Source organism: Elgaria multicarinata, chromosome 2 (genome assembly GCF_023053635.1).
Source record: "Elgaria multicarinata webbii isolate HBS135686 ecotype San Diego chromosome 2, rElgMul1.1.pri, whole genome shotgun sequence".
Lineage (NCBI taxonomy): Eukaryota > Metazoa > Chordata > Lepidosauria > Squamata > Anguidae > Elgaria > Elgaria multicarinata.
This window is the reverse complement of record NC_086172.1, coordinates 118,129,344-118,273,522: the sequence shown is the minus strand read 5'-3', so window position 1 is coordinate 118,273,522 and position 144,179 is coordinate 118,129,344. Positions and strand designations below refer to the sequence as shown.

At 42.8% G+C, this 144,179-nt stretch overlaps 2 protein-coding genes across 3 annotated transcripts; both read right to left on the bottom strand.

Annotated features, from left to right (window-relative positions):
- Nucleotides 1–24,996: 24,996 nt before the first annotated feature.
- Nucleotides 24,997–53,533, bottom strand: ALKBH3 (alkB homolog 3, alpha-ketoglutarate dependent dioxygenase). Of its 2 annotated transcripts, none has more exons than XM_063117440.1 (10): nt 53,460–53,533; nt 51,810–51,946; nt 47,937–48,052; nt 47,439–47,473; nt 47,181–47,228; nt 44,350–44,453; nt 42,552–42,640; nt 37,657–37,866; nt 28,602–28,700; nt 24,997–27,898 (listed from the first exon to the last, which is right to left on the bottom strand). In XM_063117440.1, exons 2-10 carry the CDS (start codon nt 51,886–51,888, stop codon nt 27,806–27,808), a joined length of 873 nt encoding a protein of 290 aa, XP_062973510.1. In that variant the 5' UTR covers nt 51,889–51,946; nt 53,460–53,533; the 3' UTR covers nt 24,997–27,805. The 2 variants fall into 2 exon arrangements, with proteins under 2 accessions (XP_062973510.1, XP_062973509.1); XM_063117439.1 differs by lacking the exon at nt 53,460–53,533 and adding an exon at nt 53,197–53,262.
- Nucleotides 53,534–56,070: 2,537 nt separating this feature from the next.
- HSD17B12 (hydroxysteroid 17-beta dehydrogenase 12) lies at nt 56,071–138,813 on the bottom strand. The gene is made up of 11 exons (XM_063117437.1): nt 138,569–138,813; nt 103,662–103,708; nt 101,792–101,867; nt 91,431–91,541; nt 86,481–86,545; nt 78,232–78,276; nt 74,307–74,341; nt 67,647–67,728; nt 62,735–62,800; nt 56,989–57,138; nt 56,071–56,814 (listed from the first exon to the last, which is right to left on the bottom strand). The coding sequence occupies exons 1-11, from the start codon at nt 138,738–138,740 to the stop codon at nt 56,710–56,712; spliced, it is 954 nt and encodes a 317-aa protein (XP_062973507.1). The 5' UTR covers nt 138,741–138,813; the 3' UTR covers nt 56,071–56,709.
- Between the last annotated feature and the right edge of the window lie 5,366 nt (nt 138,814–144,179).

Here is a 144,179-nt window from a genome sequence, read left to right as displayed (position 1 = left end):
GGGAAGCTCTTCTCTCAGTCCCACCAACATCACAGGTGCACCTGGTGGGAACATGGGAGAGGGCCTTCTCTGTGGTTGCTCCAGTACTCTGGAACTCTTTTCCCAGGGAAGCTAGACTGGCTCTCTCTCTGATGTGCTTTGGGAGGCAGGCAAATATTTTTTTGTTTCAGCAGGCCTTTGGAGAATGATCTGGACCTCCATCTGTGCCAAGGACTTTTAAAATTGTCATTTTAAATGTTTAAATGTTTTAATATTGGAATATGTTTAGTATATTTTTAACTTCTGTATGTCTTTATAGGTTTTTTTAATGTATGTTTTAAATTTTGTAATGCCGCCTTGAGCCCCAGCATTGGGCAAAAGGCAGGATATAAATAAACACAATCATCATCATCATCATCATCATCATCATCATCATCATCATCATCATCAGAGGTCCTTCTCCGTGAGCCCCTGCCAAAGAAAGTGAGGCGGGTGGCTACCAAGAGGAGGGCTTTCTCTGCTGTGGCACCCCAGCTATGGAATGAGCTCCCTAGAGAAGTTCACCTGGCACCTACGTTATATTCTTTTCGATGCCAAGTGAAGAACTTCTTATTCTCCAAGTATTTGAACAGTTTATCATAGTCTTTTAATCTTGCTGTTTTAGATCTATATTTTAAATCTGTATAAATCTCTGCATTGCTGCTTGTTTTACTCTGGTTGTGCTTTTATATAGTATTTTTATTAGGGGTGTGCATGGACCCCCCAATCCGGAAAATCCAAATCGGGCCCGATCCTCTTCGCCCGTCTCCCCCTCCATGTAGCGAGATCCGGCTTCGCCGCCGTCGCTACATGTCGCCCCCCCCCGCCCCCTTACCTGCATCCATCACGGGCTTCAATTGAGGCCCCGGTTGAAGCCGGAAGAGGCCTCGGCCTTCACTTCCGCCTTCAACCGGGGCCTCAATTGAAGCCCGTGACAGACCACAGGTAAGCATCCCTCCACCCTGCTACCTTACCTGGCGCTGCCGCCACAGCCGCCACATGGATGGTGGTGCTGGCGGCGCCAGGTAGGCTAGCCCCCTGCCCCCGCCCCCTTACCTGCATCCGTCACAGGCTTCAATTGAGGCCCCAGTTGAAGCTGGAAGAGGCCTCGGCCTTCACTTTTGCCTTCAACTGGGGCCTCAATTGAAGCCCGCGACGGACGCAGGTAAGCGTCCCTCCTCCCTGCTCCCTTACCTGGCGCCGCCACCGCCGCATGGATGGTGGCGCCGGCAGTGCCAGATGAGTCCCCCTCCCTCCCCACTTACCTGCAGGCGAAGCTCCGGATTGAGGCAATACTCTTCGCCTCGATCCGCAGCCCCCTGACTCTCTTTGCCTCCGCGCTCCTGCTTCTCTGAACCGAAGAGAAGCGGAGCACATCCCTAATTTTTATGTAGTGTTTTTATACTGTTGTTTGTTTTATACTTTCATTTGTGTCTGATGGTTTTAACTTTTGTGAATTGCCCAGGGAGCTTCAGCTATTGGGCGGCATAGAAATGAAATGAAATAAATAAATAAATTTGGAAGGCTAAGTGGAGATTTGCTGAGATGTTTGGGCTGTGAGGAAATAACAAATGAGCAGGTTAAGGAAGGACTTTCAGATTCAAGAAGGGGTGATATCCAGTGGCTTCAGTGAACTGGAATCCTCAGAGCAAGACATAGTTTCAGCATTCTACCAAGCTGCTTCAATGGCACCAGCAAAAAAGTAAGGGAGGGTGGTACTTGAAAGCCCATGGAGGTACCGAGGGCTCTTTTACAGTGCTTTCACAAATGCAATTGTGTCTCATGGGCCAAGCTGCCATTCTAGCAGGTTTATTGAAGCAATAATGCATGTGCTTTATGATTTCTTTTATTTAAAACATTTTTGCTCTACCTTTTGATCCTAAGGCACATACCCCCAGCAGATCACAAGCAAGTATAAAATCAGTGATTGAAATAGCAATATAAGAATCACAAATTAATACAATACTAGTGGGTACAGAGACAAATGCCTGATGAAACAAATACATTTTTGCTTCTTGCTGAAAAGAAGCAAAGGAGACAAATGGGTCTTTCTTGAGGGGGTGTTTCACAGTTTAGTTGCCACAACTGAAGATACATTGATCTAAGTAACTTCACTTCCTTTTCTTATGGATTGCTCTTACAGCACAATTCTATGCATATTTACTCAGAGAAGTAACCCCTGCCCATTATGTTCAATGGGGCTTGCTCCCAGGTTAATGTGCTTAGGATTGCAATCTTAAAGTGTGTGTTTTACACAGCCCACTAAGATTAAGAAAACAAAGCCTTTGATGAGAGAGTGGCTGCAATTATCTTCTTACCAGTATGTTTCTTGAAGTGTAGTTGTAACATTAGCTGCCAATATCAAAATGAATTAATGATTAAGGTGCCTTGCTGCAGCCTCTCAGTTCCTTGGCTTTGAAAAACATCTCCGGGGCCAAGATTGTGTAGGATGATACAGTTAAATTAATGAGGGAATGATTCTACATTATTTCCAAAATGAAATAAATCTATTTGCCATAAAGGCACTTTCCCATGAGTGAGTTCTACCAGTTCTCATAGGATTTAGAAGTATAACTACTTTAGGCAACTCAAGGGCTTGGGCATGTGCAATAGGATTTTTGACTTTTCAGTTTGAACTGTAGATCTCCACGTGCCATATCACAAGCTACTTTTGAAGCTCCTTTCAGTTTCTAGAGGCATTTCCTAGGCAACAAGGAGAACTGCTATTCAAGAAAGACATATCCAAAACCATGTTGGGTGCATGAAACTAGCCCAAAAACCGAACTATGTTTTCCAAGCAAGTACATGAGCAGAAGATACTCATGAACAATATCCATTCTCTAGTTATTTTCTCCTGACATTGGGCAGTGTGATGCACCCAACAGAGAGTTTATGATTTTGTTGTTATCAAGGTTAGTAGCCATCCAACACAGTGATGCTTTCAAATTATTAGGCTAAGGCAGAGGAATCTACTCAACCCTTAGTCAACTGGTTCAATCAGCAATAGCAGGCAAATCATAGCAGCTCATGGAAGCTGCATCCGTTTCTTGAAACTGTGTTGCTTAGCAAATGCACAGGTTTCCTAAAGTTGACTTTCAAAGAGCAAAGTCTATTATTTAATTTTACTAAGGATTTCTACTGTATTGTAAATGGGCTACTCCCCACCCACCCCTTCTCTCTCTCACACACACACAGCTTGACAACAATAATTTTCCTCTTATATAAACAGATGCCTGACCTGCCTTGGCAACAATCTTATCAAGAAAAATTAAAGGTTCTGAACAATGCACATTTGATTGCTAACATATAATTATTTAAATGTTGATTCTGCCCATTCTCCCCTCTAACCATTTTATGAATAGAGTTCTGCTCCTGAACAATTCCTTTCACTCCATCTGGAAGAAGAACTCATTGTGATTACAAATGGCTTTAGAAATTTTTCTGCTGAGTCAATATGCCATCATCCATGTAATAATGGTACTGCATAACTTCTATTTCTGTCAATATTTGTCCATACAGGGATCCCTTCTAATCCCAATTGAAATGGAATAAAAGTTGCATAGCAACTGAGGCCATTCATTTTTGCCCAAAGAAGCCCAAAAATTTAATGACACAATTCAGTGAAAATATGTAATGATGTAATCTTCCAATTTTGGCTTGCAAAGTGCACTAATGTCTATATTTGTTCCAGTGGCTTAAGTCATCGCTTTAATCTAGATCCCCCCTGGTATCTGAAATGTGATACTTGACATAAAGATGACTGATATTTCATGCCATGTGGCTGCTCTAAGTAAGTATATTCCTTGCATAGAGCAAATTCAATATAGCATATACATTCAGGCAATGGCTGGCCAGGATTGGAAGAAACAAGCATTCATCTCTTGTCTATATGTGGTAACATTTGAAGTGCTGCATGTTATTTAAACCAACAGTTGAAGAAGGGAAGGGAAGGCAGGCACAACTGGCCAATATAACTTGTGGGACCGTCCTTGTGAACTATGCACACTGCTGAGATTTTGGCATGATGCTATTTGGTTGGAGAACTAAAAGCTCAATATTAATTTTAAGCCATGTTGCTTTGCATATTTATGAATCTTAACCATCAAATGTCAAAAATTTTGTAAGTGGAACACTTGTCAATGTTTTAATAAATGGCACTACTGCACACATAAGTAAAACTGTTTTTTTCAGATAGAGAACTTTATTTGAGGCTATCAACAGGCACATTTGCTTTTTAGATTAAGAACAGTGCTGCGGGGATGTAAGCATTTTCCCAGTAACCCCTCAAATTGTGCAAATAGTCATTTCTTTTAAATTCTGTTCACCACTATTGTTTCTCCCAGTCTGTTGCAGGTTTAGCCCCATTTTCCCCCGTACAATTACTAGATTGTATTTTCTCCTGGAGCGTCATATGGACAGTCCCAGCCAGTAAGAGATCACAGTAAATAGGAAAATATCATAAGGCTATATAGTCAATCAGTTTTGCTAGTTGTTTCCTTCTCCTTGCACTCTTCTCTATCTGGCCTCCTCCCATTCTTCTTGGACCACTTTTGTCCAATCCTCTTCCTTTTGCTAGACTGCATCTGCTTCTTCTTCGTGGTCTCTGTGCATCACACATATGGGCTCTGTGCCTGCGCAGGGCCAGCTTTGGAAACTTCTCTAGCTGAAATCTTTTTGGGCAGGAACCCCTCCCCCACCGTCCACTGAGCATGCTCAGGGGTTCCCGCCCTATCCCCTCAGTTCTCTTCAACCGCCTGTGGGTCAACAGCATTTGGAGACTTCTCTGTGGTATCATGTTACCTTAGTTGAAAAATCTAATATTTTTCCTTCTTTCTTATTCTCCAGTTTTTCCTACTTTTTCTATCTTAGTAAAAAAAAATTGTTAAAAAATTGTTTGTTTGTTAGTTAAGTGTTGGTGCCTATGGCACAACAAGGCCTTTTCAAAAAGTGCTCCGATTGTGGGCAGAAGATTTCCCAAACGGACGGCCACTCGTTGTGTTTGCTTTGTTTGGGGGAGACACACGTTGTCGAATCTTGTGCCTTTTGCCTGAAATTCTCGAGGCAGGCAAGAAAGAATCGCTCAGACCGCCTTCGGGCGATACTCTGGGAAAAGGTGTTGGAAGCAGTGGAGAAACCGACACCATCTCGACGCTCCAAATCTCCTACTACAACGGAGTCCATGCCCCAACCTCCTCCCGCACGGAGTGAAGCCTTAACGATTCCCCCCTCCTCCTCCTCTCAATCCACATCTTCAAAGGCGGCTAAGAAGATTGCTAAGAGAGCGAGAGAGCATTCTGGGGCAGAAGAACCCCAAAAGAAGAAGAGCAAACTCAAGGCAAAAAATGGGAAGAAAAAGTTGTCGAAACCACGGTACCGAGCACTTCGATACCGAGGCATGCGGCAGGGCATAGGAGCCTGATATCGAGCCTTTCATTGCAAAGGTCTCCTCCACTACCAATAAGCCAGATACTGAGGCTATCGCTTCCGAGACCATTCTCAATACCGAGACAGGCGACACGATCTTCGCCACCGGTACTGAACCCTTCGCCCCAGGCAGAGCGGATTGCTCAATCGCCGGCACCGTCTCCATTACGGATCATCACGATACTGGATGACAACCCTAGCATAAGGGCATCGATTTCAGAAGGCTAAATTAGAGATTCCTTGTTGGATAATACTGTACCAGATCGAGGTCCCATTTCTCCTCGGTACCGAGAGGAACTGCAACCCATTGATACCGACAGACGTCAGTACCGTCAGATGCCCCAACAACCGCCCGCCGATACCAAAAGCTATCGGTACCGACGCACGCCTCCTTATGGGTACGACCGTAACCGTTCACCAGCTTCAACTTATTCAGGTGGCCAGTATGTCACCTATGGCGAACGACCCAGGTCTCCACCAAGAGTGCAGGACTATTATGCTGACTCGTACTACTATGAGGACTGGAGACACAGAAGGCACCAAGATTATTACTATCACTACCCGCAGGAACACCCATACGAAGCGTACCCGCGTTTTCGGCAACCACCCTCCGAAACGGTCTCCCGGCCACCCCCGGAGGATGCTGCGGCTATGCCACCGCCGCCTCAAGCATTGGTACCGAGGCGCGCTCCGCAACCGACACAAACTGCAGTACCGACCACATCGGTACCGTCCCAAGCGCTACATACGTTGCCTACATCGGAGATAAGACTGGATGCCCCGTCAGAGGAGGACTATCAATCGGACTCCTCACAAGAAACATCACCACCACCCTCCATCCCTTCACCAGATGACCTCGTGGTTACTGCAGACGTGGTATCCCCTTCAGAGGACTTGGCACACTTTGCCGATCAGGTACAAAGAATGGCAAGGTCCCTAGGGAATGAGATGTCCCAATCAATAGAAAAGTTAAATGACCCAGTTTATGATAATGTATACTGTGAGTCATCAACCCCAGCGGCCATTCAATATTTGCCTGTGCTGCTACGCACAGCACAACAATCATGGAAGCTGCCCTCCTCTATGCCACCAACGTCGAGGAGGCCAGACAACATATATAAGATTCAGGAGAAAACTGCACCGTTCCTATTCATGCATCCAAAGCCAAACTCAATAATCGTGGAGGCATCGCAGGGACGTACTCAAAGAAGGCATAATGCGCCAGTGGACAAAGAAGGCCGTAGGCTGGATGGTCTGGGGAGAAGAGTCTATTCTTCCACAGCATTATCCCTTCGTGTGCACAATTACCAAACCACAATGGCAAAATATCAGCTCTTTTTATGAGAGAAGATTGCATCTCTCTCTGGATACTTGCCAGATGACCAAAGGGAACTGGCGAATGTTTTTTGTACTAAGGCTATGAGACTTTCTCGACAACAGCTCAATACAGCACGCCATGCTACGGACTGCACCTCAAAGGCCATGGTAGCTTCCATTGCGCTACGAAGGCATGTGTGGCTAAGGTCCGCAGGGCTGTCCCAGGAGGCACGCACCCGGATAGAGGACCTGCCTTTTGATGGAGAAGGACTGTTCCATTGCTCCACGGACGAGTCCATGGAAAACATACAGAAGGCCAAGAACACGGCCAAGAAAATGGGAATTGGGCAGCAACAACAGCTACAAAGGCCATTCTGTCAAAGGCGTTGGCCAAGAACGCAACAGCAATTCCAGCCGAGACAACAACAATCCCAAGACCGTGCCCCTCTGTACCAACCCCAAGGTCAGTACAAGAGGCAGCAATACTCAGGACGCTTTAAGCAGAGCAAGAGCAAGCCGGATCCAAATCAAAGACGGCGTCTTTGACTGCCCTATAGCAACAACTACCTCACCTAAATTTGGTGACATCCTTGCCCCTTTCTTTCATAATTGGACCACCATTACAACTGACACATGGGTCCTTAACATCATTTCTCGGGGCTACAAAATAGAGTTTACCACCCTCCCTCCCCTCGGAACCGCAAGGTTCTCACCTACAGACACTCTGTTGCAAGAGACCGTGTCTCTTTTGGAGAAGGGCGCCATAGAGCGATTACCAACACACACCCTAGGATGCGGGTTCTACTCCCGTTACTTTACGGTTCCGAAACGGGATGGGGGGTTAAGACCCATTTTGGACCTTAGAGATCTAAACGAGTTCATCAACCCTAAAAAATTCCGGATGAACTCTTTAGCAAACATCCTACCCTTCCTCTCCCAAGGGGACTGGTTTACATCCATTGACCTCAAGGACGCATACTTCCACATCTCGATCCACTGCGACCACCGCCAGTTCCTCCGGTTCATAGTAGGGGAAGACATTTTCCAATTCAAAGTCCTTCCTTTCGGTCTTTCTACTGCCCCCGAGTTTTCACAAAGTGTATGGCACCAGTGTGCGCCTTTCTGAGAACTCGAGGGGTAGAGATTTACCCCTACTTGGATGATTGGTTGATAGTGGCAAATACAAAACAGGAAGCCACTCACAACACTCACCTTACCATCAATCTCCTCAACAAATTAGGCCTTTGCATCAACAAAGAAAAATCAAATTTCCTACCTACCCAAAGAATAAAATTCCTCGGAGCAATTCTGGACTCAACCCGCTCCAAGGCTTTCTTCCCGGAGGACAGAGCTTCCACATTAGTGACACTCGCACTCAAGCTCTTTCACTCTAAATTCATATCTGCCTTCTAGGTACAAAGATTACTGGGTTTCATGGCGGCTACTGTCAGCGTTGTCCCTTGGGCATGCCTACACATGAGGCCTCTGCAATTGTGGCTCCTGCGGGAGTACAACAATACAATGGACGCTCATCGAGTGAAGTTGTCGCTCCCTACCAACGTGAAGGACACCCTCCTTTGGTGGACGGATCTGTCCAATATCATGCAGGGCTTGGACTTCAGACCGCCACTGCCATCTCAACATCTGATGACAGATGCATCTCTATTGGGCTGGGGAGCCCACTGCGGAGACCTTACTATACAGGAACGTTGGAGTCCAACCGACAGGAAGAGACATATAAACGTCCTGGAATTGATGGCCATTCAAAAGGCACTGCATGCCTTCCAGCAGACCTTGCCAGGACATGTAATCCAAATCCATACCGACAACATGGCTGCTGTTTGGCATATAAACAAGCAGGGTGGAACATGGTCTATGGACCTGATTTCCCTAACCTTAGACATTTGGCACTGGGCAATCGCCCACGACATGGCCTTATCGGCCATATCGCAGGCCAAGACAATATATTGGCAGATGACCTTAGCCGCACCTTTGTGGACATGCACGAGTGGCAGATGAAAAGGTCTGTACTCGACATGATTTTTCAGGCATGGGGACAGCCTGTAATAGACTTATTCGCGTCACCAGAGAACGTCATCTGCAGCCGATTTTGCACGTGGGCGAGTCATGGGATAGCATCCCTAGGAGACACCTTCAAGAAGACTTGGACAGGACAGCTCCTGTACCTGTTTCCCCCCATACCGCTCCTATCCAGGGTCATTGTAAAGTTGCGCAGAGTCAACTCCAACGCCATATTAGTAGCGCGTTGGTGGCCAAGGCAGCCGTGGTTCACTCTGCTACTCAAACTGTCCTCAGCGGAGTTTATCAAACTGCCCCAATGCCACAACCTCATTTCCAGGGGAGGAGGACTCATTCTGCATCCAGATGTCCGGTCGCTGAACCTAACGGCATGGAGGATAAGGCAGCGTTAGGTAACCAATCCCTGCCTACTGACGTGTGGGACATTATTCTAGCAGCTAGGAAACCTGCTACTAGAAAATCATACGCCAACAAGTGGGAAGCCTTCTCCTCCTTTGCCCTCAGCAGAAAGGAGAACCCTTTCTCAGCACCAATAGCCACTGTGCTTTCTTTTCTTTTTTCTTTATTTAAGAGAGGACTCAAGTTCTCGTCACTTAGAGTTTACCTGGCAGCAATTTCTGCCTCACACCGTTGGGTTCAGGGCTGTTCGGTCTTCACCCACCCATTAATTAAACGCTTCATGAAGGGTATGAAGAATACCATTTCGCCAGTCCACTCCTTTGTTCCCCAATGGAGCCTTTCCGTTGTGCTCAAGGCACTGTCTGCCAAGCCCTTTGAACCATTGGCAAAGACAGATTTGCGTTTACTGACCTTTAAAGTGGCATTCCTTGTTGTTGCGGTTACATCTGCTAGACGTGCATCCGAGCTAGCAGCGCTCTGTATGGACTCACCTTATACGGTGTTTCATGCTGACAAAGTGGTCCTTAGACCGGATCCAGCCTTTCTCCCCAAGGTCGTTTCTTCTTTCCACCTTGGACAGGATATCACCCTGCCAAGTTTTTTCCCTTCGCCGACATCTCCTCTTGAGTCGACACTACATACACTGGACGTTAGACTTGCCCTCGCCTTCTACCAGTCCAGAACGGCTACCCTCCGGAGATCCCAAAGACTTTTTGTTTGTTATGGGGGCAAACAAAAGGGACTTCAAGCATCTACGCAGAGAATATCTGCTTGGGTTGTTCAGAGTATTAAATTATCCTATGAACTTGCTGGCCTCCCGTTGGAGGGTAGAGTGCGCTCTCACTTCACCAGAGGCGTGGCCACTTCTACAGCCTTTGAAAAGGGGATCGCTTTACCAGACCTCTGCCAAGCGGCTACCTGGTCGACACCTCTGACCTTTGCCAGTCACTACCATCTGGACATCAGAGCACGTAGAGACTGTGCTTTTGGGCGTGCCGTCTTGTCGGCAATCTTATGAATCTCATCCATCACCTGACACCACCCACCTCCGGTAAGTCAGCTTGTTATTCACCCATATGTGTGATGCACAGAGACCACGAAGAAGAAAGACAGGTTGCTTACCTGTAACTGTAGTTCTTCTAGTGGTCCTCTGTGCAGTCACACAACCCTCCCACCGTCCCCACTATAGTGTCATTTTTTGATTACCTGGTGGTTCACCTCAGTGAGACTGTTTAGGCGGTTTCAGGAACTGAGCGGATTAGGCGGGAACCCCTGAGCATGCTCAGTGGACAGTGGGGGAGGGGTTCCCGCCCAAAAAGATTTCAGCTAGAGAAGTTTCTGAAGCTGGCCCTGCGCAGGCGCAGAGCCCATATGTGTGACTGCACAGATGACCACTCGAAGAACTACAGTTACAGGTAAGCAACCTGTCTTTCCCTTTGCAAGCCTGCTGGACTCTTCCTTTTCTAAGGGGATGGAGTCTTAGAATCTCAGTGGCTCAGACAGGCTCATGCCTTTTGTGGCATAAGGATAACTCAACCCAATCCCCACCAGAGGCTTCATCCTCTCTCTTCCCCCCTGCTCGCCATTCCATCATGTTATAATATAGATTTTATGAGTAACTGAATTATTTCTTTCTTCCAAACTGCAATGCAGACTTTTGCTGGAGTGGGTGGATGAAGTAGTTGTTGTTCAACTAGCTATAATACAAACCCATTTCAACTTGGTTGCCAACAGCTCAAATAGTCTCCTTTAGGTATTTGCATTTTTCAGATGCAAATATTTCCCCCCTCAAATATAGCATAATTATCAGTGACCTACTTTTTAAAAACTCAGCATGCAAATTCAGTTCTTTTATATAAATCTGCAGAAATAAGTGGATTTGAGCCCAGTGGTGAATGTGTCCTGTTTGCCTTGCTTGCAATAAAACATTTGCAAGGTTAATGTGCCCCAAAGGTAATAGGAGTTTGTACACTCTCTCCTGTCTTCTTATTGTTTTTAGTTATTCCTTCAGCTCACTTTTATCTTTGCTAACACGCAAGCAGTGCTGAGAACCCAACTTTGACAGATAGGCTGACACTAAAATATCCTCAGCTCTGAAAGCTTTCCATTACAATTAGATGCTGTTAACATTGCATTAACAAAGTCATTCCAAAAGGTTCCATCAGAAAGAAATGATGTTGTGTTCCTAAGCAATAAAAAGTTTGGCTCCAGTAAAATGTTTACCACAAAAAATGTTATCAGTCCTCCAAATCTATCGTGTTTTGGTAACAAACACACTCAATTTTATGGAAGAAATTCTTCATGGCAGTTAATGGTGATAGTACAGCCTCTGCCGTCCCTTGTGGGTTGTATCCAACCATGACTATCCACCAACAGAATGGAAACCACTGTTGGAACATTTCCCCATACCTGCTGCAGCCCCCCAGATTCGCTCCAGATGGTAAGGGTATTCTTCAGAGCCGACTTGGACAGTGAGTTATGAGGAGCGGGGTGTGGAGAGAGGGGAGAAAGGGGAAGCCTGCTCAAATGACATTGCATTTAAACCTGGTTCTCCTTTACCGTTCGTCACTAGGGAACATTAACTGTTTGTGGTAAAATGAAAAGCCCAACAATATGCAATGGGCTTCCTCTTAGTGTGCAATCCACCTGATTTTGTCCAGGCTATGTCATCTCCCATTTGTAACCCTCTCATGTTTTCCCACCATGTCTTCTGTCTTTTCTCTTTCCACCAAAAATTCATTGAGGAGGGAAAGATAGAATAGCTGCCCAATGTCTTTTGACTAGTTGTGCCAAGAGCCATCTGTCTGGAAACACCCTTAGTCCTCATGATGATCTCATTTCTGATGGGCAGTTTATATAAGTAGCTTTCCCCCCCACCAGCACCAAATGTGAGGAAGAGCAGTAGCTCAGTGGTAGAGCACATGCTTTGCTTTCAAAAGATCCCAGGTACAGTCAAACCCTGGGATCTTCAGGTAGGGTTAGAAAAAGCTCCTCTCTGAAACCTTGGGAAAAGCTGTTGCCAGTAGGCCTAGACAGAACATGGACAAATTAGATGACTCGGGATTTCTCTACATTAAAACAAAAATCCTGCATCCTTACCTGGCTTTTTTCTTGCAGAGTCTTTCCAGGATTACAATTGGCACAGTACATGTGCCTCTCCCTTTCCTCTGCCCTTTTTTTGGCTGTTTCCTCTGTGGAGAAGTTCCATATGTTCCATGTATACAACTAGCAGATAGTGCTGCAACATTGCAGCAATACCGTTCTCTCCGAGAAATAGAGCAGCTGTTTGATAGTGGTGTATATTTGTTACTGCATTTTCAGCAAACTAAATCATGGAGGAATAAAGCTAAAAACTGGCATGAGAGGCACCAGAAGATGATGTCATCATGAAAAAGATCCATAAAGATCCATAAATATCAATATCTTGATTGCACTACATAACTTCCGTGTGAAAGAGTGCTCAGTATAAGGCAGCCTGGTATGTTCCTCTTGCACATCACTCTTCCCCAGAAGGACTGAGAGTATGTTTCAAGAACTTAATGACAGCCAGCTTTTGCAAACTAACGAAGTTGTAACCTTCACATAGATGCAGTGTGCTCAAGTGACCACTGTAATAGCTTAACAAAGTCCTGCAAAATCATGGCTCCAATTCTCCGAACTGGAGAAATACAAATTGTGATTTTCCAATTTATGGAAAGGAGATTTTGATGGGCTAGTTGCTTTGCCTATATGTTGCGCATGCAGGTAGACTTGCTGCTGATGTGACACAATTAGTCAGAACTGACTGTGAAACTAGGCACGAGACAATGATTGAATAGAACATGTCCCTACTCTTACTTGGGATCAGGCACATTCCAGCACATTTAGTGACGAGATCTAGTGTGATGGCATATTGGATTTTGGAACGTGGAGAGCTGACCGGGTGACTTACCAGTCACTCACTGTTATTCCCAACCTACCTCAAAGAGGCAGAGTTGTTACAGAGACCTAATGAAGAGTATAGGTTTTTCATGCATGAGATCCCAAGTTGTACCTCTGGTATCTCCTTGCAGAAGAGTGGGACAAGTCTGTGTGAGACCCTGGAGAGCTATTCCCAGACAAAGTAGGCAAGATGGACCTTAACTCTGTGTTAAGACAGGTTCATACATTACTTTATGCAGACATGGGGAAATCGTATGTATGTCCAAATTGTTGTGGCTTTAGGGAAATGGGGAAATAAAATTTGCAGTAAGTAAATGATAATAAATGATTACCTGCTTGTTGCCACTTCTGGGGAGCTGTCCCTTCTTCATGCTACTCTAACTGTTGCATTATTTATATTTTGGTTGAATTTGGGAAGCAGCTGGAATAATTCATAGAGAGAGATTAATGTGAGGGGTGGTTGTGATCTATGGCAGGAGTGGGCAAAAGGTAGATCTGGACTTACTGGTTGATCTCTGGGTGCTTTACAGCAGATAAACAAGAATTTCTGGCTGCCAATTATTTAAGAATTGCAACAAGAAAATGACTCCCCACCCATGCTAATTTGTACTACAGAAATGAAGGAGCTTGAGGTAACCAGCAACAGATTTTTATGTCAAACGACTCTTTTTAGTTCTAGGACTCAAAAGAAATTCCTGGCTCAGAATTCTTTAATTCTATGTCTATTGCACCAGGCTCCTGTTAGTTGATCTCAGCGTTCTAGTAAAAAAACAAAAAACGAAGTAGATATTGCAAGCCTGAAATCTGCCTACCTCTGAAGAATGCTGCATTAAAGCAGTCTTTAGGTTAGGGCTTTAGCTTTCTTCCAACCCTTATGATTCTATAATCAACAAAAATAAATTCCACCACCACCAAAAAAAAAGCAGTAGCTAGACACCAAATGGTATTTGCGTGAATAATAATGGAAGATATATTCTTCTGTAGAAGCACATTTTAAAAAAACAGTACAGTAAAAGCAAAAGACGTAATGATAGGTATGCATCAGAAGATCTGAGTGTGTCAGTTTAGTACAATAAGTGCAGAGACAAAGCTGAGATGTTTGTTCCTCAACCATGAAAATGAAACATTTCAGTATAAACACTGCCACAGCAAGTGACTGATGTCTGTTAGTTCATTTTGCTGACAGATGTCAGAATGAATAGCAGCTCTTCTGCTAAACCATAAATGGCAATGCTGCATTCTCATTAATTCAGGGAACACAATACATGTGTTTCTCCACCAAATGGGCACAAAAGGAATGTTTGTTTGTTTGTTTTTTAAAAAACCAACCACCCTGTATTTGCACTGCATATTTTACAATGAAAAATAAAATGAAATAGCTTCTTACCAATCTGGATTCATTTGCTTGACTCTTCTATGTGGGCATGGACAAAAGCACTGATTTTGGATTTTTGTCAGCAACATTCATGCATTTATTACACTTATACCCTTGTTCTCCCTATCAAGAGCTCAGAGAACATTATGGTTTCCAGTGCCCTGCCTTGACAGCACCAGGTTGCCGGTACATTACACACACACACACACACACACACACACACACACACACACACACACTGCTTTCTCTGCTGTAGGGTGGCTAATCCAAATGCAACGGGAGGGTGCGGGCTTTCCAGCAGCCATTCAGCTTGCCAGGCCTGCTCCCTGCCCAGACGGATGGCGATCAATCAGCAGTTGCCGTCCACCTGGGAATTTTGGGGGGTCTTTCTTGTTAGGATGTAACTGCACCCTCATTTTACAACAATAACACCACCACCACAAAAACTACACTGTTTAGAAATCCAGGAATATTCTGTAGCTGGATTTGGATAGTAGTGTGTCTACCAAAAAAACAAAGGTAGCAGCAAAGACTGGAGTCCACGCTCTTTCTAACTCAGGTTCTCGTTTTTTGTTTGTTTGTTTGTTTTGCTTATAAAATTTAAAAATGACCTTGACAGGGTGTTGAGATAAGATTCATCATTATTATACCCATATTCCAGGAGGCAGGTTTGTGGCTGAAAAAGTATGGATTACACAAGTCCTGCAAAGTAGTCCAGTGCTGTCCTTATTCTGAGGAGGGTGTGTGAGAGAGTAGCGTATCACAACTCTGCAGTGTGGTCCAAAGTTGTTGGTGTTTTATGGAAATGCAAATAGGGTTGCAGTACAATTTATTAAGGGTTAGAATAGATAGTTGTATCTATCTAGCCATCTAGTTTTAAGAGAACATTGTCAGTTGGCAATGCTATGGCAGAGATGCTAAAAAATATACGATGTATTCTTAATACAGCTGTCTTAGTAATATATTGTAAAATATTCAATATATTCTTAAGACAGATGTTAGCTTTTATCCACCCATCATTCCAAATAAAGTTTTATTGAAGTTCATAATTCTTCTTGAATATGACACACTTCTGTATTAGTGCTGTTCAATTCCCAGGACCTTCCACTACTAGGTGTAGGGTCACAGAATGTAATGCTCAGCCAGAAAAGAGCACATGCAAGAAAGTGCACAGGGATGTTGTAGCAGCGTGTGCTATGTGAACGAATGACAACTACAAACAGCTGCGCAGCTTTTCCATCCGCCACCCACAGAAAAGTTCCAGTGGCACACTCCGAAAAACATCTCGGCACAGTCAGGCACACTCTAAGAAAGCTGGGCTACAGTGGTATTGTTAGGTAAATTTGGACTTAATTAAAATAATGAGTGGAAGGGAAGACAGCAATATACAGCCCAAATTAGTGCAATTTTTGTGTGTGCAAAAATTAGTAATTTATGGAAATTCCACCAGCTGCTGGAAGATGGGGGTGGGTGGGGAGCTGACAATAGCTTGGCAAGCTCCATAGCCCAATTGGATTCCTCCAACAGGGGTTTAGGGGCTAAGGAAGGAGTGGCCGACACAGCAGTCAGAAGACAAAGCAGAGTGAGGCAGTCACAGATGTTGGACAGCCCAGAAGCAGGGTTACAAAGGAGTCAAAGGATCAGTAGAACAGAGCATCCAATCACAAGGTAAAGTCCAGGAGGCAAGTTAGCAGACCCTGGACTATTTCTCATCCTATCCCAAGAAGTCCCAGTTTCAAAAGTCCTGCCCTGGATGGAGGGTTTACCTGATGGGATCATGTGACCCCTCTACAAACTCCTCATGCTATTGTGGCTGAATAGGTAGAGGTGTCATGATGAGTTTGTAGACAGGTCACATGATCTCATCAGGTGATCCTTTCCTTTAGGGTAGGACATCTGGGGATAGGGTGGACATGACCCCTACATGGTCACTTCCACTGTGTATAAATACTTGTATCTGGTGAATAAATGCAATATAGAGTGTTATAGGAAGGAATGGAATATGGAACTGGATTGTCTCATTTTGTCTAATTACTGGATTATCACTTTGGCATCTATACCTGCCTTTGGATATCTCTATGGATCTTAAGCTGTATCTTTATCACCAAAAACTTTTCTTTTGTGTCTGTTGGACACTGCAATGTCTCTCTTAAAAGGGTTTGCCTAACTTGGCTGATAGTTGGCGGTGCAACGTAGCTAATGCTCCTTTTAAATGTGTGTTTTCGCAGCATCCAGTAATCGCTTCTTTTTGGGAGGACAAACAATACTGCAAAAATATTTAACATTTCTTGAGGTAGATACTCTCTTAAAATATGAAGCAACTTCTTGGAAATTAATGGTCAGCATAAATGGACTGTCTGCACCTTTTTGACAATGAAAATACTGATATTACAACAGTGGAAGGATCAACACTCACCTCTTATAATGCAATGGATTGAGGACCTTTCAACACTTACTGTATTTGAATGGGTGGCATGTAGGTGCAACCTTCAAATGGATACATCTGGTTCACTTTTGTTGAAGCTTATGCATAATTGCTAGAAAGTTGTATTTTCATATGAAAATATGTATGTCTTGTTTCGTAAGATATACAAATTGATACGTGTGTGTGTTTAAATATATATATATATATATATATATATATATATATATATATTATACTTTTCCTCATTGAATTTTTACAATAATAATTTTGGAAGGTTTTTAAAAATGATTGCACTAAGATGGGACTTTTGCTTGTGGATTTCTGTCCTCTTATATGTTGAGGACAGGTACATCACAGTAGAACCTATGGATTTTACCATCATCCAATTGTCCAAAATTTTCTCTGGACGCTGCTCCACCCCTGCTGAAAATTGACTACAATTCTGAAAGGGCTGGTGTCCATTTTTGTAGTCTCATCCACCTGCATGATGGAGGAACAGGGGAAGCTGCAGGGGAGTCGTCATCAGAATCAGATGATGGGAGAGCAACATCCCCTGGCTGAGCAGATATAGAAGGAAAGGAGGTGCTGAGGACTCCCACTGAAGTGGGGTTACCTGTGACCTGTCTGAACCAGAGTCCTTCTAAGGGTACTGTGGAGCCTCAGAACCAGGGGACATGACAGAGGCAAGGGGAGGTCTAAGTGAAAGGAAACATGCTTTGCAGTCAAAGAAAAAAACCCAGGTTGTTATGTGGCTCAACTGGTTCAACTTGGATCTCTTGTATACTCAAGGCTTCAAAAGATTATTCAGTTTCATGATGCTGAGCTGCCACATGCAGGACTCTGCATACATTGAGAGGGTCTAATGTCAGCAAAGGCCTGCAGAGATTCCTGTGGAAATGTGTCAGGAAGCGTGCATGGACCCCTGCCTCCCTGAATACCGAAAACCTGCCATGAAATATCTGGTGAGTTTCTAACCTCTTATCAGACTAAAGAATCACATCGCATCTGCTGTAAAATTTCAGCCATGTGTCTATTCCCATTTGACCATATGCAGTCAATTGAGGCCAACCCACGGCTGCTGCTCTGGTTGGAGACTTCCTTTCATTCAAGGCCACAGGGCAGCAAGAAATCATCCTCGAAGGTAAAGCAATTCCAAGTACCTCACGATTGCTGCTCCCTCCTCTGTTAAGGTGAGGGGTATTGAAATTGTAGATCTCTTTACAGATGGGTAAAGCAAGGAGCTGGAGGCAGCAGGATGTCCATGTCTAAAATTAATTTAAATCATTGAGGTTAATGAACTTGATTTAAATCCACGGTGATTAAACAGGCCTTTCATGTGAAGGGAACTATGGAAAGAATTGAGGATTTTGGCTGTAGGTGGAAAGACATACTGGAAACCAGGTCTACCTTTTGAGAAACAACAGAGTGATAGATCTGTTATACAAATTTCTAAGAGCTGAGGTTTACTTATTGTGATAGACCTGGTGCTCAACCAAACATACATTGGAGTGTTTCCTTCCAACCTCATAAAAATAAACTGTTTTACTGAACCACTACCAACCCTTCTCCTGAGCCATTAATTACCTCTGAACAGAACGTCATGTGGTATATCAGGTTTTGTGTATGAGTACGTGTGTTACTTGGTTATGTTTTATTTATTATGTAGCACCACCAGAGTGCGTGGCACTTTACAGGGCCTCCACCCCTAAGGGGCTTACAATTTAAAATCCAACAAGGGGAAGGGTGAGGCAAAATGCTCGTCTCAGTTACATATGCTTAGGTATTATTATTATTATTATTATTATTATTATTATTATTATTATTTGTATCCTGCCTTTTGCCCAATACTGGGCCTGTGATACATAAACAAGGTGTGTCCCCCAACTTGGCACCCTTCAGATGTGTTGGACTACAAGCCCCACCATCCCCAGCCAGCATGGCCATTGGCTACAAATAAACCAGGTGAACTGTTCCCCCTCAATGCAAAAACAGCAACGACAGTCCACCTAACTCAGCTCACCTGTACAGAGGAAACTGTGCGTCCTCTCTGGCTGCAGACTCCAGGGGCATGCACCTTTGGCTTATATTATTTTAAAATGCAACAATTAATTTTCATTGATTTAAATATGTCCCTGTGATTCGACACCTTCAGCTACTAGTCACTTGTCCAGTTCTGCCAATCAGTTTTCCAGTTTCAGCAGCTCTGACGCTTTCTTTCTTCTGGGATTTTGGACTTCTTTCCTTCTTTCTCTCTCTGCTTCTCCACTACTCTGCCTTGGCTTTTATCTTGTAAAACTTTTCCCTCACCAATTTCAACCAATCAAGAGGGTAGTTTCTTGTTCATTTCTAAAAAAAACTTTTCAGTTTTAAATTTCCAGGGTTTAAAACTTTTCTTCTCTTCTTCCTCTGACCTTCTGTTGAACTTTATAATCTCCTGGCTTCCTGAGCTCTACATTTTAATTAAACTTTTGACCTCTGAACTTTTTGGCTGAAATTAACACACAAAAAAAACATTTAACTCCGTAATATCTTAAATCCAACTAAATTTTTAAAAATCAAAACAATGGAAGACAGCTCTGTTCCTTCACAAAGGAGTAATAAATGAGTCATTTTAAATTAATTGGAAATATGTTGTTTTCCAAGATTATTCTACTAATTTAGGATCAGCTCTGATGTAATAAATTTTAACCTAAATGCCATTAGGAAAATATGAACAGAAATCATGAGGATTCAGGTCTACCGCATAACCATGAAGCAGACTTTAGATGTTAAATAGTGTAGGAATCTTCCAAAAACTACAAGCTGAACTTCATTCTTTGAAATATTTCTTTAAAAAGGCCAAATAGTTCAGCTAAGCAGAGCACTTCCTTAAAGAAAGTTTTAATACAAAGGTAATGCTGGCAAATGGGGTGCGTGGGGGGGACGGGACCCATGCATACCAGACTCAGGCCCTTTGTGCTCCCAGCTTGAAAGCAATTCTTGTAATAAAAGCAGCAGACATTTATTCTGATCAGACAGGCTCTCTCTCTTAATCTGTGTCTCTCTGTGCGTTAGCAGGGCCAGGAGCTGGCTGGAGATATGACAGTAGGGGACAGAGCAACTTGTGCTCAGCTGATTGAGTGCAAATTGAGATTATTATTATTTTTAAAAAGCCCAGTCTTTTCAGCCTGCACTTGCAGAACACAAACTACCCTGACAGTGCAGACAGCTTGCCCCCGCATGCAGCAAAATATGTCTTTTGCCATTCACTTTGCTATTATCTGGGACAATTCTCTTGTCCACTACCATGTCAGCCTGTCCCCAGCTTTCAAGCACACCAGCTTGGCTTCAACAATGTTGGGTAAATGCGGTCCTTGCTGAAGTCGATCATGCACACCTGTCACATGCCTTTGCAGGTGCTACCTCCCCCTCGCCTATGTAGGTGGATATATCACTTTCCAATTAGGTAATGCTGAAAGCCTAGCTCTGCCCACCACTTCCCTCCCTAGAAAACACCAGGTAACCATCCTACAAGCATTTTGCAAATGTTGGCTTTGATCCATATTAGTCTACACACTGAAAAAGCACTATAAGAACAAAGTTGTGGAAATAGAGGCTTGTCTTCCTAGGATAGACTTTTATGAACAATCCCCACTCCTATGAATCACACTTCACATTTTCAACCCATTCCCTTCTCAGCTCCACTACTTAACAAACCATTAAACTGAAGCAAAGAGACTAACAAAGATCACTCGACTCCCTTAGGTTCAGCCCTAGTTCATACTGGTTCCAAGTTCTCAAAGTGTGACCTCAACAAGATCAGGTACATAAAATTAGGGATGTGCTCCGCTTCTAATCGGACCGGCGAATTAGAAGCGGAGCGGGGGGCTTCGCCTGCCCTTAAGGCGGAGGCAAAGAGGATTGGGGGGCCGGCGGAGCGTGGTGAAGAGGATCGAGGTGAAGGTGGATCCTTCGCCACGATCCGGAGCTCCGCCAGAAAGGTAAGTAGAGTTTACCGGGCCCTGCTGCTGTCGCTGTCGCCCATGCGGCGACGGCGGCAGGGCCCGGTAACCCCCCCGCCCTCCTCTCCCTTACCTGCCTCTGTCCGCGGTCCGTCGGCGTCTTCAATTGAGCCCGCGGTTCAACCAGGAAGTCTGGGCCGCTTGCGTTAGCAGCTTGTGGCCCAGACTTCCTGGTTGAACCGCGGGCTCAATTGAAGACGCCGACAGACCGCAGATGGACACAGGTAAGGCCCCCCTCCCCCTTGGTCCCTTACTGGGCTCTGCCGCCGTCACCTTGCACCTTGGCATGCATGTGTATCCCTGGATCAGCTATCATGGTGCCAAGTTTGAGGTTTTTAACGTGCAAATTGATGGAGCTATCGAAAGGGGTGTGAATGGGGTGCCCGATTTTCATACATTCCCCAAAAATCAGGGGATGATGGGACTGCCTTGAGTCTGGGCGTGCGTGTGTATCCCTGGATAAGCTATCATGGTGGCGAGTTTGAGGTTTTTAACGTGCAAATTGACAGAGCTATCGAAAGCGGTGTGAATGGGGTGCCCGATTTTCATACATTCCCCAAAAATCAGGGGATGATGGGACTGCCTTGAGTCTTGGCGTGCGTGTGTATACCTCCATGAGGTGTCATGTTGCCAAACTTGAGGTTTCTAACTTTAACAGAAAAGTTGTTTTTATACTGTTTTTTAATTTTTTTTGTATACTTTTAATGTCTACTATTTTTAATTGTTGTAAACCGCCCAGACAGCTTCGGCTATATAAATGTATATAAATGTAATAAAATAAATAAATAAATAAAGATGTATACTTTTTTTAGCTTAATGCAAGCCTATGGGGGGGGGGGAAACGGAGCTCCGATCCGGATCCGGAGCTCCGCAGCGGGGGCGGGGCGGCCTGATCCGCAAATCGCGGATCTGGAAGAGAAGCGGAGCGGGGGGTCCATGCACATCCCTACATAAAATATGCCCCCTTTTTATTTCCTTTTTAGTTTCCATGCCTTTCCCTATTTCTGCATGTTGTGCATTTCCTGATGTGGCAATGAAGTGATGGAGAAAACTTCATAATTCTATACACTAACTACCCAAATGTCCATCATTATGATGGGCAGGATGTATGGACAGTGTGTATTCTATAAAGACCTCAGGGACGGGGTGGGGATGCTCTGCACCTCCAGACAGAATCCATGTCAGTGGACACTGGGCCACCTATGTCAAGACTTCAAAATAGGTTTGTCATGAGCAGCACATAGGAGTGGGCAACTTCAGCCTGGATGGTAAATCTGGCCCTTCTGGGGTCCCCAAACTGTCACCATCTTTTCTTTGGACTGACGTGGTGGTTTTCTAGCTTTTGCAGTTTTCTCCCTCATTCTTAAAAGTTGAAATGCCTCTCTGACAGAGCTTTCCGCTAATATCTGCTGGCATTTCATCCCTATCCGTTTTTGCCTGTGGCTCCGCCCACCACTTAAACGAACCCCCACCCCCGCAAAGAACTTTTCCAAAATTAATTCATCCTTGGCCTGAAAGAGATTCCCCACTCTTAACATTGAAGAACTTTCTCATATGGGAGTAAACGGTAGTTATTCCATTTTATGACAGAAAGTAATGAGGTATGTTTGGGGGCATTACTCTATCAGAAGATGCTTCGCATGTGTATTTCCCCCTGTAAATGGGGTAAAAACAGCATCCTGAGAATGGTAAAAAAAAAAATGGCACAAAAGGTTTAAACAGCCCCTCTCCAAGTAGTCCTGCTTCAATCCAATTGGGGGGCTCCTGTGTAGTAAAAACGGGCCAGGATTTCCAGTCAATGATCACCCCTGAAATCTGTAGTTTGGCCTCCAAACTGTTAGTCATCTGCAGAGTGAAAAGGTCAAGCCTGAGGTGTGAAGTGGCAACAAAACAACCCCAGCTCAGATGAATTAACCTGTGACACGTACTGTAGAAGTCCACTGGAGACATTTGGTCCTGAGAGGGTGGTACCAGTGGTCCACAGTTCAAGCAAATGAAATGTGTTGCTACAGAACTAGGGCATTTAAAAGTAGAACACACGCACCAATAAACCAGCAACTAATTCCAAGTAGAAAATATTTGACCAGAAAAGACAAACTTGAAGATAAACGTGTTTTAGTTAAGTAAATGGTGCCAGTACTTCATGAGATATTTTGGGTTACACAAGTATCCACCATCACCTCTCTTATACCATTCCTTGGCTGAAAAATACGTTGCCTTGGACCACCCAGTATGGATTTCATTTAGTGCCATGGCTTCTTAACCTCTCTTTTTTTTCCCATTAGGCAGCTATGGCACTGGCACTTGCACTAGGAATCAGGTGACTTGGCCAAATAGATCACTCAGGCTGTCCTCTAAAAGAGGCTAAAAGAAATGGATGGAATGGTGCCAGCCTGGCAGTTTGATAGAAATGCATGAATGATTTCAAGTAGAGGCATCTCAGAATAGAAATGCTTAAAAAGCAAAATTGTGGGAAAGGTGGAAGAAACAGGGGAGGTGGCGAACTAATAATGCTGGATCAACTTCTTCAAAACCAATAATCCATCAACCCCACCCCCTTCCTATCAGTTTTCTGTCAATATTGCTAGCCCTAGGGCAAGTGAATGGCATGACCAGTCCCTGAAAACTACACAGTGGAGCTATTTGCATGACACGACAACCTGCCATAGGTTAATTTACCCAGGGGGGCTGTTGTATTGTGCTGGGCGTCCATTGCTGCCATCTTTGCACGGTGCCTGCAGGTACCTGGCTTGCTGTGGCTTGTTGTGTCATGTGAACCCAGGCTGAAGGGGTTGTTTGAGGATTATTTGAGGGTTGTGTAGACCTCAAACAACCCTGCCACCTGGGTTTCTATAACTCAGCAAGCCATGGCCCATGAGTGTCTGGTGCAACATAACAACGCCTGTGGGAAAATTAACCCAAGGCAGGCTGTTATATCATGCAAACCAATTCAGAAACTCTACTGATTTATATTCAACCATACAACAAACCAGAGAATTTACTATTCTGAAAGTGAGTGGCCCATAGGAAACACATACAATTCCACAGTTGGACAAAACTACAGGTGACCTGACACTTCCTCTTTTCTGTCTGAAGGCCTAAACAGACAGTAACTGTAAAGTCTGAGCAGATAAAAGTCTGTCAGAGGTTATGTTTTGACAACTCCCATCACTGTTGACAATTGGGCATGCAGGATGATGTATTTGGCATTTGAGGCAATGAACCATTTGCGAGAGATGGGTTTTTAGAGCTTGAAGGAACTAGGAAATAGTGCTGTTTACCATACCTCCTTAAGACTTAAGTTAAACCAGTCACAGAGTTCTTGACAGATGCATAACTAAAATAAAAAAAAAACTTTGGAGAAAAAAGCTTGCTTTTTTGTAGTTGGAACATTTTACCTGGCACAATTGAACAAACTTTAGCATACAAACGTCCAGCAATTTTAACTAACCTTGATTTATGGAAGGATTCTGCATATTTTTCCAAAAAAAATCCTGTTTAAAGGACTTGTCATGGAAACCACTGAAACTTCATATGTAATAACTTCTTGGGAGTTTTCCTTGTTTCGTTAAGACATTTAATTAAACAAAAAATAATCCTGAGTTGATTGCATATTTTCATGCACTGTGCCTTGGACCAAATGAGATAAAGACTTTTTTTTCCAAACCCAACCCAACCTCAGAAAGCAGTTTTTCTACAAACTTCAGGAAAAGAACCCCAAATTTCCATTGAAGCTACTTGGGAATGGTGGCAGTGATGAAAGGAGGGACGGTTATACAATGGTGATTTTCAAGCTTTTCTGATTCAGGAATTATCTTAAACTTCACCCTACAAGGTGAGATGCACTAAATTTTCCCATGTGTCCCTCTTTCTCCTCCCATCCATTTTTAAACAAGCGCACAAAATTGCATTGATGCTGCTTGACCAATCCACTTTAGGTTGGAGCATGACATGCCTGTTGAAGACCAAGGATGTAGAGGTCTTTTCCATTTTCTAATCAGACCTTTCCCATTAATGTGAATCCTCATAATTCTAAAATGAATTTTTGAAAGGGGCATGAACCTTCCAGACAAACATCAAGCTAGTAATTTATTACTTTTACAACATGTGGAAATAAATTCTATCCAGTTGTGTTGAGCCTTCAGTGGCCTGAGCAGTTATCCTTTATAGTCAAAGCTAAAAGTGAAAACTTGCACATAGTGGAGGATTAAGTCACTTCAATCTGTACACAACAGGGAGCAATTTCCATCCACAATGCAACAGAGATGGGCTGAAGAGATGCCAATAAATATTTTCTGAAAACTGACTTGCATTTGCTGAGTTCACGCTGGGTTTCTCCTCTGCTTTCAGTGAATAACTTTATCTATAATCATGGAGTGATCGTATATATTCCATTTTAAATGCATGCTGGGAATTTCCTCTAAACTAGTGTTGGACATCCCCTCCCTGACTAATCAAACCTATTGATGCAGTCCTGCAATAGAGTCACCTAGTTCTGCCCAAATTTAGGTAATTATTCAAGAGGTTTCTTGTCTGTAGTCCCAGACTCACCTAAGGAAGAACACAACATGGGGGATGTGGCAGTGTTTTGCAATCATTTTTAATTTGATCATCCCTTCTAGGATTCCCTGTTCCATGCCAGTTACCTTTTTGGTAAGATAGAGACTGTGCAGCAACATGAATCCCATTGCTGCAAGCAAAAATTTGTAAAGCGGTGTACATGGATATCAGAGATTTTAGTGTGAGAACTACATCTGCTTGCACACATCACTCTTACCTGTCCAGCGACAGAACATACCTCAAAGCTCATTCCAGGCATTAAGCGGAAGCATGGGAACTGAGCCCATACCAATTGCTACTTGCAACTTATAGAAAACTGTGCCCACTCCCTGCATCACTACTTACTGTCAGTAAGAGAGGTCAATGATTGTTTGGAAAAAGACATGTATGAATGAAAGCCCACAACTATGTGATTCCAGATCTCCAAAAATTCCCAACGCAGCATGGGAAACAGCTACTGCATTGCTGCACTTACATAGGATGGGACTGCAGTAAATATACAAGAGACTATAATGAGCTAATCATGCAGAAATGAACTTTGGGCCAAACTTTACATGACATCTGTATGGTCTTACGATGTCAATTTTTTAACCAATAGCTGGCACAGCACACACACACACGCACCCTCCATCAGGATCAGGACCATCTGATGGACATCACAGCTAACAATTGCTTCACAAGCCAATTAACGAAACATTTGATAGGTGCAATAGATGCCTGCATAGGTAGTGAAACATAACCCTGGTATGTACAGGTAGATTGGACTTGATGGAACATGCCCAAATCTCGCCAACTGCCAGTTGTGTGTCCCTTTTGAAAAACATATTGACCCTTATGGCCATTATCCTGCACCCAGAGAAGAGGGCATAATCCTTGGTTTTGCCACTAAACCACCACAGGGAAGCATTCTTTAGTCACTGTTGTGCTAAGCTGCATTCCAATGCAATTCAGGTCAAGGAAAGGCTCTGACTATCCTCACCATGGATTACCCAGCAGCTCATTCCTCTGAGGAATAGACACACATGAGGGCTCGCGGAAGAATGAGCTGCTGGACTCTCCAAGCTGAGGCTGGGGCACTCTTGATATGAACTGCCTCGCTGCTCAGGCATGCACCTCTCTTCCTGGTCCTCTCTTGACAAGGAACAGAGGGATACGCCAGAGTTCTGCAGCACTCAGTGGTGCAGGATTAGGACGATTAAGATCACTGTTCTGCTACTGTAGTTGAACAGTGGCCGTTGTGTCCACAAGACTCCGTGCTAACACCCCCTACGTCCATTTTAGGTTGCAGAATCGCAAGGCACCTTAAAATAGTAGAGCACATGCTTGGCATGATGGAAAATGCAGGTTCAATTCCTGGCCCTCTCAGCCAAAGGACCTCCGGTAGCAGGACTGGGAGAATCCACTTTCTGAGATCTTGGAAAGCCATTGCCAGTGAGAATACCTGGTTAGATGGACTAACTGTCTGCCTCAGGCAGCATCACCATATTCATCCCCCTGCCAAGTACCCCTACTGGGAAGGATAGGAAAGGCCCCTATTCGCATTATCCAGGACATAGGGTTATGGCTCATCACTTTAGGACTTTCCTTTCATTACAATAAATTTGCGATAATTTCCCCAGAATTGCAGGAGCTTTTCAAGAATGTACTAATTAATAACGTGGAGATAGCGAATATAGAGCATAGGGCTCTTAAGGTGGGGAAACCAAAATCTGTTACTGGTCTATTTTGTCCTTGGGCACTTCTTCCTACAGTGGCTCTCTGATCCAAATTTCACTTCCCCCCCCCCCTTTCATTTGCTCTTTGGGTTTTCAGAATTCTAAGCTGAGCTGGGCCTTATGTGTGCACTGTTGCAGTGCTCCAAGCGGTACTCTGATTATTCCCTCTGCAGTTAACTAGGAAGATTCCTATTTATATATCTAAGACAAATGCAATTATGTAGCACAGCACAAAAAAGGAAAAAGAAAAAAGAGAGAGGAATGTAGTCCCTCTTCTCTGCCAGGAAGATCCTCCCCTCGGCTCTCCTGGGAAAAACTAGTTAATGTGGCATTCTCAGATTAGCAAATCCTCAGATCTTTGATTCAAAACATTCATACTGAAATTAATGCTCTAACAGAGAAAATAGTTATTTACAAACAAAATAGTTTCACCGCCCAGCTTTACACATTAGCACTTGCAACAGTTACAGGCGCTCATTATAGCTGATTTTCTTCTCTCTTCCCTCAAATGCAGGCAGCAAAACACCAAACCCAACTAGGCCGGTCTCACCCAAACCAGTGTTAGTGTCTGGGCTCGGCAGCAAGGGCATAGCACCACAGCTTCTTTCAGTCATGTGTGCATTGCTTCAGGGCCTGGATACATTGTCCTAAACGTCAGATTTACACGAGGTTCCCTGGAATGATATTCCTTGGGTACACGATGCTGAAAGAGAACCAGAACAGACAGAGTCCATGTATTCAACATTTGCCTGAAAGAATACAGGAATACCAATATTTTTACTGCGTTTGGGGAGGAGTATCTTACAATGTCCATAATGCTTACTTAAGGCAAAAGGGATGAGATTTCTTCACATCTTTCCTTTTAAAGACACAAAAGATCAAATCCCACCTTTCCATTTGTTGTGTTTTCTGAAACTTACTTCTCCAGTTTTCATTCAGACAAAGTATTCTTCAACTATTTCAGATCACCACACAGTGCTGTTTCACTGAAAAGGGACGCGATTCCTACACGGTTCATACTGTTTTTTCAGAAAGGACACTCTAAAGCGTAAAACATGACCTTTCTCTGGGCCATGCATGAGAAGCGCCCAGTCCAACAGGGGGAAAATCCTCCCCACCTATGGGCACAACCCTATTGTGCACATTTAGACAGAACAAAGTCCTACAACTTCCAGAATTCCCCAGCAAGCATGACCGTCTGGAGAATGCTAGGAGTTGTAGGACATTCTTCTGTCTCAACGTGCATAGGATTGTGCCTTAAAGATGTTGTAACTGTTCCTTAACTTTTACAAACTTAGGTTCCTAGTGGGTATGCCTTGAAGAAATCCAGGAGAGGTAATAGTATACCACTGTGAGGAGTGATGGGGAAGGGCATCCCCATCTGCACCACCTATGCTTAGTCTCACCTGCCAGTCTTCTTGAGTAGCACCCTCCATCATTAGCAAAGTCCCATGATCTAGTGGTATATGGACCCTTTGCACGTAAGTATAATCATTGTTCTCTTCCTGAAAAGGAGGAAATAAATACAGTCAGTGTATAATCAGTAGTTCTGTTATATAAAAGGCATTTCCAGACTAATCATTTTGTAGCATATTTATAACTTTTTTAAAAAATAATTTTTATTTTAATATAACCAACAAGTGATCAGTCCCCTAACAATTGATGACTAAACAATTTATATAAAATTAATTAATACAATTTTAGGGGGTGAAATGATACAAAGAAGGAAAGAAAAGAAGAAAAAATAAAAGGACAAAATAATAATAATGATAATAATGATGATAACAACAACAACAACCTTCAAAGGCACATTTGGTAGCAACTTTAGATGGGCTCTCTTTGGTAGCCACTCCTAGACTGTAGAACCTCCTCCTGAGGGAGGTTAGGTTTGCTCCCTTTTTGCTGTCCTTCTGCCAGCAGGCAGAGCAGTTTATTCAAGACCACCTTTGGCCTGTAACTGGATCCGTTGGGTTGAGTGCTCTTTTAAATTATCCCCTCCCCCTTGTAATTGCCATGTTATTGCATTTTAATTTATTGTTTTAATTAAATTTAATTGTGTAAGCTACCCTGAATGCCATTTTTTTTAGTAGAAAGGCAGGTACAAACCAAATGCACAATAAATAAATATAGAAATATCACCAACAGGTACCATATCCACAGATATCAAAGGAAGTCTGACCGACACCGCCACTGGTAGTTGCTGTTACAAATAAGGCAATGGGAGTCAGGAGATGGTACTGGTGGTTAGAGAAGGTGTCAGGCAATGGAAAACTACATACAGCAGGGAGGGAAACATAGTTGGACGTAGAAGCAGGTTAATCAAGCCTATTCTATTGCTACCTTCCCACCCTACCCCACCCAAATATCTATCTCATGATATTTTTAAATTTAGGGTCAGCAGAGTGCCTCATCCAGGCCGGCGCTGATTAATGTAAAAGCCAACAGTGCTTGAGTCATCAATGATGCATGATCCAGCCATGGAGGAGGTTGCCAGCCTTGCGTGTAGTACAGACTTGGCTGGATGATTTGTTTGGACAAACAATTGCCCAGATGGTTCTGGTTGGATATTCTGTCAGGCATCAATCAGGAAGTGGGAGGGAGGTGGAGGAGCAGCAGCGATCAGAGAAAGCACTTTAACTGACAAAGGAAAGCACCCAGGGAGTAATTTATCCAACATGACTGCATGAGAGAGATCTGGGATTCTGTTATTATACCAGCCAGGCAACCCAAGTTTGCCTTGTAATTAATGCATTCCTTCTTTTATCATCACTACTACAACACTAATATCCTGCTCTCCTGCCAAAGATCCCAGAACGGCATGCATATCTTTGTCAAGTAGTTCACAGGACTGACCTCCTGAGCTCTAGTAGAACTGTTATATTCTCTCTTGGTCAATGAAGCACACACTTCCAAATATTTATTCCCCTTCCCCACATATGTAATAATTTGCAATAACACATCCTTACACATCTGAAGCCTTCACAGCTCTTGTAGACTTAAAACTCCATGGCACTTGGGAAAGATTAGCACTACAGCTCACACCATGGCAAGCGATTTGCACAAATTCAGTCTCAATAGCCAGACGCCCCACTTCCCAGAGCCATATTCCCATCACTGCCCCCATGAACCAGCTTGAAATACAATGTCTTGAAATATGCACTGTGCTTGAGACACCTTTTATTCCTAGTCTCATAGGGTCCTCACATACAAACACCTCTTTCTTTTTAGTTGGCTGACCTATTAATTCCTGCAGCATCACTAGCATAAGCGCTTGCCACTGGGAACGTTCCCACCTTGACTAATGCAGCTCTTTTTGTCTGGATCTTCTGACTCATTAATAGTGCTCCCTGCAGTCTTTAAAAACAAAACATTGGGATCCCCACACATTTCAATACTGAATTTTTAAAATAAAATACTAGTTTTGGATTCTTACAAAGGAACAGGCTCTTTCATAGATCGTCTACCTAGCCAGGCAAAATGCTCACATCTCTACATTATCTCATCGTGGAAATGTGGATTTCCCTTTGCCTCATCTGGCTCCATTTCCTCTTCTCCACCAAAGGTGGAGAACCTGTGGCCCTCCAGATGTTGCTGGCCAGCAACTCCCATTAGCCCCAGCCAGCATGGCCAATGGTCAGGGATGATGGGAGCTGCTGTCTAACATCTGGAGAGCAACTGATGCTTTGCCTGTGATTTACAGACAGCTCATAGCTTCCCCCCTTTTAGGCTGGAATCCTATGTACACTTAAGCTAGGACTAAGCCCTATGGAACACGGTGGGACTTACTTCTGAGAAAACCTGCATAGGATGCCACTGTTAGTGCCTCATCATCAGTGAAGCAAGATGCCCTCTCTTTCATTCCTTTGCTTTTGTAAAAAAAGAAGAAGATGCACCTAGCATTCTGCAATGCAGGGGATCAGACTTTGCTCAGTGGCTCATTGGAAGAACAAAGTTATCCAGCGCCTGAGTTTCCAACAATGTTTGTTATCAGCATGTTCAGAGCATCATGGACATCCCATTATTATCTAACACTTACATCCCAAGTCCTCCTTCCACCCACCCCCTATGCCATCTGTTTCCTTGGTTACAAGCTAAGCAGCAGACTGCCGCTTGCCAACTAGCTATTATAGTTCAGTTTCATGGCTTACACTGCAGTGTAGATTTAAAGCTAGCAGGTTAACTGCATTGAACTAATTCCTCAAGCAAATCCAGGGCTCTGCAGCAAAAGAGACAGAACAGGGGCATTTTTGCAGAACTGAAGACCTACTACTTAAACCAAGACCTAGAACATTCTTCCTGAAACTAAAAGCCATTTTACATGTTGCAAGATTAGCCAAGCTGCACAACCTTAGTTTTAAACTCAATCTACACTTTGTATACATATGTTTGCATACAGACACACACTGCAAGGTACCAGGAATGGCTATGAGTTCCTAAAAATATATGTCTTCAGTAATAAGAGAGAGAGAGAGGAGACTCCCCCTCCACACCCCATGTGAAGGTTATATGGTGTCCCAATTCATAATGCAACAAGGAGTCCTAAGACAACAGTCGTTTGTTGACAGTGAAAAATAGCTTTCAAAAAACGAAATAGTGGGAAAAGCAGTTCATAAGCAAAAGCAAAGACTGGAACAGAAACAAAAGAGCTAGAATTTATTGCAACAGTTAAGGAACAATCAGGCAGCTAAGGAGCTGCTCTTTCCATGAAGGATGGGACATCAAGGGGTATTTCTTGTATAAGTGATATGAGATGCATGTCTCAAGGCAATCAGCTGGAGTTTTACTATTTTTAATGTTCCCTTCAACAATCTTTGCACTAAACTCTAAGGTTTCTTTTTTTCTTTTGAGGAATAGGAAATCAGTAAGGGGTTTCCCTTCTGAAAGGGAAACTCAGAGACATTTAAATAAACACCTCCTACCTCCCTTCTGGATCAAAGCTATGTTGTTTAACTACACAAATTACTTATTAGTTTAAGCATTTGGAAGTTAGCAGGATCTAGTCTCTCTCACACCCTAGAAGAATGGCTAGATAGCAATACCCAGGCTTAGTCCCACATCCACCTAGAAATCTGCTTCTCTGGATGCTTTATCAGCTGCATTGGCTCCAAATCTGTTAACAGGCCTCAATGTTGGTTTTAATCTTTAAAGTCCTTAACAGCCTGGGATCAGGTTATCTGAAATGTAGACCTACCTAGCTACTAAAATCCTTTTTGGAGGCCCTGCTCCATGTGCCCCTAACAAGTGAAGTGAGCCAGGTGGCTACTACGGAGAGGGTGGCACTCTGGCTCCCCAGAAAAGTTTGTGTGGCACTTTCTCCATCATCCTTTTGGCATCTGGTTGAAGATCTTTTTACTCACACTGCATTTTTAAAGCAAGCTTTCAAAGAAATTATAATCTGAGCTGTTAATTCGTTTTCTTTTTTCTGCTGTGGGAAAGGAAATTTTTTTTTAATCATTACATTGTATTGCAGTATTGCATTTCACGAATTCTCTCTGCCCCACTACCAGTCTATTTTGAAGGGTGTGTGTAGAAAATATAATTTTGGATAAGCCAGAGAGTTTTGTAAACACATGCTGTGGCCTATGCATAATCCTCTGATAGAAGGACCATCTGGGACCTGAAACATGTTATGCTTTTTGAGCTAGAGTGTTTGCTTATTTTGAGCTTTGAATAAAACTGTTTCTGCACTTATTTAAGAACTGTTCTTGTGCCTTGCTCATTTTGGGAGGTTTTCCCCTCATTGGACTACACCCAGTATTCAGGCCAAGTACATGCTCTGGTATCAATTAGCAAGAATGTGCACAGTGCATTTTCAGCCTGCTTATAACCACATGATAGCATCTCCCTCTACTTTGTTTTATTATAACTAGTTCTGGGCATCGATATTTGTGAAAAAAGGGAGGAGGGAGGAGAAGGGCTGGCCTCTTCTTAACCTGCACACTGTTTCTATTCCATGCTAAGCCTAGTGGGCGCCACTGATTTCCCTCGCTCACTCGCAATAAGTAGGAAGAGCATGTCTGTTGCACCAAACTTAAAAGTACTTACCTTTGAGAGAAAATTTGTAAGATTGGGCTATAAAACAACAGCTTATGCTCCAGAACAGTACTGCTATCCTCAGAAGATGAGAGCCAAAGTGCTGTAGTGATTAGAGTGTTGGACTGGGAGTTGGGAGATCCGAGTTCTTGTCTCAACTCGGCCATGGAAGCTCCCTGGGTGACTTTGGGCCAGTTACAGACTCTCAGCCCAATCCACTTCACAGGGTTGTTGTTGTGAGGATAAAGTGGAGAAAGGAAAGGAACCTCTCGAGCAAGCACTGAGTCACTACTGACTCTTGGAGTTTTCTTGGCAGGCCTTATAGCGGGGTGGTTTGCCGTTGCCTTCCCCGGCCATTATTACCTTTCCCCCAGCTAACTGGTTACTCATTTTACCGACCTCAGGAGGATGGAAGGCTGAGTCGACCGGAGCCGGCTGCCTGAAACCAGCTTCCGCTGGGATCAAACTCAGGCCGTGGGGAGAGTTTCAGCTGCAGAAACTGCTGCTTTACCACTCTGCGCCATGCGAGGCTCTAGAGTGGAGAGGAGGAGGATTATGTACACCGCCTTAGGTTCCTTAAAGAGGAAAAAAGGTGGGATATAAATATAATAAATAAATAAATATCCTCATGAATGTCTGCAAAGCTTCAGTCACTACAGGGCATGGTTTCCCATTTTTGTCACCAGAAGGCTTTCTGTAGTGATGGTCATACCATAAGAACATAAGAAGTGCCCTAATGCTAGATCAGACCAAGGGCCCATCTAGTCCAGCACTCGGCCAGGGATGAACAAGCAGGACATGGTGCAACAGCGCTCTCCCACCCATGTTCACAACCATCAGGGCTAGTAGCCATTGATAGCCTTCACCTCCAGGAATTTATCCGGCCCCCTTTTAAAGCCATCCAAATTGATGGCCATCACTACATCTTGTGGTAGTGAGTTCTATAACTTAACTATGTGCTGTATGAAGTACTTCCTTTTATTTGTCCTGGATCTCCCACCAGTTTCATGGGATGACCCCCGAGTTCTACCATTTTGAGAGAGGGAGAAAAATGTCTCCCTATCCGCATTCTCCATACCTTGCATAATTTTGTACACCTCTATCATGTCTCCCCTTAGCTTCCTTTTTTCCAAGCTAAACAATCCCCAATGATGTAACCTTCCCTCATAGGGGAGATGCTCCAGCCACTTAATCATTTTAGTTTCCCTTTTCAGCACTTTGTCCAGCTCTATAATATCCTTTTTTAGGTGTGGTGACCAGGACTGTACATAGTATGGTGTGGTTACACCATAGATTTGTATAAGGGCAGTATGATACTGGCCATTTTATTCTCAATTCCTTTTCTTATAATGCCTAACATGGAGTTTGCCTTCTTTACAGTGGGTGGATATTTTCAATGAGCTGTCCACCACAATCCCAAGATCTCTTTCTTGTTCAGTCACCATCAGCTCAGATCCCATTAGGTTATACTTGGAAGTTGGTTTTTTTTTGTCCTAACGTGCAGCACCATAAACAAAGCTCCTGTGGTTAATTGCCGCTGTGGACATTAAAATACTTAAATCTGGATAATACCTAAATCAAAAGTGTATAGGATTCTTATGGGCCAACTATGCATTTTATATTTACAAAGCACATGTGCATGCTCAGAGTTTTTTTAACAGTTAAGGCATAACCAATATGTGTTAAATGATCCTTCATATATACTGTTAGTCCAATATTCTTGCAAGAATACCAATCACCAGAAGGTACCAGACAATCCACTAGTAGCAGGAGAGGGCAGCACCAATCCCCCAAATGCTTGGAATGTAAAGGAAGAGAGAATTCTGGTTGAAATATCTTGAGCAATCTTTACATAAATTACCACCAGCTTGAAATTCACTAGTGGGCCATGATTTATCTTCTCCTTACCCCTGATTTAAAGTACCATTGATTTCAACAAAGGGGAATTAAACAGGCATTAGAACTCCTATCGAAATCAGTAAGAAAGGGACACAAAGCTCCATCTAGTCCAGCATCCTATATACTTTGAAGACCCTCATGGGCCTCCAGGCAGTTTTTAATGTTGGCTGAACCCTGCCCATTATAAACTGTTAATTGATAAGCATCCCAACCTCGGTGTTTCATAGCCAGTTTAAAAGATGCCCAAACTTCTTCCAAACTACCCTTTAGACACAGAATATAGCTGCCATTTCCCCTAGGTTCCCCTTCACCTCTCTGAAAGAAACCTAAAATGATGTTGACAGTTGAGCGAGGGCCGGCTTCCAGCTCAAATGTACCTGAACAACTTTCCCATTAGACTTTTGGACTGCCTTTCAAGTTAGGCCCAAATGAATTTAAAAGCATGTACTGGAGACTTCCTTTTTTTTTTTCATCCGTAATTGCAGCATTCATAAGTGGAAACGTTTAGAGATATGCACACACAGGGCTCTGCTCTCATTACAGCAGTACAAAAACAAACATCACTGATTCCCATTCCTCAGTCAACATTTCTCATAGAAGCAAGTATCTCTCCTGTTGTAATAAGCAGTTGGTCTGAGGGAGCTGTTGTGACCAGCTTCTAAGATTTATACTGTTCTGGTACTTTTCCAGAAAAGGATGTTGTCAGCACAGGCTGGCCCACAAAGCATCACAAATATTCTGCATACAGCAGACTCCTCTGGTCAGTAGCCTGGGGGCCGACATACAGAAGAAAAGAGACATGCCAGAACAGCTTGTCGAAGACCATTATGTAATATCATTATTAGAAGAAAAGAAAAACGTCCAGTATGTTTATGCAAAGGCTGCACTTCACCTTTCCTATTTCATCCCCGGTGGACAAATGCTTAGAAGTGAGGAATAGGGAATGCAGAGACGCCTTTGTTTTGAGGATAGCAAAACAGCAGGACTGCATATTTAGGCAAAAATTGAACCCCCCATACAAGGAGTTCAGAGATGAGAATATGAAGAAGATGAACATGGGTCACAAACTAAGCAATGCAGAAAGAAGTTGCAAACTGGTCACAGTGGATTATGGAAAGCATCAGAAGGCCCAAGCTGGATTAGACCAAGGGTCCATCTAGTCCAACGTTCTGTTTAGAGTGGGAACCCTCAAGCCTGGTAGGTTTGCAATAGTAGCGTACAACTCATGTTGCCTAGCAAGTCGTATACATAGGCAGACTGCCTCCACTATTGGAGATAAGTCATCATGACTAGTAGGCTTTGAAAGCTTTGTCCGCCATAATTTGGATAATCCCCTTCTAAAGCCATCTATATTGATGGCCATCACTGCGTTACATTGTTAAACTACGCGGTTGTGTGAAATGCTTCATTTTATCTGTCCTTACTCTCCCACCAATAAGCTGAACTGCCCAGAGAGCTCCAGCTATTGGGCGGTATAGAAATGTAATTAATAAATAAATAAATAAATAAGCTTCATGTTATGACCTTGGCATTGAGTCTCATCTACTTCATTAGTAGACTGATTAGTAGACTTCATTAGTCTACTTCTATAGTAGACTCCCCATGGGCACCTCCAGTGGAGCCCACACAGCTCTTCACTTCAAAAAAAAATTTAAATACAAAATTGAAAAACGTTAGGGTGCCAGGTTCTTCTTCCTGTTCTCGAACTTGCTGCTGATCTGAGTAGAGGGGAGAGAAATAGTGAGTCTAGGAAGGGAGAGAAAGAAGGCAGCTGGGGAGGGATAGAAATAGCAAGGGAAGGGGTTGAGGGAGAAAAATAGTGAGGCGAGGGAGGGAGGGAGAGCGCGAACTCAAAGGTCTGTGTGGAAGGAAGAAGATTGGGTGGACCAGGAAGCAACTCTTTCCATTTCCCTCCCAGCCTTGCTATTTCCTTCCCCACCACCACTGCTTGACCTCCCAGGCCCCTACAGTAGCCATTATGTGAATAGCCACATCCTTAGTGGGAGCCTTTTTGTGGTAGTGACCACAGTGGTTTCTCAAATTCCCAAATGTGCGTAGGGGTCTAAAAGGGTTGGGGACCCCTGATCTATAGCACGAACCAGACACACTAGAGCTTCAGGGCTAAATAGCAACATAAGCTACTTGCTGCCTTGTAAACCACATCACTCACCATCTCTTCCCCCTGCCCCAACTGCCCTCTTCTCTCACACACACATCAGATGTTCCAGCAAATATATCTTCTTGTATCGTGATGATGTCTTTTCCCAATGCATCTCTTCCAAATATAAGACATATACATCACCAATGCTACAAGTGCAATGAACTGGTTAATAGCAGCTGTGGTACAGAAATTATATGCTTCTTGCATACCTTTTTAAAATATCAATAATGGAAAGGAACATATTATACTGTATAGTTCAGGATCACCAAAGACAAGGTCAATTCCATTAAGGCCTTTTAAAGTCGCCATTGCTGCAATTGGATCATTATGCAGCTCTCTCTACAACCCAGAAGAGCTGGTACACTCACAGGCAAAGGCTTCTTCCTCATCTCAAACGTCCGGGTGGCACCAAAGCTGAGCGAGGCAATGACAGCGTTTCTTCCCAATGCAGGCTCATCATCACTGTGCCAGTCAACGCTGTCCTTTTCATTCCGGTACAGGTTGCAGAGCAAAGAGTTGAAGGTGTTTTTAGTGAAATCTTCAATGCGATCCTTCAGCATGGTCAGTAGTGGGTGCCACTGAAATCAGGAGAGAAAACAGATTAACATGGAAGGAGTTCAACTCAATATTTATAGTGAGGGATGTGGCCATAACAGGGAAAATGCAAAGTATCCGAAGGAGACGTGACTCCCTAAAGCAAAGCACTGGAAATGTAGGCAAAAATACAAACTGATCCCAAAGAGGATTTAGCTACGAACATTGAATACTGGAACTGCCTGGAAATTGCCCTATAACTTTTCATATTAGCTTATGCCACATTTTAAACAGTCTTTGACCTAGTTTTAGGCTTGTCTAACCCTCAAACAACTGCTGCCTAGGTTCGCACCACACAACAAGCCATAGCAAGCTGTGTACCTGTGGGCACCATGCAAAACTGGCATACATGGGCACCTGGCCCAACACAACAGCCCTAATGGGTAAATGAACCCACAGTGGGCTACCGTGACATATGAATAGGCACTGTCGGTTTGTATGCATTATATCGGCATTAGCCTATTTCTGGAGGACAAGCTATCATTCCACTCCTCATAATTGCTACTCTACACTTATGCTAAGAAGCACAGAAAGTCAAACACAGAGGAACAGCCAAGCTCATGGCTTAAGAGCTCTCTCCATAAAAACTATGCGCATGCATTAACTGGAACTCTTGCAACTCTGGCGATTCTGGCTAGGGCTGATGAGAGCTGTGGCTGTCCAGATATTTTGGCCTACAAGTTGTCCACCCCTGATCCATATCCACACACATGCAGCATCTCCCATTTTATGTGCTGGAGTCTTTCAGTTTTCCAAGCTCCTGATCTTAACATATGAAAGCTCAGACAAATAGCCAGAAGTTCCAAGTTCATCTGACCAGTTCCAAGTTCTGCCTGACAAGAGCAGGATACTAATGGATGCCCTCCTCCTAGAGAGACACCAAAGCCAGAAAATGTCTTAATATTATAAAGTATGTGTTTATAGCTGGTGTTCTCCTGACAGCATTTTCTAACCTTTTGTTTTATTCTGCCCTCAAGCTAAGGTGAGTTGAAACTCTAAATTGTCACTATATTGCATATGTGTGCCTGCATTACAAAATGTAAAACAGTTTCTAAACTGTTTAACTGTCATGGCTCATTACTAATGATCTCTGGGAACTGTAGTTATGAGAAATTAGGCATTTGTAGTGTAACATCCAACACAGTCTCAAGACTACAGTGCCCATGATCATCCAGGCAAAACCATGTCATTTAACCAATTTTGAATTGGCAAAAATTAAAGAGGCATTCCTATTGTTAGGGAGATCAGTATTAACCCACCCACCCAATAGTAATTGAGGTAAAGGAACACAGAGCAACAGTGACCCAGTTTGCATGCTACAGGAGCAAATTGTGGGTTAATTAACCCAGGATTTCCCTCAATGTGTGCCAATGCGATTTTGAAATGCAACCTCTGAATGGGTTGCTCTGTGATATCTGAGACCAGACAATGAGGGTTAATTTTGGATTAATTAACTTACAACGTTCAATTAACTCACCATGTCCGGGTTCAGATATTATGGAGCAACCTCTGATTGGCCCAAATGGAGGTTGCATATTCAAAATGGTGTTGGGCACAAACTGTGAGTTAATTAACCCATGATTTGCCACTGTAATGTGCAAATGGGGGGCAGTGAGTCTTACTCTACTCCCTTCCTGTTCTCCAGGGTTAGATCATTCCAAAAATTTCCTCTGACCTCAGCATTCCCCCTTAGTGAGCTCAGCAAAAACAGAGTCACACAAGACAATGGAATTTTTTCTGTAACTGAGGAGTAATTGTAGTCTAGTTGTTGTGGGAAAAGTTACCAGGTTACCACATGGCAAAGTGTTTAGAAATGATGTATTTTATTCTTCCAGGAGACATTAAACTCAGCCTACAAATCAAACACTGAGGATCAGAATATAGCAGTGCAGAGAGACAAGGAAGAGGACAGGCTGAAATGTGACTTGGATGAATCACATGAGGTCAGAAGTGCATGGGATGAGCAGCTGAGCTCAACACACTAATGCCACTGCCCAAAACATACAGGTACACTTTTAAAAAAGGATCTTGATTCTAGACAACACTCTTTTGATAGTACTCAGTTAATAAAAGAAAAGGAATACAAAGTTCAAGTGGTACAGCGCACACAGTCAGACTAGGACTGGGACAACCCAGGTTCAAATTTACCCCCCGCCTCACGTGGCAATGAAGCTCATTGGCCTGAAACACATTTCCCCAGGCTCCTTGAAGGAAGTCAAAATAAAATCATATCGTGGTCATTGTAGTTGTTGTTAAGAACATAAGAAGAGCCCTGCTGGATCAGTCTGAGGGTCCATCTAGTCCAGCACTCTGTTGACACAGTGGCCAACCAGCCATCAGCCAGGGACCAACAAAGCAGGACATGGTGCAACAGCACCCTCCAACCCATGTATTTCAGCAACTGGTGTGCACAGGTTTACTGCCTCAGATACTGGAGGTAGCACATAGCCATCAGGGCTAGTAGCCATTGATAGGCTTCTCCTCCAGGAATTTAACCAAACCCCTTTTAAAGCCATCCAAATTGGTGGCCATCACTACATCTTGTGGAAATGAACTCCATAATTTAACTATGTGCTGTGTGAGAAAGTACTTCCTTCCTTTATTTATTTATTATTTATTTAAAATATATTTATATACCGCTCCCCATTGAAAATTTTGGAGCAGTGTATTTGTCCTGGATCTCCCACCAAGAAGCATCATGGGATGACCCCGGGTTCTAGTATTTTGACAGAGGGAGAAAAATGTCTCCCCATCCACATTCTCCATACCATGCATAATTTTGTACACCTCTATCATGTCTCCCCTTCGCCTCCTTTTTTCCAAGCTAAACAATCCCAGCTGTTGTAACCTTCCCTCACAGGGGTGATGCTCCATCCCCTTAATCATTTTAGTTGCCCTTTTCTGCACCTTTTCTATAATATCCTTTTTTAGGTGCGGTGACCAGAACAGTACACAGTATTCTAAGTGTGGTCGCATCACAGATTTTTATAAAGGCTGTATGATACTGGCCGTTTTATTCTCAATTCTTTTTCTTATAATGCCTAACATGGAGTTTGCTTCCTTTACAGCTGCCACACACTGGGTTGACCTTTTCATCAAGCTGTTGACCACAACCCCAAGATCTCTTTCTTGGTTGGTCACCGCCAGTTCAGATCCCATCAGGTTATACTTGAAGTTTTTTGTTTTTTTGCCCCAACGTGCATCGCCTTACACTTGTTTACATTGAACCGCATCTGGCTTTTGGTGCTCACTCTCCCAGCTTGGAGAGATCCTTTTGTGTTTTAACAATCTTAAATAATTTGGTGTCATCGGCAAACTTGGCCACTTCACTGCTCACTCCTTGTTCCAGATCATTTATGAATAAGTTGAAAAGAATTAGTCCCAATACCGATCTCTGTGGGACCCCACTATTTACTTCTCTCCATCGGGAGAATTGACCACTTATTCCTACTCTCTGATTTCTATTATTTAACCAGTTACTGATCCATAAGAGGACCACTCCTCTTATTCCATGACTGCTAAGTTTATTCAGGAGTCTTTGGTGGGGGACTTTATCAAAAGCCTTTTGGAAATCCAAGTAAACAATGTCCACTGGATCACCCCTGTCTGCATGTTTGTTGACACTCTAATTCTAGTAGATTAGTGAGACAGGACTTGCCTTTGCAGAAGCCGTGTTGATTCCTCTTCAGTAGGACCTGCCCTTCTATATGCTTACTCATTTTGTCTTTAATAATGCTTTCAACAGATTTACCTGGAACAGATGTCAAGCTAACCAGCCTGTAATTTCCCAGATCCCCCCTGGATCTCATTTTAAAAATTGGTGTTACGTTGGCCATCTTCCAGTCCTCTGGTATAGAGGCTGAGCTTAGGGACATGTTGCATATTTTTGCTAGGTTTGCAATTTCATATTTGAGATCTTTGAGAACTCTAGGATGGATTCCATCTGGGCTTGGTGATTTATTTGCTTTGTTTGTCAATAAGGTTGAGAAATTCATCTTTTGTCACCACTATTTGCCTCAGTTTCTCAGACTCCCTTCCTGAAAACATCAGTTCAGGCACAGGCATCTGTCCTGTATCCTCTGGAGTGAACACAGATGCAAAGAATTCATTCAGCTTCTCTGCAATCTCTCTGTCCTCCTTTAGTACTTCCTTAACTTTGTTTCATCCAATGGTTCAACTGCTTTCCTATCTGGTTTCCTGCTTCTGATATATTTAAAAAATTCTCTATTGTTGACCTTGATATTATTAGTAATGTGCTCTTCAAAATGCTTTTTTTTGCATCCCTTATTGTTTGTTTGTATCACCTTTGTGCAAGCTTGTGCTCCCTTTTATTTTCCTCACTTGGACTTGGAGCTACCTTTCCTAACCTGTGGAATACAATTTAGTTGAGCTTCTATTATTGTGCTTTTGAGTAAGCTCCATGCATTTTCCAAGGATTTAACCCTCTTGATTCCCCTTTCAACTCTCTTTTCACCAGTTCCCTCATTTTAGAGAAGTTTCCTCTTTTGTGTTCTTCTTGTTGTTAATAATAAAAATAATGTTGCCAAGACATCAGCCACTAGCCACTTTTGGTATAGTCAGATCACTGTTGATAGTGAACCTTTGCCTGTAAGACTGACTTTCTGTTTAAATCCCTACAAGAGCAGTTGTTTATGAAGTAAATACATACATCAGGGTTTGCGTGCATCGTAAGCCTGGAATAAGTGTATGGAATTTCACCATACCACGCTGTGAGTCTGGGTTCATCATAAGATAGATCTAGAGAAAGAAAACAGAAGACAGCATTTATGGCTCCCATAGAAGAAAGATCAGTATTATAGGACTGTACTAGTATATTCCAGGAAAGATCCTTGGTGTGTGTGGTTTTAAAGGAGACTGTCCCCCAGTTAAATCTGTAACAATTCTTTTTCTGCATTCTCCCTATCAAAGCTCAGCAAACTGCCTTGAATTCTGGACTTATTTGATGCAACTAAAGGGAAGGTTTTCTAGGCAGTTTATATGCCTGCTATGTCATCTCTCTTGCAATATCAGATTACACAAAATGACAAATAGCACAACTGCCCCCAAGTGGACAAAGCTAGCAGAACACCCTTATACATACTATGCTGGCCAGTCACAGCGGCGCCTAGCTTGCATATTCAAGAGCTTTGCTAGGGAAAGCCTATGAAGCTCCAGAGTTTGAACTGCTATTGTGCTTATATGCAGGGGTCTCTAAGTTTTGGGTGGCCTTGGTGGCCGACCCAAGCTTCAGGATCTTGTCCCTGACCTCATGCTATTACTTGAAACACAGTGTGAAGTCAAGGACAAAGGGAAGCACCTCTACTAGTCCCCTCCAACTGAGCTGCACGTGGGATTTCTCTATCTTTGCAAAGATACTGGCGTTACAATTGCCTAGCAGGTACAAAGACAAACCTTCACACTTGCACCATTCCTCTGGGAGCCAGAAAGGGTGAAGCAGCAGATACTTGGTCACTCTGCTTGCACCCAGCAAGTGCAAGGCTAACCCAGGCTTTTGCCCATGTTTGGGACTGGGGTGGGAATCCCTCCCTCTCTGTAGCTCGAACTTTAGGAGGAAGCTGCAGGCTCATCTTGCTCACTAGAGCCCATCTGAGTTCTCACCGTGGCGAGTCAAATGGGATTGTAGAACCCTGCTTATATCTGCAGCACAGTTGGCTCAAGACACAGAACTACTCCCAGAAAGTTTTGCTTTGGCAGCCCCAGTGTGCTGATCGTCCAATGGTTGGGAAACCAATCAGCAGCACTATGGTACGGCCGAAGGCAAGGCAGTGCTCTTGTAGCAACAGATGAACAGTGCTCCAAGTAGCAGTTCCCAGTAAGTCAACAGCGCCTAGCCCAAACACTGCCACCCAACCCCTAACAGATGGGACTGAGGATTTCCAGAGAAAGAAGAAGGGCCATTTTTAAGGCATGCAGCAAAGTGTTGTTAGAACACCCAACTGAGAACTGTGAAAGGCTAGAGAGAATGGACTTACCATAGTCAGGCCTTGTTCCATGTTTTGGAGGCCTCCAGGCAGACCAACCTTGCTGGCCCTGCTGCTCCAACCACCCCTCCCCAGGACCCACTACTATATGGCCCCCCTGGAGGAGGCGTCGCTGCAGAAGCCAGCCTTCTCCTCCTTGCACAACCAGGCAGCTGGGCTTAGACACTGTAATAGGCAGTGTCTGGCCATTGCTATATTTTATGGTCCACAAAGCGATGGAAGATACAGCTGCCAGAACTCATTACAGTTCTGCCACCACCACCAAGGAAGGCTGCTCGGGATATGCATGCGCAGTGGGCAGCTGCAATACTGACAAGCCCACAGTACTTGGGCTCTGTGTATGCACGCAGGGGAAAGGGGGACATGTTGCAGCTGAAGATGGCAGCGGGGGCCCAGACAAGGTGCTGATGGTGGGCCAGGCCATAGTCAAAGTGGGCAGTTAAATGAGAATGACTGTACAGTTACCCTGTCTGATGTGTGCTCTCTGCCTCCATGGTATCTCTTGGAGGAGCTGTTCAAACATCCAGTCTGCCTCCTTTAAGTCAAGGAAGGCAGGAATCAAATGAATCCTAGCACAGGGGAAAACCGGATTACACACGGGTATTGCAAGATCTGTTTTCTAAGCACATTAATGTACAACTGCAACCTTGTATTTAAACACTAGCCTGGTCCCGTAGGTGACTGTACACCAGGGCTCCGCCCCTCTTTTGCACCCAGCACAGGGGGGGGGGGGAAGAGACAGATTGCCAAAGGAGAGAAGCCCCCTCTTCTGTGCCCGGCAGAAAAAAGCAGTGAGCTGCTGCAGGAGGGACCAGGCTCTCCTTCCTTCCTCTGCCAGTTCTCAGCAGGCTAGTCAAGGCTGGTAACTTATGGACTTAATTACAAGACTGTGCAACTGCATTTCAGGTTAAGCACAAATGGACTTCTCCCTTTCTTGATACATGGTTTTCATTCAAAGCTAGTTCACTATCTTGTTTGTGATCTCCTTGCAAAAAGGTATCACAGATGCCTTTCACAGAGAGATCAGTCAAGCTTGCTATAGGTGATTTTCCCCTTTAAGAATGCAGACAAGTACTTCCAACGTGCGATACAGAAAATGCAACTTCATTGCATGTCTAAAGATATGTACAATTGAGAGTTTCTAGCCATCAGTCTTTGAAATACAGAAAAACTCTCTGGAAGATTTTCCAAGGGCATAACTGTCCATGATCAGGACCCCCAATATCTTCGGCTAAAAGCAGCAGTGTGATGTTGGGGGAGAGAGGGGAGAGAAGCTGGAATCTGGTTTGAGGCTGCAGCACTGTGGCCTTGATCCAGATCTGGTCACCTCTATTAGACATGGAGCGAAAACATAAAGACACCACGCAACACAAGTACATTCCTTCCTTGGCTAACAGCCGTTTCAGGGATAGACCTTTGCACTGGGGAAAGTATGTGTCAAAGGGTTAATCTGCCCCCTCCTGCCATGCTGTGGCTCCAATTCAGGCCCACCCAGCTTGCCCCAAATGCCTTTTAACCAAAGAAAGAGATGATCAGGAGAACCAATCACAGATCTGCGATGTCACATGTAGTTTTGACCTAAACTGAATGCTCCCTCTCCACAATATATTTGTCACTGATGTTACTCATTCCTTGAATGAAGATGTGGAGCTCCCTTTAACATGCATCAACTAAGGCTGCAATCCTATACATATTTACTTAAGAGTAAGTTCCATTGAACACGACACGACCTTTGAGAAGACCTGCATAGGATTTCATTGCAAGACTTCCAAGATCCTCCGACTGGAATCCACCAGGGGAAGAGCCTTCAGCGTGGTGGCGCCCCTCCTGTGGAATTCCCTGCCTCTGGAGGTCAGGCAGGCGCCAACCTTGTACTCCTTTCGGCGCCTCCTGAAAACATCTTTATTCCAAGAAGCCTTTCTTTAACATGCAGCCTTGGATTACGGTTATTGCTTCTTTTAAGTTTTGTTTTAACTGTTTTATTCTGTTTTTATTTTCATTTTACCTTGTACACCGCTCCAAAATTTTTCAAAGGGGAGCGGTATATAAATATTCTAAATAAATAAATAAATAAATAAGATGTACAAAACTGTTTCAAGTGTCTCTGTGATCGAAGAGTGAAGTAAAATACTACAAACTATTCCAGCTATTATATTGACAGTAGAGCAAAAAGGCAATGAGATTTGTCCTTCTGTGAGAACAAGGCCTCTTCCATGAGTGGAAGAGCTTTTCCTGACTTAAGGCAAGCTTCTTGCATGAGAAGAGAGAACTGAAATCCAGTAGTATAGTTCTGTTAGTGCATGCCATTGCGCAATCACTTGCACAGCTTCAAGATATTGTCTCAGCTCTGTAGCTCAGTGGCAGAGAACACACTTTGCATGCACAAGGTTCCAGGTTCAATCTCCAGGCTGGCTGGAAAAAGACTCTTGACCTTAGAAATCCACCACCGCTCAAAGTTAATGATACCAAGCTAGACAGAGAGATGATCTGACTTAATATAAGGCAGCTTCCTGGGTTTCTTTTGTGCCAAGTCTTCCAATACTAATTTCTTTCTCTGGCGTTGCATCTCCAGTATTTAAAATTAATTGCAAAGATGTTGGGATTTAGTGAGAAATTCAATTTAGTGAAATTACATTATATTTATTGGATCTGTCATTTAACAGTTCATAGTTGGCAAGGCAGAACCAAAAGAAATATTTACAACATTTCTTTAACTCTCCAGTCGAGCAGGAATTTGTTACCCAGTGCGAGAATGTAACAGAATTCACAGTTCTTCCAGACAAAAATCCACTCCTGATTACTCCAAGCTTTCTTAATTTCAGCAGTGCATTTATAGCCATTGGGGGGGGGGGGATTCTGCTCTTGCTTCTGTTAGACAGCTGGGAGACAGAAATCCTTGCTGATCTACTGCAAATTACTTAGAGATCTACTTATAAATTCAGATCCATCTTCTGCCCACTTGTGCAGTATAGTCAAAATGCACTTGTCAGCAAAGAATGCTAATATGGGGAAGGGCATCCCTGTGAACTGGCATTTTGCCTGTCATTACTTTGGATGGAAGATAAGGATGATACTATTATTCACATGAAGATCAGCACCACAAGTAGTTCCGAACCTTCCCAGCTTTTTCTGCTTTCAATTGCTCAGCTACAATTTGGATTCATGGCACTGAATTTAGACTAGTGAACACCCTCCGCTTGCAGCAGCGACCAAGATCCTAGCTGATTCATCTACTACAACAGAATCCTATAGTATTATTCTGCATCAACAGTTAGAGGGGTGTTTTATTTGCTTACCGAGACACTCCTGAGGGCAATGTGCTGATCTCGTACATGCCTTGTTTCCTGTGGGGATGAGGAAGGGGAGAGGGGGAAAGAAGTCTTGATATGGTTGACTAGGTTCAAAAGACCAATAAGAGTTAGGGGAGGAAAGTTTACCAAATGCACCTAACGGTAGGGATATGGGAGTAAAAAGCAGCAAGACCCACTATGTCTGATTAAGCATTACGATACAGAGGGGCTGGTGTACACGGAAGATAATGAAGTCATACTCACTCCATTATTTTGGGCTCCGGGGCTTTGCGCACCACCTAAGCAGGGGGAAAACAGAATTTTGTACAGCAGGCACATTCAGGGATCTCAGCTAAAGATGTCCCATTAATAATACTGAGTGCATCTAAGTTGCCAATCCAGAGTCAGCTTATGGGCTAGGCATTGTGTTTAGGATGGGGTAGAATGCTGGAATATTTCCTCTACCTACTATTCCATCTACAAAGGCAAAAGCAAAACATTTTTTTAGTTATTAGAAATGCTGGTTTTAGAATTAATTTGACTGCTTCCTTGTAGTGCATGACGTCTATAGCCTATATTTTTTGTTATGACTAATGGTATTGGCAATGAATCTGATCGAAGAGAGTTTTTCTAAACATGTATGCAAGAAAACATTGATATCTGCTTGTAATCCACTATGGTTGCCTCTGGGCTGAAGAGCAACCTATAAATCCTTGCTATGTACATATGAGAGTAGAATAAGGCAGCCTATTTAGTGTTTACCTCTTCTGGTGCTTTAAAAACAAATTGTCTTTTGGATGAAAGCTGCCCCTCTCTTCTCATTCTGGGATGTGCAGTGCTTGCAAAGACTTGGTTCCTGGCACCGGAAACCCCAGAAGCTAAGGTAGAAAGGAAAAGCATCAGCAAAACTAGTTAACTATATGCTTTGGAAAATTAGGACAAGAAAAATGTATTTTAAGAGTTATTCACTGTGGGTATTTCTGGCACTAAGAGCACAATCACACATCATACCCTTGCAAACACTTTCTCTGTTTCTAGTTTCTCCATAAAGAACTTTAGGTTTTGTGAGAATGCGCAGTGTCCTCCAACAGAGACCCTTAATCACCTCAAAAGAACTTCCATTTTGAGGAATTATGAGTATTTGAAAGTAAATTTTAACAATTCCCAGTAGAGACATACCCTGTGTTAGCATCCATCTCTAAAAGTCTGCTCATTCCTTCCATAACAAAAAAGAATAATGTAAAACAGAAATACCAGAAATTAGCCCTTTGCTATGATCAGTGATGTGAGGCGGTCATTTTTTCACTATTATATTTTCTGTGGAACTTTTTCTGCTTTTAGGAATGCATTATTCCATAAGATTAATTTGTAACATAATGAAAGAACACAATACAAATTAAATTGGCCAACTTGAATGGATACAGTGCTAGCCAAATCTAAAATAAAACTTGTAATTTATTTTTTTCCAGGTTATTACCCTAAGAAGCACATGCATTTATGCACACAGCTCTTCAATATGTTAACAGTTCCCAGTGCCTTCATTTTTTTCTTAATTTAAATAATGTAAGAGAAGTGCATACTATTGAGTTGTCATATTTTAAAATATTTACATGTATTCCAACAAAAACAGTTTCCAAATAAAGGTATGAATGGTTTGAATGACATGCATTTATTTATAATATTTTCATACCACTTAATATACTAAAATCCATAAGCAGTTCACATTAAAAATACAATAGAATAAAGGAACAAAATAACATATTAAAAATTTGTTTCAACAAGGTAACAAGCAGGGCAGTAATTTAATCCTTTATAGGTCAGGGAAGGCCTGCATGAACAGATATGTTTTCAAGAGGTGTTTGAAAGTTGCCAGTGTTTCTATGCCACCACGCATAGGAGAGTGCTCCTATGCCGAAGGATGATACACTGAGAAGGCTCACTTTGTGCCATGACTTGGTGACACTCCATTGGTTGCAGAATGATCAGTAAGATCTCCTCAGAAGATCTCAGGGGGTGTTTGGGTATATATAGGGGGAGGTAATCAGCTATTATCCTGGTCCCAAGTTGTTTAGGGCTTTGTCTGTCAACAACAAAACTTTTAACATGGCTCAGTGGCTAATAGGGAGCTGGTAAAGTTCTTTTTAACACAGGTGTAATATGTATATACGTAGATGTTCCACTGAACACCCTAGTGTCTGCATTCTGCACCAGCTGCAACTTCTGAATCATGCACAAGAGCAGCCCTACATAGAGCATATTACAGTATAATCATGAGATTAATAGTGTATGGATCACAGCGCTAGGCTATCTCTAGGCATATTGGACACACTAGCCAAAGTTGGTACTGGATGCTCGGGGCCATTGAGGACACCTGAGCCTTGGAGAAGAAAGACGGATCCAGGAGAATCCTCAAATAATTTGGGGCAGCGTATTATCAGCATGCTGATAACACCCAGTACATTCTGAATCAGTGCCTAGATGCAGTTATGGGTTAAATGAGGGCTAAAAAACTCATTTAATCACTTAGAATGCAATCTCATACCTACTTACTTAGGTAAGTGAACTCCAAGGGGTTTACCTCTGAGCAAACATGCATACAATTGCACTGTAACTATCCTTTATTGAATCTTACCCCCAAATATGTAATATTTCAGCTCAACAACTTTTTGCGATTTGATTTTTTTACCCACGTATTTATATGACATGTAGAAGAATCATCACAGTCATTTAGTAGCGAAAATTAAAGTTAAAAAACGCTAAATCAGATCTCCATCTGGTTCAGGGCAGCCCAGAGTTTCATTTCCTAGAAAACCCACATCACTGATTGTGATAGCTAAGAATGACCATTCCAAATATATTAACTAGAAGAACACAAAATAAACTATCAAGGAAAGTTGCAGAATTTTCTTCCAGGGAAACTTTCGAGGAAAAATTAGATAGGCATCTATTGAGCAAAATTCCATATATGGGCACAATCAGGGGAGCGTAACCTGTAGCCCCGCATGGGTGCCCTGACCTCCCCACCACCAAGTTTATTTATTTATTGCATTTATATACCGCCCCATAACCAAAGCTCTCTGGGCGGTTTACAAAAGTTAAAAACAGTGAACATTAAAAACAAATATAAAAATTTAAAACCATCAAAAGCATAAAAACAACAACATCTATTTAAAACAACTATTCTGGGGTCAGTTAAAAACTCAGCATATGTGGTTCACTGCCTGGGAGAAGAGAAAAGTCTTGACCTGGGGCCAGAAAGATGAGAGTGTTGGCACCAGGCGAGCCTTGTTGGGGAGACCATTCCATAACTGGGGGGCCACCACTGAAAAGGCCCTCCCTCTCCCTTGTTGTCATCCTCCGAGCTTCCCTCGGAGTAGGATCTTAGATGCTGAGCGTAGTGTACGGGTAGCTTCATACCAGGAGAGGCGTTCTGTCAGGTATGGTGGTCCCAAGCCATGTAAGGCTTTATAGGTTAAAACCAGCACCTTGAATTGGGCTCAGAAACATATAGGCAGCCAATGAAAGCAGGCCAGAGCCGGTCTTAGGTGCTTGAACCTTCTGGTTCTGGTTATCAATCTGGCCGCTGCATTTTGCACAAGCTGCAGCTTCTGAACCGTCTTCAAAGGCAGCCCCATTGCAGTAATCTAATTTAGAGGTTACCAGAGCATGGACAACTGAAGCGAAGTTATCCCTGTCCAGTTAGGGGTGTAGCTGAGCCACCAACCAAAGCTCATAGAAGGCACTCTGTGACACTGGGGCCACCTGAGCCTCAAGTGACAGAAATGGTTCTAGGAGAACCCCCAAGCTATGAACCTGCTCCTTCAGAGGGAGTGCAACCCCATCCAGAACAGGTTGAACACCCACTATCCGGTCAGAAGAACCACCCACTAACAGCATCTCAGTCTTATCTGGTTTGAGTTTCAGTTTATTAGCCCTCATCCAATTCTCCTCGCCCATTTCCCCGCTGCCTGCATTCTCCTCTCCATCCCCCAAAGATCCTCATACAGATCACTTTTCCTGCTGTTGCTAACAGGAAAGAAAGATCTCTATCAAGATCACCGGGATGTGTGAACATCTATGCGTGAAAGTATGTATGTACGCACATGTGACCCCCAATTCCTGAAGCCCTTGGGGCTGAAAATGTTGTGCACCCAAAAAAACCCATGGAAACTTTATGCATTCGGGGGCAGAAACTGAGCATACCCAGCGCCACGACATCCTGTGACGTAGGTGGAGCTTGCAGTCCTGTCAGAAGCAGGAACAGAACTTCCCAAACTCAAGCACATATATCTGTGTGGACTCAGGTATGAATAGCAACAAAGCTCCTTCCACTCTCTCAACTCCCCTTGTTTGATATGGGGTTATGTTGCCTCATACAAGGATGGATGACACAGTATGTTTTATGATGGTTTTAATTTTTGTGAACCGCCCAGAGAGCTTCGGCTATTGGGTGGTATAAAAATGTAATAAATAAATTAATATGAGTTTTGAAAGGAGTCTGCAAAGGGCTCACTCCTTAGGTTAAAATGCTTAATAAATATGAAGATCCATGCTTTGAAATATTAAGAAAAACACAAACTTTTCCCACTTAGTTCATTTACGTAAGTTAAAATGGAAAGAAAAATAGGATCTTGCCTGCAGAAGAGGCTGCTCTGTTATTAAGTGGGCCAGCCCAGCCACCCTGTACTCTGGCTCTTCGTCTTTTATCTTCCATTCTTTTTGTTCTTCACACTATATTCCAGACCCTAATGCAAAGGATTTATTTTTCTTTCCTGTTTCAAAATGTAAGGAAAAGGCTTTAAAGCAATTCAGATATTCACATTAAAATGCCTGTAGCTTCTACAAAGGTGGTGGAGCACAGCACTTAACAGCATGGCCTATGAACTGCAAATCCCTAGTTCAAATATTATCACAGGCCAAAACCCTCACCTCACTTATCTGGAAGTAAGCCTCATTGAACTCAATTGTTAAAGCCATCCAAATTGGTGGCCATTACCACACCTTGTGGTAGTGAGTTCCATAGTTTAACCCTTTTGAGCAGACACATATAAGATTGTTCCATTAAATCAGAATCCATGAAACTGTTATTTGGCCTCAGGCAACCTACTTCAGTCTCTGCACCCAACCATATGCCATAATGTAACAATAATATTGTATTCTGTTGCTAAGGAGTCAAGACAAAAATTTGGTCTTACCAATTCCCATGCACTGCTGCAGTGTTTTATCACTAGCCCTTGGAAGTGAGGTTAATTCTGTTACCACACTTTTAAAACTTAGCTCATCGTGATAACTGTGTCCATGCTGGTTTCCAAATATATAAGTAATGTTATTTAAAAACCACTTCCCTGTTGTTTTTTAAATGGATTACCCAGTTGTATACACATGTATACAATCCCTACAAAACAACAACATCTGAGGATGCCCCCCAAAGTTAAACAAAACAAGAGCCAAGCTGTATCAGACCAAAGGGCTATCTAGCCCACTGTTCATAAAGTGGCCAACCAGATGGGAAGTCCACAAGAACAGGAGTGCAACTGCACCCTCTGCCTAGTGTTCCCCAGCAACTGTCATACAGGGGCATACGGCCTATGATACTGGAAACAGCATTTAGCCATCAGGCCCAGTAAACATTGATAGCCTTATTCTTCATGAATTTATCCAGCACCATTTTTAAAGCCATCCAAATTGGTGGCCATTACCATATCTTGTGGTAGTGAGTTCCACAGTTTAACTCTGCTCTGTGTGAAGGACTTCCTTTCATCTGTCCTGAATCTCCCACCAATCAGCTTCGTGGGATGACCCCGGGTATTGGTATTATGAAAGCGGGAGAAAAAGGTCTCCCAATTCACGCTCTCCACACCACGCATAACTTTGTACACACCTCCATCATGTCTCCCCTTACTCGCCTTTTCTCTAAGCTTAAACATCTCCAAACAGTTCCGTTACTATCCCCCCACCCCTGCCCCGAAAAGAAGAGCTTGGGGCCAGCCTTCCCCAACTCCCAGGACACCAACAAAGCTACCTCCATAGCTGGCTGGGGATACTGGGGGTTACAGTTCAACACACATCTGGAGGGCGCCGGATTGGGGAAGGCCGGCTCAGGCTCTGTAACAAGACACCGGCGGCGGCAGCAGCGCCGCTTTCTCGTCGTCTCTTCCGGCCTTGCACAAAGCTCTCCTCCCTCCTTCCGTATTTCTCCACTTCACCCGACGCTCCCCCCTATTTCTTCCCGCCCTCCTTTCGATCCACCCCCACCCACCTCCGCCGGACAACCCAGACACTCACCCAGCACAAAACACAGCTGCCCCTTCGCCTCAGGCTGGACACCCCCCCTCACCAAGTGAACCCGTCCGGCCGCCCCCTCCTGCGCGCGCACACTCAGCGACACGCCTCCTTCCCCCCGCCGTACGAATCGGAAAGGGGAGGCCCGCCCACGCGATCGCTCCCGCCAAGCCATCCATTGGACCATGTGCTGCGGCCAATCCCGATCCCCGCCACGCCCACTCTCCCGCTCTGTAGTTTATTTGTTGGGGCTTGGAAGAAAAGCTTTCAGTCGGAGGCAGAGGTTGCTGTAGGCTACTCCATCTTCTGGGAAATCCCACTGAGCCCGATGGCCCACAATCCCAGAGAGCAACCAGTGCCATTGGGAAGCTAAGCAGGCCATGAGGGCAACAGCACCCTCTAGCTGTTACTCCCCAGCGAATGATATTTCGAGGCATGATTTCTTTGACCCACGAAGGAGGAAGAAAGTTGCTGGAGACAGCATATAGCTATCATGCTGAGTTGCCACTGTTAATCTTACAATAGGGCTTACTCTATTTCTTCTTCTTTTAAATCAATACAGCAAGGGGTCTTGTGGAACCTTAAAGAGGAACAAATTTATTTTGGCATAAGCTTTAGTTGACGCCGACTCACCCACTTCATCAGATTCCCTTAATGTTTAGGGTTGCTATATTCTGAATCCACAAAACTGGGACAATATAGTGGGGGTGGGGGTGGGGCTAGGATCTTTTAAAAAAAAAAAAACCTGAGCAATACGTAAAGGGAAGAAAGAGAGCTATCTAAGCTTTAGTTGTCTAACACTGCAATCCTATGTGTCTACTCAGAAACAAATCCTATTAAATTAAATAGGACTTATTCCCAGGTAAATATGCCTAGGATTGCAGCCTAAAGTACTTAAGCACCTGCAAATAAATAGGCAAAGAACAGTTTAAGCAAACAAACAGAAAAAATGAGACTAAATTACATTTCTCCACTAGTTCTCAAAAGCTAGAACAGACTTCAATATGGAGACTTACACTCCCCTAAGCAGGCTCAGGGCACCATTTTGGAGATTGGAATTTCTCCGGCGGCTGGAACAGGAATCAGGGATTCTTGACTGACTGGCCGGGACATTTTAGAAATGCTTGCAAACAGTGACGTTCCCGGTTTTCCAGGATGTATGGCAACCCTATTGATGTTGTAATCTGGGACAGGCATATGTAAGGTTTGTTAAACAAAGAAGCAAGAGCTAAACATTCAGAGAAATTTGTTTATTTTAAATTTTAAGTTTTACAGAATGGGTTAGAAAAGCAATCAGTTACATAGCCATGCCAGCAATCTCAAATACCCTACCCCCACTTCCAAATAGTCATAAGAGTAGCTTTATATAGCTAAAATCCAGTGCCTTTCAAGTAACTCTCTACTAAAAAATGCAAGCACATTCTGTAACAAAACTTGTTTCTCATTCCTGATCAGCACCATTGCATCGGTTTTCATTTATTCTCTATGTACAATAATGTTTAAACACACATTTAACTCTCAAATCTGAGCCTTACATTATTCCTCCAAGGGTAGTATAAGGGATTGAGATTACACATTTTCTAGCATCAATAAATGTGCTCAAACTAACACACAAGAGTGATTGTTCCGTACATATTCTGTTGACAAAGGCAACTGATCTCAAGACAAAACTAAGTGGAATGATAGGAGGCAACTACTTCTTTCTCCATTCACCCCAGAGTTAGCGTTCTTCAGCTACCACTAGCTTTTATTGTTCACGCACATTTGAAATTCTTTGCTCTCAACACTGAGCTCATTTACAGCTGATCATGTGCTGTAGTGATAAATTTGTTTTCAGCAAAGAATGGAACCATTTTAAGTCATAGCATTATCTTTTATTTCAGTTGAAAACCCAAATTTGGCTATGCTCGAGGAAAGGAAACACTGGGATTTGAAGATGAAAACATTAATTTTTCATATGGTCTCAAAGATGCAGTTTTTCACTTAACTGAGAGTCAATATACATGTGACAAAGAATTTTACTACCAGCTTTTTCAAGCAATGTATTTCAAATATCAGTATTCTAAGCTTGAAGCCAAAAGGGTTCTTGTGTAAAAGGAGGGAAGATGTTACCCTTCCTCCCACCGCTTCCCCCTCCTGTTCTAACCTTCTATACCACATCCTACACCAGGCTGAAAAGCCCCATGACCCTCAAAAGCAGCCAGGCGGTGATGACGATGCAGAAAAGCCCACTTGCATATGTGGAATTGCACAAGCACAACTTTGGACCCAAGTCACAGTCATTTATAGGGTAACTGCTAAGCTGCAGGATACATAAATTGTTTGCATCTGTTACTGCAATCTGTAACATTTCTCTTCCAACTGCTTGATATACACCTCCTTGCCCGGCCACCCACAAGACACCATTTATTAAGAAGATTCTCATTTGTTAAAATAACCTATTGTCAACATATGAATTCTATGCAACCATCAAATTAAGCCCTTTCACTTAAACTTCACAAAGTTAACAGAATTGTTTCAAATTTATAATCTTTAAGAGTACTCTAAAGTTGTGGGGGTAGTGGCAGCATCTGCAAAGAATGTTCTACTACGTTTCCACAGCTCATGTTTTACCACAAGGTGAAACTTTAAAAAGTCTCCATTCCCTCAGCTTCACTTAATACCAATAATGTTGGGTTCAATTACAGAATACCTCCTTTCCCCCACCTCCACCAAATGGTCCAAAAGAGATCTACATAGGAGTTGGATGCCTGAAGATAGCCATCATATGCTTCTGCTGATAATACAAATATATTACGGCCAATGTATGATAGGGAAAAATACTTGTCCAAATCCAGTGTGTAATTTCTTGCAATGTAAAAATTAGTGACAATAGGTTTTAGTTAAGAAGATACTTTATGGATTAGTCTGTTACAAACACTGCTGGTGTTCTTTTGCAAACTCCAATAATGTTCTATTTCATCTTCCATCAAATTTCGCACACCGACATCATTTTCCAAACCATGCTGTTGTTAAATACATTTCAGAATAGCTAGTAAGTAGGAGTACAAATTACAGTTCAAGTTAATTCTAAAATAATGGTGCAGAACAGCAGAGAAAATCTACAAGTAGATAATTGCTTTTCCTGTGCTCCACATTCAATTTTCTCTTAGTTCACATTGGTCTCTGGTCCCCTCAAAAAACCCACGTCAAATAATTTAAGACATGACAAAGTATTTGGTGCTTGAATGTCGATACAAAACTGCCAAGGATACTAGTTTTCCTTTAGTTTCTTCAGACTACGAGCTCTTGTTTTTAAGGCTCCTTCTCTAACCATTTTTGCTACATACCACTTTGGAACTAGGTTGGCCAACCAGACCTAAGAAATGAAGAGAGAAAGAGACTCATTATCAAGGCACTAAAGAGCAGGATTTCAATATGATAATTAAGTGAAAACAAGTTACAATAACTTCTCTCCAAAATTCTAAAGTCACAACTGTCTTTCCTCAGATAGCACATATAATAAGAGTGATCAACTTTGAATAATACATACCAAAAAGTCATGAGCTGGGTACCCAAAAGTTCGGGACTCAAGGCCAACCGTGTTGAGGGCATATTTTACGTAATTTTCAGGAGTAGGAATAAAAGTGCTTGATTTCCAGATCTTAGCTAATTTTGTAACCACAAAATATGGCAGAACACTCTGAAAAGAAGAGAGAACACACTGTTTTTTGTTTTGATATGCTAGCTATTTGTATGCCTAATATTTCACAAAGAAAGGAAATAGCAAATCTTAATCAATCTACAGTTTTCACCATAGATTTTAAAATACAAAAATGAATTTATTATTACTTTAGACATTTTCATACTGCTTTTTCATGTAACCCTGAAAGTGGCTTACCCAAAATCATTAAACGATTAGTAAATTATAACACTTAATTCCTCTCACTGAAGACTTCTTCAAACATGACTACCAACACTCATCTGAACTCCTAAGTCATCTCCAATAGCCACCATCCATTGCCAATATGGCTACAAGAAAACCTGACAGATAACAGTTGCAGGGTATAGGGCTTGTGTGTGTAAAACAAGGTGATAACATTCTTCAGCTAGCCCTCATAGTTTGGATTTTCCTGCTGTTTCTTAAATCTGTGTTAGACCTGATATAAAATAGCTTCCCCATTCCCCTAAAATATAATAATTTGGACAGTTAAAATCTATACTTGTAAGTTTCCATTATATTCACCTTAATACATGGGCTAATTTGATCTTGTTCATAGGGAGGAATGGGCCTTACACTTAGGTGTATTTTGTTTAGATGATTTATACCAGGGGCACACAATCCATGGTCCGTGGCTGCATGAAGCCTGTGGGTTATTCCCAGTATAACCCGTAACAACAGCACCCCACACACTTTTTCCTGGTGCCCAGGTGATCTCCTGCTAGCCTTTCCTCCCAGATTCCACTCCCTCTCCCCACAGGGAAAAGCTCTCATCTCTAATCAACTGCTAATTGAAGATAAGAGTTTTTCCCTGCTGGGAAGATGGGGCAAGAGATGGGGATGCTGCTGCTGAGTGATTTAAGTCCTACTTATTTCTGAGACTTGTCCTGCTTGCTTCTGAGGAGACATGCTGTTCATACTTACTTCTGAGGAGACATGCAGAAGCTTGGTATTTGGGATGTTATTTTGATAGTGTTGCTGAATAGTTCAGTCCTGCTTACTTATGAATAGAAAAAGGTCCCCCACCCTACTAGTGACAGCAAAGAAACTAGGCATTCAACTAGCAGCAGTGTGTGCGTGGACACTAGGGCTAAAAAGGTTGTGCAGCCTTGATTTATTACCTGCTTTTTGCTCTTATAAGCTGTTGTCTTAAAGGTTTGCTTAAAATCTACAGCAGATTAATACAATGGTTTAGTTTCACTGTGGTTTAATATGCCACAGAGAAGCGAGTTACAATGAGAGGCATAGAGTTAGATGAAGCTTGATATGCGCACGGATATGCATGTTCATTGTGGTTTACTCAGCTAGTATAGGATTAAAGTGACCTAAGAATGTATTGCTCAGCTACAGCACTGGGTGGCACCAAAGAACAAGCCATTGAATACCACAACTGAGCTAAAAGTAGTTCAGCCATTGCATTATACACCTTGGGCCTCAAAACAAGTCTTTCTAACTCTGATATATGCTTCTTTAAGTACACATTTGGTGCTAGAATATCTTTCTATATTGCCTTTCTCCAATTAAATATTTAACATTTCATTCATTAGTTTTCTAAAGAATACTACTTAGGTGTTAATTACCACACGCACACGCACACACACACACACACACACACACACACACGCAAAGGTAAAGAAAGAACCTGTAGCCCTATGTTTGTCTAACTTTTTAAAAATGATTAACATTAAAAATAAACAAGTAAAGTTATCTACCTTACTTTAATCTCTACCTATAAAGCTGAAAATATGTGTGCGGGATATATTCCTGGAAATGTCTACCCACTTCCAGATGAGTTAGAAACTTGAAATTTAACACTGTGACAGGTCTGGCTGTACAATGTACCAGAAAAATCTAAAAACACAAATTTTGGGGGTATTTAGATTGGAGGCTTACAATCTAAAATCACATTAAAACATATGAAGGGGGAAAGGGGTTCACAAAGCAGAAATAAGAGAAAAATCATAGTAATAAGAACAGTAAATCAAGCTAAAATACCAAAAGCTATTGAAAATAAATGAGTTTTCAAATGCGTTTTAAAATCTACAATGGAACTCGTGGTACATAGTTGCTCTGGAAGAGCATTCCAAACAAATGGGGCAGCCAGAGAGAATGGGCGAAACTGGGCAAGAGAAATAGAAACTCTTGGGAGGGAGAGCAACATAACATTTGAAGAACGGAGGGTACAAGGGGGATGGTAAAGTGAAATGAGAGAAGAAAGATAAGAAGGTGCAAGACCGTGACACGCTTTGAATGTCAGCAAAAGAAGCTTATACTGAATTCTATATGGGATCGGAAGCCAATGAAGAGATTTCATCAAAGGAGAAACATGGTCAAAACGACGAGCCAAGAAAATAATCTTGGCTGCAGGATGGTGAAGAGAGACCAAAGAGGAGAGATGAGCATAAGGAAGACCAGTCAAAAGAAGATTACAAAAGTCCAAACGGGAGATAACCAATGCATGGACAAGGGTCTTAGCAGAAGATTCAGATAAGAACGGACAGATCCTAGCAATGTTATATAGGAAAAAACGGCAGGACTTGGCTACAGCCTCAATATGTGAGAAAGAAAGTGAAGAATCAAAAATGAAGCCAAGACTACGAGCTTCTTCCACCAGATAAAGCGTAACATTATTAACAGTAACAAAAAATGAAGAGCGAGGGGACGGTTTGGGAGGGAAGACAAGCAAAACTGTTTTCGCCATGTTTAGTTTTAAGCGACACTGAAGCATCCAGGCTGAGATATCAGAGATCCTAGCCTGAACGTCAGAAGAAAGTTCGGGAGAAGAGAGATACAATTGTGTATCGTCTGCATACAGGTGATATTGGAGGCCATGAGACTGAATAAGATTACCTAACAATAACATGTATAAAGAGAACAACAAAGGGCCAAGTACTGAGCCCTGTGGCACCCCAACTTGAAGGGGAAAAGAAGACAAGTGGCCATTAGCACATACGCTAAATGAGCGACCTGCGAGATAGGAGGCAAATGCTTACTTCCCCTCCTTCGCAATGCTACTCCTCAATCCTGTATCGAACAGCAGCATCAGCAATGAGAGGAGGGAAGAGTCTCTCAGAGGGCGTGGGCACCTGTGGGCTGCCAAAGACATGCTGGGAGGTGTAGTACTGGCAGGCAGAGAGGCTGATTTTAAATAAACCGTGGGTTAGCAAACCAGGTCACTATCTTAACTCATCCCCCACTTTCCTGACCTCTCACTAACTGTCTTAGTTCTCCTTCTTCCTGACTTTCTCCAACTATCTCGCCCACCATTCTATTCTAGGCTCACCTATCAGTCATTTCTCCATTCACTCTTCTGTTTCAATGGTATAGTCAGGCCTTTACATAAAAATCATAAACTTTATTCAGTAATTCCTGCATCTGTCTTGCAATGTTGTGGTTTAGTTACAACATGGAAAATGCAGCATAAAAAAAATCTCAAGTTAAAAGGCCTTTGGGGGGGGGGAATCATTTGACACTGGAAAGCCATTAATGCAGTCAAACCCGCCTGGGAAAAAGAAATCCATAAGCGGGGTGCCACAACTATGAAGGCCCGCTCCCCAGTTGTCTCCCACCACACTTCAGATGGTGTTCAAAGATTAAAATGTTATTCAGGGACCTAGCCTTTTGCCTACAACTCCCAGCATGCCATGGAAAACTTAATGAGCTTTGGCGGACATCATCTGGAAGTGGCTTGCCATCCTGGGCCTGAAGGGAGAGCTCGTGGGGCCAGCTGCCTTGGTCACTAGACATCAGCAGGCGTTAGGAAGGAAGGAGGGTGCAGCTCCAGGTCCATCGCCAACAGGAATGACTGAGCTAACATTCAGCCAGCCGGCTTGCTCCTTCACAGCTTACAGGCACAGCTTGCACAATGCAGCTTGGCCAGACTTCACTTCCCATGAGCTTCAGCAACAGGGGTTCCATCGGGCAAGTTGGGCACCACAGCAAAAAGCATGCCGGGAGTTGTAGGTTTCATTTTCTGCAGGGACAAGGAAAATCATGGCAGCAGCTTCTTCCTCAGGCTTGAGTAGGCCCGACTAAGGGGGACAAGGCAGGACCCAGCGCTTCGGTACAGTGTCCTGCTGGAGCACTTGGTCAGTGAGAAGCTCGGGACAAGGCAGGCGCAGGCCTCTGACTCAGCCGCCTGCCAAGAGCCCCAAGCAGAAGATGGTTGAGCGAGCCATGGATAGGGTGACCATATGGAAAGGAGGACAGGGTTCAGGTATCTTTAACAGTTGTATAGAAAAGGGAATTTCATCAGGTGTCATTTGTATGCATGCAACACCTGGTGAAATTCGTTCTTTGTCACAATGGTTAAAACTGCAGGAGCCCTGCACTCTTTTGTATCTGGTCATGGAGAGCTTCGGCTTCAAGGTGGCCCTGGCCTGCGTCGAGGATGAGAGAGAGAGAGAGAGAGAGAGAGAGAGAGAGAGAGAGAGAGAGAGAGAGAGAGAGAGAGAGAAATGAATTTAATTCATTTTAAAGTTACCTCACAGGCCTAGCACCAGCCTACCTTGCGGGGTTGTTGTGAGGGTGAGAGAGGAAAAAAAGAAAAGAATTTAATTTGTTTAAAGGTGAACTCACAGGCCTATCACTTGCCTACTACTTTAAGATAACATATATCTTAGGGGGCCTGAACAATGCTGGGTATATCAGTGTAGTATACGACCACATGCCTAGGTTTGGCAAAATGTTTGTCTTGGTACAGTCTCCAAAGAACAAAACATATTCTGCAGAAAAAAATCTTATCATCTACCTTAAGGCCCTGTCACTTAATTCAAGGACAAGGGGATCATCATATCTTGAAACTTTCTAACTGGGATCCTTATTTTCTGTTGTGTAATGAATTGTTCACTGTAATGTAAACATGGCTTTACTTACAGCCTCATGTCATGTGTGCTGTGTGCCTCTAAACTCCACAGTGCCTTCTGATTAGTTTGTGTACATGTACCTTGTGAGTCTTGAAGAAAAATACATTATATTTTCAATCCATTTCTCGGTGGTCTGCAAACAGTTTAAATAATAGAATACAGTACAAAAAAGGGTAATATAAGCATCAGGTTGAAACAAATAGTTTTTAGTTAAGATGGAGCTGTTTCTTATTTACATGCTTTTACTGCATGTGCTCTGTGACCAGTTTTTGTATGCTACTGATATTTTATTTTAAATTTATATGGGGGGGGGTGAGAGAGAGAGAGATTGATTTTGCATTTTATGTTAAGAAAAATGGAGTAGAAATTATTAAAATAAAAGGTTTCTTTTGTGGGAGGAGTACAGTGTTGTATTATTTAAACTGTTAGTGCAGTTCATATCTTCTTTAATAAAAGGGACTTTTGGATATGACATCAGTGTAGTGATAAGTAAGTAAATTAAATGAATGAATGAACAGATGAACTTCTTTAGGCAAAGGCATTCCAAAAGTTGGCACTGCAAATGAGAAGGCCCTAATTCTAATGACTGCTCACTAAATTTCATTCAGCAATAACACCTACGGCAAGGCCTCAGATTTTGAAGTTAATTGTCACCATCACTTTATGTTAATTCCACAATAGTAGGGATAACAGAATGGAACAATTCCACTCACCTGTATAATGACACCTTTTTTTGAGTATTCCGCATTGATACCCTGAGAGAAGAAATCCACAAAAACCTAAAGATATGCAAAAGGAACAGTGCATTACGAATACAATATATGCAGGTACACATAAACATATAATTTTTCATTTATGTTAAGTCACTGAAAAAGACTAAATCCCACATCTTACAAATATAGGCTTAGGAAGAACATAGCAGTCCAAGCTGTAACTGTGTGTATAAAAAAAAACTATACAAGAGAACTAGCACCATATCTTGGTTGATCAGGATGTTAATCTCAACACCTTCCTTCTTCCAGAGATTCCGTGGTTGTATGCTTTTTTATCTTGGCCAACTAAACCCATTCATAACCACCAATTTGTTTTCAAACAATTTTCTTTTATCTGCCTGAAACAGAAGGGGCAGAAATACCTAAGTATTGTGGCTCAAGGCTGAATATATGCCACAATTCCTTAGAAGTGCAACAATCAACTTCCTGAGAATATCAGCTTTAGAGATTATGGCGTAGTTTGCATGTAAAGCTAAACCATAGGCCTGGTTCGCACACGACGACAACCTGTTTCTTTTCAAACGCTAGGGGTGTTGCGAAAGATCCAGTGGGCTAGTCCCCATGGCCTGATTGTTCCCACTTGGTTCCTTATGCCAGTGGGAGTAACCAAACAATGCAGGGATGCTCCATCACTGGGTTGTTAAACCGCTCCCACTGGCAGGAGAAGACAAGTGGGAGTGATTTAACCATCGAGACTAGCATGCTGGCTCATTCATGACAACCAAGAGTGTTACGAAATCCTTGGTTGTCGCTGCATGTGATCCACCCTATAGTGGTGTGTTACATCCTGTTTCGACTACTGTAATAAGCTCTACCTGGGGCTGACATTGAAAACTGTTCGGAAACTTCAGTTGGTTCAGAATGCTGTGGCCAGACTTCTGACTGGGACCAGTTACAGGGTGCATGTGACTCCCTTGTTAAAACTTCACCGGCCTACGAGTCTGTTTCCAAGCACAATTCGTAGTGCTGATTATGACCTATAAAGCCCTATACAGCTTAGAACCAGGCTTCCTGAAAGACCGCCTTCTGCCATATAAGCATGCCCAGGTTTTAAATTCTTCTGAGCACACTCTTCACTTGGTTCCACCATCATGAAAGGTGCATTTGGTGGGATAAGAGAAACGGCCTTCTCAGTGGCAGCTCCCAGGCTGAGGAACTCCCTGCTGAGGAAGACTGGGTTGGCCCCCTCTCTGCTGTCATTCCACCAGCAGGCAAATACATTTTTATTCAAGCAGGTCTTTGGCATATAAGCTGGTTTGTTGCCAAAGGGTTTTTAAAATTATCTGGTTATTTAGGTGTTGCTCTTGAGTTTTTAATTTATTCTTCTATGGTATGTTTTGAGTAAGATTTTATTTTTAAACTGGATTTTCTTATTAACCATTGGGGAGTGGGCAAAAAGGCAGGATATTATATAAATAACTAGTTTTACCAGGATGACACAGAGGCTTACTTTCTCCACCTCCTCTCTCATCCAAAAAATAGTTGTGATTACCTGTTAACTCTGGTGAGTTGAAACATGCCAGTTTCATAAACCATGGTATAAATCTGGCTTGTTTCAATTAACCATAGTTAAGATTGATTACAATTTCTTCAGATTTAGATGATAAACTATGGTTACTCTAAAATGGAAACAAAAGCTTCTGAACCCCTCATCACAGCTTCACCATAGAAGCAGGGTCAAGTGGGTGAGCACGAGGCTCACTGTAGCTCATCCTTGTAATGCTAAACAATAGTTTATTGTTATGTCTGAACCAGCCCAACAGTTGGCAATGTTGACCAAAATTTCTTGAGAAACAGCTAAATGAGATTTCTAATAGTCAGAAATGGGGCCTATGTGCCATACATAGAAGGACAAGGAGCTAACTGAACAAGAACAATTCAAACTACCAAACAAAAATGAAGAATGATTAAACTTGACTTGGAATGAAGGAAAAGATGGAGGGCCTTTCAGTGCGTATTAGCTAGGCAACAAGATAGATCAATAGCTCCATCACACCTACTTCCCCCTCCCCCCGGGTTTGAGTCCATGGTTTTCCCCTCCATTTCCTTATCAAGTTTAGCTCTGGGCACTTCGTTTGTGCGTTGCTGCGCTATTTCAGCTCATGTATCTTTTCACCTGTATCACTACTATGCTGGTGAAATCTCCCGCCACACCCCTTAAGTTCTCCTTGCCCTGGTGTGTGTGTGTGTGTGTGTGTATGTTTATTTCTGGGCAAATACAATAGTAGAGCAGCCTGAAGCTGTACAATTACTGTGCCCAATCGGAGCTTCTATTTATTTATTTATTTCGAATATTTATATACCGCTTCCCATTGAAAAATTTCAGAGCGGTGTACAAGATAAAATGAAAATAAAAACAGAATAAAACAGTTAAAACAAAATTTAAAAGAAGCAAAAACAGAGATTCAAGGCTGAATATTAAGGAAAGGCTTCTTGGAATAAATATGTTTTCAGGAGGTGCCAAAAGGAGTACAAGGTTGGGGCCTGCCTGACCTCCAGAGGCAGGGAATTCCACAGGAGGGGAGCCACCACGCTGAAGGCTCTTCCCCTGGTGGATTCCAATCGGAGGAAGGATCTATGTGGAACCACCAGGAGCAGGCCCTCGGATGACCTTAGTGACCGGGCAGGTTGGTAAGGGAGAAGGTGCTCTCACAGGTATTCTGGTCCCAAGTTGTTTAGGGCTTTGTACACAAGTACAAGATGTCTCCAAAATTATCCGACAGTTTTTCAGGTATCAATGCTGTGAGCGTGTATGTCTTCCTTAATTAAACAACTCCATATTCGGAGTGGGGTAAGGGGTAGCTTTGATATTGACATCTGTGGCTAACCAAAATGCTTACAACTGTGTAATTTTTAAAGATAAAGATATGAAAATTGGAACTGTAATAACTCTTAAGGAGGGCTTTAGCCATGCCAAGTTTGAATCAGATCCCTTCATGCCTTGGTTTTTAGGGGGGGGATTATCCCCCCACAAACCATTCTTCTGACACTCCACCAATGTGAAATTCCACCTGTTTACATTTGTGGAGGATCTGTTTTCCTTTACTTTGATAATGTGCAGATGTGCATCTCCAGTTCATAAAATACGCAGATGTAAGCATTTTGGTTAATTTCCATTTAAAAAATCCTAAACAATCAAGGCATGAACAGTTCTGATTCAAACTTGGTGTGGCTAAAGCCCTCTTTAAGAGCTACCACTGTGCCAAATTTCATCTCTTTATCTTTAAAAATCACAGAGCTGTAAGCATTTTTGCTAATTTCCATAGGAATAATGTAACACTTATCAGAAAATGGAGCAGTCCACTCCAAAAATCAGTTCAGAGAAGCTAGTAAACAGAGTTCCATTTCCAATTTCAGAGCAGAGGGGACCCACTCCACACACCCCTCTTAAACAATATCTGAAGAGAAAGTATTACAATTAGTTTTTGGAGAAGTTTGTGGTCAATATTGACATGGCAATGGGAAACCAACATTGTTCTGGTCAGGAAACCTAGACATGTCTACTCAGAACCATAGAATTGAATGGGACCAAGTCCCGAGCACAGGTGGCAGCAGTCCCGCTCTTCGGAAAATCGCCCCACACTCCTCTTTTGTCAGTGAGACTGCCCTCTGGCACATATACCCTCAATAAAAACAGAATGGCAAGGACAGCAATACGAACGAGCAGCTTTATTGTGCAGGGAAGGGGGAAAAACAGACTTTTCCCCACTCCAAAATAAGATGAAAAAAGGAGGGGAAGAGACAAGATTAGCGCAGGCCAGGGACAACATCATATGAGTACTGCGCTGCAAAAACACATATCAGGCATGTCAAGAGTGCGATAAATTACTGGTGTGATGGAGCTCTATATGGCACAACACATTATTTTTGGGCAATATTTTAAGTCAAAATGTTTCAGAAAAGATTATTTTATTTTTCTTTTAATAAAAAGTTTTAAAAAGTTCTTACTATAACCTGTATATTTCACAAGAAACTCACAATTGGTATACATCATTATCCAACTGCATGTGTGAAATTAACATAAATAGAATTCAATGTAGGAGAGCCCTAAAGACTGTACTCCAATCCCCTGCTCTAAATGCTGCTTCAGATATGCACCAGTTCAAAGCTAACTTTGCTTAAAAGTTGAGGTAACTACTAACCAGATAACTTAGTTAAAACTTGCAACTCTGCTAATCCCAGTGAACTATTCCTCACCCCCTCTTACTTGTGTGCCGTGTCTTTTAGACTGTAAGCCTGAGGCAAGGACTGTCTTGTTTTTAATGATCTTATGTAAGCTGCTCTGAGTGGGGGTTTTTTTGCCTGAACAGTAGGGTAAAAAATGCTTAAAATAATACATATAAAACAAATACTGAATTTTTGATCAGTGGTCATTATTGAATTTGCAAGGAAAAAGCTGTTCACTACATACATGCTCAACTTCATGAATTAGCATGTACCCAGTTATAGGTCTCCCAAAAGGAAAAATTATATCTCCAGAATGAATAGCATCCTGCGCATTATAGGGCAGGTTTGCAATCAAACTATCAAACAGGAAGCACTTCTTTAATTGCACACTAACTTTTAGAACATTTCTTTGTTGGCAAATAATTACTGCAGTCAAATGCATGTCATAAGGCCCAATAGAAATAAATAGGGCCTAATAGAAATGATAGGATAAAATAGTGCTCCTCCTCCTTTAATGCAAAAACCTGTACTCCATTATTTTTCATAAATAAAGCATTTACTTATTATTTACCAAAACTGAGATATCTCCTTTATGCTTAGCTTCAGGAAAGGGATTCCAGAGATGACTTCACACCATCTCTTGACTAGATTTGCATACAACATTCCAACACATCACATATATTACCTTGGTTGCTGAATATAGACTGAGAAATGGACATGGTTGAATCCCAGAAAAAGAGGAAATATTCACTATAACTCCTTTGGACCTAAAAAAAAAAAAAAAGTAAACATAACATACCAAGACAGCCATCAGAAACAGCAGAAATGAAACATGTTACAGAATCCAAAGTTTCATTTACAAATACCAGCTATACTCAAGAAAGGCAATAGAACATCCAAATAGACTGTTAACAGAAAAACACATATGGGCTTTCAGCCTCTCCCACCACAGTGTCATCCTTCACCTCCCCAAAAGCTACCACCAGAAGTCAGACCCTTCAGAGTGGTAGGCCATGGGCAAAGCACCCTCAGCGGGGCTTCAAAGAAGCAACATCCTAGAATCTCTTCACAACAGAGCACGTCAGGGGTTCCCAACATGGCGGCCAAAAGTGCCATGGTGCCTGCCAAATGGGTCCCCCAATGGGCACCTGAAATTTTAAAATGTTTTTCCAGTTAATTTTTTAATTTGATTTCCATTCTTTTTAAATGTACATACATGGATTTGTATGAATGCGTACAACTTTCTAGCACTTATCCATTGGGTTCAACAAAAGTGTACACTGAAGGTGCTATATAAATAAATAAATATCTAAATAAGTATCCATTTGAAGGTGGCATTTATATGCCACCTGTTCAAATATTGATAGCATTGTAAGGTACTCAATCCATTGTATTAGAAGAGGTGAATGTTTCTCCTTCCAATGTTGTAATATCAATCTTTAGCTGTCAAAAAAGGTACAGAGAATACATTTATGTTGACCATTTGTTAATTTCCATCAAGCGGGAAAATAATTTAAAAGAACATGTACACCAGTGATTATTAAAAACTGTTCTAGTACAAAGTTTATCTGTGTAATAACCTCCTCCCCAAAAGAAGCAACTATTGGACATTGCTAAAACATATGTTTAAATTTAAAAGAAACATTAGCTGTATTGCACCACAAGGAATTAGCCAAATTAGACAAATAAGACAACTCTTATTAAAGAGACATTGTGGTATCCAATAGACACAAAACAAGATTTTGCAGAAAAGACGCAGAAATAAATATATTATTATTATTATGGTCACAAATCCCAAATATGCCCACTATTCTAAAAAGGTTGCGGGCCTGGAGTACATGAAAAACAGAGTTCTTTTAGAATGTTCTTGCTTATTTTTTTTATAAAAATGTGTTAGGTTAATTATAATTAAGTTGTTATTATAATTTAGTGGATTACAGAGATTCTCTCTTGTTCTTAATTTGGTGCTAGTCAAGGCCGCAGCCCAGTGGTATGCTATTTTAAATTACAGTGCCTTTTTTCTTTCTTTTTTGGCTAACTTGGACTAACCAACCAATGGCCAATAAGGGAACCGGAGCACCAAAGGGTTGGTCTTCTTGCTGCTTCCTTCCTTCTCATACAAGAGGGAAAACTTCTTCTAGTAGACATTTCCCACCTACAGTTTTTTTATAAGAGCTACAATAATAAAATAACCTGTTTAAAAATCAGCTCCCCAATTAATTGGGAGCAAAATTTCAGTCGATGATGATGATGACGATTTTAACACAGATTAATCGAACGGATTAAATATTACAGCACAATTGCTAAAACATTTCTCTGAAGTCAAGGTCTTTGTAGGATTCTATCTTTGCAGCAGCAATGCATGATAAAGTGGGACACTAGCAGGATCCAGTTCAATGCCACAAGTCAGAACAACATTTTTCATGTAACAATGGATACATTCAAGGCAACAGCATATGCTCTTTATGGAACTATGCAAGAAGATATCCCCATATATAGTTCTATCATACTTTTACTAGGTTATATCAGTTAGTTTTTTCCAACATGAATAGATAAAAAAGTAACTGACTAAACACACTCTAATACCTCATCAGCATTCTACCTTAAGCAAAATAATAGGAAAACATGCTATATTTAGCTCTCCCATTGTTGTTATGGCAACCCTTGTCTGCCCCAGCTGTATAAAGTGGTAAAAAGCAAGCTGCCTCTGTAATGCAATTAACTTGTATGGAGTAAATATCCAATAGTTTTAATGCTTGTCTAGAACAGAGGTGCCCAATTCAAAGCACGCAAAAAGTTGCGCTATTGCACTGAAGACTTACCATTTACATGGTGCAGTTTGGTCACGGCTTGAATGTACATAGAAGCAATGAATTTGGCTTAATGTAGAGTGCAGGTAACTTTACCACAGAATAGAGGTTTGAATCATTCCCTAGAACTTGGGGTGGGGGGGCACACGGTATTTGTTTCTTCTTAGGGAGTGTCAGTTTTTCCTAACAACTAACCTTCACTTGCACAAAATACTGTTCATAAGTGGTCAATGCTCATGAGTGACCTTTACATGTATTCTGCTTTCTGCAGAAGTGTGGCTTGATAGCGTTTTAAATTCCTGCTACCGTTTTTTAGTTTGGAAGTTTTCTTGCTATGTGTTTAATTATTTAATTAATCCCTTCCTTTGCAGAAGAATACAATGCAAGGGCATAGACTATCACTGTAGTGGCACCAAACCATCACCATCATCTCTTGCTCTTCTACTAAAAGTAAAAATGCAAATACAACAAAATAAAACCAACACTTAACAAAACAAAAATAAAATCTAGTGGCAGCTACTGTAAATGAAATTAGACAATACAATTTGATGTTACACAATAAAAGTCTATCAAAATAGAAGAGTCTTCAATTTCAGCTAAAAGACGAATTTCCTGACACATTTAAATTAGGAGAACATTCTGGTCATGACAACGCCACATAGAAGAGGTCAGTCATCTCTTGTGCTCACTTGCTCAATGTCCTGAGATGACATCAAGAGCAAAGCCTCTCAGCCTGATCTTAATTGAAAGGCAGACTTATTTGAGAGCAGTTCCTAAGGTAGTCTGGTCCTACACATTTAGGGCTTTAAAGAACCAGCCCTTTGGACACAGAAGCAAATAGCAACTCCAAAGAGCTGATGTAAGAGTGGAGGTATATGGTTCAGACAGAAGACTAACCGCTGCATGTTGGACCAATTGAAGCTTCTAGACCAGCGGTTCTCAACCTGTGGGTCGGGACCCCTTTGGGGGTCAAATGACCCTTTCACAGGGGTCGCCTAAGACCATCGGAAAACACATATTTCCGATGGTCTTAGGAAACTGTATTGACTGAACTATGTCATGTATCATCTTTTGTATTATTAAAGCTATTGTTATGTATTATTTTCATTAGCAAACCATCCCATGACAATGGATCGTGTAGAGAAGAACGAAAATAATTTTATGGTTGGGGGTCACCACAACATGAGGAACTGTATTAAAAGGTCGTGGCATTAGGAAGGTTGAGAACCACTGTTCGAGACTGTCTTCAAAGGTAGTTCTGCATAAAGTGCATTTCAACAATCTAGTGTGGAAGTAACTGGATGACTAAAGCCAAACCTGCCTTTTCCAGGTAAAGCCTCAGTTGACATATAAACTGAAACTCTTAGAGGGCTTTCCGAGTAACCACTACCACCTAAGTGTGTACTGAGATGGTAGTGGCTGCTAGGACTGCCTTCTAATAGCTTCACCAATCTAATGGATTTCTTCATGCATGAAGACGGTATCAGATATTACCAACAGCTCAAACCTGACTAGATAGTGATTTGTCCATGACAATAGAAGGTTCTCCCACCCACAGATCATCATAATCCCGATATGAACAGAACAGCAGTTGTAGTATACGCCCAGCTAAGTTCAGTGGGGGCTAAATATGAGACAGGCCCATGGTTACCATAGAGGCCATGAAGTCATGAGCTGCTTCCAACAAGGAGGCTTTATCCCAGAGGGTAAGGATGTTAAAGTATACCAAGATTATAGAACTTTACACCACTTTTGTCAGCTCATGAAGGGACACTATCAGGCAGCAGAATGGCTGATGGGACTCCTGGAATTGTTGTCTTGTCTCAAGAACCCAGTATGACATGCAGACACTCATGTTTAGTAGACTGTTAGACAGGGCACCTGGTCAGTGAGATGGAATCTTAATGAAATATATCCATAAAGGCCATAAAGGTGATGCTGAAGCTAGAAACCCAGTGGATAAAGCAGAGAAAAGCTAATCTCATCCTCCTCTCCCATCTAGGTGTTTGTAATGCAATCCAGATTGGCATCATCACAGGATTAAATCCTGAATGGCAGTTGTATTACTATTCACTGACTTGGCATTCAGGAGTAGCAATTGCATGCTTGATGGATTACTTACATCTCTACCAGGAATGGTAGGGTTGGAGGTTAGGACAGGAAAGTAAGACTCTATGCAGATATCTAAGCAGTATCCCTGTTCAGACGCAACTTAGGAAAGGGTGGTTAGCACTAACCACATTGAGTGTTCCTGATAGATGACCATGTCACTAAGCTCCACAGCATGGTTACTCTAACCACCTACCACCTCACAGAAGTCCACATTCCTCTGACTGGTCTATCACGCAGCATCAGCAGCACTGCAGCTGGCCATGGGTGGCCATTACAGGGCTGATGTTGCAGCTGGCCACAGGCAGCCTTTACTTGGCGAGTGCTTTCATTCTTCCTTCGTTCAAAAAATACACAAAAATGTACTTTTCCCCACAGGTTAAAAAGTGGAAAATGTGCATCTGGGGGGAATTCAGGCATTCACATGAATGCGTGAATTAGAAAACTTGAAAAAACTGAACAACTGCAAAACTTGAAAGAAAAGTAGGGTGCAAGATAAGAATGGGTGAGTTCACCCCTCCCTACAAGAGAGAACTCCTCCCTTCAAAATGTTTAGCAAACAAACTGGTAATCTAAAGCATGGGAAAAGGGAAAAATGAAATGCCATTCTATTGCATTCTCTTTAACCACATGATGAGGGAGAAGAGGGCTCAGGGCTGCTATTTTCAGTGATAGCCACCTTCTACTGATGCAAAGCCACAACAGGACTCAACCGTATTACTTCTTTATTACAACCTTATTACTTACAAGTCTCTAGTTTGTGATATTATCTGCAAAAAGGGATTAGGCAAACAACTGAATTGGTAATGAAGACATTGCTGTTTCAAGTGGTGTTTGTGAGATTTATGTATCTTTATATGAATACATGTATACTGTATGTTAAGTAGTAGAAATTCTTATTTGAAAAATGGGGAGAACATGACTGAGATCAGCCAGACAAATTTTTCAAAATCAATCCAATAATACAGGCAATAAGGTCAACGCATGAAGTTCATCAGGGACACTAAGTAGATTAGAAAAATAAGTATTCTTGAAAACCAAATACTATTTATGCACTTTTCTTTCAATCGAGAGCAGCCAAGCCAACTGCTCCAAAGGGGATTTTGCTGGATCTAGGAAGAGCATTACTGATCAAAATCTTGATACTTTCCACATGTGCATAATGCTGAACACGGTTTTTTTTTAAAAAAAAAAGTTACATAAATACATTGGATAATTACTGCAAACATTTCTGATTGTCCTTGTCACCTGAGGAGAACCATGCGCTATTCTCATGTACAGGCAGGGAACAGGAGTGCTGTGCTAAGGAAGTAGACAAAATAGTAGTATGGCAGGGTTTAATTGGATGTTAAGAACTCACTGCATTTGCAGAAGTCCCAGCTATAAGATAAACATAAAAATATGAGTGCATGGAATGATAACAAACTGTTGCAACAACATTGATATGGGTGAAGTCAAGTGACCCTCAGAAGTTTGTAGAATATAAATCAGCAATGGCTTGCTTTGTAGATTGGGTCACTGCAAGTCAGTGAAGGAGGGTGGATATAATTCTGATGGTGGAGGCAAGTGGGAATCCCACCATGAAGAGACTGGAACTGATGAGTCTGAGTGACAAGATGGAAAATCCACAGCAAGACTTATTTTCTAATTACCTCCATGAGCAAAAGGGGAAATAATCCCTGTAGAAACAGCCCCTGAAAGAATGCCTTAAGGGAGTGGAAGTCAACTTTGAAGTTAAAACATTGTACTGCAAAGACAATTATACTAGAATGAAGCAAGACGATATTGGTGGCAGGGAGTCCTTTTGCATCCAATCTTTTTGTCCATCTCAATGGAACTAAGGAAGTGGTAGTTTTATATATTCAGAAGAGTTACGTACCTTAGTGTACCAGACAAATAAAAGGGGAACCCAAGTACAAGCTTTCCATGCCTAGCTGCACTAGCATTACAGACAATTAGGATCGAAAGGTTGCTGTATATTATTTTCATGTTATTCCCAAGAGCATCCTACCTTTGTCTGCACACTTTCCCTATAACTAGAGCTTATTCTCTATACCCATTTTGTTTCCAGTGACTCTCAGAAATGGCTTTAAGAAGGTTATCCCCAGGAAGATCCCAGCAACCATAGCCACCCCCACAGAATAGCAGTTTGTTGAGTTCACACTGATGAGTCAGATGGGCTTTCTAATTCCATTTTAAAAAGAAATCACAACAGTAATGGGAAAAATAAAATAAAAAAGGGAATCAAGTGGAGCTAGGCTTCCACCATCTGATGATTCATGCACCCAAAACCATGACTCACACAGCATTACATTGGCACTAAAACATGGAGGCCAGGCTGATTAGTCATAGTAATGAATTTTTCAAAGAAAGGGTTCTCCCCTATAAATAATGATGACTGTCTGGATAGTGTTTGTGTGACTCACCTTTCCAGCATCCTGGGCAGCACCAATTGTGTCATCTGAAAAAGTAAATAAGAATTTATTTATTGGTGATTGAGTAGTATGCAGACACCAGACTGAGGGAAGCCTCTCTCTGCCTCCTCATAAGGAAGGTGACCCCCTCTTCACCTCAAAATACTCTAGGAGATTTGAAGGCCTTCATTTGTGTGGAGGCAGCATATTTTTATTCTGCCTGTTTAACTTGGTTCTTTCTCAAAGCATGAGGAGTGAATCAGATGAACTCATCTGCACTTGTAAAACAGAAGTAACGTATGCTCTTATTTCCCATTTTGCATTGCTACTGCGCTGTTTATCAAAGGCTTCAAAATGTCATCTTCATGGAATTACAGCCACATACCTGCAAGCCCTGGTTCTGAAATTCAATACTGATCCAAGACACGGATTATGTTCTGAATTATGGCAGAGATGCCAAAACTCTAGTTTAACCATTACCACAGCAAAAGTTCAAAGAATGGTAGCAGGATGCAGAAAGCTTTGTGGGGAGTACCTGAAATTGGGTAGGATTGTAAGAAATTCTTCTCCTCAGATGAAGTGCATGAATAAACTGGGGTGGGGGGGTGGGAGCGGCAGATATATGTGTGTGTTTGTGTGAAAGAGAGAGAGAGAGAGAGAGAATGAATAGTGTGGATGGGGTGTTTGTGTATTGACATGTTGGAGAGTGGAGTGGCCATGACCACTTTGGGCTCTGGTCACACCCACTGCTGGTATGGAACGTCCAGCAGGTGTCCTATGTAGCATTCTGGCCCTTGGGCTGAAAGGGGTTGTATTATGCAAAACAAAGGTGGGGAACCTAACATAAAAAAATATCTTGCCAGTTTTAGGGTGCTCTTGTCAAGTGTTTTTCTTTATTAAAAGGGTTATTTATTAACCTTTATATTTCACTAGAGGCCTTCTATGTATGTAAGGCCAGACATTTCTTGTGACCATTTCTGCATACCAAATACCATTAAATTAGAAGTATGGCTCAAGAGCTGGATTTGGACCTAGGATACTCATGTCCTCCATCGTTGAATAACTTAATGGCCTTTTGACAAGTCACACCCAGCACCATGTATAAAATGTGAATTAATATGACATATGTCACAGAGAAGCTACAACAACAAACAAGTTTGTACAGCAATTGAGTTATTAGAAGTACTTATAACTACTAAGCTCAACTTTTTAAGAAGCTGTAATTTCCATTCTAATTAATTGGTACATTCTTGCTTTAAGTATTTGGGGTGCGGGGACAGAACAAAAACAACTAACATAAGTGCGGAAGCCAATGATTTTGAGTTAAATCAAGCTAAATATGGCAAATAAAAGACTTCTTGCTTTTATTAGCCACCACTTACAGCCTTTCAGCTAAGCATTTTCATGTAATAATGGGCTGAACCATGTAATCACAGTGATTGTCTGAGAGGGCAATCAAGGACTCATGACTACTTCACATACAGTGTCCACCTGAAAAATCGGAGGAAGGCCACATGTTGTATCGAAGCCATGAACATGGAACTTTGTAAATACAGGCACAGCCTGTACCACTATTCATATACAGGAATCAGCATTGGAAAAATATGGTCATGAAGTAAATTAATGGGCCCCTCCCTAAGGTGGGTCCTCCCTAATTCTCCATATAAAAAAGGCAATTATATTTCTAGGGCAATTATATCCTATTTTCTGAACTCAGCTATATGTGGATTAGAATCCAAAATTGGAATTAAAATGCAATTTTTAGGGCAACTGAAAAATAGTTTTTGACCAGCTCATGCTCCAGATTTGAGGGAGTCCTCAGCATAGTGCCCTTCTGGTATGTCCCTTCCTATGACCCTTAGGCAACTGGTGAGCAACAGCAGCAGTGCTCAAATGAGCAAAGGGATAGCTTGGAGTTGCCATTTAAGGGTGCAATCCTATGAGATGTGCCCTACGTAAGTCTCCGAACTTGGAGGCTTATGAGTAACCTATGCAAAGCATTTTAGCTGGATGGGCGGTTTTACCTGTGTAGTGGATTCTTTGGGGAAAGGAAGGACGCTGGGGACGACTGGGGATATCTCATAGCCCAACGTCCCCAGACTACTCTCCTCCCCACTCCCAGGAACAACCCCCATTTCACCCCCCCAAGATCTTTGACTTGCAAGCTCATAGTAGCAGCCAGCAATGTTTTTCCCATGCTGGTTGTGAGTGGGTGGGGCAGGGGGAGGGGAGCATGGTTCTCTGCCTCTGATTTTGGAGAAAGGAAACTGAAGTATCTTATGTCCACCAGACACTGTCTAGGGGGCACAGAAATGCTCTCCCAGTTCCTTAAAATGCCCTGGGCACTCTCAATGTACTGTCACTCCAGAAATTGTAGGAAACTTAAATGGTGGCTCCAAGTGACTTGGCACATATCAGAGTGCCAGAAAAAAAAAGGGGGGTCACGAGCAGGTGATAGCAGTAGGCCTCGATGAAGCCCCAGCAGCTACCTGAGGGTGCTGAAATCCGCTCTGCTTTTGACTATTATTCACATTGTATTACATTGTGAGTTCCAAGAAACTCTAGAAATTCCTAAGATTTTTTATTAGGAGCAAAAGCAATGCTATTACTGTATCTTAGTACCATTTCTAGGTGCAAATAGAAGCAGATTAAGTAGAGAGATACAGAATGGAGAAACAAGTCACTAGGAATACAGGTTTTCCCTTAAGAACTGCATCGAGTAGTTTACATACTATATTGGCCTCGCCACTGTAACAGCAGAAATTTGCTCCATCTTAGAGGACATCAACAGCATTGTTCTGAGATTATAAATGCCAGGAGAAAGACTAATGTTGGAATTGAAAGTGCTTGTTTTGTAAAGGGCTGGCAGTGATGGCATGGTTCAGTGATGTGCCATTCTCCCAAGCAGATATCCCCATCAGAGGAAAGTAGTTTATTTGCAAGTCTTGCAAAATGGCACTGCTTTCAGGCCCTCAGGCAAGGAGGGAGAGATGCCCTGACAGTATGTAACCGAGAGAAACTAAACACAAACTGGAAAAGAAAGTGAATAAGTAAGAATCATTAGAAGAACAAATATAGGAAATTAATTTACACAGGATGAGCTTAAGCTCCAGCAGGACAAGTGAGAGGAAGTCATTAATAATGGTACTGCTGCAGTCAAAATGAATGGAATGGTAAGATGGGAACTACACCCCCTTGAGAGTGTGCAGTGAGGGTGGGCTGCCTGCCAAAATGCTAGTCTAGTTCCAAAGAGTTCATAGGTGGAGGACCAATACGTAGGATTGTGCAAAAATCATGAAGAACTGAAATCTGAAAAAAGAAAGATCTGATCAATTTGCCAGACTATATTTTCTAAACAGCAACTTGTTGTTTACAAAATATAGTCTGACTGTCTAAGTTTGTGCCAATAATACAAGTTCTATTAGAATTACTCAGATTTAATTAATAGCCTGTCAGAAAATGGATGCGGAAAAGGGAGTAAGATTATACATATGGCAAATAGCAGAGTTCTAAGAGCATGAGATAGATACAAGAGTTCAATACAAATTGGATAAAATCCAATCCTCGCAGTCTCTACAAGCTTTCTCATTGTTCCTTTTCCAAAAAGAAAATAGAAAAGAAAAAAGCAGTGCTGGTTCGGTTGCCACCAGCCACCACTGGACACTTGTTTTTCAGGAAATACACAAAGCTTCAAGGGCAGATCATCCTTTCTTCTCTGGGAAAAAAGTTATACTAGTAGCAGTTGCTGAATGAATTCTAGAGGCTTCCAGAGAAAATGGACTTATGCAGAAGCTCTACAGGGAAGCAACTCATAGATAAAGCCATGTATAACTGTGCCTGCTATAATGAGATAGATCTTTTTAAGACAATTACTTTGTATCAGCAAAACAACATGTGCTGCTGTATCCCCTAAAATTCTCCTCAAACTGGCACTTACCTTGCACACAGACATGATGTTAACGTTTAGCATGTTGTCAATTGTCTGCAAAAGATAGGAAGTACAAAACAACAGAATAAGCTCTTGGAATTAAAACAAAACATCTCAAGCAACTGAGGCATATGACTAGTTTATACAGACATCCAACCTATCTCGGGCATGTAAGTAGGTAGCTGGTGCATGTCCATTTTAAATTCAACTATTCAGACAAGGAAAGTCTTCAGCTATTACATCAGCTATACATTTCTATACTCAACATCCAACAGAAAAGACCCCAATAGATGAAGTAGCAAACCAATATGCAGAGTAAGTACCTTACCCCTGATAATCCATTCTAAAGTGACATGGTTTTTTCCCCATCTAACAAGGCAGAGAATTGGACAAATATTTCATTTATTTCATAAAGTCAGCCTTCCCCAACCTGGTGCCCTCCAGACGTTTTGGTCTAACTCCCATCAGTTTCAGCCAAGATGGCCAATGCTGGGAGCTGTATCCAAAACATCTGGATGGCACTTGGCTGGGAAAGGCTATCATAACTATTAAATGTATTTCAATATAGAACAAATGCACGTAGTAGAGAAACTGGGCTATAGTAAAAACAGTCCTAAAATGCAGTCCACTGCTGCAGAAAGAACCAGTTAGAAGTTACTGAGCTGCTTCTTTCCTAAAATGAAACGGCAAAAATATTGCATCTTAATACATGGGATGCATAAGACAGACATATCCCTGAAATCAAAGAGCTATTTTCTCAACACACTCAAATGTGTTTTATAAAGATTCCTAGAAGTTAAGTTTATAATTTATGTAAAACTTGGCCCATTAGTCCAGCATATGCAGGTAACGTATTATGTACAAATATTAGGAACAAATAATTAGGTAGAATAGCATTAAATATTTGGATTTTGGCAAAGTTACATGTTGGATATAAAGATAGCTTATTGATATATTAATATACAAATAAGTAACAAAATATATCCAGCTACATGAATTAACAGAGTGAAGACTTAGGTGAAGGGGTCTGAGGAAGTATCCACCAAAAGTGATCCAAGGCAGCAGTACTATAGACTCTCACATGGGAGTGTAGATATGTGTAGATTTGTCATTCTTTATTTGACATGTGAAAGATATTATCAGTTTTGCCCTCAGATGAATGTTTGTACTGAACAGAATGGGAGAAAGTTGCCTAACCTATTCAGGTTTAAAGTCACAGAGCTTGGTGTCAGTCACTGAATAGTAATTCTAACAAATGCAGGTTGCTTACCTGTAACCGTAGTTCTTCAAGTGGTCATCTATGCATTCACACATATGGGCTCTGCGCCCGCGCTGGGACCTGAACCGGAACCTCAAATAGCTGAGTATAACGTTTTAGGCGGGAACCATCCCCCAATGCTACTGCACATGTGCACGCGGTTCCCACCTATACCTCAGTTTACAGGAGTCCGACATTGTGGTCCCATAAACATACATATAAAAACTATACAATAAAAACAGTACACCACCAAGAGGGGACGATGGGTGGGTTGTGCGAATGCATAGATGACTACTCGAAGAACTACAGTTACAGGTAAGCAACCTGCATTTCTTCTTCGTGATCTCTATGCATCACACATATGGGCGATTAGCAAGCTGACATACCTGAAGGCGTGTTATCGTGTGTGTTATTGTAGTACCTCAGAGAGGACCGCTCTTCCAAATGAACAGTCCTGTCGTGCATGAACATCAAGGTTATAATGTCTGACGAACGTGGACGGGGTTGACCACGTTGCTGCTTTGCACAAGTCTTGTAGAGGGACTCCCCTACGAAAAGCAACAGCTCTAGTCAAGTGGGCTATCACAGGCTTTGATAATTGCAGACCTGATAGAGAGTAAGCCAATTCAGTGGTCTGAGTAATCCAGTGCAACAAGCGCTGGCAGGACATGGGGAGACCTTTATGAGGTTCACCATAGCAAACGAAAAGTTGTTTTGTCTTTCTGAAGTTTTCAGTCCGTGACTTATAGAAGGCGAGAGACCTCCTCACATCTAGCATGTGTAGAGTAGAGTCCACTGGGGTTGTAGGATTAGGAAAAAAGGCCGGTAGCACAATATCTTGTGTGGTGTGAAAAGCCGAGACTACCTTAGGAAGGAAAGCAATGTCCGTACGGAGAACCACCTTATCCCCATGAAATGTCAAGTAAGGAGGATCGACTCTCAATGCCCTTAGCTCACTTGCACGGCGTGCGAACGTTATTGCTATAAGAAATGCGACCTTAAAAGATAGAAGTCTGAGGTCCACAGTGGCTAGCGGTTCAAAGGGTTTCCATGTTAAGGCGTGTAACACCACCGATAAGCTCCATGCGGGAATCATGTGTTTGGCTATTGGCATCATGTTCTTTAGTCCTCTTAAAAAATTCTTTGTCACTGGGTGAGAAAAAGGTGAGAAGCTGTCTATGCCTTGGTCCGATGCGGAAATCGCTGCTAGATGGACCCTGACCGATGACAGCTTCAATCCTTGTTGGTGTAAAGAGAGTAGGTATTGTAAGATGTTAAAAAGAGTACAAGAGCTAGGTTGAAAATTCTTATCTTGGGCAAAAATAGAGAATCTCTTCCATTTGCTGGCATATGACCTTCTAGTAGAGGGTTTACGAGATGCTAGCAATACCGTCAGTGTTTCAGTGTGTGTGTATTGTGCGGCATTATCCTCCACACCGTCATCCTCAACATCGACAAATCTGGATGCCGAACCTTGCCTCCATCCTGAGTCAGCAGTGTCGGTATTGATGGAAGTTTTATGTAGTTGTGGTTCGACAGTCGTAAGACATGTGAGAACCACGGTTGTCGAGGCCACCAAGGGGCTATCAGGATGCAGTCCGACCCGTCCATTTGGATCTTGACTAGCACCCGCGTTAGGAGTGGAAATGGTGGGAACATGTACACTAAGTTTCCCTTCCATGTCCTGGTGAACGCATCCCCCAGAGAGTTCTTTCCCTTGCCTGCTCTGCTGCAGAACTTGGGGCACACAGCATTGGTTTCTGTAGCAAAGACATCGACCATTGGGAAACCCCAGTATTGGAAGAGGTCTTCCCTGGTCTTGAGATCGAGTTCTCATTCGTGACTGGTATGGAAGGATCTGCTTAGAAAGTCTGCAACAGTGTTTTCCTTTCCAGCCACATGGATGGCAGTCAAGTAGATGTTTCTCCTTATGCACCAGTTCCAGGTGCATAGGGCCAACCGTGTCAAGGGGTGAGATCTCGTGCCCCCCTGCCTGTTGAGGTAACATACCACCGTGGTGTTGTCCGTGGCGATGAGCACACTGCACTTTTCTAGGATCGCTGTGAAAGCCTTCAGCACTCTCTCTACCGCCAGCAGTTCGAGATGGTTGAGGTGTTGTTTTGTCTGCGATCTCGACCATTGACCTTGGACAAGGAGGGAGTTGCAATGAGCCCCCCATTCTATTAAGGAGGTGTCGGTAGTGATCGTCCTTGACGGTGTCGGGGAGTGGAAGGGGATTCCCTCGAGGAGATTCTTGTCCCGTAGCCACCACAATAGGGATGATCGAACCGAGAGTGGTAGACATAGTCGAGTTCGTCAGGCATCGGTACGGAGGTCGAATGACCTGAGAAACCAATTCTGGAGGGTTCTCATACGTAGCCTTGCAAATCTGATGACTGCGGTGGTCGCTGACATTAGTCCTAGTAACCTCTGGATCGTCCATGTGGTGGTCGAAGGGCGATCCTTGATATCTAGGATTAGTTCGCGTAGGAATGTAGCCCTCGACCTCGGAAGGTACGCTCTTCCATCCACCAATGAAAGGGTGATGCCTATGAAATCTATCCTCAGTTGTGGTGTTAGGATAGATTTCTCTAGGTTGACCCAGAGTCCTAGTGAGTCGAGAAATTGTAAGGTGGTGGCTATGTTCCCTTGGAGGGTAGTGTAGCTCTCTGCTACCAGTAACCAGTCGTCGATGTAAGGGTATACAGATATGTCCTGTTGCCTTAGATGTGCGCAAACCACTGACATAACCTTTGTGAATACTCGAGGGGCTGTTGCGAGGCCGAAGGGGAGAACGGTGAACTGGAATGGCTCGTCCCCAACTGAAAAGCAGAGGAAACGTTGACTTGACTCTCTGATGGAAATGTGGAAGTAAACATCCTTTAGATCTATCACTGCAAACCAGACGCCCTTGTGCAGAAGTTGGAGAATGGATGCTACTGTAGTCATACGGAATCTTCTGGGAGTGATAAAGTTGTTCACTTGTCTTAGATCCAATATCGGTTGAAGACCCCCATCCTTTTTCGGGATGGTAAAGTAACAGGAGTAAAAACCCTGATTGATCTGGGATGTTGGTATGTGAGAGATAGCTCCTTTCTCCAGAAGGGTATGTACTTCTAGAAGAAGTGGAGTCGAGGGTGCTGTCACTTTTATTCCTGAAAAAGGTGGAGAGGTGTCGAACTCGATATTGTATCCATTGCAGATGATGGTAAGAACCCAAGAGTCTGTCGTTATGGTTTCCCACTGTCGAATGAAAGGTTGAAGTCGGTTTCCGAATGGTAGTAAGTGTGGGGAAAGGCAGTCAAAGGCGTTGTTTCTTCCCAAAACCAGGCTGGCGACGAGTCTGCTGGTAATGTTGAGGGTAAGCATGCTTCTTTTGCTGCTGTTGCTGCTGTTGTCTGGGTTGTTTGTCATACTGGAAGCGTAGCTGTTGGATGAAAGGTTGTCTAGCCCAGCGTCAAGGTTTATATTGAATAGCTGGTGCCGAGAAACCCATCCTCTTTGCCGTCGTGCAAGCTTTATGTATTGAGTCCATGGCCTCATCCGTCTTGGAATTGAAGAGACCCTCGCCATCGAACGGTAGGTTTTCGATGCGTGTTCTTGCTTCTTGGCTCAAGCCAACTGATCTCAGCCATGCATGCCTGCGTAGGGCTATGGAGCCCATCATGGCTTTGGAGTCACAGTCTGTCTGATGTCTAGCAGTACTGAGCTGTTGTTTAGCAGTGGCTGATGCTTCCACTTGGAAGACTCTGGCTAGTTCTCTTTTGTCATCTGGCAAGTAATCGCATAATGATCCAATTTTCTCCCATAGAAATACTTGGTAACGTGCCATAGCTGCCTGGTAAGTGGCAGCATGTAATCCGAGTGAAGTGAAAGCATAAATTTTTTGGCCTAAAAGATCTAATTTCCTCCCTTCTCTATCAACAGGTGCAGTATGAATTTTCTGTGATTTTCCTTGGGAAGATTCTACGATGACCAAATTGGGTTTCGGGTGTTGGAAGAGGAATTCAGCCCCTTTTTCTTGAATGCGATACGTTGCCTCAAGTCGCTTGGAAGTTGGCGCAGTCAAAGAGGATGTTTTCCAGGACACCTGGGCGGTCTGCAGCAAGGTAGGTGGATACGGAATAGCCACTGGACATTGGCGTCAATATGGAGGACATCGTATATTGGATCATCCAGTGTCTCAAGGGGTTGTTGAGTTGCAAGCCCCAATGATTGAGCCATTCTCAAAATGTGCTCAGAGAAATGACTCATATCCTCAGATGGAGATGAGGGGTCTTTTGAGTTTACAGCATCATCTGGTGATGGAACGGAGGGGGTGGCCGATACTGAGGAGGCTGAATCCGACTGGTAATCCTCCTCTGGAGATATAGAGCCAGGTGCCCGTTGCGGTGATGGTAAGGGCTGGATTGACTGATTTGACGGTGAAGGTGGTAAGACTGGGACAACCGCGGTACTCAGTACCGTAGAAGGGTGTTCTCGGTATCGATGTGGTGTCGGCATTGGATATCCTTGTGGCGGTGACATAGGGTCTGGAAAGTTTCTTGACATTGGTGGAGGCTGAGCGAAATGGCTCGCTGTTAGCTGCATTGATAGTCCTCGACAGGCAGGTAAGTATGCAGGCGATAGTATTCCCAATCGCCCCATTCACGCTGTCTATAGGGGTCAGAATATCCAGAATTTCTGTCCCAGTCTGAACGTGGGGAACACGATTGTTCCTTGTAGGTTAAAGGTCTTGGTGATCTAGACCTAACTGGAGAAACAGGAGGCATGTTTGAGTCAATATGCCTGTTGGGATCCCTGGAGGTTTGCTCGCATGGTGCCGTGTCATGCTGTACTGATCTTGTCGGTATGGAGTCCCTAATTTCGCCCTCCGAAATAGATTCCAGGGGTCTCGGTACCGAGGTCGGTATCGACGCCGGCCGGCTTGGTACCGTAGTGGTCGCTATCGACGAGTTGTGTGTAGAGGAAGATTTTTTTTGGATTCTTTTTCTTTTTCTTCCTCTTTTGCATTTCAGCAGACTTTCAAGTCCGGGCTTTTTTTGATATTTTCTTAGCCACGGAAGTAGCCAAAGATCGACCAGGCGTGAGGGGTATGTCCATCCTCTTTTCTGCCATGGTCGTTTCAGAGATGACAAACGATTGTATGTCAGAGCTCTGTTCTTCTTCGACACCTCTATGGGTATGAGGAATTGTTTTTTCGCAGGCTGGAGGCTTATCCATTTCCCTTTGTCTCGGAGCATCCATTTCCCTTTGTCTCGGAGTGTCGGTAGCCTTGAGGGCCTTTTCCCAAAGAATGGCTCTCAATTGGTCAGCTCGATTTTTGCGGGTTTGCTTGGTAAAGGACATGCAGTGGTGACACGTTTCCACCTTATGCCCCTTACCTAGACAAATTACACAAAGTGAGTGGCCATCCATTGGCAGGAGTTTAGCCCGGCAGCTCACACACTTCCTGAAAGGAGCCTTCACGGCCATACGCCCAGTAGGTTCCTGCGACCCACGGATCGCGAGGAAAAAATATAAAGATAAAGAAATTGTTTTTTTTTTTTTTTTAAGGTAATAAGAAGAAAAGAAAAGAAAAATACGAGGAAACTAATTGCAAGAGTAAAAAGGTAAGAACAGGAGTAATCTTTTAGAAAAACGCTAAGAGGTCAGTTTCTAGGTCTAACCACAATGGCAGACAACGAAGAACTGAGGTACAGGCGGGAACCGCGTGCTTATGTGCAGTAGCATTCGGGGATGGTTCCCGCCTAAAACGTTATACTCAGTTATTTGAGGTTCCGGTTCCGGTCTCAGCACGGGCGCAGAGCCCATATGTGTGATGTATAGATGACCACGAAGAAGGACTATGTTTTCCCAATACTTCTAGAGCAGGGAAACAGGCAATGCCAACCTGAAATTTCAATTTCAACAAAAAACTAGATTATTTTCACTATAGAACAAAGTGACCCATTATAGGTCATCCGCACAGGGGATGACCTATAACTTATAAAGGGAGTTCTCTGGTGATCAATGGTAAGAGAACAAGAGAGTCAGGGAAGATGGCTGAGGGAGACAGACAAAAAATGACAACGGTAGGGAAGGGAGAAGAGTAAAAGAAAAACAATGTCACAATTAGATACGCTGTTTAGTTTAGTAATTCCTTGGCTTGGAATAAATCTCAGTAAAATATAATGCTTGCCTCAAATATAGAGTGAATGTGATTTTTCCCAATTCATATTTTAATGTAAGCTGGAGAACAACTCCCTCCCAACAATCAACCCTGCCCATCTGTAACACTTGATCTGGGATGCAACAGAGTCCAAATTAAATTTTGCTTGGCTAAAAATAAGCCAATCTTTTCCCCATTTTTTTGAGAAAATACCTTGGCTTATTTCAATCTAGTCCAAGGGGAATTTCAGCAGGTGGAGATAAATTTTGCCCATCACATGTCTTAACATGATAACATGTTGTGGCATAATTTTACTCAATTTAATGTACTCGTTTTAGTATTCTTTATTTGGGGATTGCTTAGCTATGTGTGTCATTCATCTCACATGTATTTGTTTTAAGTGTAGTTTAGATAATCAGGGTAATTTAAACATGAAACAGCAGTGAAATGGGGGGAAAAGAACAAGATCAATGATCAATTCCCAGGTTTTGCTCTCAAATGGTAACCTTAACGTTTAATGTGACATATCAGCACAAAGATTTCTACAAAATTAAGAGGATACTTGCTTAACAACCATAAAAATAGAGGCATGGAAACTTAAGGTCTATTCTACTAAAAAACATACAATTAAAGTTTTGGGAGATGAGATGGGATGGGAGTATTAGTCACTGCAGACCTTAATTTTAGTACTCAATTAATGCATTGCTTACAGGACCATCTAAAAACCATTCTATTCCTCTTGCTATCCAATCCTTTTAACCACAGTTAATACATCAAATCCTGTGCTTAATGTTTTACAGGTACATCTTAAAATTTAAAAGATGGATAAGAGAAGAGGCCAATACTTACTTTATCTAGGTCAGGGATCTCAAGGAAGTATTCAGGATAAGAATATCCAGCCCCCACATTGTTTACTGAAACAAACATTTTGTTTGATTATGCTCATTGAAGGTATGCCAGTGAAATTAAGATTTTATAACACTATGTTCAGCTATTAAGTAAACTGCACGCACTTGATCTCTATACTTGCATATAAACTACTAATAAACTTCAAAATTGAATTTCTACTTCTTATTTCACATCACCAAGCTATCCCTACATAGGTTCTGGTTGATGCTTTTGATAGAAGAGACTGTATCATTTCAAAAATATCACCGAACTGCAAAATGTGTTTTAAGTAATTTTCATTAACGTAATTTCAGAGTTTCATTTCCATGGTAAAGGCTAGGAAATAAAGGGGTAAAATCCAACTACCACATTGTCAACCTGCCTTCCTTTTTTTCAGATGCAGCCACCTACATTACATAAAAACTTTCCACTCCAGCTAGCTTTATGAAATAGTTTATGAAAACTACTACAAATTAATAAAAGACCAAGTAAATAGCTATCACTTAAAAACGTTCACACATTATATTTTATACATGTACATACAGATTAGCATTTCACATTCTAAATGGTTGACCATGAGTTGCAACGCAGTATCCATTGTGATTATGTTTGTTAGAAATGTCTGTGGGAGAATAGGTATCTATGGCAGAGAGAATAATTTGAGACATATGGAATTATCTGTGAAGGGGAAATACAAATATTCCTCCAAGTCCGATCACTAGAACATTAGATGGCAGCATAAACCAACATACAGTGTACCAGCTCTTTGAAGGCAGTGTGTGAAGAACTTTGGGGCTAAGATGAAGACAGAGTGAAGAATAGTGCAGGAGAAATCTCATTAATGACAATCTTACTATATTAAGTATTCTACATTTTTAATCAACAATTTCTTGCTTTTTGAAAAGGTTTTTGTTATGCTGCTTTGCTATTCAGAAGCCCATTATATACAGATTCGTCAAATGTAACAATTCCACAAAGCTGTTTTCACACTCTTTAAATCTGTGAAATTGCCCCCCTCCTGCCCGCCGCCCAACTGATTGGTGGCAGAATGTAACATTCACTGAACATAGTTTAAAACTAATATTTCAATGAAATATTGTACACTAGCCAAGTGTTGTAATCAGATCTTCCACTTACTCAAATTTATACCTATCAATACCTCAGGAAAAACCTCTTGACACCATGCAAAATGTACAGGGTGATGGCAAGATAAAGATAAATTCTAGGATTACTTTCCCATCTATAGTCTGAAAACTTGCCAAGGGCAAATAGCAACAACCTTCTGGAACGTTAAACTTGATAAAATCATCAGATTAAACCATAACTCAACATACTCAGGACCTTCTCTTTTACAATACAATAAGCAGGCCCAATCCAGGGCAGGTTGCCAGCTGAAGTTTGGACCTGCCGTACCGCCGGCTCCTCCTCTCCCACAATCTGTGTGCTTACCAAGGTATCTTACTTTTCCTGACCCGGACACATGAGCCCACCTCACCAGCATGCAGCCCTTAAGCTGTTTCTGCCTTCAGGAGCCATACAACGCCTGTACATCCAGCAAAGTATCACAAGAGATTCTGGAACTTCTGGGATTTCATGCATTTGCTTGACCTAGCTCAGGTGCTCCTGAAGGCGGAAAGACCTTACAGGCAGTGAACTAGCAAGGTGGGAACATGTGTCAGCACCACAAAAAGTAACTACAAGCAGCATGTGGTGAGGTGGGAAGCACGCAGGCAAGCGAGCAGCTGCTTCTTATTCCTGCCAGGAATAAGGTGGCCAACAGAAACAAGACGCAGCAGACCCTTCGGTGGGGCAGACCACAGCTTCTCCTACACACTGCCTTCCTACCGCTTCATGGTAGGGCCAGCCCTGATAATAAGGCTTTCTTTGGGGAGACTGGATATATCCATTCAGTGCATCTGTCTCCTATGGTATCTAAAGTACACCCCAACCCCCACATATATCTAGACTGCTTAGCACAGTGCTTCCCAAACTTTTTCAGGTCACCACCCCCTTGGTTCCACAAACTCATGCCCAGTGCCCCCCTACCCTACACTATAAAAATCATTATTCAGAATAGCGCTTTTCAACGACCCACTAAGGAAGATAATAACAATAAAATTCAAAACAGTAACAATTAATTGAATATTTATTCAAAATCCTCAGGCTTGCCGAGGGAGGGAGGGAAAAGGGAGCGGACGCCTCTGTTTTGCAGCCAGCGTGACGGAGCACACCAAGCAGGGTATGTCTCTTCATTAGCATTTTGGTGCTTTTGAAACATTTCAATTCACCGTTAAAAGGACTCTTCTTAAACGGCATTAATACATGTGTGGATTCTTCCCCTATATAGCTTGGGACCAAACTACCTTCTCCCATAAAAATGTCCCTGGGTGTTAAGACCTTCTGGAGAGGCGCTTCCCGGAAAAGACCACCTCGAGCGCCCCCCTGCTGCCCCCTTGCCTCTTAATGCCCCCCTATGCAATCCCACCGCCCCCAAGGGGGCAGTACCGCCCACTTTGGGAACCACTGGCTTAGCAGATGGAGACTGCAACATACTTGACGTCTAGGGTGTTCCACGCAAACCTAGATGTAGTGTCAACGTGGAGTGTCCCCTTGCCATACTGAATACTGAGTGTATCTCATCTGAGCCTGTGAATTAGGCATAAAGCAGCAGAAGCACCCATGCAAATTTCTTTGCAATACTGTCAATTGGACTCAGCATCAACATTTCATGTCTACATGCAGAATGGAAGTCATATATAACTGAAGTGGTGTGGTTCTTTTAACTACTTCTCCTTCTTTATGAGAAGAAGTCATGTTGAACAAATTCAAATTCAATATAGAAAAATGAATAACATGTTTCCTTTAGGAATTGATACATATTTTGGAAGAAGATCAGAAGATGCTTTATACCAAGTTAGACCACTGTTCTTTTTAACTCAGTATTGTCTACATTGACTGACAGCAGCTCTCTGGGGTTTCAGATGGGGGTTTCTCTCAGCCATACCTGAAGATGCCACGGACTGAACCAGAGACGTTTTGCAATGAAATATATCCAATTTCATCAACCTGATTGCATTCTTGTTTTTTCCTTCTTTTTCTTCTTCATCCACAATCATGTTATAACTGCAGTGCTAACAACTAGTCGAGTGGAACATGTGCACCTGGTGAACTGGTTCGTACAAAGACTTAAACCATGATTACAAACTGTGGGTTGTTTGTGAGTATGCAAGAGTGAGTGTACTGGCTCCTGCCTGCTTGCTTCCATTTTGCTAAACAAGCCAGGAACGCCTGCCCCGTTCCTGCATTGTTCACCATGACATCCAAATTCAGAACTCTGGGTTATTGAAAGAGACACAAACCAGAGTTTTAACCCAGCAACAAACCAGGGTAATCTCCCCCTCAACAATGCAGAGTGCTGGGTTTGGGCATCACAGCAAACAACCCAGGAACAGGGTAGGTGTTCCTGGGATGTTTAGCAAAGCAGAAGTGGGCAGGAAACAGCATGCTTGCTCACTCCTGGCTGCTCGCAAACAACCCATGCTTAAGAAACTGTTGGCTGTTTAATGGTCCAAATCTGGTCACCATCTTATTATCTCTTACATTTCTATGGGCCTGTTTAGACAACATGCTAAACCATGGTTAGGCCGCTAGCCCTTTTTCAGCAAATACCTAATGAGTGTGTCTAAACCATGGTTATGTAGCCACCATGGTTAGGAATGGTTCACATGACACAGTAAGCCATAATGTTTAGCTCAAAATGCTTAACTACTGTGACTTGGTGTATTGTCTGAACATGATCTTTTATATATCCTATTCTTCATCTAAGAAGCTCAGAGAAGCTTATATGGAATTATCCCATTTTACCTTTAATACAACATGGGCTGATTGCGCCAAGGTCACTGAAGAGTGACTAAACTGGCATTTGAACTCAAGTCTTCCCAGTCCAAGTCCAACAGTCTAGCTACCACCCCCCCATAATAGCTCTCTACTGTCTTACCAATGTAGATAACTAATTGAACATTTAACTAACCCTAATTTAAGGAAAACAGAGGGAGCAACGGAATATATGGAAGGTGATAATAGCTGATGTATGTAGAAGACTCTGTCCTCTCTTTAGGAATCTTGTGTTGGAAAGGCAGGGGGTAGACCATTCCAATACTGATACTTCTGTTTCCTTCAGCAAGTCCTTACAGCCTACCTTCCAGTGAGTGAGCAATCTAGACTACTCTGCTATCCCTCAGTAATATTATTTCTGTGGTTGCAGACTCAACAGATTAATGATTTCTGAGTCTGGAATCAATCATGTTTGATCGTTTTCTGCACCTGTATCAAAATACTTAATACTCAGTAGTTGATATTTCTTGCCATACCAGAGATAAAACAGATTGTTGGTTATAAATGAGTTTCAAGGAATTTCCTCAATATGGCTTAGAATAAAGTGTGCTACACAAGCAGCAGCCTGAACAGAGTGGAGGGGGGGGGGAATAGCTTTCTATAATAAAAGTTTTCCAATCCTAAAGAAGGAATTTGATCCACTAGACAAGACTACTCACATCTGACCATGAAGGGGGAAAATGACTAGGAGAGAACCAAGACAGGATTTGATACATAGATTAGCCTTTCTACCTATAAGAAGATACAAAAGAATTACTGCAAACATATCTAGACAGATGTCTACAGTATGAAGGAGACAAGATAGGAGGTGACCTTTTTCACAGGATAAGCTACTTTTAGTAAGAGTACAAATCTTTCCACTTGTGAATAACAGCTTTTGTGATGCCTTAAGGTTTCAAACTTTGTTCGAACAGAAGCTGACTGATGCTATTGAAATATGCAATTTTATCTACTACTTTTGAGCTTAATTTTCCAGACAATAACAACAAAGACACTGAAGTCCAGTTAGATACAAACCTAGGATACCAATCTCAAGGCCTTCCAGGCTTGCTTTTATGTTTTGGTAAATACCAACTCGGTCTCCAAAATCAGCAGTAACAGTTTTTGTTTCCACCTTGAACTTCTGCCCTGAAATAAAGCACACACACAGAAACAAAACATAAGCATGGACTATTTTGACCCATTAATACGGAATACTAGGTTGCAATAGTAAATCAAACAATTATTGAAGCATAGCAACATAACAAGTCTTCACTTTTATCTGAAAGCAGATTATGTTCTTGCGGTGTATGTGCTTCAGCTATTGGGCGGTATAAAAATGCAATAAATAAATATATTTTTTATTTAAAAATTAGATTTAAACATTTACCTTTCCTACTCTAAAGAAAACAAGACAAAATTAGCAAACATAGAATTTTCTTTAAAACTCCATATCAAACCTCTTCTGTTAGGGACCTGATGGACCCAACACACAAGTTATTAACAACACATAGCAGACATTTAATGTTCTTCTTACCAGACAGTTGTTCTTACCTAGCCATTTGTCATTAAGGCCAACTTTAAATGATCCACTTGTCATTTTGGACCTAATAAGTTCCAACGTATGTGTGCTGCAATGGAGGAATGCACTCTAAAATTTTATTTCTCCTTTAACAGTGCTAAAGCACTGTACAGTGGCAACCTCAGAGCAAAATATTCAAGTGCTTTGGCAATTGAAAGCTGTTTCCTAGTGTTTTATATCTATTTCTCTTGCATAACAAAGAATATGCCACACAACGCCCAAAACTCCTTCACACAACATGGCATAACAATTCTTAAGCTCTTAACTACATTCAGGTTGCATGAAGAGACCCAGCACCCAAACACCTGTATAAAGGCTGTGGATGTAAAATAAACTTTGGTTAACGGATTGTCCTCCGGATGATCTGGCCTCCGACACCCACCTGTGCAAGCCAGCATGGCCAATAGTCAAAGATTATGGCACTTGTAGTCCAAAACATCTGGAAGGCACTGCATTGCCTACTCTTGTCATACACAGTTGTATCTTCCAGCAGTAATTATAATGGCTCTAAAAATGCTGCTGTGATTATATAATTTTTTGTCAATAAAACACCGGCCATAATCAGATGCAACATAGTTTAGCATTATGAGAACAAGCCACAGCAAGCCTTGGGCTTGGGTCTCCTCTGACACAAATATGAGATCTGAAGCTTCTGCTTCCATTTCAGATTAACCAGTTTGCTGTGTCATCTGAACCCTACTTTGCTGAAACAAGACAAGTCTGTAAACAGTAGTTTGAAGTTGGCTTGTTTCAAATAAACCAAAGATGAGATTAATCAGAGTTTGACATATTCAGATGACACAGAAAGCTGTGGTTAATGAAAAATGGAAGCCAAAGTTTCAAAGCTGTGCCAGAGGTGGAAAGTTAGGCTCATTCTTAAAACATTAAACTATGGTTTAGAATTGGATCCAAACCAGCCAAGTAGGTGACATGTTCAATCCTTCATGAAAATTCAGGCTTAGGCTCAGTTGAGGGTGTATCATGGAGAAACTTTAGGTCTGGAAAACAGCCTATAGTGCTTTATAGTTCAGACACTATGTGTGAGAAACAATTCTTCCCAGTTTGCTTGTTGAAGTGAGCCAAGAGTGTAAGACACTTGACTACAATCACATAGGTTATGTGTAATTTTAACCCCATTCTCCAGGTCTCAACTAAATAATCTACCCACTGAAAAACAGACTGAATTTGAACCAAGTAAAATAAAATCTCCCTTCATGCTTTAGGCCATGGGGAAGTTGTGCTCAGTTGGTGATCTTCCTTCCTGTGTCACCGTTAATTTATCATCTACCCAGGGGGATTCTTTGTTGGCTCTTGCCCCCTTCGCCCACCCTCAAGAGAATTGTTCTTAGCTTCCTGCTAGTATTATCTCTACATATAATGTATTACCTCATCAAATTCTATGGGTAGATGATGGACTAAAAGATTTGTGGTTGAATGTCTCACTACATTATCAAACTCAGTAATTCAAGACTAAAATTATCTTTCCTTCTAAGCCTTCCTCTCACTGTATACAGTCTTCATACAATCCACTGGCTTTCTGATTCCCCCATTAGTTCCCTACACTCTGTCGATACTCACGTTGGATCATCTTCCCCTATATTGGTGTTACAAAAACATGGCCTACCTCAGGCTCTTAGGCAAAAGCTCTGCTCCCTATACTAGAAGGGTAAGCATGTTCATCTTTCACATGGCACACAGTCTGTTGCAGCAATAAATAAATAAACAAACAAATACTGTCTTGTGACCAATGTTTGTGGGCTATAGCACCAGAGCATATTCTCAAATGATTCATGGCCTCGTCATCCCCCAATCTGATTACTGCAAGCTTTTCCTTTCTGGCCTTTCACTATCACTTCAGTCTTCTCACCTGAAGACTGCCGAAATGACTGCCGAAATGGCTCATCTCATTTATTGTACAGACCCCTCCATAAATCCCTATGTTTTCTTTTTCTCCACAGTTTCATCCAACACAAGCTCCTTGTTCTTGACTTCAAAGTCTCCAGAGTCTTGCCTACTTTATCTTCCCCCTCCCACTGTAGCCCTCCCAAATTCAGCTCATACTATTCAAGAGTGGCCCCCAACTCTCCCAAGAAGCATATCAGGGGGGTGGGAAATGAGGGGAGATCAAGCAAGCAAGCAACTGTTTACTACAACTACTAGTATCTTAAAATGAGAACAATACAACAATTCTGCACACTATATTGTATACTGTTCCAAGCAACTATATGATCAATTAGTTCCAATAACTCATAAAAAGAGCATTCACTTCATAGGATAATATCATTCACAAAAGTAAGCATACTGCTAGGTTTCTCTTACCCGCGCCCCCCTCTTATCCATTCATTCAGAATTGTGAACCTAATTGTATTCAGTTACTTCTTCCTTCCCATCCCCCTAATATCCTTAATAGCAGATGCAAGTATTTCTTTCCTACTTCATTTTTCAGAAACAGCTGCATTGTCTAAAAATCCCCAGGGATATGCTGCTATGCAAAATAACGACGTAAATAGCATTAAGTCCCTATTGCAGCAGTGGTCTTGTGATCACGTCAGAAGAAAATCAAGTTCAACATCTCTGTGGAGGGAGGTGGAGGCCTGCTATTTTTAGCTACATCTGCTCTATCGCTACACATTCACACAGAAATCTTGCGGTCAGTGTATTAGCAGAGAAATGTATCAATGAACACTACCCCAAGCTTTTCCATTTATTTCTTACAAAAGTCTTTGCTATTTATACTAGTAAAATGAATACAACATTTTGATGTGGGGTGGGGGATGAGTAATATGAAGTACTACATAGCCATTTTTGCCATTTATTGATGCATAATGTATCAATGACATGGTTAGGAAAATCACAAAAGTACTGCAAGAAGGAAAAAAATTCCAGAACCAAATAACACTGTGGGCCTATGGGTTCAGAGCCAGACTCTGATTCACATTTGGAATGGGTTGATGGGAATCCAATCCAGTTGTGGAAAGCCCTAGGCTAGAGAATTGAACTTGGCCTGGTTTCCCATCTGATTACAGGAGGAAGGAAGGGGCTGGTTTGGGTTGAACATGATGGGGAATCTCAGAATTGTGACAGCATCATTCTGCCTAATTTCTCCAGGGGGAGAGAAGGCTGGGAGAGTTGAACACTCCTGACCAGATGCAAGTTCCAAACATGAACAACATGATTACAGCTAAGAAAGCTGATAGCCTCCATATGGGAGCCAGATAGATTGAATCATAGAATAGTAGAGTTGGAAGGGGCCTATAAGGCCACTGAATCCAACCCCCTGCTCAATGCAGGAATCCACCTCAAAGCATACCCAACAGATGGTTGTCCAGATGCCTCTTGAATGCCTCTAGTGTGGGAGAGCCCACAACCTCTCTAGGTAACTGGTTCCATTGTCGTACTGCTCTAATAGTCAGGAAGTTTTTCCTGATGCCCAGCCGGAATCTGGCTTCCTGTAACTTGAGCCCATTATTCTGTGTCCTGCACTCTGGGAGGATCAAGAAGAGATCCTTGCCCTTCTCTGTGTCACAACCTTTTAAGTATCTGAAGAGTGCTATCTTGTCTCCACTCAATCTTCTCTTCTCCATGCTAAACATGCCCAATTCTTCCAGTCTCTCCTCATAGGGCTTTGTTTCCAGACCCCTGATCATCCTCGTTGCCCTCTTCTGAACACACTCCAGCTTGCCTGCATTATGCGATTTGGAAGCTATACTTCTATTAATGCAGGCTAAAATAGCATTTGCTTTTTTTGCAGCCACATCATACTGTTTGCTCATATTCAACTTGTGATCTACCACAATTCCAAGATCCTTCTCGTGTGTAGTATTGCTGAGCCAAGTATCCCCATCTTGTAACTGTTCATTTGGTTTCTTTTTCCTAGGTTTAGTAGGGATAACTTGGCATTTATCCCTACTAAATTTGATTCTGTTGTCCCAGCACTCCAGCCTTTCAAGATCACTTTGAAGTTTGTTTCTGTCTTCCAGGGTATTAGCTATCCCACCCAATTTGGTGTCATCTGCAAAGTTGATAAGCGTTGGGGTGGGAGTGGGTTTTCTAACCTGTTTCTTGAACAGGATCATCTATAGAAAGCAATATAGAGATGCCTTCTTTAATGTACGCTGATTTACAGGATAGAGTTCCCTGTCAGTCAGATTGTCAGAAGGAGGGCTGTAATTATTTATTGATTGATTTATTACATTTTTATACCGCCCAATAGCCGAAGCTCTCTGGGCGGTTCACAAAAATTAAAACCATAATAAAACAACCAACATGTTAAAAGCACAATTACAAAATACAGTATAAAAAGCACAACCAGGATAAAACCACGCAGCAAAATTGATGTAAGATTAAAATACAGAGTTAGAACAGTAAAATTTAAATTTAAGTTAAAATTAAGTGTTAAAATACTGAGAGAATAAAAAGGTCTTCAGCTGGCGACGAAAGGAGTACAGTGTAGGCGCCAGGCGGACCTCTCTGGGGAGCTCATTCCGCAACCAGGGTGCCACAGCGGAGAAATGGCCATTCCTTTGCATTTAAACCAGTGCCAAAGTTTCAGGACCTTTGCTGGCAACATTCTGATCTTTACTGCCCAAAATTCTTCCTGCTTGGGCTTACCATCGTTTGAGCTACTCAAAGCACTCTTCACCTGGACTATCCATCAAACCTGGACCCTTGTCAGTTTTAAACTTGTGTTGTTAAGACCTGCCATGGCATATAATTCTGGAACCAACATCTCTAATTCCTATACCACTTCCTTGCATGGATTCAACCCTTTTTTATGCCTAAAATCAGACACCTAGGTTTTTTAGCCACCCTCGGATCTAGTGTAGTAGAGGCCCTAGAGGGGAATATTTTAACTGCCCAGGACTTCCACCTGCCTATCTTGAAACCTGGCTTCAGTTTGTCTGGACAGAAGAAGCCTCAAAAGGGAACATCTCTACTGCCCACTCTCTCACTAGTTTGGACTAGATCTGCCTTTGATCTGCCTTGACACACGACCTCTGGAGATTACGACATAGACCCTATTGTTGGACTGAACTCTACCTGTGTATGTGAATATTCTAGTTTGCAACTTGCTCTTGAACCACATCTTGAATTGCCTGGAATGTTATCTTACTGGATTTATTGTGGCACTTGACCTTCCCTTGTATTCTGCACCACAGAGATCCCAACTTAGGAAATTATTGTTGGGCTGATCTCTGAAACAGTTGAAGTTATTAACCTTGACGTCTTTCTCAAATTAAGCAATGTACCTATTGCTTCTGCTATAGCGAGATTTCTGAAGAGTGCAGCCATTAATTACCATGACATTGGCTACAACAAGTAATCCCAGAGATCTGGGTGTCCTGTATCAGAATGCCAAGGTGTGTGCCAGAAGAAACACCCCCACTTCTTAAGAATAAGAAATGGAGACCACAGGTTTACCTTTTTTAAAAAAAAACACTGGCCTTTTCTATATAAAGCCTTTGGTCAGGAAGCCTCTAGTTTGTTAGGGTAGGTCATATTTGAAGATTTTCTTGTCCCCTCGTGTTTTTGCCTTGCATTTCTCTACACTGCCACAGGTTTCTTATATAAATAGAAACCAACTGAATCTTTGAGATTCATAAAACAACTAGGTTCCAGGATTTTTTTACAAACATTAGAAAGCATGTATCTCATGATATCTGACATCTTATTCTCCTGCAAATTGAGAAGTAGGGAGCTATGTTCCAGCACTGATATTATAATGAAATGCCTAATTTTATCTTTCAGGATATTGCAGCACTGTTAATCCCATTTACAACTGCAACAGAATCGCTCCACCCTCCCAAATCACTCTGGCAAGCTAAAGAGTGTAGAGTTGTGTTCTGCCACTCAGGTGATACTAACTATATTCAATGATATATTCTATACCTTCAGATACAGAAAGGGAGCACACTCCCAGACAAGTAGCCTTTTTTAAAAAAATCAATAGGACAATACAGACAGATAGATAGATATTGTTGTATCCTGTCAGGGATGATAAAACAAACTACTTTAATTCTATCTAAATGGAGAGAAGGAGATCCTCTTCCCTTCCATCCATTGCAAAATAGCTACATGGGAATTCTTATTGTAACTTGATTTTGACAGGTGAAAAAATTAATTTCAGTAACTTGCATCAGTTTGAATTATTTGGCCCTGGGAGGAAAAATACTGTGTTCATTTCAAAGTTCTCCCACAAGCTTGTCGTGATGCTGCTCATGTCTGCGTGTGTTCCTCATGCTTATGATAATGAATGCTATTTTTAGCCTTGTTGAAAGGCAGACACCTGCCCAGAGGTTCCTGCATGGATTGCACCATATATACAGACTAGTGGATTGCAAAGCTGTTTGGAAGCTGGATGCAAAAGATGGTTTGAAATGTTACATTTTAAAATCATTATTTGAAGTAACAGTTGTTGAAAATGCCAATTAGTAGCAAAACAAGTTCTCCTTAAAATAAAATTTCAAGAGAAGATACGTAACAAATGTGTATCAATTTACTAACACTTACTAAGACTGTCAAAATGGAGCATAAAAGCAATAAGAACGTAAGAGCGTGTGCCTATTTAGTCCACTATTCTGTACACACTGACCAACCAGAGGGCCATGGGAAGCCCAGAAATAGGACATGAGTGCAACAGCACCCTCAGGTTCCCTATCAATTGGCATATAGCCTCTGATACTGGAGGCAGCATATAGCCATCATGCCTAGCGGCTGTTGATAGCCTTATCCTCCATGTATTTGCCTAATCCTCTTTTAAAGCTATCCAAGTTCAGGACCATCACTACACCTCGTGGTAATGTATCTATATAGCACAATATGAAACCAATGTGAATTAAGACACCAATCCTAACTAGTGTTGGGTGGCCACTTCCAAAGCTGGTGAGCTTATTCTGGACAGGCAGTAAGAGCTCACTGCAGCCTTCCCCAACTTGGTGTTGGCCAGATGTTTTGGACATTTAAGTAAGAAATTAGCCAAAGCTGCCCATGTGCCACCCCATTCTGGGGCTTACCACCAGTGAAACAACATGGACAGTAGATTTATGTCCATGAGGCTTTATTTAAACAAAAAATGTGGCAGATATGGAACCCCATCGGTGGAGTTCATCTCCATTGGCAGAGGGATGTCTCTATTGCATCATAACACCCCTTAGATGGCTGTCTGAGGCAGTTAGGATTGCTCTGCCTGTTACTAGGTGTGTGTGTTTTAAAGCCCTTTAGCAGAAATGGTGAGCTCTTTTAAGTGTAAAAAGCTTTGATTATACTTATAGGTTGTATCCAACTGTGTCATTCCACTAGCACGATGCTTCTGCCACTTGCAGAAAGCCTTTTTTGACCCTCTGATTCTGTTTGTGCAAACCATTGCACAAGCCATTCCACAGATTGTGGCACATGGCATTGCACAACTCATTGTAACGTCATCAGACTAGATATTGCCTGTGCTAATTGTGTTAGTTCTGGGTTCTAGCCAATGTTATGCTAGCAGAAAAAATACACAAGTTGATGTAATTCTGATAATAGTTACACAACCACTAACGAATTAACACAACTAGCACAAGCTACACCTAAACCTGGTTCACACAATCAAACCACCCATGGTTTGCGAGCACATGGGAGGGAGCATGTAGCCTCCCTCCTGCTTGCCCACTTCAGCTCAATTTGTTCCTGGAATGTTTCGTGATGTGCAAACCTGGAAACATTGAGAGGTTTAGGGGTTAACCAACCCAGAGTTAAACCATGATTTGTTTTTGGGTTATCTCTGGGTTGATTAACCCTTAAACAACCCAGAGTTTTCAGTTTCAGACATTGCAAAACAATCCAGGAATGGAACAGGCCATTAACTGAAAGTGAAAATGGCAAGTAGGTGCGAAGTAGTGCACTTGCTCCCATGTGCCCCCACTAATTCCTGAGTTAAATAACTCAGGAAATGGCAGTAACTTGCAAACTGGGTCAGAGTGTAATGAAGACATAATGAGTTGTGCAACACCTTGCACAACAGCTTGTGCAAACAAAATAAAATATTGCATATGACACAGAAAAAATCCTTCCTGAATCCAAATATATCAGAATGGGCCATCGATTTATATTTTGTTCAGATAATTCAAGATTTTTTAGACTCAAAGCAATGCTTATTCCTACTTCAACCACCACCTCAAACCACAGAAATATGACCCAGCAGAAGAAGAGAAATATTCTTCAAACCTTTATCTGAATGGAGGCAAGAAATCTTCCTGGAACTGTTCTAATGTGGAACTAAGGTTCCACATCAAAAAGAACAAAGCATCTTTATTTTTTATCTGTCTTTGTAACCAGAGGGCTTTCCTCTTCTCGGGAGGCTATTCCAGAATTGTACAAAACCTATAGTTTATTGCTATTTTCTTTTTAGGTTGGCCAGTTTAAAACTATTCGTGCTTATAGCTGGTCTTAAACCATTTCTCCAAATTGCATTTCAAAGAAAGTTTTCATGATGTGTCTGAAGTGACTCCACCCCCGTTCACCTTTTGACTAGGAGTAACAAGAAAGGCTCTTCCATTCTCTAATGAATATATAAATACACAGTCAGGTCTTCCCTGAGCGTTTATGGAACAAAGATGTGGGAGAAAAGACAGGGCTTGATAATGAAGCAATAAGGACAAGGTAGAGAACACTAAGCGATAATGGACAATTCAGAAAATGCAAGGCTACAGAAGTTCCAGAAGGCCTTTACCAATGAATTTGAATTAGGCAAGAGATTTCAAGATAAGGGCAGTAGCTTGCTGTGGGTGGGCAGAAGATGCTGTTCCCAGCCATAGCAAGTAGTAATGCAGAAGGCACAATTTGATCATTGGCAGTAATATGGAAATAAAACATTTTTCAAGTGGAGAATTAGTATCGGGAAACTTTTTGCTGCTATATTTTTCTGTGGAAAGTTTTTATGTTCCTAAAAATGTATTGTTTCATAGAACTGTAATTGTAACCTTCCTATATTCTATCCACACACTCCAACAACACATGTGAGGGACTTGGATTGGACCTGCTGTACCTGCTCCAACTGCCATACACCCGTTGGCACTGCCCTGGCTGCTGTGTGTTCAGTGGAATTTTAAAGAAAGGAATGCTAAAGGCTTAGTTTTTTAAAAAAAAAATCTTTGCCAACCGGGCAAGCTTCTTTCAAACTTCTTATCTGAAGCATAACTTATTTTTTCTAGTGTTTAGGTGGGAAAAGTTCAATCTTGTTTGTTACTTACCACTTACATTAACATTAATACATTAAAATGGACAGAAAAAACACAGTGAACACTTACAGTATGTCAGAGTCAATGTCTGAAAAATAATGCAATGTTAATATGAGAATATATCTAATATTTTATATGCTCCTTTTATGAGAGTTCTAGCTTCATGTGAGAGATGCAAAGAACAAAATATTAGTCAGGATGAATATTTGTTAGGCAGTTTTGCGAGATGCTTCAACAAGTGTGCAAAATCTCCTGGGTGAGTATTCATCATATGGTGCCCACTATTATTGTTACAATACTTCGAAGAAAAGGGTATTTAGTATTTTCATTAAAAGAAGCTCAACATGAGCAGTTGATGTGCATTGTTTCCCCAACTATACCACAAACAGTTAATATTTCAAAGAACATTAAGACTAATACAACTTGAGTTTGTGAGTTGCTCATTACCATCATAAAGAACTTTAAGAATTATGAACCTTCAGCACTGAAATTAAAGTGAATCTATTGGATTAACGTTTAGATTAATGTTTAAGATGTTAACCTCAACTACTTTGTTTCAGCTCTCCATGTACTATAGAAGAAAAATAAATAAGAAGACTTACTCATTTCACTGGCAACCTGATCCAGTTTTTCCTGAGATCTGCTGATAAGAACCATCTTCATTCCACGCCTTGCTAACTGAGAAAGGATAAAATCCAAAAAGGCCAGTTACAACTCTGTGGCAGTACTTTATAGATAAGCATCGCTATTTATACAAAAATGCAATAATTGGATTGGATCCCAAAGTTCCCTCTGTCTGTCGGAAGGAGGAAAAGTTTGAATCAGGTTCCTAATATCTGACTAAAACTGGATTAACCTATAAAATAAAATGAATTACAAATAGCAAGATTTTATACATACATTGCATGTTCAAGGAAAGATCTTCAATTCATAATTGAGCTGGACAGTCAGCTGTTTCTAGGTCTCTTCAAAATCACCAAGTCACTGAAGTAACATTGCCACATCTAATTTAAATTGAGGTATAGTTATTCCCTGCCTAGATAACCAAACCTTAATATTGAATCCTAAGTGCTATTTGTAAGCAAACACTACATCTGGCACCCAGATAAAGCAAAATTGGCAAAGATGAGATAGCACTGATATGTTTTAAGAGTCAAAGATTTCCCTTTTTAGATCAATAGTTCCTGGCCATTTGGTATTTGTCTACCAGTTTTATTATCTTGCAGCAAATATGGAAGGATTCATCTCTTCAATGGAGAAGAGCAGAATCTGCTATCAAATAGCAGAATTTAACTATGGCCTAACCCAGCCCAGTGTACTCTTAAGCCAAATAGCAGCACAATGTGTTGATGGCACACTCAAGTTCCTTTCAACCAGAACTTCTCAGAACTTCTGCCACATTGAAGAGTAAAATAAAAGTTTATTTTAAGCTTTTAAATAATAAAAGTCCCCAGTCCTCCCGATGGTATCACAGCAGCTATTGCCGCAAAAAAACACAATCACAGCAGTTCTCCTAGAGCAGCACTCCTTCCTTTCGCCCCTCTTGCCAGAGAACTCTGTAGCCAGTGAGAAAAGTCCATTCAATGTAATAGGAAACTCCACGGAGCCCTCCACATAACACAACCATTGTGCAGAAACTTTCTTCTGCACAGTCTGGATATTCACCGTGGAGTGTTTTGTTTAAAAACTCCACCATGGAGTGGAGTTTTCCCTCCAGACAAAACATTTCTCAATGGTGGTGTAAAAACTCCACCATGGAGTTCTAAAACCACCGCAGAGAAATATGTTGTCTGATTCAGAGTACTGACAAATCAATGGTCAGAATATGAAAGACATTGGAAGCTTCTCCCCTAATGTCTAGGCTTAGGGTGGCCAGATGCAAAAGGAAAGAGGGAATTTCAGCAGATGTAGCTTGCACGATGAGTTTTTATTGTTTCTCTTTCTCCCCTCTGTGTGTATGTGTGTATGCACGCACATATGCGTACATCAGTAACACAAGCATACATTGTATCATGGTGATTCCCTGTGACAACAATTACGACCAATACATACAACTATTTTGAACTATGTGATTTAGCACAGCTTTTAGAAGTTACCTTTTTTAAGCACAGCAACCCATGTTTTGTATATTAGATCTCGTATTTTACATTTTATTTCTTAAAGCTAGTAAAGAATGCAAATGCATTGATTTGTGGACTTCTTAACACACATTGGCCTGGTTCAGACAACACGCTAAACCATGCTGCTTAACCACAAAATGGTTAACGGAGTGCAGCATGGTTTAGCGTGATGTCTGAACCAGGCCATTGTGGCATTTCAAATTAAGCTAAATTAAGCTACACACGAATGAACAAATTTCTCCCTGCATTGTTGTTTGCAAAGGTGAAGTAATTTAATGCTCAGTCCAGAACTATAGTTGGATGCATATGCACACTTGTTGAGGGTGGAAAATATAAAAAGCTGAATCCTTACCTCTTCTGCATATGCCTTTCCAATTCCATCAGTAGCTCCCGTGACAACTACAAAATGGGAGAGAGGAGAAGAAAAGAGGTGTTAGTGTAAATTAAAGTTTCAAAAGCTTATGCCATCATATTTCGTTCTTGGCTTTTTAGAAGTGATATCAATTGGGTGGGGGGAGAGACGGCTTCTGCAAAGGCAAGTCCTGTCTCACTAATCTACTAGAATTCTTTGAGATTATCAACAAACATGTAGACAAGGGTGATCCGGTGGACACTGTTTACTTGGTTTTCCAAAAGGCTTTTGATAAAGTCCCCCACCAAAGACTCCTAAAAAAACCTTAGCACTCATGGAATAAGACTGATCCTCTTATGGATCAGTAACTGGTTAGGGAACAGAAAACAGAAACTAGGAATAAATGGTGAATTCTCCTGATAGAGGGAAGTAAATAGTGGGGTCCCACAGGGATTGGTACTGGGACCAATTCTTTTCAACTTGTTCATAAATGATCTGGAATTAGGAGAGAGCAGTGAAGTGGCCAAGTTTGCTGATGACACCAAATTATTTAAGGTTGTTAAAACACAAAGGGATTGTGAAGAGCAACAAAGGGATCACTCCAAGCTGGGAGAGTAGGCATCCAAATGGCAGATGCGGTTCAATGTAAACAAGTGTAAGGTGATGCATGTTGAGGGAAAAAACCCAACTTCTAGTATAACCTAATGGGATCTAAGCTGGCGGTGACCAACCAAGAAAGAGATCTTGGGATTGTGTTGGACAACTCGATGAAAATGTCAACCCAGTGTGTGGCCACTGTAAAGAAGGCAAACTCCACGTTAGGCATTATAACAAAAAGAATTGAGAATAAAACTGCCAGTATCATACTGCCTTTATACTTAGACCACACTTAGAATACTGTGTACATTTCCGGTCACCATACCTAAAAAAGGATATTATAGAGCTGGAAAAAGTGCAGAAACGGGGCAACTAAAATGATTAAGGGGCTGGAGCATCTCCCCTAAGAGGGAAAATTACATCACCTGGGATTGTTTAGCTTGGAAAAAAGGAGGCTAAGGGGAGACACAATAGAGGTGTACAAAATTATGCATGGTATGGAGAATGTGGATAGGGAGACCTTTTTCTCCCTCTCTCAAAATTCTAGAACCTGGGGTCATCCCATGAAGTTGATTGGTGGGAGGTCCAGGACAAATAAAAGGAAATACTTCTTCACACAGTGCATAGTTAAATTATGGAACTCACTACCACAAGATGTAGTGATGGTCACCAATTTGGATGGCTTTAAAAGGAGGTTGGATAAATTCCTGGAGGCAAAGGCTATCAATGGCTACTAGCCCTGATGGTTGTGTGCTATCTCCAGTATACGAGGCAGTAAGCCTGTGTGCACCAGTTGCTGGGGAACATGGGTGGGAGGGTGCTGTTGCACCACATCCTGCTTTGTTGGTCCCTGGCTGATGCTGGTTGGCTACTTTGTGAACAGAGTGCTGGATTAGATGGACCCTCAGTCTGATCCTGCATGGCGGCGGCGGCGGCTGCTGCTGCTGCTGGTGCTGCTGCTGCTGGTGCTGCTGCTGGTGCTCCTCCTCCTCTTCTTCTTCTCACTTATATACCGCCCCATAGCCGAAGCTCTCTGGGCGGTGTACATCTTTACATCTGTACATCTTATCTTTTCTATCCATTGGAACCTGAATTAGAAGGTTTGACTTTTACGTAATAAATGTAAGCTTTTAGATCTAACTTACACACACAGACATCCCCTTTACAACATCATTTTAAGGAAGGGTACTCTCTAATTGCCTCTTCCAATTAATCCCTTCATCTGAAAAATAGCAGCTGCCCTGTTGAACTGGAGTTATATTTGGATACAAGTGATTCATCTACAAGCCATCATTTAAACATGAAGCTCACTGGTAGCCTCGGACAAGTCACCTATCAAGTACTGCTTCATATAGGGAAAAGCTACCCTGCACATGTCTGTTAACCCACACCCTGTTCTACTTTTCTGCCAGTGGGAGAAGTAGATGGAAAACTGCATGTTTCCTAAACTGAGGCCACCGCTAGACCTAAGGTTTATCCTGGGATCATCCAGGGTTCGCCCCTGCCTGAGCACTGGATGCCCTGTGTGTCACCTAGATGAACAGGTTTGACCCCTGGACGATCCAGGGATAAACCTTAGGTCTAGCTATGGCCTTACTCTCATTTTGCTGATGGGCCCAATAGAGTTGGAGGCATTAGTGTACTAAGTTGTGATACCTCATGATTATTCCCAGAGAGGGAAAAGAGGATGTAATTCATGAACAACCCAGCAGAGGTAGTGAGAAGAATTCGATCATATACCTGTACTGCACAACAGGAAGCACCCGTTTATCAGTCGTATTGCAATGCCATGCAGCATAATATCTGCTTAGATGTAAACCAGAGGAAGGTGAAGTGGTAAACACAATTGGTGGCGGGTCAAAGGAGATGCTTCCGTCTATCTTATTGCTTCTGATGCAACTGCTGATAATATTGAGCAGACTGTTGATAATACTGAGTGGAAGGGAAGGTCCATTTGGACTGCTGGGTGCCCATGTTTTGAAAGGGACAATCATTCAAAGAATATGGGGAATGTCACTGGCATTGTGACCTATTCCAAGGCCTAGAACATGGATAGTAAGGTAGCACGATTGCATCTTTTTTGCGGAGGTTTTGATCTTACAGATGTGGTCTAGCATATAATCTATTGACAAATTAAATAAATTTGACAACAGATGATATGTGATCAAGCTTCTTTGGTGAGCCCAGCAGAATGACTGCCTACCCCCTGATCTGGGGACTAAGCTGAAGGTTGGGCCAATTCTGATTCAGACAAATCCAACTGATAGTTGTCTGGGTCTGATTCTAACTGCATTGGTGGTTGTAGTGGAATGAGAGCAATCACAATGTGAGGGATAGGTGCTAAAATTAAAGTAGTTGTAGGAAGAGGCACTGAAAATTGCGGCACCATCATCAGAGGCAGGACCTGCAGAGTTTCCCACAAAGACAGAACCGCTGGTGTTGTGTGTGGTGCCAAAGGGAGCTGAACAGACATCACAGGCACTACTGGAAGTGCTGAGGTTAGTGTCACCTGCACTTGCAGTACTTACATGATCAGATTTGACACCAGTGGCGAGGACATGGTAGCTGTAAGAAGCTGTGTTCTAGAGAACTCTGCCAATTTCAGTGTGAGATTTCCTGGAGTCCAACAAACCTAGTCAAGCCTAAGAAGGATAAGGTTCAAAGTACCAGGGTTGCTGTCTGTAGCATCTTGTGGAGACTCTCTATTTTACAGTCAACCTGTGTCCTAAGAACAGGAGGGTGAACAAGAGCATTGTCAAGACAATCCCCACCCTCTTCTGTCTGAGTAAAAATTTGTCAGATCTTCCTGAATGGTAAAAGTCTGATTAGCCTCTTCTAGAGTCTGTGGAGCAAAGATAGTGAGGTATAGCCCACAGCCTAAAGTAATGCTTGGTAGTTTTTGATGAGATATCAGCAGCGGAAATAAATCCCTTATTTTCCTTTCTGATATTGAACTATTAATACAGATCTCATCTCATTAGCACCATTGGAAAGGAAGAGAGAAGTAACAGAGATGGAAGTTGTGGAGGTTCTCTGTTCAGTCCAGCCGTGGCATCCTGTGGAACAGGAGATGGCATGGGTGTAGTTTGGTACGCATCCCTAACCCTCTGCTTAAATTTCTTTTTTCTTCTAGGACCCACCGGCTGAAGAGTGCTTGGATTTGTCCTTCTTTAGACAGGGAGACCCAGCATTGTTGAGGGATCAAGTTCTTGACAATTAGGATCAAGTCTGTGCTGTCTGTAACAATGGTCTGGTTGATTCTGACTCCAAGGCCAAGGCCATTTCAAGTGACTGTTTTGAGCAAATTGGGAGTGGAGCTGACTCTGATTGCTTTACTGAATCTATTGCCCATAAGGCTCAATCCCAAAGTACTGCTCAAAGACATGAAGGTAGTTCCGCTTCACCTGTTTGGCAAACAGCACACAATTCTACAATGTGGCCCTTGCCAAAACAGATCAGACTGAATTATGGCCATTAGCTGGAAGCAGTTCGCTCCCACAACTCTCACACTCATGGAATGGGGCCTTCAGGGCCAAAGACTGCTGAGAGACACCACATGAGCAGCAAATCACATAACAGAAAAATGTTTAAAAGAGAGAAGGAAACAACAACTAAAATAAAAATGAAAATAGAATTTAACTGTAGGAAACACTCAGCATAATTGCCTACAAATGACAATTTAGTAGAGAAAGCTTTCAATGATACTTTTGCTGTGACAGTGAAAAGAAAAACCAAAGCCAGCACAGGAGCGGGAGAGGGCGGACTTCCTGCCTAAACATCTCAGCTCTAGAAAGTTCCGATGCATGCTCTGCACAGGCGCAAAACTCATGTGTGATTCATAGACACCACAAAGAACTTAAGCTTCCAGAATTACCCCCCTCCACAACTCACCCTTATTTTAGCCAACAGCACTTGAATAGTTGCCCCTCCACATACTGTGGTGCTTAGAAATAAGGTGAACCCCTCCCCAGGGTTGATTTGATTTAAATCAAATTGATTTAGATCATTTTAAATTGCTTCTCTGAAGGACTCGATTTTAATTTTTTAAAACACAGTTTAAATCACTAGTGAGGAAGATTTTATTTAATCATCTATTTTAGTAGAAGTACATTATTGTCTAATATAACCTTAATACTTATTTGGAGATGTAGGTTTCATTAGAAGGTAGGTAAACACTAACCAATTTTTCTGAATTGTTTTCAGATTGATTTTCATCATCATCATCAACAACAACAACGGGAAGATAATTTGATTATTTTAGTACTAAAGCAGAACTTGCAAAGTCATTCAGGAGATGAACCAATTCATAAGAAGTGCCATGCTGGATCAGACCGAGAGTCCATCTAGTCCAGCACTCTGTTCACACAGTGGCCAGCCAGCTGTCGACCAGGGACCAACAGAACAGGACATAGTGCAACAGCACCCTGCCACCCATGTTCCCCTGAAACTGGTGCACACAGGCTTACTGCCTCAGATACTGGAGGTAGCACATAACCATCAGGGCTAGTAGCCACTGATAAGTCTTCTCCTCTAGGAATTTATCCAACCCGCTTTTAAAGCCATCCAAACTGGTGGCCATAACTACATCCTGTGGTAGTGAGTTCCATTATTAAACTATGCACTGTGTGAAGAAGTACTTCCTTTTATTTGTCCTGGATCTCCCACCAATCAGCTTCATGGGATGACCTCGGCTTCTAGTATTTTGAGAGGGAGAAAAATGTCTCCCTATCGACATTCTCCATACCATGCATAATTTTGTACATCTCTGTCATGTCTCCCCTTAGCCTCCTTTTTTCCAAGATAAACAATCCCAGCTGTTGTAACCTTCCCTCACAGGGGTGATGCTCCATCCCCTTAATCATTTTAGTTGCCCTTTTCTGCACCTTTTCTATAATATCCTTTTTTTTAGGTGTAATGACCAGAACTGTACACGGTATTCTAAGTGTGGTCGCACCATTGATTTGTATAAAGGCACCAAATGCTTCTTTTAAACATATGTTTTGGCAATGTTGCTTTTTTGCAGGGAGGTTATTACAAAGAAAAAAATTGTACTCGAATTTAATATGTATACATACATATGGTCAGCATACATGGATTCTCTACGCTCTTTTGACAGATAAAAAACTGATATTAAAACATTGGAAGGTGAAACATTCACTTCCTATTACAACACTTTCAGTATTTGAAAGGGTGGCATACAGACACCACCTTCAAATGGATACTTATTTGGATATTTCATCCAATTTTGTTGAATCCCACATATAATTGCTAGAAAGTTGTATGGATTTCATACCAATACATGTATTTATATTTAAAAAAATAGAAAAAATATTTTTGGGTACTCACAGGTACCACATTAAGGACCCATTTGCAGATGTCATAGGAGGAGCTTGTGGGCGCCATATTGGGGACCCCTGATTTACAGTCTAATCACAAAGGACTCCAACATCTGTATTTCTCTCTTCAGCATGTAATACTCTATCATGTTATTTCACAAGTGCATTAAATGCAGCTTCTAGTAGGAATGAACAAATCAAGACTTCCAATGCAAAAAACATATAATAAAAATTGAATCAGCATGAACATAAAATGTGGGGGGGGGACCTCAAACACTACACACCACTGTGAAAGCTAAACAGAAGTCATTTTAGTCCCTTCAGAATAAAACAGGCGAGAACAGAGATTAGCCCAGCTTGGCATCAAAGAGTGCCTCATTTAATAGATTATATAAACACTGGCATTTGACCAGCACTTTCTTCTACAATTATCAGCAGCTCACAAAAGTATTTTAGCTTGTGTTGGTTAAAACAGTCTACTGAGTGTTTTTAGCCTACTACAAACTTAATTTTAGTAACAGCCCAATCAACCTTATCAAAATCAAGCATCAAAAATAGACCGGAGGAACACTTGAAGCAAATGCTATTTTTAGCTGCTCTGTCTATTCCCTGCCATTACCCACCAGAGTGCTTAGTTATTCCAGGCAGGTTCTCCTCATGACCAATTCCCCCCCCCCCCCGAACACCTGAATGCAGAAAATACTCGATTGATTAAAGATTAATACTGCCGCAAAAGGTGACAGCTGCCTTTTGTCTGTGTGCTTTTGGGGAGGGGGGGTATATGCAATGACAGAGAGCTTGCATCAGTATTCCTCTTGGGATCTATTACTTGGAAAGAAAATTGCTATTTCAATTCCCCTTTGTTTCTAAAAATAGCAGCCCCAATTGATTCAAGCAAACAGAGCACCAGCTTAGCAATGCCAAATTTAGAAGCCACTGAAGTCCCTAGGAGTGAACGCTAATGCAGTCCAACACATGCCAGCTCATATTTTAACAAGAACAAAGAAGATAAGCATGCAGACACTGCAAGTTAATAAGACAGCAGTAACACAATGCATTTACTGAACAGAAAATCTGGTGCAGAAAATGAGACAAATGTGAGCTTCTAAACCTCTTTTTTCATTCCAAGTGCTACAGTACACCCTCAAACTGTGCATATACTATCTTCACAACCAGACCCCACCCCAAATCATGGAAAGCTTCTAAGACATAGTAGATTTCATATGAATGAACATAAGCATATGGTATTATGATGCTTGCACAAGGGGATTTCTCTCCCCACTGTTGTGTCTTGTGTCTTCCCCACAAGCTACTGAGGGCTCAGGAAAACCTCCAAAGCAGTGTGGGATGAGCCATGGGTGTGGGGGCATCAATCAGAGGAGGAATTGGAAAGGAGGCACTTTGCATGAGTGTCCTTAACCTCTTTCTTGTTTTTTCTCTTGATCTAACTCACTGTCTTTAGCAAGCAAACACTAGATAAACATTCAACTCTCAAAGTCAGCCAGCTGCTTTTAAATCATCAGCAACAGAATATGTACAGGATTGGATAGGATAGAGCGCTGAGAGCCATTTAACTATCATAGAAAGAATAAGTAACCAGTGCTAAAGGTACTACAGTCCCCGCCCCCTGGCAAAAGATAAGGTCTAAGCCAGGAAGCATTTCATTTGGAGATTACCTGGGGGAAAGGATCACTAAATACTTGGGTAGATTATTTCCAATGAAAAAGCAAACAGTTTTTTCAAGACTTCTCTGTCTCACACACAACTGCATTGGCTCCCAGTCCATTTTAAAGCCAAATCTGAAGTACTGGTTCTGACCTTTAAAGCCCTTTACAGCTTCAGTGGAGAACCTCCTGCAGGTACTCCCCATTTCAGATGAGCTGGGTAGCTACCATAGAGGGGGAGTTATAGGTAGTGGTGACCCAGTTATGAAATACTCTCCCCACTTCAGAGAGGTTTGTCTGGCTATAAAGCAGGACAGGCTTGTAAGAGAGCCAGCTTTAAAAGCATGAGGAAGTGCCCCAATTAACAATGCAGATTAGCCCCAGTGACATAGCATCAAGGTAATCAAAAGTTAAGCAGATAGGTGAGTTAAGCACCCATGTGAGGAGAAGGTAAATGCTACCCTTTTATCCTGCCTGTACACTGCAATCAACGTCTGAGGCCTAGGGCTTGTCTAAGCGATGGGTTTGCCCCAGGGTTTGCCCCAGGGCGGATTCGCAGTAGCAACAGGTCATCTACATGACACAGCCGCCATTGCGAAGCCATCCAGGGGCAAACCCCAGAAACTTTGCTGAAGAGAAGTCAAGCACTTGCCTCGACTTTTTTGTCTGCAGAGGTGTGTCACAGCTGATGGCACCTCCTGATTGTTTGCCATTGAATGGACAGGGAAGGAGGCGGACCTCCAGGAGCTCAGGAGAGCCCCCTGGTAAATAAAAAACTAAAAACAGGGGGAGGGGAGAGAAGAACAGGGTAGTAATAATAATAATTTTAAAAAATGGGACGGGGGAGGAACGAGCAGCCAGAGGGAGGTCAGAGGGAAGAGAGGTGGTTCGGGCGCCCTGCGTTCCTCTCCTTGTCCTCCTCTGCGTGCCTCATTCCTCCCCCATCCCTTCCCTGCAGGGAAGGAACGCAAATGCAGAAACCAGAGGTCTCACAGCGCCAAAACACTGCCATCAAGATGGGGGCCTATTCAGAATGCTTCCTCCAAGGGAAGTTTGGAGGACAACAACAAAGGAAAGGCCTTTTCAGTGGTGGCCCTCCAACATTTGAATGCTTTCTCCAGTGAAGCTTGTCTGGCACCAACATTTTCTTTTCGGTGTCAGTTCAAGACTTTCCTCTACTTCCACATATTTGAAGGCCTATGATAGGCTTTTAATTCATCTGTTGTTTTGTTTGGCCCATACTTCAGCTAATGGGCAGTAAAGAAATCTAATAAATAAATAAAATAAAATAAAATAAATACTGGTGTTAGTTGTGCTTCACCAGAGAAGCTTTGAGACCTACACTAAACCCAAGTTTGGAAAGGGGGTAAAAAGGGCTACGGTGCAGACCCAGTTAGCAGAGAAATCTGCTTATAAACAAGGTGAAAGCTTAGCTTCCAGTTCAAGCTCAGTGTAAGTTCAGTTTTAGGTCTTTCAGTGTAACTCAGCAAGCTTAAGTTTAGGTGAAGACCAGAATCCAATTTAAAAGATCAGCTTTTAGTTCAGGTTTAAAAACATGAAAGAAGGTCTAGAATCATAGAATGGTAGAGTTGGAAGGAGCCTATAAGGTCATCGAGTCCAACCCCCTGCTCAATGCAGGAATCCACCTTAAAGCATTTATTCCATTGTCGTACTGCTCTAACAGTCAGGAAGTTTTTTCTGATGTCCAGCCAGAATCTGGCTTCCTGTAACTTGAGCCTAGTATTCTGTGTCCTGCACTCTGAGAGGATTGAGAAGAAATCCTGGCCCTCAATTCCAAAGTAGGAATTGAGCACTTTCGCCTTTTCTTTGTCATCTGTTGTCAACTGATTAAAGAACGGGAAACAGATGGTAGGAATAAATGGACAGTTCTTGCAATGGAGGGATTTGAATAGAGAGGTCCCCCCAATGATCTGTATTGTGACCGGTGCTTTTTAACATGTTCAAAAATGATCTGGAAGTAGGAGTGAGCAGTGAGGTGGAGAAGTTTGCTAGTAAGAGTGAACAGTTAAAACAAAAGTGATAGCAAAAAACTCCAAAAGAATCTCTCTGAACTGAGAAATGGGCACAGTGCAAATAAGCATAAAATGATGCACCTCGGAGCAAAAAAAATCCCAACTTCACTTATACGTTGATGTGGTCTGAGCTGCCAGTGAATGTCTAGGAAAGGGATCTTGGGATTGTGATGGATAGTATGATGGCAGGCCTATCCAGTGGAATTTTAGGATGCCTCTGTCGTACTACCTACCATTAGACAGTGAGGCAGCCACTTGGGGGTGGGGAGGCGAGGGGGCTGAGGTGTCAGAGAACAAGGCTAAGTGTGTCACACAGGGCTGCAGAACCACCAGTCCAATCTGGCTTGCACAGTTCTTGGCATTCCTCCAGGGGGCAATGCTTAGGAATTTTAGCATGTTTTAAGGATGTTTTAAGGATTTTTTAATCATGTATACTAAGATTTTATTCAGTTTTTATGTGTTTTATATAAGCTGTTGTTCCCCGCCTCGATTTAAGTGGAGAGGCAGGTAAGAAATAAATTATTATTATTATTATTAAAACATCGATTCAGGGTAGAGTTGTGAAAACAGCAAATTCTATGTTGGATATTAGTAGGAAAGGAACTGAAAATAAAACTGCAAATATCATAATGCCTTTATAAAAATCTATGGTGATATCATGCTAATACTGTGGTCAGTTCTGGCCTCAATAATGTAGAGCTAAAAAGGGCAACTAAAATGAACAGGGGGCAATGTTTTAAGATTTTTAGCTTAGAACAAAAATGAGTAAGAAGGAAATGATAGATATGTATAAAATTATGTATGGTAGGGAGAAAATGGATAGAAACATTTTTCTTCTCATGATACTATAATCCAGGCTTGTCCAATGAAGCTGAATGGCGAGAGATTCTAGAAAGACAAAAGTACTCCTTCACACAGCACATACTTTAACTGTAGAATTTGCTACAACAAGATATAGAAATAGCTGCCAATTTCAATTCCCCCTTTAAAGGGGGAATGGCTACTAGTCAAGATGGCTACTAGTCACGATGGCTGCAATATCCAAAACAGCACGCAACATTCATTACCACTGTCTCCATACAAACTATGAATGCACAACTCTCCTCATTTCATCCCTCATATAGTTTTATGACCTGGGATCCAGAGAGCTGTGTACTAATTTCCGCAAGCTCAATACAGCTTTTTGCACTTTGCTTCCAACTATAGCCCCTTGAATGTGAGCACACACAGTTCATCCAGGAGGTCAGGGGATCCATCAGAGATTGCAGCATTATGAAGGGCTGCAATCATAAGTTGGCACACATACACAACTTGCCAACAAGAGCCTAGGTGAAGCAACTTCTACTCAGGCACAAAGCTCTTTACATCCCAGTCAAACTGATTGAATCAGTTAGTTTTAAAAACATGCATCTTCACTTAAATACCTCAGTGTTGCAATTGTAGAAGATCTCTCAACTTTTAATCCACATGCTCATAAAACTGCAGTTGGCCGACAAGAATAGCCAAGGTAAATGCCTGATTACCACCAATTCAGGCATTTTTTATGCTACACCATGGAGTAATGTGTGTAAATCGCAATGCTGTATCTTTTAAAGCCTGAAAATACTACCCAACAAACTAGAAGCCTCGCATGCCTTACCAAAACCCTCAAGGAAAGCTAGTTTTAAAAAGGGGGTTATTGAGGCACGCATTCAGCTTCTAGCTGAGGGGAGGAGGAGAAAACACATGAGTTTGCTTCTCGCTGTAACTCCAGATTCAGGCTTATCTTGCTTACTAGGGCCTGGCTACCCTCTTGTCATGGCAAGGGGGGACAAACAAGATTGAACCTGGCTCACTCAAGGGGCAGGAATTGCTTCTTAAAAAATTGAATGCATCAGGTGGAGACCATCTATATACCCAAGTCCTCTGTAATAGTACAGAAGGCTCTAGGAGGCATTCAAACATTCAGCACTTCCTCTCTCACTTACAGCCCTGCTGTCCCTCAAGTAGTAAGAGGACAAATGACCCTGGATGCAAACGGCATGCTTTAAGGGCCCGATTTGATCTCCAGGCCAGTTTACTCCTTATCTAGGAACTTGAACCGGACTAGGTTGAGAATTTAGCAGGGTAACCACAAGCAGCCATTACTAAACTCACAAGTGTAAAGGTAACAAGCCTTTAAAAAAGATGAAACTGTCTCATCTCTCAATGATGATGATTTATAGTCCAGTTAGATTTATCTTCCAGTATTAAGTTCATTTCTAGAATGTCTAATGCAAGGGTAGGCAACATGTGCCCCTCATTTCTTCTGCGTAGCTATTTTTACAGGTACCCCTGCGTTCCCTTGCCACTGCTGCCATTCAATTTACTGTTACAGCAGCAGCAAAAATCACACCAATTTAGCAGGGGAACAAAATGCTCCTCATCCCTTGTTTCTCTTCTAAAATGACACGATTTCTGCCACCATCACAGCAACTTCAATACCGGTGGGATGCAATCCCCAGTAAGGAACAATGCAACCCACAACCCCCAGATGTAGCCCACCCTTGAACTAACATATTGTGTTCAAGTTAAAAATAAGTTACTTGTCCATTTATATAGTCTGCAGCTTATACACTGTCCTAGAAAAGTAAATGTTCTGTTGCTTCTCATGCTACATGATAAAGGGCAGGCTGAAGGTTATTTATCAATCTGAAAAGAAATCACAAAACAAATCATACATCTCTTGACTACTCCACCTTTGTTGGTTGCAGATCTCCTCAAAGCAAAGCCTGAGGATCATTATTAATCACTCCTGTAGCTTTATGCATATTAAAAATACATTCAACTGTACAGCCACCTTGTCAGTTAAGTCATTATTATTAGACCACCATCTGTTTATATTATTCCCAAGTAGAAACTTGAACTCAGGTCTCACTGGTGGAGCCTAGCCAATGCAACACAATCCACTAGCCTAGGGATTCCCAACCTTTTTGGACCCAGGAGCACATTTGAGAATTTGAGGAACTCCTGGAGGTACCATCATATTTATTTATTTATTTATTTATTGCATTTCTATACCGCCCAATAGCTGAAGCTCAATGACTTTCATTGAGGATGTAACTAGTCACAGAACAGTTGCCATGGGGACCTGATACCAGTGGTTGGGCATGGGTGGGGAGAGAGAAAAATTGTGAAGTTAGAGGCTGGCTAGCGGGCAGGGCGGGGTGGGGGGATGGAAGGAGTTGGTTCCTGGCCTACTCAATCTTCTGTGTACACAGACCTTTTCCCCCTTTGCGCTCTCTCTCTACTCCCAGGCGGTAGCCTCACTATTTCTCTCCCCCCAACCCCTTTCCTCTCTTCTCTCCCTTCCCTGTCCCTAGCCTTCTTCCTCTCCCTTCCTAGCCCCTAGCCTTGCTCTTCCTCTCCCCTCCACTTCTTTATCTTGCTGTTTCTGCCCCTTGCTCCTCCTCTAGTCCTTTGCTTTGCTTTCTCTTCATGCCCACTGAACAGCTGATCAGCAGCAGGTTCAGGAACAGGAAGGAGATTTTTTAAAAATATTTTTAAGAAGCATTTTTGAAGGGGGTATGGAATGAAGGGCACCAATGGAGGTGCCCAAGGGCACTACTTTGGGGACCCCAGCACTCTCTCATATTGGTTTTCAACTGGACAGTCACATTGTGAGTTAGGGCATTAGGTTCTCTCCATACAAATATGTCTGAGGAAAAAATAGAACACCCATTCCACAGGTACTAATGCATAGTTACCTTCAGTGTGTTTTGTGAATGGGCTGGTATATGTGGGGGCTGGGGAGAGAAACTAGACTGAGAATTATAGCCAGAAAATCTGAATCTATTAATTTCCCCCTCCATACCTTCAGTGTTTGTGTGCTAGAACAGTTCAGCCATAATAGACAATAAGCAGAGATACGTAAGCAGCTACGAATAGAAAAAGATGAATGAAGTGCATGACGTTAAAGATCTGTGAATTGAGGAGTTTAATGCATGAATTGAAATCCAAAGTAACCCCCTTCCCCCTACACTGCAAGGCATAATAGAGAGGAGAGGTAGAAGGAAAAATGTAATCTCTGACACATTTACAAAAACTGATGGCCTGTCACACAGACACTGATGAATATTTTCACAGGATAAAAATGGCAACCTAGTCTAAAAATAGACCAGTGTGCTGCAGACCTGTCTGGTTTCGCTACGCTACTAGAATACCAATGCAATTGCTTGCTGGTATACCGCCACCATGCTTTCACAGTGAATTGGGGGGGGGGGGGAGAGACTAGGTTTTGTATATCCCTCTTCTTGCAAATATGCAACGATTTGGATTAGTGGCATGTTAAATGCGTGTTTAGTTTAAGATCTGCAGAAGAAAGAAGCTAGTATCTATAATAAATTTCCAATACTCACTGCAAAGGAAAATTCCCCTCCACATTTAAGGAATAAAAACAGTGTTCTGATTAAATTTTAGAGGCTGGATATCAGGATAAAATTCTCTCATTTTTAAAAAGCTGTTAGGATGTAAAATAATGTATTAGTGGAAAGAAATTACACAATTTTGGTGCAACCATTGACAACACTTTATTTTATTTATTTATTTTATTTACAATATTTAATTACCACTCTCCATTCAAAATTTTGGAGTGAACAGGTAAAATAGAATAAAACAGAATAACAACACATTAAAAATAGATTTTTAGAAGAAACAAAGTGCAAAATAAACTGCAGCTGGTCATTAAGGGAAGGCTTCCTGGAACAATGACATTCCCAGGAGTCGACGAAAATAATACAAAGTTGGCACCTGCATGACTTCCAGAGGCAGGGAATTCCAAAGGATGGGGGCCACCACACTAAAGGCTCTTTCCCTGGTGGACTCCAATTGGAGGATGGGTCTATGTGGAACCACCAGGAGCATGCCCTTGGATGACCTCAGTGACTGGGCAGATTGGAGAAGGCAGTCTTTCAGGTAACATGGTTTCAAGCTGTGTAAGCTTTTATAGGTCATAACCAGCACTTTGACAGGCAGCCAGTTAAGCTGCTGTAACAAGGAAGTCATGTCCTGCTCAACCGTCTAGGTGCAGCATTCTGGACCAGCTGAAGTTTCTGAACAGTTTTCAAAGGTAGCCCCACATAGAACACATTACAGTAGTCTAAACAGGATGTAACTGCGGCAGGTGGAACATGACCAGATTAGACATCTCTAAGAATGGGCGCAGTTGGTACACCAGCCTCAGCTGTGCAAACACACTTATAGCCATCATAGGCTTCTGGGCTTTCAGGTTAAGGACAGACTCCAGAAGTACACCAAATTGCAAGCCTGAGTGTAATCCCATCCAGCACAGGCTGAGTCCTTATTCCCTGATCTGCCTTTCAAGTGGCCAGGAGCACCTCTGTCTTGTCTAGATTAAGCTTCAATTTTGTTCGATTTCATCCAATCCATTACTGACATCAGATTTAGAACTAGAACAGCTTCCTTGGATTTATATGGAAAAGAGAGATAGAGTTGGGTGTCATCAGCATACAGATGGCACCAAACCCCAGAACTCACAATATCTCCCCACAGTTTCATGTACATGTTAAATAGCATGGTGGATAAGATGTACACTGAGGGACACCACAGGCTAATAGCCATGGCCTCAAAGAAGAATTCCTCAGCACTAACATCTGAGATTGCCCCTCCAAGAAGGACCAGAGATACTATATAATAGTGCCATACAGTCGCATCTCAGAGGAATGACCAGAAAGATACCATGGTTGATGTTTTTATACTGTATTTTGTATTTGTGTTTTTAGACTATTGGTTGTTTTATTATGGTTTTAATTTTTGTGAACCGCCCAGAGAGCTTCGGCTATTGGGCAGTATAAAAATGTAATAAATAGTCAAAAGTTGAATCAAAAGGGAGGTCCAGCAGAACCAACAGGGACACACTCCCCCATCCAGTTCCCAGCACAGATCATCAACCAAAGCAGCCTCTGTCCTGAAGCCAGATTGAAATGTATCTAGATAATCCGCCTCATCCAGAAATTCACCACTACTTATACCCACTCAGCCAGTCCCTCCATGGTTGCCTTCATCCACTCCCTCCTTGTGTCTCAAATGCCTTTGCGACACTGTAGTACTGACATACAGAATGGGGGGGGGCGGCGGAGGTTACCACTCTTTTCTGCCGCCTATGTAACCTGGAGAACAACCCATGGTTCTGGGTTCATACATGATGATCTGGTTCTCACGTAGGTTTGTCACTTCAGCTTTCAATTAAAATCTATGATTGCCATGTTTGTAGGTTGTTAGTCTGATGTCTGAAGCCAGACACTCAGGACTTTTTAGGGGTTAATGTTCCTGGGTTGTTAATGACTGAAGCAGGCAAGAGGATGAATGCTCATTCCTACACACTCACAAACTATGGTTAGCAAACCATGGGTAGTTTGATCATGTGAACTGGATCTAGGTGTTGCTTATGCTATTTTTTGCTGTTGGTTCTGTAACCATTAGTAACTCTTGAAATTCTTCCACTAACATAATGTTGGATATAACCTAGTACTAACACAATTAGCACAAGAAACACCTAGTCTGAAGTTGTAACATGCTATGACTCCCTCCCTTTCTGGCTTGCAGCAAGCCTGTGTCAATGTAATAACAAACCAAGATTTGCTGACAACCAGGAAAGCAGGGCTGGGAAAATACAAGAGGAAAAGAAAGCACAAGCCAAAGCCATATTCCAGGCTTGTTCACCATAGTTTGGCACTATATCTGAAGTGAACCATTGTGGCCTGTGAGAAATATTTGATGGGTTTTTGGCATCCTGGAAGAAAGCGCTGCAATTGCAATCTGACTTATTTTGTTTAGAAATGCCAGGTAGGATGCCAAAATGATTTCTTAAAATTAAGCCCAATACTGTGAATCAATGGCAAAATTATTTGCCCTGCAGAAAAGCTCCAAAATATAGCTAAGGAAGTGCAACTACTATCAAGCTTCTTTGAATATTTCTGCTACAGTTTGTTTGATGTAACTTATTCTCCCTGAAAAAACAAAGCAGAAGGGCCTGCGGACAATATATGGGCATCAACGTGCGATGTTCTGCAACCTCAGTTCCCCTCCACAGATAAGAGCACGTGGATTAGACAGTGTCCTTGTCACATGACAGCTCTTTCCTTTGGGGTTCAGTCACATCTAGTCACCATTCATGCAGTTGAGTTCCACTGCTCACTGAGAACATAGTACATTCATGCCACAGCCTAAGCACATGAATTGTGCTCTTTTCAATTCATAAAAGATTCACAGTGCTTGCTTTATTGATAAAGTCAGGCACAATGGAAAAAGACTTAATCATAATAACTGAACAAGGAACACATGTGAGTTACAAATAAAAAGCTGACTTCCTCACAAATCAGTTAAGCAAAACCCCAGAATCCATGCTGTGTCCCAACGTCAGGAATTCAGGGTGCTTTGCAAGAGAGATCATGTATCCACGATTCAGCATCCTTTCTGCAACATGTGAAGTACATTTACATGACTGAACACAATGTAAATATGCCTTTAGGGGTTTCAGCCTATCATTGCTCTTGGGGAATGTTACGCTGAATATTTAGAAGAATGCAAAAGAAAGAAAAAACACGTGCAATTGATGCATGACAGAAATGTGGGGACTTGCTTTTGTGATGTGTGAAACAACTCTTAAATTTGCTCAAATGTAGCTACTGCAGTTTAAAGAATACATAAATTAGACTAAGGATTGCTTCACATGGTATAAAATAATTATAAAAGGCCCTTCTGTGTAGGTAACAACCAGCAATCTGTGTATCAATTACCACATGCAGGTTTCTATATGCATGGAGAAGGGGCACAGCTCAGTGCTAAAACACACACTTGGCATGCAAAAGGTACCACGTCAATACCCAGTATTTTCAGCTGATGTATCAGTTAGCAGATAATGGGAAAGACCTCTCTGTTCAAGATCCTAGAGGTGCAGCTAGTCAGAATAGACAATACTGGATTGGTTAGATCAGTGGTTCCCAAAGTGGGCGGTATTGCCCCCTTGGGGGCAGTGGGATTGCATAGGGGGGCGTTAAGAGGCAAAGGGACGGCAGGGGGCGCTGGCAGGGGGCGTTAAGAGGCAAAGGGGCAGCAGGGGGGCGCTCGAGGTGGTCTCTCCAGAAGGTCCTAAAACCCAGGGACCGAGCAGGAAAGAGCGGCAAATTCAGCTGCTCTCCCCACACCGCTCCTGCTCAGGAAGGACGTTCTCACTCACGCAGCTGCTCTCTCCTCCTATCTCAAGTCCACAGCAGCCACCAGAAGTAGGGGGTGAGGGAAGTGCCCACAGGAGGCAGCAGAGCAGGAAACAGCAGCAAATTCAGCTGCTCTGCTCACTCTTCTCCTGCCTAGGAGGGCCCAGGGCTTCTTTCCTGCTGGAGCCACCGCCGCCTGCTCGCTCGCTCGCTCCCTCAGCCAGAGCTGCTCCTTCCTACAAGCTGCCCCGGCAGACCTCTCGGGATAGTTGCTGCACAAGGCGGGAGCAGCAGCCATGTGGCGGAGAGGAAGGAGCATGTGGAGGACGGCGGGTGGCAGAACAGCTGCCAAGAATAGCAGTCAGCCAGCAGGCTGGGTGGGGAGCAGGACTGATTGTGCTGCTGCAAGGTATCACCAGGCTCCCTTCCCCTGTCAGGAGTTGCAGATTGGGGCCATCTCCCCTCTGAGCTGCTGCCCTCCTGGCCCTGCAGCTATTGTGAGGCTTGGGGGGAGGGGGGTTGGAGAGAGGGGGGGGCTTGGAGGGAGGGAGGGTTGGAGAGAGAGAGAGAGAGAGAGAGAGAGAGAGAGAGAGAGAGAGAGAGAGATGCTGCGTGTCTGTGTGTGTGCTCCCACCCACCCCCAAAATTTACTACAACAGGATTGGGAGAGAAAAGAAAAGGGGGAGGGAGAGAGAATTGCAATTCCCCAAGTCCTTCCTGGCTAAAGAAGATTCAGCAGCACCTTTTTCCAGAATGCTTGCTGAAACCATTCCTATCTGCCCTTGCTTATTTCAGGGTGTCCAACCCCCTTTTTTCAAGCGTTCTTTTGGTAAACATGGTATGTGTGTATCTTGTGTCAGCATAAAAACAGAGCTGCAACTCAATCCTAAGTATGTCTACTCAGAAGAAAGCCCCACTGAGATCAATAGAACTTACTCTGAGATAAATGTGCATAGGATTCAGCCAGAAAACGAAGAAAGAGTGAAGAAAAGACAGGAGAAAATGAATTGTAGAAATAGAATAGCAAGGTAACTGTGGGATATTTAACCATATTTAAAGACAATAAGTACAGTAAAATTAGTGCTCCTCTACTTCAGTCCCAGCCAGATTTTCCATAGGAAAACTCTGTACCAGGTGGCAGATAATTATTTTAAAATTTTAATTAAAATACATTATCCTTTCCTATAACAAAATGGTGCTTACTCCTAAGTAAGTGTGTTCCACTGAAGAAGGAAATCCTATTTGATTCCTGTATTCATGCTAGTGTGACATGATAAGTTAAAGGCACAATTTTATGCATGTTTAGACAGAAAAAAGTCCTTCAACTCTTAGAATCCCCTCTAAATGGGAAGCACCTGCCCCAGGCTTGCCAAGGGAGGGAGGGAAAAGAGAGCAAACGCCTCTGTTTGCAGCCAGCATGGCAGGGCACACCAACTGGATTTTGAATAAAGTATTCAATTAATTGTTACTGTTTTGAATTTTATTGTTATTATCTTCCTTGGTGGGTTGTTGAAAACCACTATTCTGAATAATGATTTTTATAGTGTAGGGTAGGGGGGCGCTGGGCATGAGTTTGTGGAACCAAGGGGGCGGTGACCTGAAAAAGTTTGGGAACCACTAGGTTAGATCAATAGCCTGAGTCCATATAAGACAGATTGGGAGATCTTTTTTGGCAGCAGATCCCAAGGGCACTGAACATCTCCACTAGGGATGTGCTCCGCTTCTCTTCGGTTCAGAGAAGCAGGAGCGAGGCGGCCTAATTCGCATCTGGAAAAGGCGGAGGCGAAGAGAGTCAGGGGGGCTGCGGATCGAGGCGAAGAGGATCGCCTCAATCCAGAGCTTCGCCTGCAAGTAAGTGGGGGGAGGGGGACTAATCTGGCGGTGGCGGCGTCACCATCCACGCGGTGGCGGCGGCGGCAGTGCCAGGTAAGGGAGCAGGGAGGAGGGACACTTACCTTCCTCCATCGCGGGCTTCAATTGAGGCCCCGGGGCCTCAATTGAAGCCCGCGATGGAGGAAGGTAAGGGGGAGGGGTGGGGGTGGCTTATCTTGTGCAGCCGCCGCCGCCGCCATCCATATAGTGATGGCGGCGAAGCTGGATCTCGCTCCACGGAGCGGAGCGAAGAGGATCGGGCCCGATCCGGATTTTCCAGATCGGGCCACGAAGTGGATTGGGGGGTCCGTGCACACCCCTAATCTCCACTACCAATACCAAAATGACTATTGGACTAGGCTTGCCCTCCAGAATGAGAAGAGAAAAGCTGAGACTTGTTTTGACACTCCCACTGCCTCAACAGCCCACCCCATCCTTAAGCTGGAGAGCGATCCTCTTATTATACTATACCTTCTCAAATTCAGTAAAACTATGGCGACATTCCTCACATGTAGCCCACGTTCAAATCATAGAGGATGTCAGAGCCAAAGGACTACAGCTAGAAACATGGACTTCTATGTACAAAGCAGCTTTGTCTGTGTCAGGTGAACCAGAGAAAAGATTTTATACTTCAAGATTTTTTTATGTTTTTTTTTTTTAAAAAAAGAGTAGCTTGACTTCCATGCAAGCAATGATCATTGCTACAGCATTCAGTGCTACGTGATATGGAATTGAAGGAGGGCAAGTGTATCTTGCAAGTGGGGGTCTAGCTGAGAGTAGTTCTGGGAACTGTCAGGCATCGGCAGGACTAGCTATGAATTCCCTCTGGCTCAAATCAAAATCTGAATCTAGGAATAACTCAGAGTCTTTAAAAGCTTCCTTTGCTGGCATCTCTACTGAAGCATGCATAAAGCTAAACACACAGGTTTTTCCCCCATATATGGAGTGGTTGCCTCCCCCTCAAAAGAAGCCCTACCCCAAACCTGAGACTCTCTGAAATATATATATATAATATATATCCAAGATAGGGAACCACGTGGGGTTAATTTAAATGAGAAGCTAGTGGAAACACAAAGACTCAACATAGATAATACAAATACTGCTTCAGCATTGTTCAGTGGAAATTCCCACATTAGAGATTATACACATACTAGCTTTCATTGTTGTGTTGAACTGTTTAATAGAAATTATATAACCACAGCGAATGCAGTAGTTTCAAACAAATGCTAGTTTTATACATAAAAATACTGAAGTCATTTCACAAGTTAGCCAACAGAGGATGCTATGTAGCAATAAATTGAGAACTTCATTCTACTACAGCTAAAATACAGTTTGAAAGGAACAATCAATTTCAAACCAAAATGTTTTGCTAACAGACATAACAATGTTACAGCTTCTTTATTACGCTGGTCAGTCTTCATGTTTCCTTAAAAAAAATATGCCTAAGGGGTTTAAAGAAACTGCTAGGTAACAAGCAAGAGTGAACTACTTAATTTACATGTCTTAAATTATACATGACCTCAATTAATACTATTGCATACATGCATCAGATTTATATTTACTCAAAGTCACTGCCTCAGGACTGCTTCTGGTTATGTTTCCTCAAGGAGTCATGTAGCGCAACTGCTAGAAAATGGTGAAAGACAGATAGATTTGTAACAGAACTATCCTAAGTACAACATGCCTTGCAAAGCTATTTACTGTTTTACTCTGTACAGCACCATGTACATTGATGGTGCTATATAAATAAATAATAATAATAATAATAATAAAGCTCTTTGGATCTTTGCTACGGTTTATAAAACGTACACCCTAGACCTCCCCATAAAAGAGACACTTTTACACAATTCCCATATTAACAAATCCTATTCTTTGGCCATTGCTGGTGCTTTTCTATACACATTTACAAAACTTGAATTGAGGTATTCAGCATTAAATTCAGTTCTTAATGTCAACCAGGACTATCTGATCAATCACCTGAGGACCCTTGTATCTGTCCAACCTTACAGTTGAAGTGCTAGCACCAATCACAGTGCCAAATACACTTGGCTTTTGCAAGACATATGGCAGGCAACACTTGGAAACAAACACAGTGCAGATCTTCACAGTGACACATCTTCAGAGCTTCTTTGTTCAAAATGCTTCTCCCTTGGTAGGCTGCAGCATGGCTAGGGAATACATTACCTCACAAGTCTTAAATCCACCCAAAAGTTAAGAAAGCTTTGGGTACTCATTTTTATTCTGAAGCAAAAGCAACATCCAGAACTTCAGCCAAAATTAGAAGAATTTAAAGAAAAGGACTCTCTTATGGCCACAAATTAGGACTCCACAACCTTGAGTGCAGGGGATGAAAGATGCAATTGTCTTCTGTGGCCTGGGTTTAAAAACCTTCTCTATATGCCTGCTAGAGACAAACCCAAAACGTACAAACCCAAAACGTATAAAACGTACAATAACAAACCGTTATTTCATTTGAGCCCCAAACTACTGTCTCCTCCCCTCTCTGTCCTCACAGCCATAACAAATGATAGGGTTCAAACTAATCTGGCAGTCAATCACAGCACACCAATGCTATATATAAGCCCTAGCCAGGGAATACACATCTCTCATCAAGGCACAGAATAAAGGACTAAACTGCTCTAGCCTCATATCTACTAAGCATAGAGCACATGCTTGCAATACAGGAAAACCAATTTACTGCTTTATTAACCCTACATTACTCCACACATTGTAGCACAAAAAAGGTGATGCACTGTGCAGTAAGACAGCCTTTGCTGGCCACAACCCACCCACCCCCAGATGCAGGTCAACTCCCACCAAATGCCAGTGAAAGCAGTGTTGACCACAGCCAACTTTAGCAGATGAAGATAAGGCACAGCTCTAGTCACTGGACAGCTAGCCAGACACTCGTGATTCACTCTTCCCTGCAAGATTAGAGCCAGGCCACAAGGAGTTCAGCCACTAAAGTCCCACTGCAACTCCCAATATAGGATGGTGAATATCATCTTAAATGACTATGTTACCTGTCTCCAACAAGTGAAGCATCAAAAATGGCCAATAGGGGTATATCAATGGGACAGTAAGGCAGAGCACCTACAATGTGCCATCCTGACTCACCCCTATCCCAAGCACCCAGACCATTTTTACTCTTTGTAAAACACTTACAAAACTTTAGGCACTTTATAAACAATAAGCACAAGAATCATGCTACCTAATACTCCTTTTGTCTCTCCTGTCTCTTTCCAGGCAGCCATTGAACAGCTGCAGATGAAAAGTTGTTCCCACCTACCAGGTAACACGGACAAAATCTGACATCAGAAGTAACCAGTAAGAATCCTATTAATATTTCAGGCTGCCATCCTTTTGCTATTTCATGGTTCCTGTGCAATATTGATGCATAAGAAATGGCAAAGCAACAAGTGTAGCAGTAACCAGCATTGAGTTGATGGGGAAAGCTGCACCTGATGCATTCCCATCTACTGTAGCTTTGAAAATATCACAAAGGTCTTACACAGGGCTCCACATTTGACTAGGCTGGCCATCAAGGGAATGTGAGGCATGGAGTTGTCATATAGACACCTTGTCCAAGCAGAGCCAAGCACCTTGACCAAGCAGAACCCCTACTCCCCCTGGCATCTTCCTTTCCTGCTCCAGAGCAAGAAAATATATTGTGGGTGTTGCTGTGTTGACCCTGCATGGCAGAGGTATTCTAATTGCCTCAGCAATGCAACAACCCACTCCCAACCAGGGTGGGAATCACCATGCAACTGCAAGAAGAATCCCACCCCACTTCTACAGCTCCAAGGGTAGAAGGCTCAACTAGTCACACTCACCTAACAGCAGCAGATTACTTATCAGGGTGAGCCAAAATATTGAAGCCTGGTCTTGCATGACCAAAAATCTCAGCAAGCTAATGTCTGTGGGATAATATGAGAATTCATTCTACCACTGACATATAAAACAAGTAACTGTTTGAGTTGTGTCAGCATTATTAGCAAATGCCTCCCACGCAATCCAAACTATCTTCAGATTGGAGTGGCCTCGGATCCTCCACTGTATCTCAGAACTGAAGGTCAGCAACTTGCCTCAAGATAAGCCACTGCAACACCAGCAGACATGTGGGGTTGCTTAGGTGAAATTACTGTTTTGGTGACGATAAACCAAGTATAGTAAATTAAGCCAAATCAGATCAGAACAAAGGCCAATCTAATCCAGCATTCTGTTCCAACATGGTTAACCAGATTCCCATGAAAAAAGGACATGAAGGCAATAGCATTCTACTGACTGTGTTTTCCAATACAGAAGGCAATATGCAGCTATCAAAACTAGCAGCCATATATAGTCTTATCCTCCCCGAATTTATCTAATCCCCTTTAAAAGCCATCTAAATTGGTACCCACCATTATTTCTGTGATGCCAAATCCCATAGTTTAACTGTGTGTTGCATGAAGTATTAATTTCTTTTATCTGTCCTGAGTCTCACACCATTCAAATTCATTGGATGCCTCAGATTCTAATATTATGAGAGAGAAAAATGTCTATCGCCACCATACATAATTTATACTCTCAGCTAAAAACCTTTCTTTTTCCTAAAGCTTTTAAAACTTGATTTTGCTCTGACTTTATACTGTTAGTTTTACCCTACCCTGTGCCTGTTTGGTGCATTCTCTTCCCCTCATTGTTTTATTATGATTTTATTAGAATGTAAGCCTATGCGGAAGGGTCTTGCTATTTACTGTTTTACTCTGTACAGCACCATGTACATTGATGGTGCTATATAAATAAATAAATAAATAAATAATAATAATAATAATGTCTCCCCACAACCCACTTGCTTTTTTCCTAAGCTAAAAAGCCCCAGTGGAATTGCTCCAGTCTCTCGATCCAAAGGGAAAGGCAGGTAAGAAGTAAATATACGGATGATTTTAATTGCTCCTTCTACACCTTTTCCAGCTCCAGCTGTAGAGAGGGTCTGGTGGGGTAGGGCCTCCTAACCCTTTCATCACCTTGCCAATTCTCCTGAACATTTGTGGCTTTCACTAACATCAACAATGGTATCCCTTCTGGATATATTGTATGGGATGTAGATTGGGACACTACATCCAGTAGTTCCATTCCTATTTCAATCGCTGTTTTCAAAAGTTGGTGCCAGGAAACTTCTGCTCTACGCATGTTTCGATTTTGTTTTTCATCTTCTGTTAGTTAGCATGTTGAATGAAATTACCCGAGGTTTGGGTTGAGGCTTCATCAATACACTGATGTCACTCAAGTCATATTTCTTTTTTTAATCTCAATCAGATGAGAATGTGATGGTAACAAAATGGATTGAAGAAGCCCAATAAAATGAAGCTCAATCCTAAGAAGTCAGAAATGGTGTTGGTAGGTGGCTCATCTGCCTTGTGAAAGGTGTTCAACCTTTGTTCCTCACAGTTTCACTCTTTGTGATGAGTCAGATTGTCATGCCCTGCATAGAGATGGAGTCAGGAGATGAGGAGGAGGTGGCAGAGGCTGGACCTAGTACCGAGAAGCCCAGCTCAGGTAGTGAGGAGGCTGGACTGGCAGAGACTGTGGCAGAGCCTCAGGGAGAAGAGTCAAGGCCAGCTGGGACCTCTGCTAGCTCTGAGGGCCTGATGCCAGCAAAGACTACGGAGGAGCCGCAGAGGTCTGAGGAGGAGGCGGAGAAGCCTGGTTTCAGCCAGTTGCGGGCGGAGAGGGCAACCAGACGCCGGTCTCGCCGCCTCCACCAGAAACACCAGGCAATTAGGGATCAGCTGAGAGGCCATGACTCAGCACTCTGACTAAGGATAAAAGCGCAGCTGGGAGCCCTGCAAAGTTGTCAGAGATTATCTGAGCATTCTGGCGGAAGCCTTTGCTCTTGGATCTTGTGACCTCGTGCCTTGTTCCTGAACGCCTGGATTCTGATTCCTGTCTTGATTACCGGACTCCGTGACCACGTCTGCCTACTCTGGATTCCTGCTTCGACCTTGGACCGGTTTGTGATTACGTCTTGCCTGTTGTTGCCCCTGACTCTGGACTGTGTTACTGGTTTGTCGCTGACTGTTGGCTGTGTTTGAACTTGGACTGCATTATCGAATCTCCTCTTTGCCACGCTCCCTTGACTTTGGACTGGACATTGACTACTCTACAAGCCTGCCCCTTGAACTGTTCCTGTTCCTTGACTTTTGCTGTCAAACCCCCGTTTTCCCCTCCTTTCCCTGCACTGTTTAGCTTCTGTAAATAAACACCTTCGTTACCTAGCTACCGGCTGGTCTTATCTTTCTTTGTCAAGCCATTTGGCGGCTTTCCCGGACACAGATTCTCATTTGGGGATGCTGTTAGAGCTGGCACAATATTTGGAAGTCCAAGTGGCTTCTGTAGTTCTTAAGTACTTGAAAGGTTGTCACACAGAGGAGGGCAAAGATCTCTTCTCGACTATCTCAAAGTGCAGGACATGGAATAACGGGCTCAAGTTACAGAAAGCCAGATTCCAGCTGAACATCAGGGAAAAAATCCTTAGAGCAGTATGACAATGGAACCAATTACTTTGGGAGGTAGTGGGCTCTTCCACACTAGAGGCCTTCAAGATGTAGCTAGACAGCACAGCCATCTGTCAGGGATGCATTAAAGTGGATTCCTGCATTGAGCTGGCCTTATAGCCCCCTTCCAACTCTACTAGTCTATGATTCTAAGCGCCTTCCATCAGCTATAAGTGGCGTATTAGCTGCAATCCCCTCGCCAGAGTTATTCATGCAATGGCAACATCCTGTTTACACTCATTAGAGAAGTCAAGCCTAGAAATTATGAAAGCATGGACCAGGGCAGCAAAATCTCCTCTCTACAAGAAGTAAATGGAGCCAACAGAAAGGTCTCCTAGGTACTGCAACTACCTGCACATCAAAAAAACAGGACCAGATAAAACACATCTCTGTTTAGGTGATAGGAGAAAATAACTCTTAGTGTTATTCTGCCATTATAAGGCCTTCCTTTATATATAAGTAATGTGATCTCAAACTGACTACCTCTAAACAGGATTTTAATGTACTTTATTTATAAAAACATATGTCCTGCCTTTTTAGACAAATTGTGAAACCTGGCTAATAATATCTTAAAATAAAATGATATAGGTCGGATCTAGGACAGCCCTTCCATTAATACAAGGAGTTTTGTGAATGGAAGAGTCCTTCCATTATCAGAAGAGGTAAAGGCTGCAAACTGAGTGTGGGAAAAGTTTTTGCCAACTCCTCTTAGAGTAGCGGTTCTCAACCTGTGGGTCGGGACCCCTTTGGGGGTCGAATGACCCTTTCACAGGGGTCGCCTAAGACCATCGGAAAACACATATTTCCGATGGTCTTAGGAAACTGTATTGACTGAACTATGTCATGTATCATCTTTTGTATTATTAAAGCTATTGTTATGTATTATTTTCATTAGCAAACCATCCCATGACAATGGATCGTGTAGAGAAGAACGAAAATAATTTTATGGTTGGGGGTCACCACAACATGAGGAACTGTATTAAAGGGTCGCGGCATTAGGAAGGTTGAGGACCACTGTCTTAGAGCATTCTGCAGCACTTCCCACACTGTTCTGGATGGCCCTCCAACACTATAGAACATATTTTCAGAGGATGAAAGGGGCTGCAAAGGAAGTAGTAAAAAATACCAGACTTCTGATTCATTAGATAGTGTTCCAGCGACTGAGCTCTGCTTATGCATCTCCAACTGCAACCATATTTTTTTTAAAAATAGACACATAACAGCAGAAACAGAATTGAGGCAGGGGAGAATGGGACAGTAAGAGGAAAATTTACTCAAGAGTGCCTAACTAAATAAAAGTTTTCAATACCCAAACAGTATTGTTTTCTGTTTCGTTAAAAAAAAATTGTCTGTAAAGCAGGCCATAAGTTACTTTACTTTTATTTATAAAAAATCAAAATACATGGCACTTTACAAAGTGTATTTATTTGTTAAACCAAGAAGTAATAACATATTGGGCCCAATGCAATGAGGAATAGCCCCCATAATTGCCAGGGAGGTCCTGAAGAAGTCATGCCTGATATGAACTCCGCAACAATGTTTAAGTCACCTGGAAGTTTAATAAAATCAAAACTGGAGGAAGCTAGTTCATTCCCCTGCTCAACGCAGTAAATTCAAAGGTATGCCCACAGATGGCTTCCCAGCCTCTAATGAAGACCTCCAACAGCGGAGAGCTCTCCCTGTGATCACTGGTTCTATTATTGAATTGTTCTTGCCATTAAGAAGCTTCTCCTAATGTTCAACTGAAGTGCACCCTTCCATAACTTAAGCACACTGATCTAGTCCTGCCTTTTAGGGCAGCAATGAACAATGAATACATAGCACTCTGCTATGTGACAGCCCTACAGGTATATGATAAGTCTTCTCTTCTCTATACTAAATATACCCGTTCCTCACAAAACTGGTTTCCCATACCCCTCTGAACTGTTCCAACTTGTCCATGTACTTTTTTTTTTTTTTAAATGCAGCATTCTCAACTGGTCCTGGTACTCCAGATAATATTTGATCAGTGTGTAGAATAAAGAATCAATGTGGGCTACTCCAACACAATATAAAAAACCATCTCTGGCAACTCAGCCAGGGAGTCTGCCAGGCATCAGATAGACCGAATCCCCAAACACAAAGTACACATAATTAAGGCCAGATACTGTTTCCACTGGCAATTTGGACAAGGGCACACATTCATGGTGAAGAGCTACCCTATTTCCTGGCCTCTAACCTGAGGTTGCAACTGAACTTAGCACCCAACCAGAACCAGCTGAGATAGGATAGGACCACTCAACCCAAACAGTTCTCTCTCAATATCTGACAATACGTGTTCCAATTATTATGTTATAGTGTCAGTAGGCAGCATTTTGTTTTTTCATTAAAGAAAAAACACTAGCCAAAATGATTACTTGAACTCCACCTTGCCAGTACTTACCCAGAAATGTTGGTCATCTATGAAAAATGGGTAAGCAGTTCACCATACCCACTACTCAACCTTTTGTTAAACTGAGAGATACTTTTCTGGAAGACAAGTTGAGTTTTTTTTTATTATTATTATTATCATCATCATCATCATCATCATCATCATCATCATCATCATCATCCCGCCTTTTGCCCAATGTTGGGCCTCAAGGCGGCCTTACAAAGTTTAAAACATACATGGGGGGGAACAAAACCATAAACATTTAAAATACACAACAAAATTATAAGACATTAACATAGATGGAGGGCCAGATTATTCTCCAAAGGCCTGCTGGACTAAAAAAGTTTTAGCCTGCTTCCGAAAGCCCATCAAGGAGGGAGCCAGCCTAGCTTCCCCGGGAAGAGAGTTCCAGAGCACTGGAGCAGCCACCGAGAAAGCCCTCTCCCATATTCCCACCAAGCACGCCTGTGAAGATGGTGGGACTGAAAGAAGGGCTTCTCCAGAAGATCTTAAAGCACGGGCAGGCTCATAAGGGAGAATACGTTCTTTCAAATAACCTGGACCCGAGCCATATAGGGCTTTATAGGTCATAACCAGCACTTTGAATTGTGCCCGGAAACAAACTGGAAGCCAGTGGAGCCATTTTAACAGGGGACTTGTGTGCTCCCTGTAACCAGCCCCAGTCAACAATCTGGCTGCAGCTCTTTGAACCAGCTGGAGTTTCCGAACACTCTTCAAAGGCAGCCCCACGTAGCGCGCGTTACAGTAATCCAATCGGGATGTAACTAAGGCATGTGTCACCATGGCCAGGTCCGACATCTCTAGGAATGGGTGCAGCTGGCGCACTAGCTTTAACTGTGCAAATGCACTCCTGGCCACTGCCGAAACCTGGGCCTCCAGGCTCAGGGCTGAATCCAGAAGTACACCCAAGCTGCGGACCTGTGTCTTCAGGGGGAGTGTAACCCCATCCAACACAAGCTGAATCCCAATTCCATGATCTGCCTTTTGACTGACCAGGAGCACCTCTGTCTTATCTGGATTAAGCTTCAATTTGTTCGCCCTCATCCAATCCATTACTGCCAACAAACACCGGTTTAGCACAGAAACCGCTTCTTTGGAATTGGGTGGAAAGGAGTAGTAGAGTTGGGTGTCATCAGCGTACTGGTGGAACCGCACCCCACAACTCCGGATAACCTCTCCCAACGGTTTGATGTATATGTTAAATAGCATGGGGGACAAAACAGAGCCCTGAGGGACTCCACAGGCCAACGGCCAAGGAGTCGAACAGGATTACCCCAGTATCACCTTCTGGGTCCGTCTATCCAGGAAGGAATGGAGCCACTGTAAAACAGTGCCTCCAAGACCCATCCCAGCAAGGCAGCCCAGAAGGATACCATGGTCAATGGTATCAAACACCGCTGAGAGGTCCAGCAGAACCAGCAGGGACACACTCCCCCTTTCCAGTTCCCGGCGAAGATCATCCACCAAGGCGACCAAAGCTGTTTCTGTCCCATAACCAGGCCTGAAGCCAGATTAAAATGGATCTAGATAATCAAACTATATATATCTAGTTTGCCAACTACATGCATTTCAATGAAGAGTGACTAGAACTACTGCAAGCCATACCTTAAAGGAATGAAAGTTTGTCTTATCTCTTTGGTTTAAGATAATCCACAATATCATCAGAAACAAAAATAGGATTATGACCCTATTTCAGATAATGGGAGAAGTATGACGACAAGATGATCCCAAAGTCATTCTTAGAAGCTTGAACTTTAAGTACAGTTACCTGTTCCTTTTTTGTTAGTATATTTGGCTGCATTCAAACAACACAATAGTCAATAGTGGGTTTACAGTCAACTCCACAGTTGATTATCGAGGGGGTACTCCCCAAACAACACGATTATAATCAACCATGGTGTGGATTAAAGCCAGCGTCAAATTGACTATTAGCCAACAGTGTGTTTGATTGACACATCCCCCCTCTCCCCCCCCCAATCCTCCCGCTGGTGTCCCATCAGCCATTGCGAGTTCTGCTGGTCACTCTTGCCAGGAGACTCTGTAGTTGCCAAAAATAATCAACCGTGTGCGATGAAATAATCAGTAGTGCCCAACACATGACACAATAACCAAAGGTTGTTCAAATAATTGACTCTGCACCGTGTTGGTTATTTACATTCATTATTTCAGCCAAATAACCAACTATGGTGTGAAAAAGTCCCGACAGCTGACACAATAACCCACCTTTGACTATTTAACCCACCACTGATTATCGTGTCATCCAAAGCTAGTCAAAGTAAACATAATCCTTAGAACTTTTGGTGATTTATGAGCTTCTGCATCCCTCATTCCCTCTCTCTTTCTCCATCCATCATCAGAAACAGAAGAGATTATATCTATTTCTTCATTCCAAACACCACAGTGAAATTATAATAATCCTGTAACATTTCACCACTGCCGGAAAGGATAACATCAAACTTTCTGATGTAAGTTAGGCTGTTGCTAAATGAGGCGTTAGCCCGGTGTGAGGCCCGGTCTCCCTTCTGTGCATCCAGATGACGCACAGATGAGGCCGGGGCTGCGGAAGGTCTAGCAGGGTCCATGTCTTTTCCCGGCTGCTCGCTTACTCGCGAGTAGCCAGGAGAAGCCACGGACTGGGCACAGCACTCCATAGGAGCGCTGTGCCCATCGTGCTGGGGGGGGGAATCACGGACGGGGGCGCGGAGGGGGCATCAGACATGACAAGCGGGCAGGGGACGGGCATGATGAGCAGGGACAGGGACTGGCATGGTGGATGGGGGACAGGCATGACGAGCGGGCATGGCAAGCAGGGGCGGGCATGGCAGATGGGAGATGGGCATGACGAGCGGGCAGGGGGCGGGCATGGCAGACAGGGGGCGGGCATGACGAGCGGGCATGGTGAGCAGGGGTGGGCATGGCGGACGGGCATGACAAGCGGGCATGGCGAGCAGGGACGGGCATGGCGGACAGGGAGAAGAAGGACGGGGACGGGCATGGCAGACGGAGGGGAAGAAGGACGGGGACAGGCCTGGCAGATGGGGGAGAACGGGCGAGCAAACGGGCAGGGGGGCATTAGGCATTGTGTGGGGGGAAATCAGGGGCAGGGGAAGCGAGGGAGCCTTTATTTTTTTTAAAAAAACCTACCTTTCTCGGCGGTGCGCTCCTGCGCACATGGCCCTTTAAGTGAAAAAAAATGCCGGACGCAACAGGGTTTTCCCTTGCCCCATTGCGTGTTACGTCTGGAAAAGGGCGATGGCGCGCACTAGCTGTAGCACGCCGTCGCCCCTACTCCCCACCTGATTATGTGGTAGGTCTAGCAAGGCCCTTAGTGTTTGTAAGTTAGTGGTTAGGTTATGACATTTGTAAATTAGCAGTAAAGTCATGATATTTTCAATGCTAACCTGACATCACTTCAATGAAGAACAAGGCTCAAAAACAAGAGTATACACTAATTAGATTACAATACACAATTGTACAATTGCAAGTTTCCACAGTACAATTCATACATTGTGAATCGCTCAAGCTAAAGGACCTTCTTTTCCCCAAAAACACTAACAGTTGTTTAGAAATCGCAAAAGCAGTAACTCCTGCATTTTAATTCATGCTGAGAAAAAGACTGGTCCATCCTGCCTCTTTGTGCCAGTTCAACTATGTTTCTTATTTTATTTTTTTATTATCTAGGTTAATTAGCATTAAATTACCAATGCTTGAAACAGATCAAGCTGTACTGTTTTGGTATGCTAAGAATAAGTGGTACTACACTAACCAAAATGCAAAGCTCTTCTGGGCGGTTCACAAAAAGTAACGTATACTTTGCAATAAAACAAATTACTATTATTGCATTGTTTCTAATTCTATGCATCATTGCACAAGAGCATGGGGTTGGATACTGAAACTGCCAGCACTATGTTTATTTGGCAATGGAAGCCACCCCAATTCTCTGCACCACGACAGAAACTACCATCAGAGCTCCTTCTCTCTGGCCTCCCCTCATCTCACATCAGTCCGCTGGTCTCTGTCCACCACTCTGCCGCTAAGATCATCTTCCTGGCCCGCCGCTCTGACCATGTCACTCCGCTTCTGAAATCTCTTCATTGGCTCCCAATTCACTCCAGAATCCAATATAAACTTCTCCTGTTGACCTTCAAAGCTTTTCACGGTCTAGCTCCTTCCTATCTCTCCTCTCTCATCTCACACTATTGCCCCGCTCGTGCTCTCCGCTCCTCTGATGCCATGCTTCTCGCCTGCCCAAGGGTCTCTACTTCCCTTGCTCAGCTTCGTCCATTTTCCTCTGCTGCCCCTCATGCCTGGAATGCTCTTCCAGAACACTTGAGAACTACCAACTCAATCACAGCTTTTAAAACTCAGCTAAAAACTTTTCTTTTCCCTATAGCTTTTAAACTTTGAGTTTGTTCTGACTCTATACTGTTAGCTTCACCCTTCCCGGTGCCTGTTTACACTTCCCTGTGCCTGTTTGCATTCTCTTTCCCTCCTTATTGTTTACTACAACTTTATTAGATTGTAAGCCTATGCGGCAGGGTCTTGCTATTTACTGTGTTATCTGTACAGCACCATGTACATCGATGGTGCTATATAAATAAATAATAATAATAATAATAATAATGCTAACACTATGGTAAAGTCTCTTCTAGAGGCAGAAGTGGCTCACAAAGCATTACAGTATGGTGGGGCTAAAAATGCATCCTGAATGAACTACCCCAACCACATAATGGGCAAAATATGCTAAGAAGATGCTAATCAAGGACACAACGAAGAGTTATTAAAAGCCAATGTGGCAGAGTTAAGCAAAATGCTTACTTCACACAGGATACTATTCTACCTACTGCAGTACAAGCAGCTGCTTTCCCCATAAAAACCACCACAGGGAATAAAATTGAGCTGCTAGTCCCAGAGAATGAAATACATAGTAATAGGATGATTTACTAGTACTACTATTTGGTGAAGACTTCAGAGTAAATCAAGAGCTATAAGATAGCATATGCTTTACACCCATGAAAAGGGCTCAATAAAAGCAATTTTATTTTTATTTCTTAAAGAAAAGAATCTAAATAAAAATACAACTGTTTTTTTTTCCTTAACTCAACACTTTACAGCAAACAGAAGCATTTAATTTATTGAACAATTATATCTGCAATTTTAGAAGTTCATGGCTATAAAGAAGTCAGCTGTTTTATCCTGTTTATGCCATACTATTTTAAACTAGCATTTCTGATGCTCTTTTATCATTAATTTTTTTGTTAAACAAAACTTGCAAGCTGTTTTGAGTATAAGTTAATTTTACAGAAGTGGTGTATAAGATATGAAGTGTTTTAACCTTGATGTACTATAGCCTGGCTAAGATGATAGTAACACAGAAAAAATAGCCTAGTAAATCCCATTTCCATCCTCTTTATCAATTTACAATTAATCTCACCTGTAAAAGAGGCTAAAGGCAGAAAAACAGGCTTATATCTTTTTTCTTTGATCAGTCAATCCAGAATGTCTACCAGTTCTTGCTTCTGAACTTCCATCCCTATGGTGGAATGGAATCACACCACACTAGACTTAACAGAATTATATTGTTGTCACTGTATGTGTCCAGAACCTATCACTCACATCAATAGCCAACCACACTTAGAAAAACAAGCACCAAGAGGAAGCCACTATAAACAAAATCCTGACCTCAAGTATAAAGAAACTATTGAAGAGTTTCTAAAGTACGTGAAGGAATAACGAGTCTCATTGTGCAGTTCAAGCACGCATAGGAAGAGTTTTTAACAGATTAAAACTTAGCTTTACTCCTTTTCTTACTTGCAACGTGCTATCGGAGTGGCTACAGAACGTCAGTGGTGGGTGAAGTAACTAATCTGTAATAAGTGACCTTGAGTGCGCGCCGCTCTCGACTCCTGTCGAACATTAATACGGTGGAGAGCCAGCGAGGACTGAGGAAACCATGCAAGGCAGCGCCGGGGACAAGGAGAGAAGTGGAGGATTGAAGAGAGCGAGGGAGAGAGAGACAGACAGCGCGCGCCCTGCGCTGGAACAACAGGAGAGAACAGCGGTTGTGTTTGACAAGAGGGGCATGACGGGAGAAGAAATCAAGGCGGCCAAGCACGGTGGCAGAGGCCTAGGAAGGAGGACAGGCACCGGCTGAGCTGCGGGGCGGTTTCGAAGGAGTAAAGGGAGCGTGGTTGTGGCCACAGGCCCAGCTGAAAAAGCCGGGGAGTACCCAGCGGCGCGACTCACCTGCCCAGGCGCCCAGGTGCGGGCCCACTGCCGTCGGGTTGCCCAGCACCCACAAGCGGAAGGTACGCACTACATAGCTAAGAGGCAGGTAAACGAAGTAAGCGATGGTCAGTACTCCGACCCAATAGAAGAGGCCGGCGTGAGAGGAGAAAAATGACTCGGAGGCCTCCATGGCGTTGCCAACGCTGCGACTACAACGACGAGGGTAGACTGCGCGGCCACCGCAAGACTGAGTCCTCGCGGCTTCCGCCGGACCAGTCCCACAGGACAGCCCCGCCTCCGCAACGCGGCCATTGGCTACCTCGACCCAACGCACGCTTTCCATTGGATGTTTCTCGGAGCGCCGGGCCTTCGCCCGCGCGGAGCCCTATAGGCGTAGTCAGCCATTTGCTTCTCTTCAGGATAGAGGAGACCGGCCTTTCCTAGGCGCCTCCGCGCGCACATGTATGTGAACACCCACCGCCGGCGGCGCCCGCCTCTCTGGCTCCTATTGGCTGAAATCTTCGTCATTCATGTAAAGTCCGCGTTGTGACTAGTGGTAATATTTTCAGCGGGAGAATTGAAGGCGGAGAAGAATTCGCTAAGTCGGTGCATGGAGCCTGAGGGCCGAAAGAGACATTACTTTAAGGGCGCAAGCCTATGCACGTTTAGACAGAAAACAGTCCCACGGCGCCCAGCGTTTCCCAGACACCATGGAGTTGTAAGACAATGCTGGGAGTTGTAGAATTTGTTTCTGTCTAAACATGCATAGGATCACGCCTTAAATGTGTGCCTAGTTGCTACGTCTTTTTGTTTTTACTCGGGAATAGGCGCAGAGCCACGATCCGAATCAAGACCTGAGGGAAGGGGTACTTTTAAAATCCAGATCGGTCCCTTGCGCCTAGTCTACAGTAAAAATGACAAGAAGATACGATTGCTAGACAGTCTTTTAAAGTAATGGATGTTTTGGCCCTTAACAGGTGGGGCCGATTTCGATGGGGCTGAGTGCATTTTGGGTTTCAGTAAGAACCAGCCGAATTTCTAAAGGAGAGATCGGGTTCAGCACCTTGAATAGCTGCTTTAGAGTTCTGGCTGGTTCTGACTGAAACCCAGAATAGCCCTACTGAAATTGGAACCACGATCCTTCTGGCCTGGTCATACCTGAACACACCTTCTCTTCTGCCTTACAGAAATATGCATAAATATAAATATTACCCGCAGCAGTCTTCTTTCTCCCTGCTTGGATATGTGGTTATATTCAAAAGTCTGTGCCAAGCTTAGGAAATGATAGAAGAGAAAACCTCCTCTGGGTACCTACCCCAAGGAAAGCTCAGAGAATGGCAACCAGGGAGAGGGCCTTTTCAGTGGTGGGCCCTCAATTATTAAATGATCTCCCTGACGAGGCTCACCTGGTGCCAACATTGTTATCTTTTGGGCGCCAGGTCAAGACTTTTCTCCCAGGCATTTAACAGCATATGCTGAGTTTTTTAACTGACCCCAGAATAGTTGTTTTTAAATGGATATTGTCAGGTTTTGGTTTTTATGGTTTTAAATTTTGTATATTTCTTTTAAATGTTGACTGTTTTTTACTTGTAAACCGCCCAGAGAGCATCGGCTATGGGGTGGTATATAAATGTAATAAATAAATAAATAAAATGTTCTAGACCTTCACAGGTAGGCAACTATTTTGGCCTACAACAACTCTCATCAGCATAGCCAATAGTGAGGAATGATGTGAATTGTAGCCAAATCATCTGGAGGGCCACAAGCTGTAGACCACAAAGGTTTGTGCTTTATGCTGTTTCCTGACTTGGAGCTGAGCAGAAGCAGGGAAGAGCAGCTGGCCCAGCTCAAGTAGAAGCTGGAAAAGTAAGCCAGTTCCCAGAGAGCAAGCGAACAGGAAGAGCAAACAGGAGTTTGACAAGGGGAGTGTAGGGGAAGAGGAGACCAAGGAAAGGGGAAGAAGAGAAGCCTCAAGGAAATCAAGGAGGCTGCCAATTCAAAGAGTTAAAATCGCAGGAAGAAACATTAACAATCTCAGATATGCAGATGACACCACTTTGATGGCTGAAAGCGAGGAGGAGCTGAGGAGCCTTATGACAAAGGTGAAAGAAGAAAGTGCAAAAGCTGGGTTGCAGTTAAACCTCAAAAAAACCAAGATTATGGCAACCAGCTTGATTGATAACTGGCAAATAGAGGGAGAAAACGTGGAGGCAGTGACAGACTTTGTATTTCTGGGCGCAAAGATTACTGCAGACGCTGACTGCAGCCAGGAAATCAGAAGACGTTTACTTCTTGGGAGGAGAGCAATGACAAATCTTGATAAAATAGTTAAGAGCAGAGACACCACACTGACAACAAAGGTCCGCATAGTTAAAGCAATGGTATTCCCTGTAGTAACCTATGGCTGCGAAAGCTGGACCATAAGGAAAGCTGAGTGAAGGAAGATTTATTTATTTATTTATTTATTTATTACATTTTTATACCACCCAATAGCCGAAGCTCTCTGGGCGTTTCACAAAAATTAAAACCACAGTAAAACACCCAACAGGTTAAAACACAATTACGAAATACAGTATAAAAAGCGCAACCAGGATAAAACCACACAGCAAAGTTGATATAAGATTAAAATACAGAGTTTTTTACAGATAGATGCTTTTGAACTGTGGTGTTGGAGGAAAATTCTGAGAGTGCCGTGGACTGCAAGAAGATCAAACCAGTCCATACTCCAGGAAATAAAGCCAGACTGCTCACTTGAGGGAATGGTATTAAAAGCAAAACTGAAGTACTTTGGCCACATAATGAGAAGACAGGATACCCTGGAGAAGAGGCTGATGCTAGGGAAAGTGGAAGGCAAAAGGAAGAGGGGCCGACCAAGGGCAAGATGAATGGATGATATTCTGGAGGTGACAGACTTGACCTTTATTTATTTATTTATTTATTTATTTATTACATTTTTATACCGCCCAATAGCCGAAGCTCTCTGGGCGGTTGACCTTGGGGGAGCTAGGGGTGGCAACGGCCGACAGAAAGCTCTGGCGTGGGCTGGTCCATGAAGTCACGAAGAGTCGGAAACGACTGACCGAATAAACAACAACAATAAGAGTTCAAGTTCGTTCTGTTTTATTTTATTTATTTATTTATTTATTTATTACATTTCTATACCGCCCAATAGCTGGAGCTCTCTGGGCGGTTCACAAAAATTAAAAACATTCGAAGTATAAAACAACAGTATAAAACCATAGTACAAAATACAATATAAAAGCTCAACCAGATAAAAACAGCAGCAATGCAAAATTACAAATTTAAAACACCAAGTTAAAATTTATTTATAGACTGTTAAAATACTGGGAGAATAAAAAGGTCTTATTTATTTATTTATTTATTTATTTATTTATTTAAGTATTTTTATGCCGCCATTCAGCCAAAAAAGGCTCTCATGGCGGCTTACAAAAGTATTTCTTGACAGTCCCTGCCCACAGGCTTACAATCTAAAAGACATGACACAAAAGGAAAGGGGATTGGGAGGGAGGAGGAGGAGGGGGGGGGAAAGGAAAGCAAATTCAGGCACTACAATCTTAGTTGGAAAGTTCAGCAGTTACAGGGGACAGCAGGAGGGAGGGGGCTCTCAGCTGGAGCTGGACCCAGGCACGGTGGAGAGGTGCCTGGCTGCTGCTTCCTCCCTCTCTGGTGGCCTCTGCAGAGACAGTTGGTAGCAGGAGGGAGGGGGCTCTCAGCTGGAGCTGGACCCAGGCACGGTGGAGAAATGCCTGGCTGCTGCTTCCTCCCTCACTGGTGGCCTCTGCAGAGACAGTTGGTAGCAGGAGGGAGGGGGCTCTCAGCTGGAGCTGGACCCAGGCACGGTGGAGAAATGCCTGGCTGCTGCTTCCTCCCTCACTGGTGGCCTCTGCAGAGACAGTTGGTAGCAGGAGGGAGGGGGCTCTCAGCTGGAGCTGGACCCAGGCACGGTGGAGAAATGCCTGGCTGCTGCTTCCTCCCTCACTGGTGGCCTCTGCAGAGACAGTTGGTATCAGCAGGGAGGGGGCTCTCAGCTGGAGCTGGACCCAGGCAAGGTGGAGAAATGCCTGGCTGCTGCTTCCTCCCTCTCTGGTGGCCTCTACAGAGACAGTTGGTAGCAGGAGGGAGGGGGCTCTCAGCTGGAGCTGGACCCAGGCACGGTGGAGAAATGCCTGGCTGCTGCTTCCTCCCTCACTGGTGGCCTCTGCAGAGACAGTTGGTATCAGCAGGGAGGGGGCTCTCAGCTGGAGCTGGACCCAGGCAAGGTGGAGAAATGCCTGGCTGCTGCTTCCTCCCTCTCTGGTGGCCTCTGCAGAGACAGTTGGTAGCAGGAGGGAGGGGGCTCTCAGCTGGAGCTGGACCCAGGCACGGTGGAGAAATGCCTGGCTGCTGCTTCCTCCCTCACTGGTGGCCTCTGCAGAGACAGTTGGTATCAGCAGGGAGGGGGCTCTCAGCTGGAGCTGGACCCAGGCACGGTGGAGAAATGCCTGGCTGCTGCTTCCTCCCTCACTGGTGGCCTCTGCAGAGACAGTTGGTATCAGCAGGGAGGGGGCTCTCAGCTGGAGCTGGACCCAGGCAAGGTGGAGAAATGCCTGGCTGCTGCTTCCTCCCTCACTGGTGGCCTCTGCAGAGACAGTTGGTATCAGCAGGGAGGGGGCTCTCAGCTGGAGCTGGACCCAGGCAAGGTGGAGAAATGCCTGGCTGCTGCTTCCTCCCTCACTGGTGGCCTCTGAAGAGACAGTTGGTAGCAGGAGGGAGGGGGCTCTCAGCTGGAGCTGGACCCAGGCACGGTGGAGAAATGCCTGGCTGCTGCTTCCTCCCTCACTGGTGGCCTCTGCAGAGACAGTTGGTATCAGCAGGGAGGGGGCTCTCAGCTGGAGCTGGACCCAGGCAAGGTGGAGAAATGCCTGGCTGCTGCTTCCTCCCTCACTGGTGGCCTCTGAAGAGACAGTTGGTAGCAGGAGGGAGGGGGCTCTCAGCTGGAGCTGGACCCAGGCATGGTGGAGAAATGCCTGGCTGCTGCTTCCTCCCTCATGGTGGCCTCTGCAGTGACAGTTGGTAGCAGGAGGGAGGGGGCTCTCAGCTGGAGCTGGACCCAGGCACGGTGGAGAAATGCCTGGCTGCTGCTTCCTCCCTCACTGGTGGCCTCTGCAGAGACAGTTGGTATCAGCAGGGAGGGGGCTCTCAGCTGGAGCTGGACCCAGGCACGGTGGAGAAATGCCTGGCTGCTGCTTCCTCCCTCACTGGTGGCCTCTGCAGAGACAGTTGGTATCAGCAGGGAGGGGGCTCTCAGCTGGAGCTGGACCCAGGCAAGGTGGAGAAATGCCTGGCTGCTGCTTCCTCCCTCATGGTGGCCTCTGCAGTGACAGTTGGTAGCAGGAGGGAGGGGGCTCTCAGCTGGAGCTGGACCCAGGCACGGTGGAGAAATGCCTGGCTGCTGCTTCCTCCCTCACTGGTGGCCTCTGCAGAGACAGTTGGTATCAGCAGGGAGGGGGCTCTCAGCTGGAGCTGGACCCAGGCACGGTGGAGAAATGCCTGGCTGCTGCTTCCTCCCTCACTGGTGGCCTCTGCAGAGACAGTTGGTATCAGCAGGGAGGGGGCTCTCAGCTGGAGC

Bases quoted from the DNA above. Each gene is read 5' to 3' on its own strand.
- ALKBH3 (XM_063117440.1), bottom strand. From the start codon at position 51,888: ATGGAAGATAAAAGACGAAGAGCCAGAGTACAGGGTGGCTGGGCTGGC. The intron at 47,229-47,438 runs GTGAGTATGACT...TCATCCCCACAG, and splicing joins CCGGAGCCCAAAATAATGGA to GAAACAAGGCATGTACGAGA. The intron at 28,701-37,656 runs GTGAGTGTACCA...CCTCCTTTTCAG, and splicing joins TGAGGAAGAAGCCTTTGCCT to GAAGAGAACAATGATTATAC.
- HSD17B12 (XM_063117437.1), bottom strand. From the start codon at position 138,740: ATGGAGGCCTCCGAGTCATTTTTCTCCTCTCACGCCGGCCTCTTCTAT. The intron at 86,546-91,430 runs GTTTGTATCTAA...TGTTTGTTTCAG, and splicing joins CCTTGAGATTGGTATCCTAG to TAAACAATGTGGGGGCTGGA. The intron at 78,277-86,480 runs GTAAGTATTGGC...TATCTTTTGCAG, and splicing joins AGATCCCTGACCTAGATAAA to ACAATTGACAACATGCTAAA.